This window comes from Fusarium odoratissimum (genome assembly GCF_000260195.1).
Source record: "Fusarium odoratissimum NRRL 54006 unplaced genomic scaffold supercont1.25, whole genome shotgun sequence".
NCBI classification, from domain to species: domain Eukaryota; kingdom Fungi; phylum Ascomycota; class Sordariomycetes; order Hypocreales; family Nectriaceae; genus Fusarium; species Fusarium odoratissimum.
In genome coordinates this window covers 89210-211150 of record NW_022158778.1, presented here as the reverse complement: position 1 = coordinate 211150, position 121941 = coordinate 89210, and the positions used below count along the sequence as shown (strand labels likewise).

At 49.9% G+C, this 121941-nt stretch overlaps 38 protein-coding genes across 84 annotated transcripts in view; 18 read left to right on the top strand and 20 right to left on the bottom strand.

Annotated features, from left to right (window-relative positions):
* Positions 1-4752, top strand: part of FOIG_12167 (insulysin) — a 5233-nt gene extending 481 nt beyond the window's left edge. Inside the window, exons 1-5 of one of the 3 annotated variants that reach the window (XM_031212961.1) lie at positions 1-365; positions 420-445; positions 549-1383; positions 1456-3949; positions 4006-4661. The exon at positions 1-365 is cut by the window's left edge and continues 481 nt beyond it. In XM_031212961.1, the coding sequence (XP_031057257.1) occupies positions 1126-1383; positions 1456-3949; positions 4006-4325 (3072 nt within the window). In that variant the 5' untranslated portion in view covers positions 1-365; positions 420-445; positions 549-1125 and the 3' untranslated portion in view covers positions 4326-4661. Of the gene's footprint in view, positions 1384-1455; positions 3950-4005 lie in introns of all 3 variants that reach the window. The other 2 variants (XM_031212960.1, XM_031212959.1) reach the window with 2 other exon arrangements.
* Positions 4753-6008: 1256 nt separating this feature from the next.
* FOIG_12166 (uncharacterized protein) lies at positions 6009-11670 on the top strand. 4 transcript variants are annotated; one of them, XM_031212958.1, is made up of 4 exons: positions 6009-6941; positions 7005-9652; positions 9704-10424; positions 10487-11670. In XM_031212958.1, exons 1-4 carry the CDS (start codon positions 6704-6706, stop codon positions 11263-11265), a joined length of 4386 nt encoding a protein of 1461 aa, XP_031057254.1. In that variant the 5' UTR covers positions 6009-6703; the 3' UTR covers positions 11266-11670. The 4 variants fall into 4 exon arrangements, with proteins under 4 accessions (XP_031057254.1, XP_031057252.1, XP_031057253.1 ...); XM_031212956.1 differs by having other exon boundaries at positions 6016-9652; XM_031212957.1 differs by having other exon boundaries at positions 6034-6941; positions 7005-10424.
* Positions 11671-14970: 3300 nt separating this feature from the next.
* On the top strand, positions 14971-21022 carry FOIG_12165 (uncharacterized protein). Of its 5 annotated transcripts, none has more exons than XM_031212951.1 (5): positions 14971-15049; positions 15098-17774; positions 17837-18673; positions 18730-19322; positions 19381-21022. In XM_031212951.1, the coding sequence occupies exons 2-5, from the start codon at positions 17615-17617 to the stop codon at positions 20428-20430; spliced, it is 2640 nt and encodes an 879-aa protein (XP_031057247.1). In that variant the 5' UTR covers positions 14971-15049; positions 15098-17614; the 3' UTR covers positions 20431-21022. The 5 variants fall into 5 exon arrangements, with proteins under 5 accessions (XP_031057247.1, XP_031057248.1, XP_031057250.1 ...); XM_031212952.1 differs by having other exon boundaries at positions 14971-16678; positions 16739-17774; positions 19381-21014; XM_031212954.1 differs by having other exon boundaries at positions 14971-16678; positions 17124-17774; positions 19381-21013.
* Positions 21023-21738: 716 nt separating this feature from the next.
* Positions 21739-24376, bottom strand: FOIG_12164 (uncharacterized protein). Its single transcript, XM_031212949.1, has 3 exons — positions 24148-24376; positions 22944-24072; positions 21739-22897 (listed from the first exon to the last, which is right to left on the bottom strand). The coding sequence occupies exons 1-3, from the start codon at positions 24224-24226 to the stop codon at positions 21907-21909; spliced, it is 2199 nt and encodes a 732-aa protein (XP_031057245.1). The 5' UTR covers positions 24227-24376; the 3' UTR covers positions 21739-21906.
* Positions 24377-25082: 706 nt separating this feature from the next.
* Positions 25083-26765, top strand: FOIG_12163 (uncharacterized protein; the record flags this gene model as incomplete). Its single annotated transcript, XM_031212948.1, has 4 exons — positions 25083-26049; positions 26101-26148; positions 26198-26336; positions 26387-26765. The coding sequence occupies exons 1-4, from the start codon at positions 25104-25106 to the stop codon at positions 26763-26765; spliced, it is 1512 nt and encodes a 503-aa protein (XP_031057244.1). The 5' UTR covers positions 25083-25103.
* FOIG_12162 (uncharacterized protein) lies at positions 25965-30546 on the bottom strand. The gene has a single exon (XM_031212947.1). It carries the CDS (start codon positions 29776-29778, stop codon positions 28729-28731), a length of 1050 nt encoding a protein of 349 aa, XP_031057243.1. The 5' UTR covers positions 29779-30546; the 3' UTR covers positions 25965-28728.
* A 5059-nt stretch (positions 30547-35605) lies between these two features.
* Positions 35606-40591, top strand: FOIG_12160 (2-dehydropantoate 2-reductase). The gene is made up of 3 exons (XM_031212944.1): positions 35606-39268; positions 39317-39963; positions 40105-40591. The coding sequence occupies exons 1-3, from the start codon at positions 39079-39081 to the stop codon at positions 40258-40260; spliced, it is 993 nt and encodes a 330-aa protein (XP_031057240.1). The 5' UTR covers positions 35606-39078; the 3' UTR covers positions 40261-40591.
* On the bottom strand, positions 35608-38510 carry FOIG_12161 (uncharacterized protein). 2 transcript variants are annotated; one of them, XM_031212945.1, is made up of 4 exons: positions 37931-38510; positions 36797-37868; positions 36576-36746; positions 35608-36526 (listed from the first exon to the last, which is right to left on the bottom strand). In XM_031212945.1, exons 1-4 carry the CDS (start codon positions 38311-38313, stop codon positions 35897-35899), a joined length of 2256 nt encoding a protein of 751 aa, XP_031057241.1. In that variant the 5' UTR covers positions 38314-38510; the 3' UTR covers positions 35608-35896. The 2 variants fall into 2 exon arrangements, with proteins under 2 accessions (XP_031057241.1, XP_031057242.1); XM_031212946.1 differs by having other exon boundaries at positions 36797-38475.
* Positions 40011-42578, bottom strand: FOIG_12159 (ADP-ribosylation factor-like protein 1). The gene is made up of 5 exons (XM_031212943.1): positions 41497-42578; positions 41394-41432; positions 41258-41341; positions 40872-41195; positions 40011-40815 (listed from the first exon to the last, which is right to left on the bottom strand). Exons 1-5 carry the CDS (start codon positions 41569-41571, stop codon positions 40795-40797), a joined length of 543 nt encoding a protein of 180 aa, XP_031057239.1. The 5' UTR covers positions 41572-42578; the 3' UTR covers positions 40011-40794.
* A 128-nt stretch (positions 42579-42706) lies between these two features.
* On the top strand, positions 42707-43135 carry FOIG_12158 (60S ribosomal protein L39; the record flags this gene model as incomplete). The annotated part of the gene is made up of 3 exons (XM_031212942.1): positions 42707-42712; positions 42895-42995; positions 43087-43135. The coding sequence occupies 3 exons, from the start codon at positions 42707-42709 to the stop codon at positions 43133-43135; spliced, it is 156 nt and encodes a 51-aa protein (XP_031057238.1).
* FOIG_12157 (S-phase kinase-associated protein 1) lies at positions 42973-45204 on the bottom strand. Of its 3 annotated transcripts, XM_031212940.1 has the most exons (5): positions 44960-45204; positions 44629-44727; positions 44473-44570; positions 44248-44418; positions 42973-44191 (listed from the first exon to the last, which is right to left on the bottom strand). In XM_031212940.1, exons 2-5 carry the CDS (start codon positions 44693-44695, stop codon positions 44015-44017), a joined length of 513 nt encoding a protein of 170 aa, XP_031057236.1. In that variant the 5' UTR covers positions 44696-44727; positions 44960-45204; the 3' UTR covers positions 42973-44014. The 3 variants fall into 3 exon arrangements, with proteins under 3 accessions (XP_031057236.1, XP_031057235.1, XP_031057237.1); XM_031212939.1 differs by having other exon boundaries at positions 44629-45195; XM_031212941.1 differs by having other exon boundaries at positions 42973-44418; positions 44629-45195.
* Positions 45205-47065: 1861 nt separating this feature from the next.
* FOIG_12156 (GPI mannosyltransferase 4) lies at positions 47066-50232 on the top strand. Of its 3 annotated transcripts, none has more exons than XM_031212936.1 (4): positions 47066-48347; positions 48476-48861; positions 48926-49053; positions 49113-50232. In XM_031212936.1, the coding sequence occupies exons 1-4, from the start codon at positions 48239-48241 to the stop codon at positions 50041-50043; spliced, it is 1554 nt and encodes a 517-aa protein (XP_031057232.1). In that variant the 5' UTR covers positions 47066-48238; the 3' UTR covers positions 50044-50232. The 3 variants fall into 3 exon arrangements, with proteins under 3 accessions (XP_031057232.1, XP_031057234.1, XP_031057233.1); XM_031212938.1 differs by having other exon boundaries at positions 48406-48861; XM_031212937.1 differs by having other exon boundaries at positions 47066-48861.
* Positions 47841-51647, bottom strand: FOIG_12155 (60S ribosomal protein L10a). Of its 2 annotated transcripts, XM_031212934.1 has the most exons (3): positions 51418-51620; positions 51153-51330; positions 47841-51098 (listed from the first exon to the last, which is right to left on the bottom strand). In XM_031212934.1, exons 1-3 carry the CDS (start codon positions 51434-51436, stop codon positions 50642-50644), a joined length of 654 nt encoding a protein of 217 aa, XP_031057230.1. In that variant the 5' UTR covers positions 51437-51620; the 3' UTR covers positions 47841-50641. The 2 variants fall into 2 exon arrangements, with proteins under 2 accessions (XP_031057230.1, XP_031057231.1); XM_031212935.1 differs by having other exon boundaries at positions 51153-51647.
* FOIG_12154 (uncharacterized protein) lies at positions 50365-58239 on the top strand. 3 transcript variants are annotated; one of them, XM_031212931.1, is made up of 8 exons: positions 50365-50504; positions 50646-51916; positions 51976-52823; positions 52871-54092; positions 54141-54387; positions 54481-55315; positions 55369-56042; positions 56098-58239. In XM_031212931.1, the coding sequence occupies exons 2-8, from the start codon at positions 51822-51824 to the stop codon at positions 56824-56826; spliced, it is 4650 nt and encodes a 1549-aa protein (XP_031057227.1). In that variant the 5' UTR covers positions 50365-50504; positions 50646-51821; the 3' UTR covers positions 56827-58239. The 3 variants fall into 3 exon arrangements, with proteins under 3 accessions (XP_031057227.1, XP_031057228.1, XP_031057229.1); XM_031212932.1 differs by having other exon boundaries at positions 50365-51916; positions 56098-56932; XM_031212933.1 differs by lacking the exon at positions 50365-50504 and having other exon boundaries at positions 51673-51916; positions 55369-56462.
* Positions 56854-59432, bottom strand: FOIG_12153 (uncharacterized protein). Of its 2 annotated transcripts, XM_031212930.1 has the most exons (3): positions 58891-59432; positions 58535-58841; positions 56854-58481 (listed from the first exon to the last, which is right to left on the bottom strand). In XM_031212930.1, the coding sequence occupies exons 2-3, from the start codon at positions 58632-58634 to the stop codon at positions 57049-57051; spliced, it is 1533 nt and encodes a 510-aa protein (XP_031057226.1). In that variant the 5' UTR covers positions 58635-58841; positions 58891-59432; the 3' UTR covers positions 56854-57048. The 2 variants fall into 2 exon arrangements, with proteins under 2 accessions (XP_031057226.1, XP_031057225.1); XM_031212929.1 differs by having other exon boundaries at positions 58535-59432.
* Positions 59433-59690: 258 nt separating this feature from the next.
* FOIG_12152 (uncharacterized protein) lies at positions 59691-64266 on the bottom strand. Its single transcript, XM_031212928.1, has one exon. The coding sequence runs from the start codon at positions 64061-64063 to the stop codon at positions 59975-59977; it is 4089 nt and encodes a 1362-aa protein (XP_031057224.1). The 5' UTR covers positions 64064-64266; the 3' UTR covers positions 59691-59974.
* Positions 64267-64306: 40 nt separating this feature from the next.
* On the bottom strand, positions 64307-66930 carry FOIG_12151 (eukaryotic peptide chain release factor subunit 1). 7 transcript variants are annotated; one of them, XM_031212923.1, is made up of 6 exons: positions 66678-66930; positions 66458-66542; positions 66347-66396; positions 65158-66289; positions 64860-65102; positions 64307-64793 (listed from the first exon to the last, which is right to left on the bottom strand). In XM_031212923.1, the coding sequence occupies exons 1-5, from the start codon at positions 66711-66713 to the stop codon at positions 65098-65100; spliced, it is 1308 nt and encodes a 435-aa protein (XP_031057219.1). In that variant the 5' UTR covers positions 66714-66930; the 3' UTR covers positions 64307-64793; positions 64860-65097. The 7 variants fall into 7 exon arrangements, with proteins under 7 accessions (XP_031057219.1, XP_031057223.1, XP_031057218.1 ...); XM_031212927.1 differs by having other exon boundaries at positions 66347-66542; XM_031212922.1 differs by having other exon boundaries at positions 64307-65102.
* Positions 66931-67108: 178 nt separating this feature from the next.
* On the bottom strand, positions 67109-69155 carry FOIG_12150 (uncharacterized protein; the record flags this gene model as incomplete). Its single annotated transcript, XM_031212920.1, has 4 exons — positions 67109-67566; positions 67637-67980; positions 68036-69023; positions 69078-69155. The coding sequence occupies 4 exons, from the start codon at positions 69153-69155 to the stop codon at positions 67306-67308; spliced, it is 1671 nt and encodes a 556-aa protein (XP_031057216.1). The 3' UTR covers positions 67109-67305.
* Positions 69156-70039: 884 nt separating this feature from the next.
* FOIG_12149 (uncharacterized protein) lies at positions 70040-72152 on the top strand. Its single transcript, XM_031212919.1, has 3 exons — positions 70040-70634; positions 70684-70819; positions 70873-72152. Exons 1-3 carry the CDS (start codon positions 70308-70310, stop codon positions 70902-70904), a joined length of 495 nt encoding a protein of 164 aa, XP_031057215.1. The 5' UTR covers positions 70040-70307; the 3' UTR covers positions 70905-72152.
* FOIG_12148 (uncharacterized protein) lies at positions 71107-73588 on the bottom strand. Of its 3 annotated transcripts, none has more exons than XM_031212916.1 (4): positions 73151-73468; positions 72971-73100; positions 72544-72915; positions 71107-72460 (listed from the first exon to the last, which is right to left on the bottom strand). In XM_031212916.1, the coding sequence occupies exons 1-4, from the start codon at positions 73309-73311 to the stop codon at positions 71549-71551; spliced, it is 1575 nt and encodes a 524-aa protein (XP_031057212.1). In that variant the 5' UTR covers positions 73312-73468; the 3' UTR covers positions 71107-71548. The 3 variants fall into 3 exon arrangements, with proteins under 3 accessions (XP_031057212.1, XP_031057213.1, XP_031057214.1); XM_031212918.1 differs by having other exon boundaries at positions 71145-72460; positions 72971-73320; positions 73450-73588; XM_031212917.1 differs by having other exon boundaries at positions 72971-73446.
* A 185-nt stretch (positions 73589-73773) lies between these two features.
* On the bottom strand, positions 73774-75996 carry FOIG_12147 (uncharacterized protein). Its single transcript, XM_031212915.1, has one exon. The coding sequence runs from the start codon at positions 74423-74425 to the stop codon at positions 74183-74185; it is 243 nt and encodes an 80-aa protein (XP_031057211.1). The 5' UTR covers positions 74426-75996; the 3' UTR covers positions 73774-74182.
* Positions 75153-76821, top strand: FOIG_12146 (60S ribosomal protein L2; the record flags this gene model as incomplete). Of its 4 annotated transcripts, XM_031212912.1 has the most annotated exons (6): positions 75153-75217; positions 75285-75371; positions 75433-75540; positions 75651-76034; positions 76092-76189; positions 76246-76821. In XM_031212912.1, the coding sequence occupies exons 2-6, from the start codon at positions 75323-75325 to the stop codon at positions 76369-76371; spliced, it is 765 nt and encodes a 254-aa protein (XP_031057208.1). In that variant the 5' UTR covers positions 75153-75217; positions 75285-75322. The 4 variants fall into 4 exon arrangements, with proteins under 4 accessions (XP_031057208.1, XP_031057207.1, XP_031057209.1 ...); XM_031212911.1 differs by having other exon boundaries at positions 75153-75371; XM_031212914.1 differs by having other exon boundaries at positions 75190-75217; positions 75433-76034; positions 76246-76371.
* Positions 76822-76915: 94 nt separating this feature from the next.
* On the top strand, positions 76916-79427 carry FOIG_12145 (adenosine kinase). Of its 2 annotated transcripts, XM_031212909.1 has the most exons (4): positions 76916-77306; positions 77442-77900; positions 77956-78451; positions 78606-79427. In XM_031212909.1, the coding sequence occupies exons 1-4, from the start codon at positions 76991-76993 to the stop codon at positions 78640-78642; spliced, it is 1308 nt and encodes a 435-aa protein (XP_031057205.1). In that variant the 5' UTR covers positions 76916-76990; the 3' UTR covers positions 78643-79427. The 2 variants fall into 2 exon arrangements, with proteins under 2 accessions (XP_031057205.1, XP_031057206.1); XM_031212910.1 differs by having other exon boundaries at positions 77956-79427.
* FOIG_12144 (uncharacterized protein) lies at positions 77844-83003 on the bottom strand. 5 transcript variants are annotated; one of them, XM_031212904.1, is made up of 4 exons: positions 82337-83003; positions 82021-82134; positions 80974-81956; positions 77844-80923 (listed from the first exon to the last, which is right to left on the bottom strand). In XM_031212904.1, exons 1-4 carry the CDS (start codon positions 82420-82422, stop codon positions 79275-79277), a joined length of 2832 nt encoding a protein of 943 aa, XP_031057200.1. In that variant the 5' UTR covers positions 82423-83003; the 3' UTR covers positions 77844-79274. The 5 variants fall into 5 exon arrangements, with proteins under 5 accessions (XP_031057200.1, XP_031057202.1, XP_031057201.1 ...); XM_031212906.1 differs by having other exon boundaries at positions 82021-82298; positions 82359-83003; XM_031212905.1 differs by having other exon boundaries at positions 82021-83003.
* A 559-nt stretch (positions 83004-83562) lies between these two features.
* Positions 83563-85000, top strand: FOIG_12143 (uncharacterized protein). 2 transcript variants are annotated; one of them, XM_031212903.1, is made up of 3 exons: positions 83563-83893; positions 83955-84265; positions 84330-85000. In XM_031212903.1, exons 2-3 carry the CDS (start codon positions 84065-84067, stop codon positions 84759-84761), a joined length of 633 nt encoding a protein of 210 aa, XP_031057199.1. In that variant the 5' UTR covers positions 83563-83893; positions 83955-84064; the 3' UTR covers positions 84762-85000. The 2 variants fall into 2 exon arrangements, with proteins under 2 accessions (XP_031057199.1, XP_031057198.1); XM_031212902.1 differs by having other exon boundaries at positions 83563-84265.
* On the bottom strand, positions 83620-85814 carry FOIG_12142 (uncharacterized protein). 4 transcript variants are annotated; one of them, XM_031212901.1, is made up of 4 exons: positions 85191-85562; positions 84846-85135; positions 84058-84781; positions 83708-83998 (listed from the first exon to the last, which is right to left on the bottom strand). In XM_031212901.1, exons 1-2 carry the CDS (start codon positions 85491-85493, stop codon positions 84992-84994), a joined length of 447 nt encoding a protein of 148 aa, XP_031057197.1. In that variant the 5' UTR covers positions 85494-85562; the 3' UTR covers positions 83708-83998; positions 84058-84781; positions 84846-84991. The 4 variants fall into 4 exon arrangements, with proteins under 4 accessions (XP_031057195.1, XP_031057194.1, XP_031057197.1 ...); XM_031212899.1 differs by having other exon boundaries at positions 83620-84781; positions 85191-85814; XM_031212900.1 differs by having other exon boundaries at positions 84058-85135; positions 85191-85579.
* A 62-nt stretch (positions 85815-85876) lies between these two features.
* On the top strand, positions 85877-87391 carry FOIG_12141 (NADH-ubiquinone oxidoreductase 14.8 kDa subunit). Its single transcript, XM_031212897.1, has 5 exons — positions 85877-86279; positions 86334-86395; positions 86519-86665; positions 86736-86846; positions 86902-87391. The coding sequence occupies exons 1-5, from the start codon at positions 86237-86239 to the stop codon at positions 86911-86913; spliced, it is 375 nt and encodes a 124-aa protein (XP_031057193.1). The 5' UTR covers positions 85877-86236; the 3' UTR covers positions 86914-87391.
* Positions 86799-87802, bottom strand: FOIG_12140 (DNA-directed RNA polymerase I and III subunit RPAC2). Its single transcript, XM_031212896.1, has 4 exons — positions 87472-87802; positions 87327-87418; positions 87203-87279; positions 86799-87152 (listed from the first exon to the last, which is right to left on the bottom strand). Exons 1-4 carry the CDS (start codon positions 87619-87621, stop codon positions 87028-87030), a joined length of 444 nt encoding a protein of 147 aa, XP_031057192.1. The 5' UTR covers positions 87622-87802; the 3' UTR covers positions 86799-87027.
* A 2327-nt stretch (positions 87803-90129) lies between these two features.
* Positions 90130-92656, top strand: FOIG_12139 (uncharacterized protein; the record flags this gene model as incomplete). The annotated part of the gene is made up of 5 exons (XM_031212895.1): positions 90130-90249; positions 90385-90461; positions 90691-90715; positions 91259-91371; positions 92440-92656. The coding sequence occupies 5 exons, from the start codon at positions 90130-90132 to the stop codon at positions 92654-92656; spliced, it is 552 nt and encodes a 183-aa protein (XP_031057191.1).
* A 378-nt stretch (positions 92657-93034) lies between these two features.
* On the top strand, positions 93035-96951 carry FOIG_12138 (uncharacterized protein). Of its 2 annotated transcripts, XM_031212894.1 has the most exons (3): positions 93035-93914; positions 94543-94925; positions 95000-96951. In XM_031212894.1, exons 2-3 carry the CDS (start codon positions 94705-94707, stop codon positions 96075-96077), a joined length of 1299 nt encoding a protein of 432 aa, XP_031057190.1. In that variant the 5' UTR covers positions 93035-93914; positions 94543-94704; the 3' UTR covers positions 96078-96951. The 2 variants fall into 2 exon arrangements, with proteins under 2 accessions (XP_031057190.1, XP_031057189.1); XM_031212893.1 differs by having other exon boundaries at positions 93035-94925.
* A 1-nt stretch (position 96952) lies between these two features.
* FOIG_12137 (sarcosine oxidase) lies at positions 96953-98122 on the bottom strand (the record flags this gene model as incomplete). Its single annotated transcript, XM_031212892.1, has 1 exon — positions 96953-98122. One exon carries the CDS (start codon positions 98120-98122, stop codon positions 96980-96982), a length of 1143 nt encoding a protein of 380 aa, XP_031057188.1. The 3' UTR covers positions 96953-96979.
* A 3-nt stretch (positions 98123-98125) lies between these two features.
* On the bottom strand, positions 98126-102281 carry FOIG_12136 (HAL protein kinase). The gene is made up of 2 exons (XM_031212891.1): positions 99612-102281; positions 98126-99548 (listed from the first exon to the last, which is right to left on the bottom strand). The coding sequence occupies exons 1-2, from the start codon at positions 100986-100988 to the stop codon at positions 99417-99419; spliced, it is 1509 nt and encodes a 502-aa protein (XP_031057187.1). The 5' UTR covers positions 100989-102281; the 3' UTR covers positions 98126-99416.
* A 501-nt stretch (positions 102282-102782) lies between these two features.
* Positions 102783-104716, top strand: FOIG_12135 (uncharacterized protein). 2 transcript variants are annotated; one of them, XM_031212890.1, is made up of 3 exons: positions 102822-103550; positions 103614-103694; positions 103804-104716. In XM_031212890.1, exon 1 carries the CDS (start codon positions 102863-102865, stop codon positions 103199-103201), a length of 339 nt encoding a protein of 112 aa, XP_031057186.1. In that variant the 5' UTR covers positions 102822-102862; the 3' UTR covers positions 103202-103550; positions 103614-103694; positions 103804-104716. The 2 variants fall into 2 exon arrangements, with proteins under 2 accessions (XP_031057185.1, XP_031057186.1); XM_031212889.1 differs by having other exon boundaries at positions 102783-103694.
* Positions 104717-108281: 3565 nt separating this feature from the next.
* On the bottom strand, positions 108282-111215 carry FOIG_12134 (CAMKK/CAMKK-META protein kinase). Of its 5 annotated transcripts, XM_031212884.1 has the most exons (6): positions 110758-111215; positions 110604-110685; positions 110402-110551; positions 109977-110352; positions 109509-109918; positions 108282-109453 (listed from the first exon to the last, which is right to left on the bottom strand). In XM_031212884.1, the coding sequence occupies exons 1-6, from the start codon at positions 110877-110879 to the stop codon at positions 108755-108757; spliced, it is 1839 nt and encodes a 612-aa protein (XP_031057180.1). In that variant the 5' UTR covers positions 110880-111215; the 3' UTR covers positions 108282-108754. The 5 variants fall into 5 exon arrangements, with proteins under 5 accessions (XP_031057180.1, XP_031057182.1, XP_031057183.1 ...); XM_031212886.1 differs by having other exon boundaries at positions 110604-111215; XM_031212887.1 differs by having other exon boundaries at positions 110402-110685.
* Positions 111216-111437: 222 nt separating this feature from the next.
* FOIG_12133 (uncharacterized protein) lies at positions 111438-113896 on the top strand. Of its 2 annotated transcripts, XM_031212882.1 has the most exons (3): positions 111438-111719; positions 111787-112083; positions 112138-113896. In XM_031212882.1, the coding sequence occupies exons 1-3, from the start codon at positions 111683-111685 to the stop codon at positions 112239-112241; spliced, it is 438 nt and encodes a 145-aa protein (XP_031057178.1). In that variant the 5' UTR covers positions 111438-111682; the 3' UTR covers positions 112242-113896. The 2 variants fall into 2 exon arrangements, with proteins under 2 accessions (XP_031057178.1, XP_031057179.1); XM_031212883.1 differs by having other exon boundaries at positions 111460-111719; positions 111787-112750.
* Positions 111911-114871, bottom strand: FOIG_12132 (uncharacterized protein). The gene is made up of 3 exons (XM_031212881.1): positions 114396-114871; positions 113970-114334; positions 111911-113917 (listed from the first exon to the last, which is right to left on the bottom strand). The coding sequence occupies exons 1-3, from the start codon at positions 114551-114553 to the stop codon at positions 112842-112844; spliced, it is 1599 nt and encodes a 532-aa protein (XP_031057177.1). The 5' UTR covers positions 114554-114871; the 3' UTR covers positions 111911-112841.
* Positions 114872-115030: 159 nt separating this feature from the next.
* FOIG_12131 (uncharacterized protein) lies at positions 115031-116320 on the top strand. Its single transcript, XM_031212880.1, has 3 exons — positions 115031-115246; positions 115385-115723; positions 115782-116320. The coding sequence occupies exons 1-3, from the start codon at positions 115129-115131 to the stop codon at positions 115970-115972; spliced, it is 648 nt and encodes a 215-aa protein (XP_031057176.1). The 5' UTR covers positions 115031-115128; the 3' UTR covers positions 115973-116320.
* A 76-nt stretch (positions 116321-116396) lies between these two features.
* On the bottom strand, positions 116397-120690 carry FOIG_12130 (uncharacterized protein). 2 transcript variants are annotated; one of them, XM_031212878.1, is made up of 2 exons: positions 119561-120690; positions 116397-119390 (listed from the first exon to the last, which is right to left on the bottom strand). In XM_031212878.1, exon 2 carries the CDS (start codon positions 119311-119313, stop codon positions 116989-116991), a length of 2325 nt encoding a protein of 774 aa, XP_031057174.1. In that variant the 5' UTR covers positions 119314-119390; positions 119561-120690; the 3' UTR covers positions 116397-116988. The 2 variants fall into 2 exon arrangements, with proteins under 2 accessions (XP_031057174.1, XP_031057175.1); XM_031212879.1 differs by having other exon boundaries at positions 116397-119385.
* Positions 120691-121941: the final 1251 nt, after the last annotated feature.

Below are 121941 nucleotides of genomic sequence, written 5' to 3'. Positions count from 1 at the left end.
TGATTCCAAAAAGGATTCGGGATTGGTCATTCGAAAACTGATCCTATTTCGAGATAGGGTCCGTACACGCCGAGAAACTCTTTCATCATTACCGAATCGGTAAAACTCGGTATCCTTCTCTTCTCTTTTCTTCTCTTCTTACCCTGACAGCCATCTCAACGGAGGCTCACCCATCTTTACTGGTAACACTGCTCCACAGGCATCAGTAGATCGCTGGTTTTGCACAGACCCTTGGCTTCTTTATTCTGCTGTGCGCGTGCTCAATATCGAGTGGCGCACCCCACAAGCTCAATCATCGCCTTCAAAGTGGTTCGGTCATAGAAGGACACAATTCAAAAGTTCAACTCAATTCAACAGTCTGACTGGTCTGGCTCAAGAATATCCCCCGTTTGCGCCAGCAATATTCTAACCCTAGTCAGTTAGAAAGTGAGGAAACTAAGCTAAGGTAACCTCCCCATGTCCTTGCAGAGCCCTCCCGAGGCGATGTTTACATACATATAACCAGCACAGGTACCTTTTTCATGACATAGGTAACTAATTGTCTGCAGCCCAGCTTGCCTTTCCAAGGTCTAGGATCCTAGCTTCCCCATCTGCTTCAGCATCTTTCAGATCTAGCCCCTGTATCCATCCATTCCATTGCTGGCATCATACCCCTCACCCCTCAGTAAGTACCTTACCTACTCCCCCGCGACACGGCCCTGCCCTGCCCTGCCCTGTAGCCTCCAGGGACTGTCTTACAGTGGGAGCCTTACCTACGGGACGGTATCCGTTCTGTACCTTACTTCCAGGTCACTTCTGCTTTGCCATTGTCATACTTACCGTACTGCATTATTTTCTTAATTCTCGACATCAATTGGATCACATTCGTTCCATTGTCCTGCGTCTATTGTCCTGTACGCGCCGACTTTGTCCAATCGACTCTCGTACCTGAGCACGCAACTCGTACGAACCCTTGCGATCGGCGACCTGCCCTACCACAGTTCACGGCCGTTTTCTTCCTCCGGTTTCCGGATACAACTTGTGCCGTGTGTGTCGGTGTCACTGTCGGTGTCGGTGTCGGTGACAGTATCGGTGTAGGACTTTGGTTTTGCGCCTGCATTTGCATCTGCATTTGCAACATACACAATGCCTCACTCTCAGCATGAAGAAGATGCCTCCGCAGCGACGGGTGGTGCTCCCATACCGGTGACGCTTGTTACCGACTCTCTCGAGAAGCCTTCCCTCGATGACCGCGACTATCGAGTCATTCGTCTTGGCAATGAGCTCGAGGCTCTCCTGGTGCATGATCCCGAGACCGATAAGGCCAGCGCTGCCCTGGATGTCAATGTGGGAAATTTCAGCGACGAGTCTGATATCCCCGGGATGGCCCATGCGGTTGAACATGTAAGTGCCCCAATTCAACATTTGTGATGTCATACAAACAGACAGTGGACTAACATTTCTGCTTGTCAACAGCTTCTTTTCATGGGCACCAAGAAATTCCCAATTGAGAACGAATACGGCCAATACCTCTCCGCCAATTCAGGAAGCTCAAATGCTTACACTGGGCCAACATCGACGAACTATTTTTTCGATATTTCTGCCAAGCCGGACAATGACCAGGATCCTTCAGATACCAACCCTTCTCCTCTGCGCGAGGCCCTGGATCGATTCGCTCAGTTCTTTATTGAACCGCTCTTTCTACCCGAGACCCTGGACCGAGAGCTGAAAGCTGTTGATTCAGAAAATAAAAAGAATCTTCAAAATGACACATGGAGGCTTCATCAGCTAGAGAAGTCTCTATCCAACCCTAACCACCCGTTCTGTCACTTCTCAACCGGCAATTTTGAGGTTCTCAAGACACTTCCTGAGGCACGTGGAATTAATGTGAGGGACAAGTTTATCGAGTTCCACGCCAGACACTACTCGGCAAACCGCATGAAGCTGGTTGTTCTGGGTAGAGAACCGCTTGACGTGCTTCAGAAATGGGTTGCCGAGTTGTTCTCTCCTGTCGTCAACAAAAAGCTTCCACCAAACAGATGGCCAGGCGAACTTCCTTTCAGGGAAACCGATCTCGGTATGCAGTGTTTCGCGAAGCCCGTCATGGACTCCAGAGAGCTTAACCTGTATTTCCCCTTCATCGATGAGGAGTTTATGTTTGCTACTCAACCTAGCCGATATATTAGTCATCTCATCGGGCATGAGGGCCCTGGAAGTATCATGTCATATATCAAGTCCAAGGGTTGGGCAAATGGTCTTAGTGCCGGCGCCTACCCTGTTTGCCCTGGGACTCCTGGTATCTTCGATGTACAGGTTCGCTTGACGGAAGAAGGTCTTAAGAACTACCCTGAAATCGTCAAGATCTTTTTCCAGTACATCACTCTCCTGCGTGAGAGCCCACCCCAGGAGTGGATATTTCAAGAGCAGAAGGGAATGGCTGATGTCGATTTCAAGTTCAAGCAGAAGACGCCTGCCAGTCGCTTTACCAGCCGAATCAGCTCGGTCATGCAAAAGCCTCTTCCTCGGGAATGGTTGCTCAGTGGGCACAGCCGTCTCCGAGAATTTGCTCCTGATGAGATCGAAAAAGCCCTTGCCACGATTCGCCCGGATAACTTCCGCATGGTCATTGTATCACGCAATTATCCTGGCAACTGGGACCAGAAGGAAAAGTGGTACGGAACTGAATATCGACATGAAAAGATCCCCGAAGATCTTATGGAGGAGTGCAAGAAAGCTTTTGCAGTCTCTCCCAAAGATCGACTGCCTGCCCTTCACCTGCCTCACAAGAACCAGTTTATTCCCAACAAGCTCGAGGTCGAGAAGAAGGAGGTGGCCGAGCCGGCACTGAACCCCCGGGTTCTTCGCAATGATAGCATTGCCAGGACATGGTGGAAGAAGGATGATACCTTCTGGGTTCCTCGCGCCAATGTTATTGTCAGCTTGAAGACACCACTTATATATGCTTCGGCAGAAAACAACGTCAAGGCTCGACTGTTCTCAGACCTCGTCCGTGATGCACTCGAGGAGTACTCGTACGACGCGGAGCTGGCTGGCTTGCAGTACAACGTCAGTCTCGATTCGCGCGGCCTGTTCTTGGACGTTAGCGGCTATAATGATAAGCTGCCTGTGCTCTTGGAACAAGTCGTCACAACAATGCGAGACCTGGATATCAAGGAAGATCGTTTTGAGATTGTCAGGGAGCGCTTGATCCGAGGATACAGCAACTGGCAGCTGCAATCATCCTACCACCAAGTTGGCGATTACACCAATTGGCTCAATGCCCCCGAACGGGACTTTATTGTAGAGGAGCTCGCAGCGGAGCTTCCAAGTGTCACATTGGAAGGTGTCAGGCTGTTCCAGAAGCAGATGCTTGGTCAGGTTTTCATCGAAGTGTACGTACATGGTAACATGTACAAGGAGGATGCTCTCAAAGCAACCGATATGGTCGAGTCCATCCTGATGCCACGGGTTTTGCCCAAGGCCCAGTGGCCTATCCTGCGGTCACTCATTCTGACCAAAGGTTCCAACTACGTTTTCAGAAAGACCCTCAAGGATCCTGCCAATGTTAACCACTGCGTCGAGACTTGGTTTTATGTCGGTAGCAGAGAAGATCGCGACATTCGAACCAAGACTCTCCTTTTGGACCAGATGCTCCATGAGCCAGCCTTTGATCAGCTCCGGACTAAGGAGCAACTCGGCTACATCGTTTTCAGTGGACCTCGAGCTTTCTCGACGACTTATGGTTTCCGCTTCCTCATCCAGAGTGAAATGACACCAGAGTTTCTTGACTCGCGTATCGAGGCCTTCCTCATGAGATATGCAGACACTCTGGAGAAGATGAGCGAGACAGAATTCGAGGGCCACAAGCGGAGTCTGATCGTCCGGCGTTTAGAGAAGCTCAGAAACCTGGACCAGGAGTCCACTCGTCATTGGAACCAGATCACGAACGAATACTACGACTTCGAGCTTGGTAAGTTAACAAAGGGCATGCTTTATGTGGTGAACATCTACTGACATTTTTGATAGCCCAGCGCGATGCCGCACAGATTAAGCTCCTGACCAAACCCGAGGTCATCGAGTTCTTCAACCAGCGCCTCAACCCTGCCTCCAGCCACAGGGCACGGTTATCAATTCATCTTCAGGCTCAAGGTAAGGCTGAAGGGGTCGATAAGCGACAGGAAGAGGCTCAGAAGAAGGCCGACGAGGAGCCCTCCCCTGGGGATGCTGTAAAGACGGCCGAGGAAATCACTGATGTCAGGCTTTACAAGGCCGGTCTTACCGCAAGTTCAGGGGCCAGACCCGTCAAGGACATTAACGAGTATGAGGATACGGATGCAAAGTTGTAGAGGTTATGTTGGGTCTTGGAATTCTCTGGGTTAACGACTTTATGTTCTTGAAAAGCCAAGTTGGGGGGTGGGGGGTACATCTAGACAGAGGCGCGATACATTGACATTGAATGGTAGAGGGGAGAAGACACTGGACAGCAGGAATCAGATGCTTGTAAATGCATACTGGTATTTGGAAACTCGTTTTAGCCAGTCAGTTTTGTACATGACTATAACAGCGGTCGATCGTTCTGGGGTAGCCTTTGTTGAGACACAAAATGAGATGTGACTTGGTGATGATACTATTGGCCATTGCGATGGAGTATCCACATTAGTAGCTATGATGTTTTACGCTCCCAGTCAGCCATGAAAGCTGATACAGGTCGCGTACAAAGCTCAGGTTCGTGACTAAATACAGAAGAACCAGCAGTTTTTCGCACTTCAGCACTGTTTTCTACAGTAACAGTTGTAAATCAAAGCATTGCACTTGGGCAAAAGGACAGGAGACAGGCAGGGCCGTGTTGACCGTCAAGTGTCATCATCGTCCAGATGCAAGCGCTCATACGAACAATTTTGGAAGCGTGGACTGCAAGGGGTAGTTTGAGCTACGCATAAGTTGTGAAACAGCAGATCAGAAAAGGTCGGGAAGCAAGTGAATGACTTATAAGGGGAACATGCAGTTGTATGTATTTAGATTTCGACCTACAGGAAAACTGGTCGGTAATGGTCTTATGTATTATAGTGCCCTACTTTATGCCCCCCCTAAGTACCTTTTTCCCCTTTTTATATATATTAATATAAAAGTAACTTCTTTATACAATGATTTTTCCTTGATTTTAAAGGCCTTATTTTTATAAACAATACTAATAATATATATTATAATAATACGCCCCTTATGTTTTTTATATTATTATAGACCAGTTTTACTATATTAGTCTTGCAAACAAAGGAGCAAGTGACCTTTTGAAGACATGCAAGGGCTCCTAGCATGGATGGATGTGGTTTAACTCTTGCAGCTTCGAGGCCACTCATTCATGGGTCACGATAAACGGAAACAAGTTGTAAGAGTTGTTAGATTATTAGGTAGTTTCAGCTTCAACCATCCTGGGCTCATTGGAAAAGCCCTTCAATTGGGAAAGCTCTTATTATAAGTAAGGTGGGTGAAACAACCAAAGATCCAATCCAACGTTAATTTACTCCAAGGACACTTTAAGCACAGGCCCCAAACCTAGCGGTCAACCCTGGGTGATTAGCGGGCTTGTGATGTGAGTGTGGGGGAATGGAATCACCTCAGCCAGAGAACCTAAAATAAATGCAAGCAAAGATCCTATCCACTCAGAGGAGTTATTTTGCGATTTAGTGATCCACTATCAAGTCAATATTCGATGGCGAAGTTCAGACTTTGTCGTTATGTACTAATGTATATCATCTAGGGACCTAAGTATGTGTATATGTGAATGGTTTACCCAGGCCATAATTATCTTAATGACATATATAAGCTCGGATCTCATCTTGATTCATCATTATCGCTGCCTAAATGTACTTGAACTTTCCAGTGTCAGGGCACCCAGCTACCTCTACCTACGAATCCATCCATCGTAAAACTCGAGTCAATGGTCGCCCCACACTGTAGGTCGTTCTCAGCGGTCAGAGCCCCAATGCCATCATAAAAAAAAATTATAGAACCTGTTCAACCCCCCCCCCCCCCCCCGCCTTCCTCTGTGAAAGAAAAAAAAGAACCTATCCAAACTCTTACACGGCCAGGCTCTATTGGTTTGGACCTGTCCTGATTCAGAGTAAATGCAGCAAGACTGTTGTCCTTACTCGTGCCTTGGCCACCACCAGATTTATACTCATATTTCCGGTCTACGTCGACTACTTATTTGCCCTCAAAACTCGTTTGACTTTAAGGATAGGAACATAGACTTCGTCTTCCGCCTCCGCCTCCGCCTTCGCCCCTCCTACTCATACCCAGACCCCCCGAGCTGCCCGGGCAGCTCGCCTTCAAGACGTCGTCCTCAAAGAAGAGAAAGCTCTTGCGAAGCGATCTACCTCTAGACTCGATTGATTCGTCGTCGCCCTCTCCTGACTCAGTCCTACCCTCTTGCGAAGTCGACGACGATCCCGCTCTCTCCTTCTCCGCCTCTGTGGCCTCCAACTCGAACTCGTTCCTCCGGGCCGACTCACAACCCGCCTCGAGCCTCCCCCCGCGTCTCCAGCATCAGACAAGTTCTCTCGTCTCGGCCGATTACGCTTCATCCGCTGCCTCGAGCCCCTGTGCATCTGCCTACGCCGATCTTTCCATTGAGAGTGATCGTGGCGGCGACGAGACTGGCCCGGCCCCGACTTTGGCTTTGGCCAGAAGCCAGTCTCCCTTGCGTCTCTCTCACCGAGCTATCATGAATGGCGATGCCGACCTGCCCCAACGCTCCTCATCGCCTTTGAAACGACGTGCTTCCAGTATGGATCCCGAAAACGATGCGGATAGGACCCGCGATGTCGACATGGGTACATCACAAGCCAATGAATCTATCGAGGGAGCCTCACAGCTGGCCCCCGAATCGCTGCCTCGTGATATGAGCGTTGAAGCGCCTGAGCCTACGGCAAACTCAGCCACTGATGCTTTTCCTGCGCAGCGTAAGGCTCACCATGTTTCCAATTTGCAAGTACCGCAATCCGTCGCTAATTCTGGTCTCATAGCAATTCCTTCGCTGCAAGAACAGATCAAGATCATAGAGACTCTCTTGAAAGCCTATCAGGAGGCGCAAGTGAAGGAAGGAGACAAGGCCTATCTCGTCTCCAATACCTGGGTTCAAAAAGCACTCTCATTGCGCGGCGGCTCCAAGGACAGCAAGGAGGGAGATTCCACATCGGACCTTCTCGGCCCTGTTGACAACTCGGATATCATTGAAGAAGTCGTTACAGAACCTACCGGCAAAGAATACATTCGTCTAAAGCAAGGAACTAACGAGAATGAATTCACACTCTTCCCAGAGGATGCTTGGAAGATGGTTGTCGACTGGTATGGTATCAAGAACGGTCAAGAAGCCATTATTCGTGCTGCTATCAACACTGCTGAACCCGGCGAAGAGCCTGTCATTCAGTTCGAGTTCCACCCTCCAGTTTTTACTGTTCACCGTTTATGGTCTGAAATTAGCCCGCTTCCCATCGAGCAGTCCCTCAAGGCCAAAAACCCTCCTCCTTACAAGTTCGTCAGAAGTCGCAAATACCATGCACAGACATTTGTCAAGGAGATTAAGACAGCCACCGGTGTACCGCTAGACCGCAAAATTCGATTGTTCATGGTACCTCAAGTCCAGCAGGTTTCTGGCCCCTCAGAGCCCTCACGAGCCCTCACGCCTCCGGATTCCCCAGGTCGAACACACAACGGAGCTAGCTCTACAGACACATGGTCGAAACTTCTCCTCGACAATGTTTCGTTTTCTCAAGTCCGTGATCAAAGGGTCAAATGTAAGCTGGAAGACAGGACCATTGACCCCAAATTCAACGGCAGTTCAAACTTGACCATGTTCGATCTCGTGGCAGATCAAACTCTGGTCATCGATGAGGCCATCGACTCCTTCTGGGTTAGCAACTACACAGGGAAAACTCCTCCAAATGGATTGGCCATCCCCACCAGAAGTGGCCTGGCCTCTTCTAATGCGAGCGGTCGAAGCAGTCCCGCCCCCGGTGGCCCATTAACACGCGGCCGAACGGGAAAGAAGCCAGGTCGGAGCATTGGCGTCGTTGGTTTGCAGAACCTAGGAAATACATGTTATATGAACTCTGCACTTCAGTGCGTACGAAGCGTTGAGGAGTTGACCAAGTACTTCTTGACCAATGAGTATCTTGATGAGGTCAATAAGACTAACCTCCTGGGATACAACGGGAAAGTTGCTATAACGTATGGAAATCTTCTGAAGGAGATATATACGGAGGGCAGGGGCTCTGTGACTCCTCGAGACTTCAAGAATACGATCGGCCGTTGCCGGTCGACTTTCTCTGGATATGGGCAGCAGGACTCGCAAGAATTCCTTGGATTTCTCTTGGATGCTCTTCAGGAAGACCTGAGCCGAGTGAAGAAGAAACCTTATATCGAGAAGCCTGACTCCACCGACGACATGATCAACAATCCGGAAGCTATCAAGGAAATGGCAGACAAGGTCTGGGACATAACACGCCTCCGGGACGACTCAGTTATTGCCGACCTCTTCACAGGTTTGTATAAGTCAACACTCAAATGTCCTGAGTGTGGCAAGATCAGCATCACGTTCGATCCTTTCAATAATCTGACCCTTCCTATTCCTGTCGAGGACGTATGGATGGCCAAGGTCAAATTCTTGCCCCTCAACGATGTGCCGGTCATGTTTGAGGTCGAACTGCCCAAGCACAGCGCGATTGAACAGCTCAAGCAGTTCCTCTCCGCCCGGACAGGTGTACCTGTGGAGCGATTGATAGGAGGAGAAGAGTACAAGGATCGTTTCTTCAAGATTTACGACAATAACCTAGATGTTAGCGAAGAAATCGCGAAAAATGATCTCGCAACCTTCCACGAGTTGGATGCTGTCCCTACCAACTGGCCACATAAAGCGAGCAAGCCACGCTCCATGCTGGATATCGACACTCCTCTCGAAGCTCCCTGGAATGACCCGCGGTATGAGAGGATAGTGGTACCCGTATTTCACCGCATCCCATCGAACTATGGTCGTGCTCGGGATGGTGTGGCTCCCCCAAGCTTCATCTGCTTCACCAAGGAAGAAGCTTCCGACATTGACCTCATTCGACGCAAGATCCTGGAGAAGATCTCGAACTTCTCAACTTGGTCCAAGCTCAGAAACGGCCCGGAGGAGAACTCTGATAACGCTGACGGAGAGGTGGTTGCTTCGGATGCCGACTCGTCTGGCGATAGTAAGGTTGTTGCCAACTCGGTTGAAGGTGAGGATGACATTGTAGATGTGCATATGAAGGACACCAGCGAGGCTCTCCCCCATCAGCCACAGATTCTGAAGCGATTCAACAAGAGCCGACCCAAGTTTATCGACCCAGATAGCTTCCTTGAACCTGAACTGCAAAACCTTTTCGACCTTTGCTACTTCACAGACAAAGCCTACTCTGGCGATGTGCCAACGGGCTGGTCTAACGTCGATCACCATCAACTACTCCCTAAGTTGTCGGATCGCATCCCTCAGCCGTCACCCGAGGATGACGATACCGCCAGTCGCGACGACGAAAGCAGCACGCCTTCTAATGAAGATGCAAGCAGCAACGACGAGAGTATCAAGGCAGAGACGACGCAAACTAGAATGGTGGAAGAGTCCAGTGAGGAAGAAGTTCAAGAAGCTCCACGAGTAGGTCTTTCTATCAGTCTATCTAACAGTCCCAGCGCTTATACAAAACAGAAATTCAATGGACGTCCCTCAAAGGTAAAAGGACGCAAGCTCAAGGGCCAGAAATCCAACAAGAAAGCCAACAAGCGCCGAGAACGTATGCAGAACAAGAAACACAAGGCCGCTTCTGTCAAGCCCCAGCCTCAACCTCCTGCTGTTGCTGATGGTGGACCTCTGATTCGTCTGGGCGAAGGCATTGTCGTAGACTGGAACGAGGATGCTTGGGAGAAAGTGTTTGGTGGCGCTGCAAAGATCCTTGCTGATGAACAAGGAGCTCCAACATTTATTGATCTGGAAACGCTCACGGACCCTGCCCTCAAGATTGCTCAGAGAAGAAGACACCATCGTCGTACACGAGGCATCAGTCTCGAAGAATGTCTGGATGAGTTTGAGAGAGCCGAAGTCCTCTCCGAACAAGATATGTGGTATTGCCCCCGCTGCAAAGAGCATCGGCGAGCCAGCAAGAAGTTCGACCTGTGGAAATCGCCAGATATTCTTGTCGCGCATCTGAAGCGCTTTAGCAACTCTGGATGGCGCCGCGACAAGTTGGACGTCATGGTTGACTTTCCTATTGAGGGTCTCGACCTTACTTCCAGAGTCATTCAAAAAGAGGATGGCAAGGATGAGATTTATGATTTGATTGCTGTTGATGATCATTACGGAGGTCTCGGTGGAGGTCATTACACCGCCTACGCCAAGAACTTTGTCGATGGGCGATGGTATAACTACAATGGTGAGTTGCTATATCTCTCTGAGCCCCTACCCGTGGCTCCAAGACGCTGACAAGCCCTACAGATTCGTCTGCAAGCCCTGTGTCTGACCCTTCGACATGCATTACATCAGCTGCATACCTATTGTTTTACCGTCGCCGCTCGAGTACCCCTTTAGGCGGATCGCGGTTCGGAGTCATCTCTGAGAAATACAAGAACAGCGAAGAAAACTCTGAAGAGGAAGAAGAAGAAGAAGGCGAGGTGGGGGAAGGTCAGCGTCTCGGCGAGGGTTCCTCCCTGAATGGGTTGTCGAGCGCTGGGATCGGAGCCGCAGCAACTCGCCATCTCGGCGGTCGTGGTTCGGATAGAATCACCGTCACCTCTTTAGCTGGACCAGACGACGAAGACGAAGATCTCCCACCCTACGATGGAGCTAACCGAATAGAGAGCATCCACAGTACCGTCGAGGACGAGGGTGTAGATATCAATGGAAGCTACCAGCGCCTGGACAACAAGTCACTCAACCTCGTCCAGGGTTGGAACTTCGAGGGCCTGGGAGATAGCGGTGCCGAAGACTCTACAGGTGCCGACATTGGTTCTGATGATGTCCAGCTAGACTCTTCAGCTGATGAGCGTGGCCTCAGCCAGTTTGATGATCACGACACAATCATGACAGGACAGGACCCCGCTGAGGGCGAATCCGAGCCTGCCGCTCCTCAAACGACGATTCTTACAGACACCCAGAAGTCTACATGGGACCGCAAGGATGTGATCGATGTGCGAACCGCGGCAGGGAGCGACAGGGATTCGAACGAGGTGGCCGAGATCCATCTTGAAAATGAGAAGGGAATCAAGGCCGAGTAGGACGGCTGTCCAAAGTCGGGCAACAAGCGGCCCAGAGTCATGATGACATATGGTAGACGATATACGAGAAAACGGCTAAAAGTGCATGAGATGATGACCCGGGACGGCCCAACTTGTGAGGGGCATGTTGAAGTTGATGGGGGAGAGGTAGATAGAAAGAGGCGGCGAGAGAAATAGATGGTACATATCGCCGCCCATCTCGCATAGGGTTGAAGGGTAGAAAACGGCGTTGGGTTTTATTTAGCATCAAGCATGTTCAGTTGAATGGACTTGACGAAGTCAAAACAGAGGATGTCTTGTCTATACGTGTGAAGTTCAAGCAGTAGCCATAAATGATAGACATTCTTACTCTCATCTCATATGACTGGTGATACACAATGTGATTTGCTTCACTGCCCTCGCCAGCTTCAGGGCTTGCTCGGACGAACGGCGCAAGCTACTAAGGATGTGCTTATCTCTGTTCAAATTCCATGTTATAAGATACCCTTAAATATTTCAGTGTCGCGAAGCGTTTATAAGTTTTCCGAAACCCCTGTTCCCTGTAGCCAGGACACACAAGAGAGACGCAAAGTATAACATTCTACAAGCACGGTAAACTCACTAATTATCTGTCGGTTGCAAGAGCATAACGCGACCTTCAATACGTAATCTGTAGCTTGTCATTCAAGGCTGGATCGTTGTATCTCGACGCTGGGGGCAGAATGGCATCAACAAGGTTTCCCGCTCGTGGACCCTGGTTTTGAGCATCCACCTCAGCACGCTTGTTGTATTTGGGGACTGAGCACGAGAAAGAAATTGCGAGACGTTAAACCCCGCGTTTCAGGAGATGAAGTTCGGTTGGAAAGCATCGCAGTTGAAGACTATCTTCTGAAGCAGGAAACACCATATGGAAGAGTCACTTGCGCAACTGATTAGATACAGTTAGTTCGCAGCAGTGGTGCGGCGTATGGGACAAACCCGAGACCTAATGTACTCTTCAAGTTCGGAGCAAGTCCTCGATAATCAACCTACCCATCAAATGGGAGCCGGGGCGATGCCCTTCCTCACTCCACACTCCACTTGGGCGGGCTGGATTTGACAGCCAGCACAGCGGCCGCTAGATTGAGGGCGTTTGATATGTTCTCACTATACCTCCTGAGGGGTTGGCAACTAAAGAATGGCTTGATGGTTGACACAAGTGACGAAATAGAAGTAGATAATTGCTTCGCGATCGACATCTCGAAATCCATCTCGTGGTTGCATCCAGGCTATTCGGTTCTCCACAGGATTCAGCTTGACAGGCTTGAGGAGTCCCAAGCTTCAGCCAGCCACCACGTTAAAGATTTGAGCCTCTACAGGATGTAATTTGACGCATCGAGGCACCACCAGTGGTCAGATGATATTTGGGAAGAGCTCATCATACACCGAGACTAAGACCTGATAACGTATAGACATATGACTGGCGATGGTGAGCCCACCAACATTGAGAATTTGAAAGTTTGGCTATTGCAGAATGGCAAGATCCAACATATCCACTACGTGACCCATATTCTTTGCGATAAAAGAAATAAGTAACTTCTTCACACGCAACGCAAGATTGTTGGTATTGTCAGCTAAACATGACGGACGCCAAATACCCTATACCACAGGCTACCGGAGACTCCAGGGCGACCGCAATAGGGCCCAAGCCATCCACTCTTTAGTTGGAGAGTAGAAAAGTCGAACCGAAAACGGGTCCAGGGCGTCTTTAAGGACCAGCCAGGAACAAGGGAGACAAGTGTCGAGAGTCGGGACTTGAATCAGGTTATGACCGCAGAAGGAGCAAGATCCCACAAAAGCCAGGGTACCTCTCGCCGTCTCGGTGACTCTGTGGGGTGACTTCAAAGTCTAAGAAACAGGCCGCCCAGCAGGCGTGGGTTCTTGCCTCGGTTCGGGGATTCTGGGGTGGAGATGGATATGGAGATGTGAGTCTTCCTCGTTTTGAGGCTCGAAGTGGAGTCTTTGTAATACCAGCAGATCGAGCCTTTGAAATGCGTCATGTGTGGGAGGGCTTTGACAGATCCAAAGCTAGGTACCTTAGTCAGTAACCAGATCGTATGAGGAGTCTATGTGGCTGCCCTTGTGGTCCATGACCGGTATGGAAAGGCTTGATAGACAGCATGCGTATCGTACAAAGAGATGGAAGCCGAGTACTCCATCATTCCCTAGACGGACTACAGGTTACAGTTATCTGGCAGCCAGCTGGAGCGATGAATGGGCAGTCCATGTGCCGTTGCCCTGAAGGTCTTGGCTTCTTTCGAGCCAATTGAGGAAACCATCTGCTCAAGTATGTGTGCGTCGATGAAAGGAATTCTTGCGGCATCAATCTATTGTTTTATATCATTCATTGGAGCGAACCGGGGAATTTGGATGTCGGTTGCCGTTGTTGGAAGTTCTATTGAGTCTAGGAACAAACTGAAGATGGCTCCATTTTGCGTATGGCACCGCGATGGCCTGGGTAACTGTCGACAGCCATCCTATACCTAAAGCGTAGCTGTTGCGTACCTCGTCTCTCAGTAGCTTCACTTAGAGGCGGGGAGAGTTTTGAGCCGGTGTGGTGCGGGGCTGCGAGCCTATGGCCTATGGCGAAAGCGACAGGTGATGGAATGGGGCAATGGAGATGGGAATGAACGAGCAAGACAAGAAGAGTTGAGAAGAATGAAGGCGGAGGAGGTTGGCGTTGCTGATGAGAGTAGATAGGGTCTCGAAAAGATAAGAGGCTCTGGTGACGAGATCTGGATCTCAGATCTGCTCCCGTCAAATCACGTCATATTGGTTCGTTCGTTTGTGTCAACCAAAAGGGATAGTAAGTCGACTTGAGTGTGGAGTTGACTGGTAGATGCTGTGAATGTAGGTACCTTACCTATAGATGATCCTAGTAGTCTAAGGTAAGGTAGAATTCATCAATCAATTGTACTGTATCCAAGTTGATCCAGAGCCGCCACTGAATTGATGAATGGTAGCCCAGGTAAGGCAGGGCCTATCTAGAGTTGGGTAGGTAGATTGGATTCTGGCTGAACAGCACCTGCACTTTACCTGCACGGAATCATACCCGGTGCATAAGTAGTAGATAGGTACCTACCTGACTGGGTAAGTACCCTCTCCCTTGCCCTCTTGAGTTGCACCTGGAGTCCATTATTCTTGTATGTATGCTGAGATCGTAGTGGAGACCTAGGAACCTGACCGTGCGGGAATCCTGTAGTTCTCACCGTCATACCAAGCTCAATTAATTAATCACCAAGTGTCGGGGTTAACAAGGACAATAGCACATGTGCTATGTCGAATACACTGTACCCAAACTGTACTTCCTTCGAGAATGATTCTTAGGTGGTTCCCCTTTGCGTTGCAGCCCACCACGCACCCCTGTTCAGTAAGTGTGGGGCGGATGACCCCATTCTAGATTCTCGAAGACAGCCAGAAGAATTCAAAGCAAGCCGCTTGGACCCTCCGTTGTCTACCCTGTTGGCTGACGCTGCAGACACGACGTAATTGGTTGTCATAAAGACAAGGGGGCCCTGGTCCTGGCCAAGCGTGTGGAGCACGAGGTGGGTTCCACACTCAATTCTTAGCCTCTCTAGGCTCTGGCCCAGCTGGCTTTGGTGCCTCGCGTCGCGTTGCAAGCACGTTAAGGCACCTCCGGCTCCCATGCCTGCAAGCCTGTAAGGTGTAAGGTAGCGACGATCCTCAACCACATCCAAGAACATCGTCCAACCTCACTCACGATGGACCACTTCGGACCTTGATGCAGGCGGCACAGCAGAGCACAGTAATCTTACGGTGGCCTATAATGAACGTTATGTCTGACCTTCCCTAGGTACACTCGACCATGCTGTCGTGTCGCCTCTGCTGACCAGTCACTCGCCACTGTAAATCACTAAAATCAAGGCCTCAGAATCCACACAACGCGGAACCTAAGTCTGCGCCCTCTCCGCCAGCCCAGACGGCACTTCCGCAAACTCTGATGCCTCTTAGGCCTCCTTTGCAAGTAGGCAAGCTACTCTTTGCTGTTGTATATTTGATCGCTTGCGTTGATTAGGAGCAATTCTTTAGACTTGACCATAATGCGTGCTGTCATCGAATGAAGCATTTGACTACCTTAGGTAGTTTAAGTAGCTTGTGTTCACAAACTGAGGCCAAATGGTGCTACATATTTCCCACTACAACTCTACCAAAATCTATTACATATTGCGAGATCTGCGTCATCAAGCTTAACTGTACTCCTACTCTATCTTTATTAGGAGTTTTACTTTGTGCGCTTTTCATAAGCAAGAACATCTTGACCCCCCCCCTATTCATGTTTCAAACAGAGCACTCATTTCCACCCTCCTTTGTTCGCATGTGGTTTTCCTTTCTTTTTTCATCATCTCTCTAGGTGCCTGAGAAAAAATTTAGGTATTGTTCTTGAGCAGCGCTATATCCATACCCCGTAGCAGCCCTATAGTCCCCTAAAACGATTCATAGCCACGGTTCTAAAGAGTGATTATTGGGTATGGAACATGATCGTTTTTTAACTCCTTGCCCCCCCTGGCTCTGAGACCTCCCCTCACACTCACATTCCCTTCCCTCCAGTTTCTCTCAGAACAGAGTGACTTTTACCCTGATGCCTCTGGACTGAGTCCGTCTCACCTGAACTAATTCGACTCTTGAACTTGGCCTTCGATCTGGTCGCTTCTGACTCGCCGTTTGAGCCCCTTCTTCTCCACGTCTTTCGTACTTCTTCTCGGCAAATCGTTCCACTAAGGCGGTTGTCAATCTATTCGAGTAATTCGACTGCCGGCGCCAGGCTTGGTTCCCGCCTCTGTTTCTGCTTGTTAAGGTTGTCTTTTGTTTCTTGGCTTCGTCTTGCCCTGTCTTCGTTTCTCACGCTCCACCTGTGAGTCCAAAAGGTACCGGCCGATGGGCTCGAGAGGTCAGAACTCTGTTGCGTCACATTTTGGTTCAATTCGACCTAGTCAAATCCAGGCTTCAATCCGGACATTCACCCTTTCTCTGCCTTTCATCTGGTCTTTCCTCAACCCATTCCCAGGACTTACATTGGCAGTGAATATCTCTCTCGCCTCATCCTGTCCAATTTCTCTCTGGTTGTCACATCGCACTATCACCCTGTCTGTGTTGTGCGTTGCTGTGCTGCCCTACCGGACTTGCACTCACACTTGCGCTACTGTACACTGCAATCGCTCCTCCTCCGCTTGCAGCCACGCTCGCAGATCTTCTCCTTCCTCCCCCGGACCCGGTTACCGCGACTGTCGGTGCCCTTGCCCTGTCTTTGGGTCTTCCCTTATCCTTCCCTAGTCCTTCCATTCTCCGACCAGGGTCAGACACCTTCTGCGTGCCGCTAAGCAGGTCTCGTACTGCTGTACATACAGTAGGCAGCTCGTACCTTGAACCAAGACTGGTAAGCTAAAGCCTGGGCTGATACTCTCACTCATTGCCCTGACACCATCCATTGTTCCAGCCCAGCGCACGCGTGCTCTGTTCTGGTTCTGCTTGTAGTGTTGGTTGTACTGTACTGTATTGTCCAGTCCAGTTCGTCCGTCCGTACTTTCCTTCTCACTACCTGTGAATCCAACCCTCAATCCGACGTCCTTCCTTGCCTCTTTTCCTTCTTCTTTTCATCCCCTGGCCCTTCCTATTCCTAGGTGGCTCTTTCCATCTTGGCCCAATCCGAGTCCAGATTCCGAGTCCTCTTGTCCCCTCCATTTACAATCCACCGCGCTTCTCCCTCCTGCGCCATCATTTTTCAAATCCCTCTTGTCTTCTTTTCGCATCGCCGCATTTACCACGTCTTTCACGACATCCTCCTCCTGCTTACCAGCTAATATCCGCCCCTCGTCTCTCAGCCTCGACTGAATTTTCTAATTGTACGAACCCTGTCGCCAACCGACTGCTCCCGCCCGCCGCGACGCCAGTCTGACAGCCTGTCCGACCCTCCCAGCAGAAAACACCAATCGTCTGTACCACCGAACTAGGTTCATTGAATCAACTCAACTCGACAACATCGCATACGAACTCCTCGAGACGAATCAGCATCACGGGCCCCCATCTCTCAATTCGAACACCCCTTGCTCGCCACCAACCCGCATGTCGTGTAGCTATTGAGTCAATTCTCTTGGGCTACTTCGCGACAATTGCGTTTTCAATCACGACCTCGAAATTCAATCCTACCCTGCTCTAATCCAACGTTCGAAGCTCGATCGGCTCGCTCTTTGAGATAATTTGGTCTCCGGCAGTTCGTGAGGCTATTTGGTTCCGGTAAATCGCTTTATCTTGGTACAAATACTCAACTGCCCGAAGGGCTACGGTGCTCCAGTCGCGAGACTGGTAGCTCTCCATGAGCACCATGGACCGCGCCGCTTGTCATGTTATTTACGTCAATCGCAATGCCAGCGAAGATGGATTGATTCACAGCACTTCTGGCGACAGCACATCCGATTGGGCAGCGGATGAGGCTCGTCACGTCGTACAACCTCTGCTAGATGCCTTCGGAGACGGTTCGTTCTTTCGTTATGGCGTCGCCATGAGTCATTTCCCCACTCACTAACATATTGTTCAGTTCACGTTTGCGCATCTGGAGGTGCCTGCCTAACAAAATTATTCGAATTACAAGAGGGTTCAATGCTTGACCTGAAGCCAACCCTGGTTCTCCTTGATACGCCAAACGATGACCCAGTGCCTGAAGCGCGGAGAAGGGCATCGTCGCCTTCTCCTTCATGCAGTTCTTCCAACGAAAATGTCGACATCCACACACCCGACGAAGCACTATACGGTCTGGGACTGCTGCAAAAAATCATCACCGAAGCGCATTTGCGCGGTATGTCTAAACTCGTTGTACCGATTCCGGTAATAAGCAATTCCGAGGCAGGTCACCCCACAACCAACGGACAGATGACCGACGGCACAGCTGAGCAGAAGCCTTTGCCATTGGGATCGCTTGACACAAATCGTCAACTCATAAGGAGGTGCCTAGATCTAGGGGCAGTCGACGTCATCATTTGTCCAATGAGCACCAAATGTATTACAAGTCTGGAAATCTGCGCCTATCGGGCTCACAGAGATGCCGCCAAGGAACAATCAACCCTGCTGGAAATTAGACAAGGTCGAAAACGGTCGTGGGTGGGAGTCAACGAAGAGAAGCCCTTCGCATATCTTCGTGAAGCCATGGTATCGGGTCTGATGAAAGGAATATGCCGTTTAGGCACCAGTGACGACCAAATCAACAATGCTCATGTGGCCGTCTCTTCAGAACGACAATCTGCCATTGCTGAGGCAATAGGAAGTTGGCGCTTCTGCGCTCACTCATTCACTGATGATGAGTTGTTGGTGGCCGCAATGGACATGTTCAGACATGCCTTAGCTATGCCAGAACTTGAGCGATGGCGGATACATGCAGGTACGTTGTACTGTTTTGGGTTGGTGTCGGTTGCCCGCATACTGACTCAGCTTCAGATCAACTAATCAGCTTCCTTGTTGCTTGCCGTGCTGCATACAATAGCTTTGTGCCTTACCACAATTTCCGTCATGTTGTGGATGTACTGCAAGCTACCTTCAATTTCCTAGTACATATCGGTGCTCTGTCGCCGTATCCATCGGGTACCGAATCCCGTTCCACGCCAGAGAAGTCGCCTATGGCTTCTCTCATAACTCCGTTTGAAGCGTTGACGCTCCTCATCACTGCTATTGGGCATGACGTCGGACACCCTGGCGTGAACAACGGTTTTCTTGTGACACTAAATGCTCCCCTAGCACAGTTGTACAACGATCGATCTGTTTTGGAATCGTTCCATTGCGCCGCTTACTCGCAGATTCTTCGACGATACTGGCCCTCGGCCTTCGAAGACACAAAGATGCGTAACCTGATGATCAGCTCTATCTTGGCTACGGATATGGGTTTGCATTTCGACTACATGAAGAAGCTCGGAGATGTTCAAGAACGACTCCAAGCTAACAATAGCGCCGACGGTTGGAATGGCCGGCAAATTGAAGAGAACAAGTCTCTCGCTTGTTCGTTACTCATCAAATGTGCTGATATTAGCAACGTGGTATGCTTCCCCCTTGTTAATGGCATCGTGGAGTCACCAGCTAAAAACGCAAATCTAGGCACGAAACCATGAAATAGCTTTGAAGTGGACTTACATTCTCTCAGAAGAGTTCTCCCGGCAAGCTTCGATGGAGAGTGAGCTGAGCATCCCTTCATCACTTATGACACCGCCCAAGCAAGACATGACTTCACTGGCTAAAGGCCAACTCGGTTTTATGAACCTTTTTGCCACCCCTCTATTCCAAGGCGTCGCCGACATCATGCCCGCTATGCAGTACACTGTCGACGAGCTTGAGATGAATAAGAGTCTCTTCGAGCTTAAGCTTCAACAAGAGAAAGAAAAGCAACCCCTAGATGACCCAATCAGGAGACGTCTTCTGAAGGAAGGTACATTTTCCCCAAGGACCATGAGCTTTGCTGTACCACAGGAGGAGGAGAAAGAGGAGAAGAGAGATATGACGACTCTGTTCGAGGCATTGGATCGCGGATCGGACACAACCCCTGTAGGGAACGGTGAACTACCCATGCCACGCCCGGAAAGGGATGACCTATCGCCGGCCGATAGTCAGAGGACAATGGGGCCATCAGCTGCAAACGGTGTAGTTGGGGACCACAGGGGATCGAACGGATCAGCTTCAACATTTGATGCGGTTAGAGAATTGGCCAACAGTGATCCGTTTCAGACGCAAACGAGAAGGGATTCAGCGAAGCAACGATCCAGCGAGACGACAGATGGAAGTGTTTCTGGGGCTTGCTCGGGAGATTGGGCTTCACAAGCGACAAGCGCTACAACGGGCAAGATGCCGATGTCACCAAGCACACGTGGTACGAGTATCGTGAGCGGAGATTCGACTGAACATGCCGTTGGAATTCCTAAGATCAATGTCGACTCTGCAAGTTTGAAAGACAGCTCAGGAACGCTTCGACAGGATGGCTCACCTATCGATGACGAAACAAGATCCGATGCGAGCACGACAGGTGGAAGTATCGGCAGGGCTGAGGGCAAGTCGCTACGGAAGAAAACAAGCAGGTTCAGGATAAAGGATCTTCCCTTTTTCAGAAGGCACAAAGGCACGAATTCTCCGTCTACTGCAGACATGACTGGATGAGGTATTACAGCACTCATCGGCCAGGAGCGAAAAGAGAGGCGTGGTCAAATGATGCTTCAATGACGTGCTCATGAAGCTGGAGAGGCAACCCAGAGCGTCGGATGAGTTGAGGTGATTCTGGCTGAATATTGTGTGTTCTATAAGTTTTGTTTTGGGGGAAGGTGTTGGCTTAAGTTGCTCTAATGATTGCAGTATATACGTGTACAATATCTATGTGTGGACGGATGGACGGTGCGTCTGTTCAGAAGTCCGAGGAACGGGGGTCCAAATCAGCATCTCGAGTCACTCCAAAGGAACGGAGAAACGGACTGGGCTACTGGCGTTGGCGCAAGGCAAGGTTGGGATGGTGACGAAAGCAATGTATCAAAATCAAAGAGGACGGTGGGGGCGTGGGAAAGGGTTTATTTGGTTGTCTTGGCTTGAGTATATGGTATGGGTTGGGTATATGGTATACGGCATAGGATGATGGACGTAGTGTTGGTGTTGAGTATGGCTGCGAGGCTATGATTGCACACAAGCTGTCACATGAGATGAGATATATTATTCAATGATGAAGTACTTCGAAGCCCAAACAAAATATCGGTTCTTTATGCTCGCTAATGGAGGTGACAAGCCTTGCTTAGCTGGCTTGGAGCCCACGCCTACAAGCGACTGTGCCAAGAGAAGAAGCGTGCAGACCCCTATGTCGGCAGCATATTTCCTGTTCAATGTGATGAGTAATAGATACTAACGAGTCGATTTCCATGTGGAAATTGACTTGAAGGAAGGGTTGCAGTTAGGCATTACACGACTAAATCCCGAAGACAAAATGGTGAAAGATGATTGCTCAGAATTTCCGAGTCTCCCTGACGACCCCTGTTTGCTTGGCCCTTAGGGCGCGTATGGGACCTGTTGGTCCACCGAATCTGCAGTTCTAGAACCGTCACGGATTCTCTGGAAGAGCTTCATTGGAGTCTATGTGGCGTTAGTCTGTGGGTATGAGTGGTGTTCGTAGTGAGAGACTGGACGACCAAGATCAGGCGTGCAGTTGGGACGGTACATGGCATTCTCAACTAGCCGGGCCCCAGGGAACAAGAAAGCTTCTGACATGAAATCAGGATGCCAAAATAAACTGGTCTAAAGGCCTGCTAAGATATACTAAACTTACCTAATTCTTTTCGTTACTTAGGATAGAGGTCCTAAGTTTTCTTGCCTCCCCTAGCCGGGATACAACGTTCAGGATGAACAGCTTGGCAGCACGTGCGGACTGCTAGTGTACAAAGAATGTCTTTAGTCAATAAATGATTGAGCTTCATGACGAAAATTTTGATTTTAAATAGCTTTATAAGATGTCTTATATGGGTTGTAGTAGTTGGCATATTCGAAGTCACGGATGACAGGGCACATCTCAGTTTCCAGCCCCTGCCTGCTGCGTTGAAGACTTACATACATAGTATTGCAGCAAAAGGCACAATTATTTGGTTAATAACAGTCCAATCAGAAGTCATACTGATTATCAACGCCAGCCAGTAGAAACTCCAATACCGAAGGCACAGGGAGCAGATTCATGGCCTCGCTCCCATTCCCGGCTATGTCAAGGCCGTTTGGAAAGCCCTCGCCATATGAAAGACCCTGGTGCACACCGTAGTCGAAATTAAAGCCGTATGCTGGTCCAGGTACTGGGGCAGAAGATGGCTGAAGAGTTGATGGAGCATCGCCCATGATACTGGGGACACCAAGAGGATCAGGGCGCAGCGAAAACTCGGAAGCGCCCGTACGAGTAGTTGGAGACTCTTGACTTTGTTGAAAGGTCCGATCTTCAGATGATCCTAGTACATGCCCTCTCTGTCTCTTTTTCCACATAGCCCGTTCCTCAAACAGCCGCAGAAGACTCTTGGCATATATCCAATACTGTGATATATCTCGGAGCGTGTGGATAAGAGAGTCAAACATGCGGGATGACTTTGCAGCAATGAGAGGATTGGGAGAGTTGAGCTCACTGGCAATGTGCAGCAGGCTGGTGAAAAGAACGTGGACGGAAGGCAACCATAGATTGCATAACGTATTCTTTGCGCGGAGAGATTCGAAGATAGAGTTTATCGCTACGACAGCATCGCCACAGATGCTGTGATCCATGGCAGAGTGATGTGAAACCCGGCTCGGATCTTGATGAGGCGGAGGCCGGTGGAGAAGGATAAGAAAGTTATGATACGAGAGGTGAAGAGTTGCTTGCCAAGTGTCCGGGTTGGAATGCGAGATTTGAAGACTTTGCGGCAGTTGGGTTATAAACTTAGCAAGTTCCTCATCAGCTTCCTTGGTTGCCGCTGCTCTATCGGCTTCTGTGGATCGTAAGGCTACACGTCGTCTCATGGCCGTGGAGAAGATGATGCACAGTTTTGTATGCTCGATGGCGAAAGTTGGGTTGCCATGAGGAATGCCCTGAAAATGACTTTCGTCGAGCATCGGGGTGTCCGACTCTTCTAGGTTTCTTGAACATGTTAGATGGGGATGGGTATAAGACTTTTCGTACTCACATTGCTTGCGGTCGACCAAACGAAGCCGAAACCATGACGTCAAACTGAAATAGACACCACCAGAGCCGGACCCATTGACGTTTGTCTATGGTGTTCAGGGTACTGGAACGGGCGTCCCGGTGCATGCCCATTCCAAAGGCAGTGCGGGCTCCAATTCCGATCCAGTGCCATGAGTTATCAACGATATCTTCGAGGTTGTCACACTGCCATGTCAATAGGAGAGCAACTTGGAGGTACGTCTCGCGGTGCTGCTCGAAGCGGTAGTCAAAGAGCATCTTGGCTCTACGGAAGAAGGTATATGTGCTGGCCCTACAGTCTTCTCGGGTCGAGGAGAGTACATGGGCGCCGACGAGGAATATGGCGTTCAACAATGGTAAGGACACCAGTTTCGGAACGTCAGAGCCATTGTAGCTCGTCATAAATTCATCCTCATCGACAATTGGAAACCCTGGATTGACGTGGGCGAAATACGCTGTGACAAGCTCATCAGCCAAGGCTTTAGGAGGTAACTTTAGAGCTTCTTCAGGGACTGAAGGAACCTTTCTCGCAAGTCTACGCGTCCCAAAGTGCAACACGTCCTTTTGATCCCTTCGTAGAGCTCTGTGACGCACGAGATGGTTGAGATTTGAGAACTCGGTGCCGATAAAGTAGAGGCGTTCAGAACGTGAGATCTCGCCGACTTTTGGTAGGTCTTGACCGATAAAGTCAGCTAGATTGCGAGTCTCGTAGGTTTCCTCGTTCTCGGCAGAGTCTTGCATAGTTGAGGGAGAGTCATGTTGATAATGGCCAGTGCTGGAACTTGGCCGCGCAATCGGATCTACGGCCACTTCCGGCCAGAGGGCTGCCGTTGCTCTGGGTGTTGCAGGAGCTGTGAGGCATTGCGGTTGCTGTCGCTGATGGTGGTGGTGATGACGCTGAGGCTGCGGCTGCGGCTGTTGAGAAGAATGACGAGGCTGGAGGGGGACGGGGCTGGGACGAGAATTAGATGCGCGAGATGATCTTTTCTTTTTCTTCTCGTATATTGTGCAATTGGGCTTGTTTTGGATCTGGCAGTGAGAGCAGGGTGTGCCCTTTTCAAGGATATCACAACGGACTTTGCGTTGGTGGCAAGTTATGCAAGCTCTTCCATCTATTGTTATGTATCAGTTGAAGGTGTAAACACAAGATGATCGGTGATATCCTCAAAGGGGTATCATAAACATACTGGTTCGCCGTCTACTGACAGCTGGCTGACCATTGCCAGTTGGAGCATGGGCAATAGTATCGCGCCTTTCGGTGGGCATTGTGTATCTCGGTAGGTATAGGTATTCTACTGTACGCCCTTTTCGCCGAGAAGAATACTTCCGATTCGGTTGTTACGAAGTGAAAGTCTGTGGACCCTCAAAGTGCCCTGAGTTACAAAAGTTCATGCCAACCTGGAAAAGGTCGAGAAGAAGTTAGTGTTCTATGGAAGGGACGAGAATAGGTAGGCAGTGTGGATCGTGCCTGCTTTATTTCGTTGTCATTGTTGAAAAGAGGAAGCATCGACTCCCAATCATTGCAGGCACTCCAGGTACCTAGTACCTAGGTAGGTGGCACTCTCAAGGTCCTCAAGGTATCAAGGTTTTCTTTCTGTTCAGAGATTTATAATCATATCTCCTTTTACGGCCTTCTTGTCCTAACTTTGCAGCGCACAGAAGAGCTCTCTGTACACTCAAAGCAAATCGGCCGACCATCCGATCAGATTTCTATAGTGCGCCCTTGCCTTGGAGAAATTATAAACTAAGTAAAGTAACATGGAGCCACAGTTCACAAGGGGCTTTTCATTGGCGTCTCGGAAATTACACCCAATCATTGTTTACCATTTTCTTCTCGGAAGTTATACTCTGAAGCTTCTCCATTAGAGAAAATATTGAATCGGCAATGAGAACCAACCACAGAAGGATCTGACTTAGACACCATCACCAAAAACCATTGCGCCCTTCACACAAACTCGAGTCGAGCAATCACGAAAAACTAATCAGATGACGTGAGAAAAATTGGCTGTGAAAGAATTTATCCATTCATATCCACCTGCTGTGGAACTGTCATGGAGAGGCAAACTATATAGATAGATGTGCCTGCAACCTCAATATAATCCATCTTCAACTTCAAGTGCACTATAAAACTCCTATATCAACCATGGGAGGAAACGAAACTCAACTATTTGGCAGCGATGCCACCATGGCTGTCTCTCCCAATGTCGACGTCGAAAAGAGACACGACTCCTCAGACGAATCTGGCTGGTCTGACACAGAATCTTGGAATCCTCTCAACCTCTCACCTATGAGAAAACTACATATTGTCATCGCCGGCTTCACGTGTACTTTCAATGGAAACTTTGGCTCTTCTATGCCCTCGGGAGCTCTCGATATCATCGCCGAGCAGTTCAGCATTACCAACCCCGTTCACCTCATACTCCTCAACTCTCTATACATGGTGGGCTATGTCCTAGGGCCTCTTCTCTTTGGACCTCTCAGTGAATATATTGGTCGGCGGCCTGTTCTCATTGGCACTTACTTGGGATACATCGTCTTTATGCTGGCTTGTTCTGGCGCACCCAACTATGCTGCCCTCCTAGTCTTTAGGTTTCTCGGTGGCATCAACGCTGCTGCTCCAACCACTGTCATCGGAGGTCTATACGCTGATATCCTCAACGATCCTTCGACTAGAGGTAACGCCATGGCTCTTTACATGACCGTCACTACAATCGGTCCTCTCGTCGGGCCCATTGTATCTGGCTTCTCATCTCCCGTATCCTGGCGCTGGCCATTTTGGATTGCTGGCATGATGGCCATTGCAGGACTTCCTCTTATCCTTACCATCCCAGAGACTTATGCCCCTGTGCTCCATAACAAGATGGTCAAGGCGCATATCAAGAGGCGAGAGAAGGAGAACAAGAAGAACAAGACTGAGCCAACTGATGAGGAGCCCTTGGAGCTGAGGCCCTTCAACGTCCGCAAGATCTTCCTTCGACCCATGAAGCTGCTCTTTACTGAGCCTATCCTTGCATCTACTTCGGTGTATCTGACTTTAGCCTACTCTGTCTTTTATCTCATGTTTCAGGCGTATCCTCGTGTTTTCCAAGGTATGTTGATATCTACCCCCGGCTCAGTCAAACGATCTAAATGTCGACTAGGATTCTATGGTCTTTCTCCCGGCATGGCAGGGCTTGCATATATCCCATGTGAGTCTCATCCGCTATACTTGACGTCTCTATACTAACATGGCATTAGTCTGCGTTGGTGTTATACTGTCTCTGGGTGTCTTCGCAATTTATACCCGATACCATGACAGGCAAACTGCTGCTGGTGCTGAATGGACAAAGAACCATATCTATCGAAGACTTCCTCTTGCGTGCATTGCTTCTCCTTGGTGAGTTCCCCCACTGTCCCCTGTTATCAACTGCAACTGACTATCTTCAGCATGGTGATTTCTCTCTTCTGGCTCGGCTGGACGGTCTGGGACTCCATGTCTCCCATCATTCCGAGCCTCGGCGGTATATTCTTCGGCCTCGGTTTCCAGCTCCTCTTCATGGGAATGACCAACTATCTCACCGACGTGTTCCGAAGTCATTCTGCCTCTGCCCTCGGCGCTGCTGCCATGTTGCGATCTATCGGGGCCACCACGCTACCCCTCGCCGCGGACAGCATGTATAATAACTTGGGGTTTCACTGGGCGCCTTCGGTCCTCGCATTCATTGCTCTGGCGATGGGTGTCATTCCCTTTGTTTTCATCAGATATGGTGAGCGTCTGGCACGTAGTAGCAAGACTGCCAGGGAGGCGTTTGCTATCCGGGACTGAGCGATGGAGAGTCAGGGGCATTGTTCTCTGGGTTTTAATGACTCGATATGATGGAGGAAAAGTTGAAAAATACCCTGTATAGTTACATAGACGGAGTTTATCTAGACGGAAGTTATAGATTTAGGCTGGGACGCGGATATGAAATAATATTTAATCCTATCCAAATCTTCTGAAGCTTTCTTTCAATGACTCTTCGTGATATGTCACAAAATACATCACAACAAAAGGGAGACCTCAAATATTTGAACATATTTTTTTTTGTTCAGATTAACTAATACTGCAACGACAAGACAACGAGCAGGGAATCGTTGTAGCAAAGCAGACTTGTCCTTGTGCAAGGGAACCGCCACCAGGGCGTATCCTGTTTCCCTTCCACGCCACTTAGATACCAGCATCTTCAGCCGATGGACTCAAAGGTCCGGAGAAGGTGGAGTGCACTGCTCAGCAGTAACTGTTCCCTCCTCTCTTACAGCTACCTCTCCGCATTGTGATGAGTCGGGCAGGCCAAGCTGCGTGTTGACTCATCTGGCGCGAGAGGTTTGTAGGGAGATGATCCTACATTCTGCCCTCAGCCATCCCTGCCCTATCCCAGTCATTCCATCACCCAAATGTGAGCAACCACAGGTTTATCCTCGAAGCGGCGTCCTCCACCGGCCGAGACCCGTCTAGCAGGCTCAAACGGCGCAGCGGTTCTCACCTCAACTCGGCAGCGTGTGTTCATTCACATTCAGGGCGATGGGGGCACCTGCGGACAGGGCTGTTGGGTGCAGGGGATGGCTGGCTGGAGCAGATCGGGTTAGACAGAGGCTGTGCAGCTGACTCCGCCCAGCAGAGATACAGTGCCCAGCTCATTGGAAGAATCCCATGATTTCACTCCGTCTTTCCGTTCTCCTTACACCGAAGACTGAAGGTCGATCGGCGCAGGGTGGTGATCCCGTTTGACAGCCAGTGCCAAGCCTTTATGGGTATATCCCAGATATTCCCTTGGTGGCGTACGCGATGTAGTCGAGACGGCCTTACGTTCAGATGCAATGTCCTGGATCCAGTCCAGTGACCATCCTGGAGGCTAGACATCGTGCCGAATGAAGCGTGAGGTTCAGTGCTCGATACTCTTTCGAAAAGAAGTCAGGTTTCGACATCAAGCCGATTATTTGTGATTCCGCTCGTAAATCGTATCATGTCTGAAAAGAAGTAGTCATTCGTCATCGAGTCGTAGAAGAGGTCGTCATTAAAATAATATCGTCGTGAATCGGGAAACAAGCCAAAGAACGAAGCGAAGTGAGTGTATCAGTTGTGTGTCGTCCTTGTTTGTAGGGGTATCTTCCAAGAAGCCTCTCTAAACCGAACAGATAAAGAAAACAGGGGGAAAAGAAGGAAAAAGAAAGTCCCGGGGATATCAGCGAAGAATCCGCAGAGAAGTTTCTGTCTCGGACTAGAGCCGAGCGTCGTGCATTGCTGCGTGTACGTCTTTTTCTTGAGAACCAAAGATGACGGAAGGAAAAAGGCCAAAGAAAACAAGCCGCCTGTATCAGATCCCTGCCCAGTTGCAAATGCATCCAAATACCCGGCCCCGGATCCAGCCATGTGGTGTTGTGGTAGATGAAAGAAAAGTCCAGAGACGATAGAGAGTTTATGTGAACGACCGTTGAAGAGCGTTTCCCGGAGAGGAATGATAAGACCAGATTCCCCGAAACTAAAAGAACGCTTGCTATGAAGACAAAGGGAAAGATAAAAAAAAAAGAATAAAAACAATGCGAGAGGGGATATTCTTATAAAAAATGGTTCGAAACACCGTTCCTGATGCAATAAAACGCCGATATGCCGTGCCCATGATGGATGATAGTTCTATGCCGCTGCGAAATTTGAGAGCTTCAACTTTTCTCCGGGAAACGAGGAAGGGATTGGTGCAGTATTAATAGCTCGAGGTCGTCACCACTGGATAGCTGTCCTGGGGCCCTGGTTGTCACATGATGGTCGCATACTCTTGGTACCGATCCCAGCCAAAGCCTCCCAAACCGCCCATGCCTCCCATTCCTGTCATGCCCATGCCGACGCCACATTGAGCAGGGGCGAGCATACTAGGAAGAGGGAGGGCGGGGATGGGTGCTGTCACTTGAGGCGAGCTCCAGAAGAAGCCGGCCGTAGAGTGAGGCTGGGTGAAGGCGGGAGTAGGTGACAGATCATCCATGGTCATGGGTGCCCAGATAGGACTTGTGTTTGAGTCGGCCGATGATGTGACGCTGGGGCTTGAGGGAAGCACCCTCCATGAGTCAACAGCAGCAAGATTGCCGTGGAGACCATGTTGCGACCACATGTTGTTGACAGGAGAGCTAGGGAGCAGTGTAGGTTGTCGGACAACTTCGACGACACGAGGAGGGGGAGGAGGTAGCAGGGGCTTCATAAGAGCACTGATGCAGTTCTTGACCTCCTCGCTCTTGCCGCAGAGGAGTTCACCAGCGCCCTCCTCCTCGAGACCCTCAAGAGCAGAGACGTGGGTGCGGAAGACAAACTTGTTGATGTCTTGAACAAAATCGTCGTGAAGCTTCTTGCATTGCTGCTCCTTGTCTGTCCAGTCGTATGTGTTGGCCTTTGCATCGACACAGTGAATTTCCTTGTGGTACTCAACGAGAGCATCGATGGTGTCCTTGGTGAGCTTGTAGGCGACCTCATTTCGCAGAACCATGTCGACATGGACAATGTAAGCCTCAACATGTACGAGCTCGTAGTTCATGATGGCCTCGACCAGAGGGTTGCTGGCATCACGCTTGAAGTCTGACTCGGGGGTCTTGGGCAGCATGAGAGAGGTCAAGGTCCAGATGGCGTTCGGTGATGAGAGAGTCTCGGTAAGACACCGCTGATGCTGAGGTACAGAGTTGAGAGGACGCTTGACTCGGTTGATGCGCTTGAGAGTCTGTGTAAGCCAAGGCTCGACTTTTGAACCCAAGACAACGTTGACTGATGAAGCCCGGGGAGCGAAAGCGGCGGCCGACGCCGGAAGTAGTTGGACGGGCATGTTAGTGAAGCGAAGCGGAGCGGAGCGCAGGGGTGTCTACGTCTATCGCTAGGGCGGAACGAGGGGGCGGGTATCGTAGAACGGTAACGGGACGTTTTAATAAACGTCAAACGTCGGCGTTGGGCGTTGCGTTTACCGCGGGTTGAAGGCGGAATACGGGGCAAGTGATATCGAACAATAATATATCAAAAAGGGAAACGTCGGAAGACGGAGCAGAGCAGGGATTCGGAGTAGATGGGTAGATAGGATAGTAGAGGTTGATGGCGGTACTATAATATTATCTTGTCTGATCTTTTGAGGTGAAATCGCCTGCTAAGCTGCCGCAACCGAGTAAGAAGAAAGAGAACGTAGGACGAATTGCTCGTAAAGAAGGAAGAAGAAGAGGGAAGGGGAAATGGAGGGTGCAGGTGGTGTGGGGAGATGATATACTTTGGGGTTGGGTAGTAGGTGGTGGTGGTGGTGGGTAACTTAAAAGCCGCTGGTGGTGCTGGTGCCGGTGAAGTCGGAGCGGGGACTGATGAGCTAAAAGGCAGCCCTGTATTTAGTATTCTAGTGAAGTGGCTATAGGCGGCGGCCCACTGTTGGAGGGAGCCAAGCCACCTCACTCACCAAGTCACCTTACAGGTCATGACGGGCACCGACCTCCAAGCCCGCCCCGGGCAGCGTAAGCCTGACTGACTCTTTGGCCTCTTCCACATCTGCGATGCATCTGCAGCTGCACGGCACACTGACCATGTCCGGGGTGTCTCGGAGGGTGTGCAATATTCAGGTCAGGTTCTGCATGTTTGCTCGGAGGAGGCGTGCGGCTGTGTTGACCTGCATATGCTGGCTTACCCAAGAGGCAATACTTGCTGTACCTTGCGTATCGTACGCTGAGAGTCTGTAGCATCCTATCCATGGATACCTTGACAGCTGAAAGAATGCAAGCAGACGGCACAAAACAATCGGTTTTTTTTTTCCTTTCTCAGACTGTTGCTATAGTCTATAGGGCATTGGCATTGACTCACAGCGCGTGAATAAACCCTGGTCTAGGTACTCACGTAGGGCAAAAAAACTGGGAAGAGGTTTTTGCTGTGTGGGTGTGGCGTTCTCTTCAAGTACCAGTACTTGGAGTGCTGTTGTGTCCATGTACCTGCTTCTAAGCCAGCCTGCCCATCACTCACATCACAAAAGTCTGTCTCTTGGATCAAACACCTCCTTATCATTGTTGCAATACAGCTTGGGCAATTGAACAGCAGGCTTCAAGCAGTATCTGATCTCGACTCTATGAATCAATATCACTTCCCCCCTCCCACAAATCTCACCATTTGACGTCTTACCACACTTCAACGCCTAGACCATGCCCTGCCCTAGGCGCTCTCCTGTCAGGAAACAGGAAACGAAACAAACGCCGGCGCTTCATCGTATTCCCTGTCTTTGATCCTGGTCTCTTATCAATGCCGTCCTTTCCACCAGTCTAGTTTATATGTGTCCGTGTACGCACCTTGATCAGAGACCAGGCCTGGCCCCTGTGCAGTATACTTCCTCTAACTGATATGGACCTTTAACGAAACCACACTTGATAGTTTATTAGCAGAAAAAAGTTGAAAAGTGACAAGTTATGTTGCTGCAGCTTCGTGTTTAGTCCTCGCTAGCAGGCCACTTTCACCCTCACATAAACCCAGAACAGACTGATCACCCAGGTCGGTACGCTTCATGGCAAAATTATGCGACCTGCTCCTGGGCCGATCGATGGTTGATGAGTCCTCCCACTCTGTTTCATTCTAGTCCCGTACGTGGTAGGCTCCTTGCCCTTCAGCATATTTTGTTGCGCTGCCTGCCGAGTGTTTCCGTAGTCCACCATCGCAAGCATATAGAAGCCTTTGAGGAGGGGAACTTTGAAGCGCCGCTTATGCGGGCTTCAGAATTCAGTAAAGCCTCGAGGGCGGATCTGGCCGTTTCCACAGAAGACACTGGTGTTTTCGCTCATTCGTGCCCTCACTCTCAGTGAGATGGGGCGAGCAGAGACATTCATGCGCTCCGGTATCCCGCGTCCCACAAGTTACCACTCGAGGAGCTCGCACGACTCGTCCATCACATCCTAATCGACGCTACGCTCGGTGAGATCAAGCGTCAATATTGTGCTCGGGGCTGGCTGATGCCCCAGGATCTTCAGCTGGCGAAATGATGGTAATAACAATGTCATTACGATTCTGTCAATGGGATTCAACGGACGCTTTGTCCAGGAGCATCTTATGAGATGACCTGCATGCGCATACGCATACGCATGAGATGGCACTTGCACTAGATAGGTAGCAGACGCACGAATACTCGGCTTTTCGAAGCAGTTGCATGCATTCTGTAGTTGGTTTAGTTCCCAGTATCACACCCGCCTCCGTGATGTGAGCCACTATTCCCCTGCCGTGAATACTATCATGAATTTTTCGACGGGTCATGCCTTGGGAAGTGAGGGAATTACACTATCACGACTACCAAAGCAGCCCTGTGCTTCTGTGCCCCTAGGACAAGCCCTGATCCCCGTTCTCCGCCCTCTTCCTCAGCATTGATGGATATCTAAGGGGTATCTTCACCTTCAACGGCTCGGGTCCCATAAGGTAGCGGTCGCTCCCGTCGTTCCCGTCTCGTCTTTAAGGAGAAAACAGGCTTCCCACGATGTGGTTGGCCATGAAACTTCATCCTGTCGCTTCAAGAGTCCAAAGTCCAGGGACATGATCCATGCATCTTGGAAACTCTGTGCCTGGATACCAGAAAGGAGAGGACACTTCTCCAAATGTGAGGAAAGGGAAGGAGCACGGGGGCTAGATCAGGAGCCAGGGGGGCTCCCAAAAGACTGGAGAGGAATGAGAGCCCGTCGATGTCCTGGTACGAAGAAGAGTCATCCATGCTAGTGTCAGACATGAGGTGAGGCTCTCGTGAAAGTGCTCCTACAGTCTGTGATTGGCTCAGGTCTCAGCAATATGAACCAATCAGAGCTAGGGGCACTTCTCGGCCCAAGTCTCTATAGCCAATCATCGTTCAGAGATGGCTCAAGACAAAGAGAGCTGGGAAGACCAGGCAAAGGGTCATGGAGTCGACGTAAAAGCCAGTCCCAAAGTGGAATATGAGTGACTTTGACAAGCCCATAATCTCTTCAGGAGGCGCCTGGCCCTTTGTGAGGAGTTTGCATCGGAGTCAAAAAAGGGCTGTCCTGTCTCGTCTTGGCCCGATCCGCTACGGACTTTTGGAGACGTGATGCATTCCAGAGAACGGGCACCAGGACCCAATATCAAGGTGACCCCCTGTTTATTCTTCGAGAAAATGGCATAGGTAAGGGGTCCGGTCACCCTTTTCCGTCCTGTTGTTGGAGCTCGTGGTGCGGTTCTAGAAGGATCACAGCATCAGGTAATCTACCCTTACATGAACGCGTGGCCAATGACCTTGCCTCAGGCCATGAGTACTAGATGATGGTGAAATGAATGATATATACGACGCGCTCAGAGACGCGTAGTCAAAGGAGGTTGATTGCACGTCAATCACCGACTGTGAGTGTGTAGGTACATAGTATGTCTTGGAGCTTGGGTCCGAAGATGGATGGCTGGCTGGATGGATCCACTGATCACTCGGCCGCGCGCCGGAACCAAGACTCCAAGGGAAGAAAGAATCTGCAGATGCACGTGCAACTTTCAAAGTGCCTTCTGAAAAGTACCGATACCAGGTGCTGAAAAAGACAGTGGTATTGGGAAAAAGAGAGAGAGAGAACAAGGAACCCTAGAAAATGGATCCAGGTGTGCCACTAGTCCGGTATTGTGGCGCAGTCTTCGTAGGTACCCTGTACTATTTTTGGACTTAAAAGCGCTTGTCGCTATTGGGTACGTATTTCTGGTGCATGTTACGTTGATTTACTAGTATCGAAGTTTGATAGATCTAAAGACGGAGGATCTACAATTCTTCAATTCTGCCTTTCCTCTACAGGGCCTGATACTGCATGAATATGTATGCACGCAGGCACATGGGAAATGCAAGCGACGGAGAAGCCCGTTTCCGTTCTTCAGAGGTGGTCGCTCACTCGTAGCCCGCAGGACTTTTATCCTATATTCGTCATAAGTCACATGGAAATGTCAGGTCGCATTTTGTTTCATGGGCTCTATACGGTACGCTACCATTGTAATAGTGTGTGACTGCTAGAACCCCAGGTTTCACAACGTCTCTGTAGCCGCCCTGGGTGAGGCAAAAAAAGCTAGGACTTCTATCCTAAGTGGCAAAAATACTTAGGCAGGTTCAGCATAACTTGGTTAGTCTTTCAACTGGTTATTTCCGGCACCTCGATCCAGGGTCAGAAGTTTCTCTGCTCCCTGGGGCCGCCATCGGAAAACTGTCATGCCGAGGTGACGTCGCTGGATAGTCACGGGGTTCACAGAGCACGGCTCGCTTTATGGTTTTGCTTAGATACATGGCAGTTCGGGTTGGCGAGATTGATACATGGTCAGACATGACTACATGAAGCCTCGCAGCGTATGTTCGCCCAGTGACCTGCTCGATAGCTTGATCAGCTGGAACGTAGTCCTGCAACTAGCCATGCGGCCATGCCCTTCGCCCTCTCAATTGTGGCCATAGCTATTTGGTTGTGAAAAGGTATTGACTTCATCATCCGTGTTTCTAGGGTAGGAGAAATGCCAAGTTACACGACTACCTACGCCCGGGATAAACTTTCTTTGTAAATTGGTATTTCCGTACTACTAGCCCCGATTCACTGGTTTTAAACTCTGGGAATGCAGATCAATGTTACCAAAAATAACGTGAATTTCAAAATTCGAACATCAATGATGAATTTTAATGGGTTTGCTAAGTTTGCTAGTATTGAGAGGCCGGAGCGGCGCGGACCCGATGACGGCCAAAAGGACCCACTCAAGCCGACCGGCCACTTGGCGGACAAGTCCGTAAAGTGGCTGAAATGTCAAGGATATCGATCCTAATTAGGAAATGCCCCCGGCATGAGTTTGAAAGATTGGGAGATTGACCCGCATTTTCCCTTACCGACTTTGTTAGTCAACGACAAAGTATTTTCGCATACAGCTTGATAACATGCTTGACGGAAAGCACAGGATGGCATTGAAGAAATCTGACGGCTAATCACTAATACTACAGACACTCCCAGGCTTCTACGAGTGCCAGTGCTTGTGGCTGTCGTAGATCTTAGGTTCAGTGCGTACCTAGACAGGGCTGAAGTGGTATTCGAATAGCACCAAAAGACTAAGGCATGTATATCGGAACTCATATTGATCGATTTGTTGTTGTATCTTGAGATACTCTAAATTCTGTAAACCACAAACAGCTACTATAAAAATTCCAACCTCGTATACCCCTGCTTGTCACTTTTGTGTTGGGAATTACAACGATGGCAGCCATTGATCGAAGCATGACGTCGATATCTGAATCAATCTCACATCTAATCTTCAAAGCGTCATCTTGACTCACAAACATAATAGTGACAGTGACAGCGACATCGCTTGTCAATTGTCCCTTGAACAGCTGAGCACAACTCACTCACTAATGCTACTCATCCTGGCCCGGCATTGGATTAAAGTCGGACGTGGCTTGCAGATCTCCGGGTGGCTGTGCTCGCTTGTGGCGTGCCGTTCCCCGCACTGGAGCCTTAATCCTCTCAAAAGGCAGGAGGCCTACGCTACCGGTGCTACCGAGAACCCCAAGACCGTTGAGAGCCTCACTTGAAGCTCCATCCAAGACGTGGCACCAGCAACCGCTCCCTTGGGTACGGGCTAGGGCTCTTGAAACGCCGATAGTTACTTTTTCAAAGTCTGCTGGTTTGAGGGTTGCCTAGTTCTCAAGCACCAACGAATCCAAGAATTGCCGACGGAAGCAAAGCCTTCACTAGTCCTTGTTTACGAGTTAATGGCACTTCGTTGCTAGGAAATGCGGTGTTCAGGGGCAAGTTGACTAATGCGGACTCGAAGACCAGCCAAGGTATTGTACTGTACCGTCGGCTATGGCTCTATCAAATCCCTTGCATGTCTCTCGGGAGATAACGTCCAGTCATTGATAGGATAACAATGACATTACACACAGATACAGCTACAGCTATATCGCTTCTGCTATCTTGCCATATCACAATCACTATCCGTCACGCCCTCAGGTCTGCGTCCACGCCGCGTGATATCCAATCCGCAATGGCCATAATGGTGATCATGGGATTCACGCCACTGGCACTGGGAAACACGCTTCCATCTGCGACGTACAGGTTATCCGTGCCCCAGACCCTCCCCTTCTCGTCAACCACGCCCTCGTCGCTGCTCGCGCTCATACGGCACGTGCCCATCTGATGGGCTGAGCTCCAAGGGGCTGTCGGTGGTTTGTTGCCCACTTCGCGGACGCGGTCGAGCCAGGTGGCAAAGGCTGGGTCGGTAGTCTCTGGATCGGCCACTGAGCCGTTGGAGTCGAGCGAATGCTCCGAGGACGCCTCTCCCCTGCGCACAAAGGGCTCCAGACCCTTGAGAAGAGGACGTATCTCGACTGCTCCCGTGACATAGCAGATCTTGGCCAGAGCCTCCACTCCCTGGATGGTATGGGCTCGATCAAAGTCCGAGGGAGTATAGTCAATGCGAGGTCGACCAGTCGTAGGGTCTGGAAAGACGCTGCCTGCGTCACGATCTCTGGTCAACGATATCCAGGCGTTCATGTGACGCAACTTTGTCATATGGAGTTTTGCATCTAGGCCGCTGGTCCATGATGGCTGCGACAGGATTGTGAATGGCTATGACGAGTTAGGATGATTCGACGACAGTACTGGATTTGTTACTCACCACCATGCACGTCGTCTCCAGCTTCGTTCCGTATCCAGTACCGTCGACGTTGTCAAACTGGGGACAGTAGCTGGTGATAATGCCTCCCTCCCAAGGTATCGTTTCTTCCTTCCATACTGCTGTGACGAAGTTGCAAGGATGAAGGTGCAAATTAGCTCCCACATTCGGATTCTAGACGAGTTAGCCAATAACCTCTATTCACTGCTGATAGGGGCACGCACAGTAATACCGCTGTTCTTGAGGACGATCGGGCTCCATAATGAGCCGGCTGCAAGGATCACCTTCTTGGCCCTGACTCTGACCCGTCTCTTGATTCTGTTGTTCGAATCACTCATGTCTCCTGCACTATCTCTCGACACCCACTCCCCCTCGATGCCAATGGCAGTCTGCCCGTCATAATCAAACAGGATCTTGTCGACCTGAAATCCTTCCATGAACTGAGCGCCAGCCTTGGCAGCATCCGGCAACCAGCTCACAGCTGGCCCTCGCTTTTCGGCCAGACCACAGCCAAGGTGACACTGGCCGCAGAAGTGCTCCCTACCTCCCGTGTTGACAGGAGCTGGACGTGCCGTCCAGCCGAGCTTGCTTGAGCCATTTAAGAGGACTCTGTTTCGGTGATTGTGGCGTATCTGGTCAGTGCCAGCCCCTTGAAACTCCCACACACGGTCTAGACACTCGTCGAACTCTGCGGATGTGAAGAAAGGAAGGCCCTCATCCGCCCATTCCTCTCGCACAAAGTCTTGAGGCTTGAGACATACGCTCCAATTGACGGTACCTCCTCCACCCCATGCACTGCCAGAAGTGACGGTACAACCAGAGTCTTCCGTCATAAAGAAGCCTGCGTTATCGTAGAGATGAGAGCAGGCGGCATCTTGAGCCATGGGGAGGTGTGTGGAGGGATAGTGATAGGCCTTATCCACGACGATGACTTTGTGGCCAGCCTCTGCTAGATTCTTGGCACAGACACCTCCGCCGCAGCCGGAACCGATGATGACAACGTCGGTCTCGATGGCATGTGCGTCGTCGCCCGGCTCGATCTGGAGAAAGTCATACTCGAAGGTTTCCTTGGGTTGCCAGTCCTTGGGGGCATCTGAGTAGCCCGAGAGCTCGTAGAGAGCCGAACTGGTCTGAGAATATGCCTTGAAAGACATGGCAGACATCGTTTTGGCCAGAGTGGACCAGCGTTCTTTGGGAGATGTGGCCCATGATTTGAGGATGGCTTCGCGGACGTGGGCCGGCTGGTTGTATATGGGTTGCCAGTAGCCGGTGATGAAGTAGCTACCAGGACGGGTGCTTGAGAAATAAATTTAGTGACGTGAAACAAATGGAAACATGACCCGTCTAGTTGTACTCACGACATCAAGCTCAATAACCCGGCAAGGCGTTTGAGTTGGTCGGGTGGGGAGATGGCCAGGGTCCTCATGAGGTTATCTCTAAAGCGAGCATCATTGACAGGCCTATCACGGAGAAAGGCACGGATATTGTCTCTAGTGGCTGGGGCTGCCAGAGCCTCGGCACTACGATCGAGGACAGCATTGACTTCATGGTCTGGAAGCTGAATCTGACCCTGATCGTCGGTCACATCAGACTCTGAGGTGATGGAGGGCAAGACACCGTCGACAAGTGCAAAGAAGACGTCCCATTGAATAGGAGAGAAGAAGTCGTTTGGTGGAGCATCGGGCAAAGCTGTGGCAATAGGAGCCTGAGGAAGAGGAGAAATCGGTTGTGGAACGGTCATGATATGATGATGGTCAAAATGAGGGAAGCAGTTAGACGAGGAGAGAGTTTGAGACGATTCTGTCTCACATTCGCTTCACACAAGACCAAGACATTCATCAACTTATGTACGTATGAGACCAGCAGTTGAAGAGAGAACGTCTGGCCCGTGCCACTAGGGGACTAGTTTAGGTGACCCGGGTCACTGGGCGAGCTGGGGTAGAGCCTAGAGCCTAGAGGTAGCAAGCAACTAACAACCCATAAACTGGCATTCCTCTCTATAGGAAAATGAGGGGAAGCTCCAAAAGGGGAAAGGTCGTAAGAGAGTAAACTTATATCAAACAGAGAGATCCTCGGTAATAGTAGCAAGTCTTGTGATAGATGTCCTCTCAAGGTTTAGTTTGCGAGAGAAAAAAAGCATGTTCAACGTCACAAGGATTATAATCAACCGAGCAAGACAAAATAATCGTATTCCATCTGATGTCAACGTTTCACAGACACAGGCACACAATCTGGACAATCTCCCAATCTGACGTTCTTTAAATGCTCTGCAAGCAGCACTTATCTTAGCTATATTATACTGAACTGTATAACCACATACTGCTACTTATTACTATTCTTCTGCGTTTTGTGTAGTCGCCCAATCATGTCAAATGTCTTAGATACCGGTCCGTAGCCGGCCCCGCATACAGCATGTGCGCCCTCTCGACAACCATGATATACTGGAACTCAATACTTCTGGGTTGAACTTTTCTTTCAGTATTGATGACAACATCAGAGAGTCACAATGGATAAGGCAAGAATCCTACTCGTCGGTTGCGGGGGAATTGGCTGTATAGCAGCCCTCAACCTCGAGTTCGGAGGCCGGGCTGAGGTTACAGCTGTGCTGCGCTCAAGCTATCAAATAGTCAAAGAGCGAGGATTCACCATCAATTCTGTAGATCATGGTCAAATTCGTGGCTTTAGGCCAACTGAGAGTAAGTTACTTCGAATCTCACATCATCCACCGACTGACCTTGATACAGTCCTACCATCTATTCCTGATGTCTCCAAGTCCGGCATCTCACCCTTCGACTACGTTGTCTGTGCCACCAAGAATATACCAGTTATCTCTACTCCGGTGGCTGATATTATACGCCCTGCCGTTACTCCCGGATACACCACCATCTTGCTCCTTCAGAATGGACTTAACATTCAAGTTCCTGTCCAAGAGGCATTTCCGGATAATATCATTCTCTCTGGTATCAGTATGTGTGGCTCCTCAGAGCCCAAATCTGGCACCATCGAACACAATCTGCACGATGAGCTGCGTATTGGCCCCTTTGAAGACTTTGGCAACGCTGCTGAGCGAGCAAAGGATCTTGTAGCACGCTTCAATGCTGGAGGACGCTGCACTTGCCACTACGATGATAACGTCACCTTCTCTCGATGGAAGAAGCTCCTCTATAATGCTGTTTACAATCCAGTTGGTGCTCTGACAAGACTAGACACTGGTGATATGCAGCTTTGTCCTGGCCTCGTCGACGAGGTTATACGGCCTGGCATGAAAGAAATACAAGCCGCAGCTGCAGCTTATGGACAGGAGCTTACAGATGAGATGATAGAAGCAACGATTGTGACCGAACCTATTGATGCTCATGTATCACCGAGTATGTTGATAGATGTTAGAAAGGTCAGTGTTCTCAGTCTATGTCTACTCAGCAGCTCATGATTCCCCCCTTTCAACTCATCCCTACAAACACACCATAGCCATGGTCCATATGTTATCAACTTTCCTTATTCAGACGAAAACATCGTGCTGACACTCCCTCAGGAACAATACATTGAGGTTGAAAACCTCCTCGGTGAACCACTTAGAGCTGCCCAGGCACGTCAAGTACCAACTCCGATTCTTCAGAACCACTACTCTCTAGCAAGTAGCTATCAGTGGAAACTCCACAGCAAGAAGGATATTTCGGAGATGAAATGACGTAGAATATTCATCAGTAGTTCGAAATGAGAAGTTTTCTTTGAGCTGGTCAGAAGGATAGCTCTGGTGTGAGTCCGACTCGTATCAGCTTTTTAAGAACCTGGCACTTCCTAAGACACCGAATCAAACTATTCTAGTAACTAGTATCCTCTACAAAGACTGTCGTACCTCAGTCACTAGCCGTCACATCGTTCGCACCTCGTATCAGGATCAAATATCCCGCGAATAAAATCTTGCAAGAAATCCATGAGAATCATAGCCAGGACTCAATCGGACCCGGATTGTAGCATTATAAAGTTATACTATCATATATCCTCCCTCGAGAAACGCGCCCATGCTGTTCATTCCTTTCATCTCTTAGTGAAAAAACCTTCTCTCTTCCAAGACGCCGATATCTGCTCCATCCGTTTCTTTCCCTTGTCCCTTATGGTCGCTGTCTACCAAGGTGTGATGGAACCGGGAAGTGGTACTATAATTTCATTTCGTCTGTTGTACAATGCCAAACCGGGGCTGAAGAAGAAATCGTCATCGAGCTCAGTCCTGGTTGACAGTTTGCTGGAAGCGCAGGTATTAGCACCTCAACAGTTGTCCGGGATTATAGCAGAACTCACCACAAGCCAATCCATGCCCTCATTCACACCGCTGCCATCGACCGCTGAGCAGGCCATGATACTCCAGTTGCGGTCGCGGAGCTCACCCAGACGCAATGCCTCTGAAATCTCACCTGCGCCCTTGGCTCCTGGTTGATCCTGCTTGTTGGCAAAGACCAGCAGGGCCGCATCCTTTAGTTCCTCCTCGTTCAGCATAGCCGAGAGCTCCTCTGAAGCGGTGTGTAATCGCTCGATATCGGTCGAGTCCACAACAAAGATGACAGCTGCTGTGTTGGCGTAGTAGCACCGCCAGTAAGGTCGGATGCTTGTTTGGCCGCCGAGATCCTGCGGTCGCCCGTATTAGTATTTCCGGCCCGTTTCGAGATCAGAAGAAGTCGAGATCGTACCCAGACGTTAAAGTTTAGGTTCTTATATGTGACAGATTCGACATTGAAGCCAATTGTAGGTATCGTTGTGACAACTTCGCCAACCTTGAGCGCCGGTTAGCATGTACCATGCGCGTATATATCTGGAGATTCAAACCTTGAGTCGGTACAGCAATGTTGTCTTTCCAGCGTTATCCTATGGTGCCGCCTTGTTAGCGTCTCGGGCCAGACGATCGATAGTCGGATAGACGTCATCCTACCAGACCGAGAATCAATATTCTGATCTCCTTTTTCGCAAACAGTAGGTTGGAGAACCATGACATTGAGTTTCCCATGATGAACAACTTGCGACGGCTTCGAAGCTCCTATTTATCTTGTGCTGCTATTGGTTCTGTTCTGCGACTTGGATCGTTTAGATAGGGAGGTAGGTATCGTCTTGCACTGGCGCCTGGACAAAGGAGAGGACGATGTAAAAGAGGCGGTTTAGGCTGTCAAGTGCCGGACACGGATTAAACTCGTTTATCGTATGTCGTGGCAACAAGTGCAACTTGTGTTTAGTCAGTGAAGTAGAACAGAAAGTACGGGATACGTAATTAGAGGTCCCCTTTTCTGGACCTTTAAGTTAATGCATCTCGGCCTCTCATGGACAAGTTGCTCTTTTTGGCGGCATTGGGTTGGTCCAAGCGCCTGACAAAATAACCCGAACCACCTCAGCCTTGAGCCCCTGCAAGACAAGAGTCTCTTGACTGTCTGTGGTGTAAGCCATTCGCCAGGTAATATGATGATGTTGATATGTGGCAGTGCATGGCCTTCAAGTCTCTATAGGTAGTCATCGAACTTTGAATTGAAAATGTATCAAGTCTTGTAATCAATATGACTTACCGATCAGCGGTTGGTACATCGAGCCACTTCAACATATAGTGACCCCTGTGGACCTAGCAACCTGGAGATGCTCCCGCTGCTTGGAATCTACAACGTCTTGCGCTCTGGAACCTCCTGAGACAGAGGCGTTTTCATTAATAGGCGCCTATTCAAGAGAATTATCTGTGCAGCCACATATACCTCAAGAGCTTGTACATCAGTCAGATCGATTAATTGGTTGTTATCATGCTTCTCACAAAAGATACAAAATTTCCTCAGGTGGACAACTCACGAGATCCCACTTACTTGAACGAGTCACTGCTTGCCTTGAAACCCTTCAGAGCTACTGTGTAATTTTGTCATGAGCTCCAGCTAAAGAGTCACGAGCCGAGCTCAAAAGTGCTTACCTCAGCACCATCCACCATCCCGCTTCACTCACACTGTAACCTCAGGCACCAACCTCACTATGCCCCACTAAGCAGCCGCCCACAGAATCGAGGGTGAAAACCTAACCCTAGAAGCGAAATTCCTCGAAACAAGTGTACTGCATTTCGATACTCTATCACCATTTGGCAACGACTGACCGACTCGACCATCAACGCCGTCACCATGCCGGTATGACAGCCCCTACCTATCGCCCTCGGAAGCACGCTCTCGCTCTCCTCATCATCGACGATGGAATTCTGCATCGAATGAATATGTCTCCCGCCACGTCACCGTCGATGATGAATGAGTTGCGATCTCTCGAGGGCTCTGCTCCCATGACACCGGATCGCTAATCATTCCTTTTCACACAGAGCCACAAGTCTTTCCGAACCAAGCAGAAGCTTGCCAAGGCCCAGAAGCAGAACCGCCCTGTGCCTCAATGGATTCGCCTCCGAACTGGTAACACCATCCGGTGCGTTTGAGTCCCCCTTCGAGACGACGATTTCACGACTCTACCAGTTCGCCCGCGAGCAGAGTAACCCTTGGCTAACATTCCTGAACAGCTACAACGCTAAGCGAAGGCATTGGCGCAAGACCCGCATCGGTATCTAAACCGATGGTCCTCAACTGTTACCCGCCCCCGAGCCCAGCACCCGACTTTTCTCTCTTGGGCATGGTATCACGATGATTGATGTGAACGGAAAAGGGGAGGAACGATATTGTTGTGGCGTGAATTGAACTACGGGGCCGTGTCTGCACTGCACTGCGCGTGCGCACGGGGGCGATGGGCCGGTTGCCTGGTTTATCGATTATTGCGGTTACTGCATGTCACGGACGGTCATAGGGAAAAAGGAATGCAAAGACTTTGATGCCCCAAAAAAGAAAACGGGCCTGAACTACATGGATGCAGTCTACCTCGCCTGTGAACGACGACAACGCAAATGTTTGCTCTTGTGTGCCGTCTTTATTACCAGCAGACTGTATGCTGTTATGCAAGCCTTCAAGTAGTCAAATGAACGAATCACGCCCCAAACCTCACTTTCGCCAACGAATTCATCACAGACCTCGAACTGACCACTGCGTAACTGAACGTCTTGATAACCCCAGATTTAATGGCAATCATGAATTGAAGTCCTAAACTAAGTCGAAATGACTTTCTACCGGTGCGTCCAAGGGTACGATTTGAAGCCCGTGTTCAAATACTGCCAGACGAGCTACATCCCGTAGAGAGCCTGCCTTGGACAATATCATGTTACCATAAGCAATCCTATTTGTGCTCCTAGCGTGCCAAAACACTGGCCCAAGCAACCCGGAAAACCAAACTTTAACGCCAAATGCGACCCCTGTGACTCATCAAGATTCATATGATCCTGGATTGAGAAGGCTCGACAGGAAAGTTTCCTGCGACCCATGACCCAAGGATCGATCCATGCCACAGTCCGACTTGTACCTCCCCGCAACCTCTATCCCTAATCATACACAAACGGGAGCTTAACGATCCTCAGCCCACTCATTCTCACGGCGGATCTGCTCCTCCTCCTCGGGAGTGAAGTCGTTCGTAATGTTGAAAGTCTTGCGGATCTCTTCGGGAGACTTGCCCTTGATCATGTTCGCAACAGTCTTGCAGCCGACATCAAGAAGAGGCTTAATGTCGAGGTAGTTGGATGCCTGTCGTGAAGTGTTAGTTTTCCAATGATATGATGAATAGGAATGGGTGGACGTACGAGGATGATTTCGAACAGCATCTCCTGATCGACCTGCATGAACTTTTGGTCCCACTCTTCGATATCGGTGGTCTTCTTGCGAGCGTCGGAATCATCATCCTGTGCCTGGAGGGGGTCGTTGCGGTGGTGGTCGCACCACTCAATCACCTTGCGAAGAACGGCCTCGTTCACCTAAAGAATTACATGTCAGTCGTGAAAAAGTCAAGTACTGATGGAAGTACTTACGTTGGGGATAGGAATAGGGTTTTCAGCATTGATGCCCTCATCACCGATGTCTTCCAACATGTTCTTGATCAACATGGATCGTTCGGCAACAACGCGGTCTGTTGATGTTAATTAGGAATATGAGCAAGACCGTCGCAGAGTGTCTCTTTAACTTACCGACTTCGATGGTGGCGCTGTCATTGGAGGCCAGCCAGACCTTCTGTGTAGAAGTAGATTCGGACATATTGGGTATGTTTGTGGTTCGTGCTAGAGTGACTGGTGATGTGAGTAAGAGATTTGCCGGTTGCAGAGAGAAAGTGAAGAGAGGATTCGTGATTGTTTTTGGGTGATGATGGAAGTTGGAGGAGTCAGCTAGGTACCTAGGCAAGTAGGTAGCGGAGGCTAGGTACTAAACCAGCCGACCAACAAACCAATCACTGTGGCGGGGTAAAAGGTAGGCTGAGGTGGGTGCCTTGTGCTTCAACCAGCGACGTGAGCGCGTACGTACCTAGAGGCAGGGCTGTGAATCAGACTCGAGGACCCTTTCTTTTAGATGGGGCTTAGTCAGATAAGATAAGCGGGTTGATGATGTTGATGGAGAGTAATGGATTCCGAAGAAGAGTGTTGAGTATGAAGAAATGATCTTGACACTGGTGGTCTTCGAGAGTGTTTGTGATGATTGTGATGATTGTGAGAGTAGAGGAATCAAATTCGGTGGGAGGAATCGAGCCTTTTATATCAGTGAATCTCAAAGTACTAAGGTCTACAGGAAGTGAAGTGGACCTGCGCTGCTGCTGCCTTGAGAACCTGGAATAACCTCAAAGACTACCTAACAAAGAGTCAGACGGCAACCTGAAGTTAGAGGTCATGGTTGGCACGAACCTACGAGGCGCGAGCGAGTTTCAATGGCGGCTCGAGAACTATCATATCGTTAGTGGACAAAGGAAGATAGTCATTTGAATGTTTAATATGGTCAAAGTGCGAGATACTACTTGTCCTACCAATAAATGCTTTGTTCACACCCAAGTACGCATTGCTATTATTTAAGCTTCTAGGGAACTTCTATTATTTGCTTCTTGATCGAAACTTAATCAAAACACACACGCAGAAACGAGGGAAATGAAAACATACTTCATTCACGGTATTACTATGTATTCTTGGGCGCATTAATACCAGGTCTAAGCATCCAAACACAAACTGCACTTATTTTCCAACTCCAAATAGGCTTCCTGAATGGACACTCATAACTACAAGTCACAGAGCTTGTTCGCATCTGAATCCTACCAGAACATTCAAACCGGTTCTTCATCTTTCTTTCTTTCACCAAGCTCCAAGACACCACCTACCTACCCAGGTAGATATGTGTGATCGAGCTCATTGCATTCTTTTGTCCACGGCCAGCAATGGCACGGACGGCGTATCAAGCTACTCCCCAAGGCACCTCAGAATATATTTGAGGCCACAATGCTTGTCCGTGCTATGAACAAACTCGAGACGATAAGGACACTGCAGCGATAAGTAAGTATGGAATCGTCACGAGGGGACGCACCATTAATGATTCCCAAACTTTAGCAAGGGAGAGAAGAGTTGGCAAATGGTTTCAAGACACCGTCAGTGCAAAAGCAACTACCCATTGGAACCAACCTTGTCATCCCTTAACTTCGTGGCGTCTGGCCATCCCCAAAGCTTCTTTTGTTGAGTCGAACACCGCAAAGGAGAACAATCATGATCATGTTGCTCAGGTGGATCAACAAATCATGAGAAGGTCGTGCAAGATTCTCAACCATCTTCAGTGCTGAAAGGGCGATATTGGTCTACACTGTTCGTTGCTTGCCTGTTAACGCAAGCATGGTCAGGCAGTGTTTGTATACGGTCCGTGTCCATTCCGTGATAAACAGCAAAGACCATCAGGTTCGACATGCGGAGCATCACAAAGAATAGAGGCGGTATTGCAAGTGGGATGTTGATGTTGCTCTCAACATCGTACAACAAAGGCGGTGATGTCTCATCGATATACAGATAAAACCACATTCAAGACATTAGTGGCATGCATAACACAGCCATTGAACCCACCTTTCCCCTCATCCCACCAGATAAACAACAGTTGATGGAACCCCCAAATTGTACATGAGGGGTCCAACTCATCGGTAGGATGATCTTGTACACGAATCCTGGATTGACAGCCTCTGAAAGCATTCTGCAGACCCGCGGCAGTATCCGTACTCGAGCTCGCTTCCGGCAGCCAGCAATGCATGGACATTGTCTTGCAACGGTATATCATTGCAATCATGCGACTTTCTTTGCCCTCTGTGGGCGCTGAGTCACTCGTGGAACGGGAGTACTACGTCGAAGACAGGACACCACCCAACACGTGTTGACATGGAGGCCTGTGAGAAAAAAAAGGTCATGCCATTGATTAATTGTCCACTAACTAATTGCCATCCGATTCAATTCCAAGATTACCATCTTCGTGGTAATTGTCCCCGTTGGTGGCTGGAAGCTGGCGTATCAGCGGCCACGATGATTAGATCAATGATTGCAATGGGCCTAGCGCTGGCCAGGATACCTAGAATTGAAGCTCCAGGTCCATCCGTCCATCCATCCATCCATCAACAGAGCCGCTCGCTCGTCGTGGTATCATTCTGGCGTTTAGGTTACCGTGGTAGCTTGATTTTGTTCCGGGATATAGAATTACAAGAATGTCTTGATAAATCACTTGTCCCAGCCATAGGTCACCGAGCATGGATGGATCCAAGAGCTCAACCAGAATGATATTATTATATTGGATCGGAGCTCCAGGAGGCCTGCTCGTCCGTCTGTCTGTCAAACCTCCCCCAGAAATCGCCTCCCCCTGTCCCGTCTTGTCAATCTAGGGAGCCCAAGCCCCTAAAAGAAAAAAGCTTCTAGCGGACGCAGTGGACCTTTTCCAAATGCCCACCCACCCGACCTCATCATCGTCAGTCCCTTCCCCTAGCCTTGGGATCCAGCTAGTGCCGCCAATCCCGGATCACGGCGTCGTCTCCCACTGGCCACGTTGTAAGCTGGCGCTCCCCCTGGGCTTGAAATGTTTCCCCTTGGGCCCTGTCCATTAATAGCTTGGGCTCTCGAGACGAGTCGAGTCGAGCTTCTGTGCTGATCATTCCTGATGAGATTTGGTTGCTGATCCTTGATCCATGAAGTGGCCCCTCGCTTTGAGCCAGTCCAATTCATCAATGTCCTGTTGTTGAACTCGGTGGGCGAATAAATCCATATCTCATGGATCTGTCTGTCTCTGGTGGGGGGTGGGTGTCACTCACTTAAACGGAACATGACCTCCATACCTTGCTTCACCTTCACCTACACCACCTACCCATACATACATCATTCTCGCATTTCCTCTTCCATTCTTGTTTTGGTTCCTTGTCTCTTCTCTTCCTATAAATTCTTTCCTGACCTAGGGGAGTGTCTCGCATATTCGTCGATCTAATAATAGACCATCATAAACCTTCCATCTTCCCTTTCCACCCCCACGACTCGAAACTCTTCCAACAGCATACGACGTACATATCAGCGGCGCACAACGATCCGGATTTACTCTGCTTAGCTCGAATCTCCTGCGACCGGCGAAATATTGACACTTTTCTCTACTTCCCCCACTTTGCGATTGCGACACTGGAGCGCCAGCTATAGGAGCGCATCGAGTCGAAGCGCTCACATTCGGTCTTTGTTTATGCGGACATTCGATGCCTTTTTCCCTCGAAACTAAGCTCATGATTGCTCTCCCGATTCACAGCTGCTAAGATCAACTATGTGGCGACGCACATATCTCACGCTCGTCCTCATAAGGCTGTGGTTTGCGCTATCACCCAGTTATTTACACCCGGACGAGAACTTCCAAGGGCCCGAGGTCATAGCTGGTATGTTCTTCTGCGCCAGCTCCCAGTTGCTCTCTTGTTGAAATGCCTGCATGTCCAGATGATGCACTTTGATGCCCTCTCTGTTCATGCAGACTGCCACTACGAGTCCAGCTGCTAATTCGCGCCAGGCCAAATTTTTAGTTATCCCGTTCGACACACTTGGGAATTTACAAGCGAGAACCCTATCCGTAGTGTTTTCCCACTATGGCCCGTCTATGGTCTTCCTATGCTCCTCTTGCGGTGGCTATGGATCGGTAACGGCAAAGACGGAGAGATCCCACCTATTGCGGTTTTCTGGACTCTGCGCGTTCTCATGTTTGTCATCAGCTTTGTTCTTGAAGATTGGGCGTTGCATGAGTTGATCCCGTCACCGAAGCATCGCCGTGTTGCCGTTCTCCTTGTCGCCTCGTCCTACGTGACCTGGACCTATCAGACGCACACGTTCTCCAACTCGGTAGAGACGCTCGTTGTTGCGTGGAGTCTCGTTCTGATCCAGCGAGTCGCTGATCCACGGGTACGTTACTTGCACACCATTACCACTGATAAGACTATCAGCTGACTTCAAATTCGACACACAGCAGCGGTCATGTGTTTTATCTGCCACAGTGCTTGGAATAGTTGGAGTATTCGGTGTATTCAATCGAATCACGTTTCCAGCATTTCTTGTTGTTCCTGGGCTTCGACTGCTCCCTGTGTTCTGGAAGAGGTGAGTCACCCTATTTGCGCTTGGCGCGGAAATGCATGAACAAGCTAACACATCCACAGGCCTACGTCTCTCGTATACTTGACGTTAGCTGCGGCACTGACAACTGTCATTGCCATCGGTCTGGACACCGCGTTTTACCTGCCAGGTCCCATCACATGGACCGACCTGATCCATAAACCTGTAATCACTCCTCTGAACAACTTCAAGTATAACTCAGCAACCGAGAACCTGGCGCAGCATGGCCTTCATCCTTGGTACCAGCATTTGGTGGGGAATTTGCCGTTGCTGCTGGGCCCAGCTGCAGCTTTGTTGATAATCAGACCCAAACTGTCAATCCGACTCTGGTCGGCAGTGTCTGGTTTGGTGGTACTATCGGCGTTTCAACATCAGGAGGCGAGATTCTTGCTCCCTACGGTACCACTATTTCTTTCGTCAATTCGCATGCCCCGAAACCAAACAATACTCTACGGCTTTACGGCAGTTTGGATCGGGTTTAACCTCGTCCTCGGCTCGTTGATGGGTATCTACCATCAGGGAGGTGTGGTGCCGGGACAGGTCTTCCTGAGTCAGCAACCAGATGCCACCCAAGCTATCTGGTGGAAGACATATACACCGCCAATCTGGCTTCTTAATGGCAAGAATGAGTTCCTGACCACGCGAGACGTTATGGGTCTCAAGGGTGAGGTGCTACTTGAGCAACTCTACGGACTCGCCACATGCGACACTCCCGCCGACAGACGAAACCAGGAGTATCTGAAGGAGAAGAACGGTACATATCTGATCGCCCCGGCATCAGCGACATGGTTAGATCCCTACCTGTCCAACAAGGGCTTAGAGGGGCTACGATTTAGAGAGGTATGGCGTTACAGGAAACACCTGAACCTGGATGATCTGGATTTTGGCGACGACGGCGTTTGGGACACCCTGGCCAGGGTTATTGGGCGACGGGGCCTCGTCGCCTGGAGAGTAACAAAAAGCTGCCCAAATTAGAGAAAAAAAAAGGGGGGGCATGACTGCTTTGTCGAATTTTCTTTGTCGCTTATGAAATAGAAATCATTAATGACGTTCCAATTTTCTCGGCTTTATGGGATAAGGTCATTAAACGTTCGGTTTCCATGATTCCACCTGTGGTAATTGTAATCATCTTTCATTCGAAAAGCTGATTCCTTCCCCCCCACCAATTCGCTTCGCTTGGAAGAAACCCTGCTCACATCTCCTCGCAGCTAATGAACTGGAAATTGAGTTGACTTAAAGAAAGCCAGTCACGTCATTGATAGCCCCATAGGGCCTGTAGTGCCGTAAATTTGCAACCGGCGATAGTTGTAATCCCGGCATTCATGGTGTTGCCCTGCAAAACATTGAGCTTGGCGATGCAGACAATGATAGGTTAACTTGGAGTCTAATTACTCTCCACCATCTCCATTGTACATATTCATCCAGGTTTTTGATGGGTCAGTTGACAATCACGTTTGAAAAGCACATTTGTCTCATTGTGTTTATTTTTCCTGCCATCCTAGTCTAAGCTGCAGTCCACATTTCAGTGAACACGATTGCCAAGCCATCTCAGGCAGAGGCTAAAGAAACACGCTTAGTACAGGCGCTTGGGGGGAGACATGGAAGCCTTGATGGTAAGGCTTCCAACGTTCTGCCAGCCCTTCTTGAGAAGAGAGACGAGGTAGTTGATGGCCAGCATGATGTTGGCGACGAGCTGCTCCTGTGTCATCTCGACGTTGCCGACGGCGACACCCATGCAGAGAACCTTCTTGAGCTGGAACTTGATGGTGGACTTGACCTCGTTGATGCGGCCAGTCAGGTCGTCGGCGTGAGAGACGGGAGTGGGGAACTTGCCGGCCTTGGACAGACCAGGACCCAAGAGACGGGGGATCTGCTTGATGAGAGCCTCGGAGGCAACGAAGGCGTCGTACTTGCGGGCAAGCTTCTTGATGAGCTTCTTGTTCTTGTTGAGCTTCTTCAAGTCATCAGCGGACATGGCGTCAACACCACCGTGCTTGGCACGATCGATATCGTGCTGGTCACCGAGAATGCTGTCAATTTGTTAGCCTCCAATTCTCTTGGCTCTGTCGATTCTTCGGCCGTACCAGATGGACATGTTGGGTCGGGGGATGGAGGGCAGGCGGATGGTGCCAGAGAAACGCTTGTCACGCTGAGGGTCATAGTTCTTCAGGCCGATCTGAAGCTCAACAGTCTCAAGGAAGTTACGCTTCTTGGTCTCGTTGGAGTACTCCAAGAGCTCTCCGACTTGCGTCCGGACATTAGCTGCATCGCCGTTAGCATTCTTGCGGTGTCTTGTTATTGTACTGTAACTCCTCGTGTGAGTTCAGTCTCCTCCGGGATATATCGTACCGACTGTGATCTTCGACATCTTGACAGTCTCCCAATAGATAGCTGTATAATCTAATGGTGGTCAGGGCGAGTTGGGTTAGGAAATCAGAAATTCTGAGCGCAGTTGATTTTTGGTGCAAAATTAGAAAGTGCGCCCCGACGGAAGGTGGGGCGCCTTCCAGGGCAAAATTTTCTCACGGGATCCTTCACGTGATATCTCATCGAAGGTGTACCTAAGGTAAGTACCTACCTAACCTATGGCACTTTAGGTTGTCGAAGAGATCAAGCTTTGACGACGGCTTCAAGGCGTGGTAGATTTATGAACCAAGTTAAGTACCGGCCAGTTTCCTTGGTAATTGTCTTTGTCTGAAATACGACGTCGAAATTACAAGTCGTCGTATCCACGCTCTTCAAAACCCATCAAGATGAAAGACACGGCTCAACAGGTTGACGACTTAATCGCCAACTCGAATCACATCTCTAAATGGGTCGAGGAACAGTCAAGTGAAGAACAGTCAAGGTGCGCAATTCCTCCGATTTCGTTCTCATGTAAATATCCTAAAGAAACTTTATCTGTAGTTGGGCCCAATCGATATTCACAAGACTCCTCGAAAGTGCTTCTCAGCCAAGAGGTGCTTCAGGCAACTCATGCGTGAAACTCTGCGGTTTTGTTGAGCAGTCGTCAAAATCGCAGTCACAGAGTCTCAAACTCTGGGCCTATTCTAGGGATGTTACTATACAACTCTTCAATTTTTATGTTGAATGGAACGAGTCAGACAACCATCGGTCAATGAAACTGGTTCTCGACCTGCTCCCTCAGCTCATCAGGAGGAATCCGGATGAGAAAACTGGCCAAGAAACCAAGTCTACCATCTTGGACAATCTTGTCTCGATTGTGACTGGGAAATCATCAAAACCGCTGGCCAAATCTGCTATAAAGGCATTGGACCATCTCCTTGCCAAGGACATTGTCACCCTGGATGAGATACGGTCCAGCTATGTCACTCTTCAACAAAAGGACACATCAAAAAACCCCTTGGAAGTCTGGAAGTCTTTCATTTTTGAATTGTTCCATTGGATGACGCTTCACTTTGTCTGCCCTACTGCTGGAAGGTTTATTGTCTGCGTATACCGCGGTCTTAGAAGCCAAGACCAACGAGAAACTTCAGGACAGTTGAGCATTGAGACTTGGCACAGATGGCTGCTTGAGGCCATAAACGAGGAGCCATCCATTCTAGAACCAGCCAAAAACTATATCTTCCTCCCTCTGTTCAAGGCGGATAAGTCTGAAGCCCTGGGTTTCTTGAAGAGAATGAATGAACATGAGGCTGTCTCTGCAGGTCATGAGATAGATATCAATCTCCCGGCTCTGCTACAGCTGGCAGCGTTAGAGATCGGCAAGAAGGTTGGCTTAGTAGAAGAGCCCGGTAAGGCACCAAATGAACATATCCTAACGCCTGCTAATTTGCAACAGCACTCGGCGATGATAAATCTGCCAATAGCGACTCATCGATTGTGCTCGACGAGAAGGTTCTAGAGAGTGTCCTGGCCCATCCATCTCACGAAGTTCGCTCTCTCGCACTTTCACTACTCATGAGCTCTCCATCAACGACAAGGCCATATTCATCCACAGCCCTTGACCTACTCCGCAAGCATCTCGCCACATACTTTGCCGATTCAGATGCCAAGTTCAGAAATGAAGTAGCCGGAAAGGTTCGAGACATGTTCAGAAGGGTCAGGGGTGCCATCTTCGTGCTCAAGAAGAGCATCCCAAGAGCCGCCGCCCGTAAGCAAAAGGAACAGCCAGGCCAGGTCCAGGAGCAACATATCCTTTATCGGACCAACCTTATATCTCTCCCCGAAGCTCAACTGGTGCACTGCCTGGAGTATCACGAGAAGTTCCTATTCTGGTACATTGGCTTCTTGTGTAGTGAGCTAACACCTACTGCTTCTTATCAGCGACATAGTGCTTCTCTCAAGGCCGTCACTTTCATTCTTCGAATGGAAGGAGAAAAGTCCAAAACGTGGGAGACTGCAGATGACCAGACACTATTCTTTGATCAGTTTGGCAGCTCATGGCTCCGAGCTTTGTCTGACCTGATCATGGATCCCTTTGATGACATTCGAAGTCATGCTGCCACGGTACTCAGATGGATTTTTTCGGATAGCCGGTACAGGAACTTCTACCTGATGGCCCAGCAAGGCAAACCAAATCCCACCGAAGAGCTTACAGAACTTCTGAGACGGACTGAAGAGCTTGCTCGCAAGACTGCTCGAGCTGATCATTCAGACGGTGTCGCTAGAGTATCTCAGCTACTGTATAGGCTCGCTGAAAATGAGCAACATCGAGTCGCACTTCTTTCAAAGCTGATAGGAGGCCTGGAAGCGAGGCTAGTAGTCGCCGAGAAGGATCTCGGCAGAGCGGTTCTAGATGCGCCGCTGCACGGTGATTTTGCTTCCCTGTGCTACATGTGGCAGGTGGTTTCAGAGCTTCAGTTTTCTGAAGGCGAGTTACAGTCCGTACAGGCTCTGCAAGACGCTCTAGTCACTTGCTGCGAAAGAGTCTGGGCAGCAGTCCGCGACATTCTCTGTGATGACTCGCCCGAAGGCCATTTGCCCCAGGAGCTAGAAGAGGTTGATGGACTTGACACCAAAGATGTGTTGAGCTACAGCTTCCGATCTGTACATGAAGCCAGGTAAGTCAATCAATGACTTTGAGTATTGCTTCAACTAAAAAAAAGTAGCAATCTTATGCGCATCATTATCCTCTCTATCAAGCAACACTCCCGCCAAGGCAGAATCTGCCCGTCAAAGAAAGCTTATGAAAGAATAGGGAACTTATCCTTTACCCAACTAGCCAGTCTAAGACACCGCGGCGCTTTTACGACCGTCGCCCTTACTTTCTCTACATGCTGCCAACTTGTTAAGCACCTAGACCAAGCTAAAGCTGGCGCTGAGGGTGGTACTACTCTTCTTGAGCAGTGGTATGCGGTAAGTTAACTATCTACCTGCTGAGTCACTACATTTTCAAAACGTATACTCTACAAGATATGGAATAGAAGGTTGGGAACTGACCAAAAGTAGGGCACGTTAGAAGCCATCAACGCTCAGGTATCGACCACTCGGCGATCTGCCGGTATCCCTGCCATGATGACAGGCGTCTTATCCGCCAATGCGCCTAATCCTTCCTTTGAACAAGTCATGAACAAGCTCATGGAGATCGCCAGCCAAGAAGCCCGCGTCACTGAGACAGACGGTTCGAATCTGCCCCAGGTCCATGCTTATAATTGCCTGAAGGAGATCTTCAAGAGCTCCTACTTGACAGCCATGGGCAACAAGTCTGAGAAATTCTTACCGCAGTGCCTCGAGCTGGCAGCCAATGGCCTCAAGTCTGAACTATGGGCCATCCGTAACTGCGGCTTGATTCTACTCCGAAGTCTCATTGACTGTCTCTTTGGATCCCATCAGAGCAAAGCACTCATGGAAGCAGGCTGGGATGGTAAAGCCAACCGGATCGCCTACCACCGATACCCTTCCCTTCCAAGGACTCTCCTCCACCTTCTGAAGTCAGGCCACCAGATGATGGCGTCCATTGCTGCCAGTTCAGCTGCGGCCGAGTCAGTCTTCCCAGCCCTTGACATCATTCGAAGAGCCGGTCCCCCTGAGGTACTTCGTGAAGAGCTTCAGATACATATCGCAAAGTATCTAGCCAGCCCGGTGTGGCACGTCCGCGAGATTGCAGCCCGAACTCTATGCTCGTGTCTCCTGCACGCTAAATGGCTCGATACTATCACCAGTATTGCCGCTGAGTCTGTTCGCTCTCAAATCGGGAATGTTCAGAACCATGTCCATGGCGTTCTGCTGGCACTAAAGTATATCGTTGATCGGTTGAGCGAGGTTATGCCTGAGCAGTTGCAACGTGAGAAAGACTGTATCGACAAATTAGAAAATCCGCTAACACGTACTATACAGACGACATCCCCAAGCTCTCCGGTTTTCTCATTGAGTACTGGCGCGAAATCCAGGCCTTGGACTCACCTGAAATTCCTGCCGCGTATCTTGAGGTCGCAAATCTTGTACGAGCTCTCCCCAGGCCCGGGTCAATTGATCCTATCCAACTCGAATTCCCTACCTCCAACAACCGAGAGGGGGCTCTACTCAGGGCACAGAGGGTAATCCACGAAGTCCACTCCATCGCCGAGGGTAGTGGCCCCATCGAAAACCTCAACACCTTATTCCTGAGCAAGACCATGGGCGTCAACACGATAGTGGCTGGCCTTGAGACAGTTCCTAAGCTTTGGGACATTTCTCGCCTCTCAGAGCAAGACGTGGGCAAGTTCTGCAACCTGTACCGCGATGTTTGTGTCAAGATTGGACCCGTTGAGCCTCGTGTTATTGCTCTGCAGAACCTCACAGAGATCCTGGACCAGGTTCTAAAGAGTGGAAATATCAGCCTCGTTTCACCGGATCTGCTTCTGGAGGTTTGGAGCAGCCTGCCACTGAGTTCTATCAACCCAGCCCTTGCCAACGCGGTAATCAGAATCAGTGGCTGTATCATCGCCATCCTCAGTAGAGCACAGGTTGTCACCCCAGAGGGAATCAAGAACTGGGGACATATGATGGCCGATGCCGGTCTGGATGACAAGGTGAGTGAAGGGGAAGCCAGTGATATACGATCTTTGACCACTAAAACCTTTTCAGGATTTTGATACTCGTCTCGCTACAGTCGAATCACTCTGCTCATTCTTTTCCATCATTGAGGTAGGCCAACCATGGACTCAAGAAGAACACATTGCAGCTATCCTCGCTCTCTATGACTCCCTCAACGATGACGACGACGATATTCGAGACGTGGGATCCGCAGCAGTCCAGAGCATTCTAGGTAAAGCTCTTGTACCTATCGAAGCGGCAAATCGTCTTCTCTTATGGCTAGCCCAGCACTACGCTGGTAGCCCAACGTTCCGCCAGGTCGTTGTGCGCCGGATCATGGGTGACTCTCGGTACCCAACCCCCAAGAACAACGCGGTCTCTATTCAGGACCAGCTGCAGGAGGCAATGAAGTTTGATGATTCACTCTTTGTCATTGAGGAGCAGAACTTGTTCGTGGATGAGGTCAGAGAGACACAGCGCTGGATTGCTCTCTACGAGAACCTGACATGGGAGTCTAATGACCCTTCTCTCGACTCACTTACGACATGGACCAGTGCCGGGTTAGAAGCAATGCAGAATCTCGCGAGCCAAGAAGACGGACCTCTTGGATATGCGTCAAAACCTGAGGTCTTCGCCATCTTATCACGGGTTGTTCGTGCTTCCGCAGCGATAGCAAGAAAACAGCCTGATTCTGGTCTCTGTGAGAGGATCAACAAGTCAGGCAGTGTTGTGCAAGACGGCCTGGGACATATGTCAGGTCTTTTGTTACAGTCTTTCTAGGAAACTTCACAAACAAAGAGATAAGCCTGCAAGTAAAACAAGAAAAGAGAAAAGTAATGATTTAATGCTATTCATGATTTATTGAAAAACGAGCTCCCCTGACGCCTCGCAGTAGAATAACGGCCGTAACACGTGTGCGGTATGTGAATAATAGTAGTTTTTATGAGCAACTCCCCCCCCCTTTCCTCTCCTGACTAAGTCAATACTTTCCAACATGGTATCTCAAACTTCTGTGTGGGCTCTTTGAATGCTCTTAATGGACGGTGATGGAGAACCTGGACTGTCCAGCAGCCCGTTCTTACCAAGCTTGCGGACAAGCATCGTATTCTGTGCCTGCAACTCGCCAACCTGTCCTTCAAGGAGCTCGATCTGACGACGAGCAACATCTCGCTCTGCACGAATGCGCTCAAGTTCAAGTGAGAGGTTGTTCTTCTCTTCCTGCTCGGCTGCTTTGCGACGTCGCTCTTCAGCCTTACGCTGGTCCCGCTCACGTTTCTCCTCGAGCTTGCGCATCTCGCGGCGATACTTCTCTTCCTGCTTAGCCACCTCCTTTTCATGCTTCTCACGCAACTTGGCCAGTGTAGCAGCGTCCTTCTCCTTGTCCCCAAGAAGCTTGCTCTGTCGCCGCTCCTCAAGACGAGCCATCTTCTCATCAAGCTTTTTCTTCTTTTGTTCGAGCTTCTTGAGTTCCTTATCGGCTAGTGACTGCTGTGATTGCTGCGGGTTGGAGCGGGAAGTCTCCGATTGGGACTCAACAAGACTATCAGGGGATTTGTTCTCGGCAGTCACACTCTTCTCAAGGGCTGACGCAAAGCTTCTGATGGAGGAGGTGTCGCTATCGTCATCATGTTGCTCCTCAGCAATCGCGTGAGTGTCGGACACACTCCCATCAGTGGACACGAAATCAGAACCAGTTCCCCAGGTCTTGAGCAGGCTTGTAGGAATATAGGAACTGGCAGCCCCTATAGCACCAGCTATGACACCATACAGCCCATTACTGCCCGGGAAAGGGTCGTCTTGGTTTGGAGACATGGCAGTTTCAGCCTTGGTGTTTTCAAGATTAGCAGTAGGGTTCGGCGGAGCCGTGGACTTTGCATCGTTCGTTATAGATTCTTCAGTGACGTCAGTAGTCTTATTTGCTTCGCCAGTCTCTTCCGGCTCAGCAAATCCATGCATAGCCTTCGACGTCACCCACTTAAGGAACTTGCCAGCATCACCCACGATGCCTGGTGGTGTCCCCTTCTCGATAAGAAAGCGCGGGACGCTGCCGCCAGGGTCACTACGAGTCACCATGAGCCATTCGACAGCCGTGGCAGGTTCGTCGAGTGGCATTGAACCGTGGCCCTCGCTGCCAGGTTTTGGGCTTGCTATCCTCCCCTCGTCTCGATTCAGGAGATCGGCCGACGACAGGGATCTCTTAGAGGCAAAGTTGTCGACTGGGACTTCACGAATTACTTCGACTGATTCGTAGTAGCCACGGATAATGCCCTGGCGGGGAGGACACTCGGGGTGCTCGCAAGGTTTTGAGACTATCATGTACTGTCGGAGGGGCCGGGATCCTTGGGTGGGTTTCACGGAGGTCTCGGAAGTCAGAAGAAGAGTCACAAAGTCTCGCGGGGCGGTCGGACCAGGGAACTGGGCAGAAAGTTGAAAGACTATTGGTGGTCAGCTAAAGATGTTTTGGTAGTGATGGCATGATTCGGCGTACCTTGCAGTTGGCCATGATCACCAATCTGCTTGTCCTCCACGCGCTTGTCGGCACCGATACCACGGATATTGCCACTTCCAGGAGCACCTTGGACCTTCATCGTCTCCGAAAACTCAACAGAAAGACCCTTCTTCCAGTCGTCAAAGGACAGCCCCTCGTGTACACTCCGGCGAGCAAACCATGCGCCGCGTCCATCTTTGGCGCTCAGCTTATAGACGTTGATCCCGAGAGGATTCTCTTTCGCGCTGACTTTAATCTCCTTCCACTCCTTCTGCAGATCTTGTGCCTGGCCGATGGCTTCAGCTTTCTGTCGCAGGGTCAGAGCACGTTTGATATCGGGAGCTGAAGCCGCCGACTCCGTCTTGGATCGAGCTCGTCCTGCAGAGCTTGAAGCGTCCTTCTTGGCTGGCGCTGGAATAGATTCGACTACGGTCTGCGTCTCGGAAAGAACATCGGCTAGGAACTCTTCAAGGTCGTCTTGGGGCACCTGTTCCCACTCAACAGGGCCCATAGCCCCTAGAGGTTCGTGGTGATTTACCCCCATAGCTGCTGGCCGAGTGGATAGATAGGTATGGAGATTAACGGCGGATGGATTGGATTTAGTTAGTGATCAGAGTAAGTGTGAGAGTAGGAGTATCTAGTATCTAGCAAAATATGAGCCTCGTGCCTGCTTACGAGATAAAACAAGGAAAGTCCAAAAAGTCGCTAAGTTTCAAAGATGAAGACGTCAGAAGTAGAACAAGATGAGATAAAGCCAAGAAGACCAACGACCAACCAACGCTAGAAATAGCAGTCGGAATCATACCAAGAACCTTTTTTAATTCTCTCGGCCGCTATGGGCCATGATCAACTGCCGTCATTCCCGCGATTGACGTCACTAACCTAACCTCCACTATAGGTAACCTTCAGTGGCCAAGCCTAGGCCCTCACCTACACCACCTCAATACCCTCACAGCTTAGTCATCCACGACAATGTCCCCTCGCAGCATCGGGAGCACGGCATCAAGTTACCAAGGTAGCTCATGAATATACAAAGTACTAAGGTAATCTCAATCTCTTACATTTCCGAAAGGTGGCTATTTCATAGATAATTAAAGTAGGACAAGGCACTGTCAGCTGTGATAAGGCAAACAGACCCGCTGCATCCTTGGTTCTCCCGTATGAACGAAAACGACTAGAATTATGCATAATCAATTCCAGAATATCCTACTCCCGATTAGTCAAGCTGCTGCCCATGTTAAGCACCGCTTCTCGGAATTTGTGACAGAGTCCGCTCCGCCTACGTACGTATGATGACAGATGAAATTCGCCAGGCGAGGGCGAGCCCGAGAGTTCTATTCACCTCTCAAGTGCTTGCTTACACATATATGTATAGCTAGCTACCAAGGAAACTTACTTAGGGCACCCTACCCAATAACAAAGTATGCTCTTTCTATTGTATTACACAATCGACAACTTCCGATCCTTCATCGCAACCTGGTAGTCCTGCTTACAGCTCCCGCAGTAAGTATCCCGCCACTGCTCGAGGGCCTGCCGTCTCTTAGCTGGTATAGGCTCCATGACCTTCTGTGACCCCTTGCCGGCTTCTGCCCCTTTCTTCTGCCCCTTTGCGTCGCCTTGCTGCTGAAGCATAGTATCCAGTTCATCACAGAGGAACTTTTCATCTACCAACCAATTCTCCCATTCTGACTGTAGCATCTCTCGCTCAATGCTGTTGACAACCCTCATGGCTACTAACAAGTCATGTCGGTACGATCCTAGCCGTTGTCGAGTCCGTCGAAGTCGACGGGCTGTAGCACGACTAGTAGGTGTAGCCAAACTAGCACCGGCATCCTCCCAGGGCGTATCCATATCTGTCGTATCCAGTAGATCCTTGAAGGTCGAGAAGCATGTGCTGTTTTCGGGAAAAGACAACCCTTGATTAGTCCCCGATGCTGCATCCAGATCCGCAAAGTATATGGCCTTGCTCATCATGGAGTTGGGTCGAATTCCGATGTTTTGCATGAATCCTGCTGCTCTTCGCTCTCTCCACCACGTCGAAGTCTCGTTCGACGTTAGTAGGAGATTTGTCAGTGTGCTGAATGCGAGAAGCGCAAGGATGATCCACTGAGCTGTAATCAAGTTGAACAAGTTGCGCAGCACAGCAATAGCCCACATGATGAGTGACGATACTGCACTCTCTCCCAGGGACCGAATCGTCTCAAACACCATCGTCGTCAGGGTTCGAGGCTTGATGGCCTGCTTCTTTGTTGAATCTGTTGCAGCAGGCGAGAAGACCACCACCTCTGTCTGTTGCCCAATCTGACCGTACACCTGAATTGCTCTGTTTGTTCGGCTGCGAGTTCCAAGCTTTCGAACTTGATCCGTAGCAACCTCAGCCAACTCTTCAGCGTCACTTGCAGCATCGTGAATGGCTTGGCGGTCAATCAGGTTTTTGGAGAGCGCTGGGTTTTTGGACCAATCCGTTTTTGTGTAGATGGCTAGTTTGCACTTGGACTTGGCTACATGCGTTATGACAATCTTGGTCACAACCTTGAACCAGCTTGAGTGAGGCAGATGCCACGCCGTCTTGACATGAGTCACCACGTACGTAACGTGATCGCTGAAGACATCGATGATCTGGTAGTCATTAACATCGGCCGTTTTGGACCGACCCAAGACATCTTTGTAGTCAACCTTGAACTGGAAGTCACGTCTCATCCTGCCTTGATCAACTAGAACCCAGGGTCCTTGAGCGATCTGCTGAGCACGTCGTTCAAAGTACAGCTTTGGGAATACGAAACTCTTGTCACCGAACAAAACGTGGAAGCAGGACTTGGCACTGATTTCAAAGTGTCGCTCAGCCGCCATCTCCTTCATGCCCTCTGGTTCATAAATGACAGGGCGAGCTGGCAAGTGAAGTTTATGGTTATGTCGAGTCCTCGATTTCGAAAGACGAAGCGGAGGGCTGAACTCCATACGCCGAGCAACGGGCCGCCCCATCGAAGTACCGTCATCCATGGGCGTGTTTGCCGAGACCTCCTCCCAGCTTTCGACACTGGGACTTGGGCGGTCATACTCTTCCATTTCGAGATTGATCAAGGTGGTGATGATCGCCTCAACATCCATGGGCTCCTCAGCCTGGATGTCATCGATTAGTAGGTTGAGACGGGTGTGGAGTAGACCAAGGTCCTCCAAGAAAACTTTGATAGTGATCCTGGTATATCCTGTTTCGTTGGCGTTTTCATTCAGATGCAGGAAAATGAAGTCGCAGTCCCTGCCTGGCGCTGCCGTTACTTCACTGATGATATCAAGGCTGATACTGTAGGCCGTTACGAGTCCTATTTGTTGTCCGTAGAAGTACATATTGTCGGGTGTAACGTATATACGGCCATCGCCCGCCATGTCTGGCTTGCCGGGCCCTCGCTCAGGAGACCCAGTCCAGGCGGCCCGGAAGACAAGCACCAGCTTCTCCTCCAATGGCGCATCTGGGAAAAGGAGTCGAAACTGTGCGTGTTGCGCTCTCAACTCTGGGGGATAGTTTCGGGGGAAGTATTCGCCACCGTCCTTCCGCTGAACACCTTGTCCTACGGTGCTTCCAGGAACGACAACACCAATAGGGTCATCCTCATCGAGTCTGGGAAGGACGGGTTGTGGCGGTGCGTTCATTGCACCCCAGAGACTTGTTCCCCAGTAGTTCGCAACCACAGACGCAGGGAGTTTCCTATTGTTACCTACAGGTTGGCGTTCTCCTGCTGTCAGGACTGCAATACGACTCAATCCAGTCATCGAGGGTGGCTTGGCCAGGGTTGCTGGAGCCAAAGTGCCAACCTGTGTGTCAACCGATGGCAGCATGCTAGGCGTCTGCCTGAAATTTGTTGTGCTTCCAACAGACCCTGGAAATCCTGGCGGTAGCGTGTGGCTAGTAGCCATCATGCTAGCCAGTCCAGTCGTGGAAGCTGAACCTCCCTGTCCAGCTTCGGGGCCTTGGGTGCCAAAGGTCGCTTTGCGATGTAGGTCGAGTTTTTGGATGATTCTGGCAGCATGCTCACGGCCACTCTCGCCCTCTTCTCGAGCCAGGTCTCGACCCAGAGCAGTGATGGTACGACGAGAGATGCTGCCGTTAACGTCAAAGCTCTGTCGTGTACTGAGGTTACCGTCTGGTCCTGGAATAGGCAGTGTGTTTGTTCGGTCAATACTAGGGCTTGATTCATCGTAGATACCGATCTGTGCGTCGAGGGCCTTGGCAGAGAACTCGGGAATACTGGGGGGAGAGATGGAAAACGCAGGATCAACGGACCCGGGAAGAGAAGCACTAGTTCTGTTCATGCTGGTTTCAAAAGCCCGCTTCTTGGTAACCTCAAAAACCTCCAACCACTCGGTCAGCTCGCCCTGAGTCTCTGCCTGGAGCAGGATTGTCTGGCTCTTGGTCTTGACCTCGAAGCAGAAGCGTCTGTCTTCAGCCACAGCCGGCTTTGCATTACAAAGCAGAACTCCAATCTCGTCACCCTGAAGAACTCCCAGAGGCCCTGGTATCAGCCAACCAAAGATGCCATCACGGCAATAGTACCATCTCCTGATCCACGTATGTCTTGCTGGCTTCCCTGAGAGCACCCGCAGGAACAGCCATCCTTGCTTTTCAGAGACAACTGTGGCACCTTCCTCAAGACGAACAGTGATGGGGCCACGAGTGCCGAGGAAAGGAACGGTTGAAGTGCTGTAGTCCTCGAGCTCACGGGATGGCTTGAATCCTGCGAGCGCATTTTCTCCAATCTCTCTCCTGGCAGACTGCAACTCTCGCCTGAAAACCATCTCAGACGCTCCCATTTCATTCGACCAACCCTGAATGCGCTCCATTTCCTGATTCCAGCGTGTAGTGTCGATTGCTGCTTCTTTGGCACGCCGCAGCTGGCTCCAACGCTCACTGCATATTTTGACAAGCAACTTATCCATACTAAAGCGCAGCTGCGGTGCAAGCTGGCAGTAATCCATCGAGGCCTTGAGGTATGCCTTTCGGGTCTCAAAAACAGCAAAGGCATCTTCGCGCAGAGCTGAGGGCTCCTTTGTCTTTGACTGACTGACGTATCGAGCGAGCGTAGAGTCAAACGTTCGCTGCGCCTGCTCCATGGCCCTCCTGCACTCCTTGAAGTTCCTGAGATCGCCAACGATGAACTGCCGAATAGGGTCGACAACTAGACCTTCCATCTTCTTCATTGTGCTTATCATCTGAATCCAATACTCTCGCCATCCATCGCCCACCCTCTTCAAAGCCAAAAATGTATAATCATTGTCGACAACGCCGTCAGCCGCCGAGGGCATCGTCTTCACGAGAAAGGTATTAATCGTCTCTTCGAGGGCGAGGATATCGTGCAGTAGTTTCGACGTCGACTGAGCATATCCGTTGAGCCATTTTTCTATAGCATCGACTTGGTCGCCAAAGTTTGCAGCGGTTACACGAAAAGTCGGGGAATCGAGTGCTGCTTCGTTGAGGCCGACGGGGATGGCGCGGCCAGCCTGGTTGGCCGCTGGTGGAGGGGAGTCTTCAGGCATTATAAGAAGATAATTATGTTTAAGCGCCTGACGACAGCTTCAGTTGACACTGAGCTGAGGTCCCTCTGTAGCGCAGAGACGGGAGAAAGGGAAAACTATATGACGGTGAGAAGATGAGATGGAATGATGTTGACAAGATGTGTTCGTTGATAGGTCATTTCCAGGTATCCTAGGTGCAGCCCATGTAAGCTTGTATTGACGTAGCACATCCATGCTGGGTACCTACCTACCTAGGTACCTAAGGTCCGCGGACCCCCACAGTGACCAGAAACACCGGAATGGGGCATGGAGCTAATATTGTTCAAATACGCGGTGATCAATAATACGATATCATACAATGCTAGTAAGCCTTATTTCATGAAATCGTAAAGTATAATGTGATTTCCCCCTGATTTATGGATATTCCCCCCCCCCCCGGATGGAGAGGCTCTTTTCATCCGCCCCCTCTGTTTTCAGTTGGGTGATATGGAGTACATCAAATTATTTCACTTCAACTCAGAACAATGGCCATGCATACGACTAGTATTTCGTTGACCCGGCGTGTAATGCCTGCTCATGACTATATATGCCCAATCAGGGACAAGCCTTGCAGCCAGCTAACGCCGACTCTACTCAAATAACAACAATCTTCAGGCCGGACGTCGCGATATGATGCGTTACCCATGATGACCCTCAAGATCGATCCCCTAGCCGCCGTGCCACCGCTATCTTTCAATTTTAATGGTTGGGCCTACCAGCCGTTAGACCTGACATTCTGATTTCCTGAGGTGCAAGAATTGGAGGGTCTGAGATGTACCTCTATTCCCGTCTATCATAACTCAAGCCGTCATCATTGTGCGAAGCGGACTGGGTCGCGATGCCTGGCGGGAAGAATGGAGAGGCGCGAGACTGTCCCTCTCCACCAAGCGGTGCTGGGCGATTAACATCGGCGCGGCATCGGTCGACCTCTGCGCCTCGGGGCGCATGGCACTGTTGTTGTACATGGACGGATGAACTTGAGTCGATCCCTCGCTGGTAACGAGGGGATCCGCTGGTCAATCTGTTTGCTCATTAGAATCGAGAGCTCTCATTTCCCAGAATTTATGCCAACTCACCGTCGTAGTACTCATCGTCGTCACTCAAGTCAGCCAGCTGCTCAAAGTTGACCTTGTAGCGGAGAAGACCGCCGATACCACCGAAACCCTTGACGAACTGGTTGCCCTCGGTGGATCGGTCAGAAACAAACTCAAGAGTGGTACCAAAGTCCTTGTAGTGTTCCGCAATCCATTCCAGGAAGGATTCCTGAGAAACAATTTCCATCTCTTGGCCAGTCTCCTTGTCGAGGAACTTGTCACGGTTGGTCTGCTCCTGTTGCTTGGTGGTGTGAAGGATGACCTCACTGCCGTTGCTGTCTTTGAGAACCCAGCGGGTGATCTCAAGGTTCTCGAAGACGATCAGAGTCTCGACGGCACCGAGCTCGAGAGCCTTGAGGGTGTCCTCAATGCCGTAGCAAACCTTGCCAGTGTCCTGGCTAATCTCCTCAAAGTACTTTCCGATGAGCTTCTTCTCCTGGATGAACTTGACGTTGCCGAGAGTCTCGGAAGACAGCTCGATAGCCTGGTTGAAACCGTTCTCACCACCATAAGAAACGTCAACAACCTTGATAACCTTGGTCGCAAGACGGCCGTCGAACATGTCGGAGGCGTTGAGATCGTTCTTGAAATCGGCGGAACCAGCAAGAATGAGACCAGCGACGTTGACCTTGTCGGCAGTGATGAAGTTCTGGACAGCCAACTCGGCAACCTTTCGGACGTAGTTGTGACGCTTCTCCTCTCGCAGACGGGCGAAACGGAGAGCGGACTGACCACCACGACCGTGCTTCTTGGGAAGATCGACAGAGAACTTGTGGACGACCTCACGGGTGTTGCCGCTAAGAGTTCCAAACAGGGCACCGTTACCATCCATGATGATGAAGCCAAACTTCTGGTCGGACTCGAGCAGCTCGGCCAGAGCCTCGGTGTGGAACTTGTTGTCGCACAGGTAGAGGGAGGTGTTGATGGGCTTGAAGGGCTCGAAATCGATGTTGACCTTTCGCTCCTTGCCTTCCTGGGTCAAGATTTCACCACAATAGACGACCAGACCGTTCGGGGGCACCTTGTTGTACAGCTTGAGGCGCTGCTGGGTCGAGGTAATGGCGGACAAGACAGACTGTCTGTTGACTCGAGATTTAATGTTGGAGGCGGTACCCTGAGGGGGTTGTTAGTGTCGTCATAGGGGAATTTCGAGAGGACTCTGAAGCCGTACGTATTCTTCAGCCAACATCTTGGCTGCTCGAGAGACTTGATCCTTGGGAGCTAAAAGGACACACGAGTTAGTGCGCGTTTTGGGAGGGCTTGTCTCACGAGAACGGCTTACGGATAATGAGGGAAATCATTGAGGTTCCATTTCCTCTGGCGGCTTCAAGACGCTTGATCAGCTTCTTGACCTTCCAGATCTCAATCTATTGAACGATGCTGTCAGCCATTGTCTTTGGGGTTTGTCGATGGCCTAGACGTTAATTTCTCGATCGCGGGGCAACGGACGACACGAGAAAAGAAGAGGGGCATTCGAGGGCTGGGATGAGGATAAGACTCACGTTCTTCTCGGCCTCGTTCGCCTGAGCGTCACTCATTTTGGCGGTTGAACTGTGCTTAGCTCAGACCTTTGTATGTGAGTGGTATTCTTCCGGTAGAGATTTCTCCTCGAGAGTCTGGGAGTCGTGGAACTATTAATTCTGGACTGGACTCTGGAGCCTGAAGATCCCAAAAGTTGGATGTTAGTGCCAGATTTTTTCGTGCAGCGAGCGATGACCTAGTGAGGCACCCACACCCACACACCACAGAGCACACAACCCACTTTCATTTGCTGCTTAATTGGGGCAATGAAGTCAATGCACTTCACACTTCCACTACGTAACTTGGATTTTGCCTTCGGGGACACTACATTTTGAAGTACTTTGCTTGAAATCATTGGTACCCGAGTGGGCCTCTAATACATATATTCACTGCTGACAGCCCAGTCCAGGCTCTTTGAATCATGGGCTTTTGCTGCCTGTAGGTATGCCTCGGTTTTGGCGAACGATGGATGTTGGGTGAGTAATTCGGTGTGCTTCATGACTGACTACCTACCTATTTAACGAGAATATGATGTCAGAGCAGGCTTGGATTCTACGCCTAGGTAGTATGAATAAACAAATGCCATCCTATTATGGTATATTGCCTGCATCATATCTGTATTTCCTTCTGAAGCCTTTCACTTCTTATTCTGTGGACGCCTCGTACGCCTCGAAGAAGGTCAAATATGCCTCCTATGATGAATACTCCTGCAGTAGCTGGCACCACATACTGATAGAAGAGAAAGCATGCAACAAAATACCCAGCCAAGAGGAAGAGAACAAGGCAGATCGCAGCATAGGTTATTCCTTTGGCGCTTCTAAGAGCAATGTCAAGAAGATCCAAAGTTGAATCGGCAGCATGAAGTAGAGACTGGTGCATGTTAGTTCGTCTACAACACTTGAAAGGAGGCACTGGATATGGAAAAACAAGAGCAACTTACCCGTCCCCCCTCTTCTAATTCTATTGTCGTCGTTCTCCTTGGTGTCATCCATCTGGTCATTGAGTCGACTCTTGTGCCAAAGCCAGCAGTGCCTGAGAGGTCTGGTTGACTATGAGATGCAGCAGCCATAGGCAATAATGAGGTCCCATAGGTTTTAGGAGGATTTTGCAACGACACATCCTCTGTGACGCCTGTCATGCTGTTCTGTAAGTTGAACGACTGTACTCGGCTCGAGAGCACATCGTTACTCTCTGGTCCTGGGCCGCCCCTCGTAGTATTGTGTAATAAGGCGGGACGTTTTTTTATTTCGATCTCGATCTCAATCCTTCGGAAGTTCTTGATTGCTATAGGATATTTCAGTCAATGTCTCAAATTTCATGTTTTGTGTGACAGACTCACTGCCAACCTCGACTGCTGTCAGAGCAATAACGATCAGAAGAAGCATAGGCATAATCTGCCCAAAGCTCGCGGTCAATAGTGGCTTGACGTCGGCACCTTGATAGAAAACACCAATGACCAGTGTGTACAGGGCAATTGAAAATGAGAAGATGGCGACCAGCAACTCAAACAGAACTGAGGCAGCCATCTCGGCCACAATAAGCGGTGTCACCATGGTGAAGGTTTCCAAAAACTCAGGACTTTGTTCCAGTATTGCCGCCTTCTTTCGATTCCGCTGGCGCTTATCTTTTTCCTCATGTCCCAAGTACTTCTGAAAGTCTACCTTTCTCTGACCCCCCGAATATATCCATCGTAGGATCGTGTTCTTGGAAGTGTTGTTCTCGAGTTCGTATCTTAGAGAGTTGTCCAGTTTGATCGATCGGAAAGCGTTCCAGTAGACAAAGACCAGCATCACAGCAATTGAGAAGCATCTGACACCCATTGATCCTAGACGAGGTAATACCGGATAGTGAAGGCCGCAGAGAAATAGCCTGTCGCGCGGCTCGGATAGTGTAATGAACTCTAGGATCAGGGTTGCCACGAGGAGACCCAGGAACAACATCATCAAGCCACCACGCAAGAGGGCTTGCTTTGGATGGTTTCTGAAGTACGACTTCAACACTAACAGCGTGCATAAGTGAACGGTGGATGATAAATAGCCTAGCTGGGCGCCGATATAAAAGGAATAGAGCGATACCTTGCAGACTTGTGCATACATGGCGATGAGATAGCACAGCCCAACGGCCAACATCTGGTCACTCAATGCGAGTAGAAGGGACTGATAGCCAAGATTGCTAGGGGACTCGTTGGCAGGTTTCCTGACCCCGATCCAATAGAGGACCTTCTCATCGACTCGCATATACTGCTGCTTGGGTATGCCGCGTTTGAGAACGGCCATGACGGCCACAATGACCGAGATTGCAGATGTGATGACAAAGGACAATACAACCTACATAGAATATGTGAGTAATAGAACAGATGTGAATCAAAGTAATGGACTTACACCAATTCCATTCATATCAGCATCCACCACATGCTCAGCTGGAATGTCACACTGAACCCCTCCATTACAGAAGCTCATCTTCAGAGCAAAATACTATCGTCAAGGTTATGGACAGGATTGACTTCATGTCGTCACAGGTTGAGTGACAATAAAGAAGGGGTTATTTGATTACAGGCTATGATGGGCCTGATGCCGATCATCACTTTTAACCAACCTTCAGCCCTATCCTTGTTTTACACCATGTCCGCATACGTCTATGCTGACAACCTTAAAAGCCACTGGTCTACATGTCACACTGCATCATCTCTTGAGAAGCACGTTTACCTTGTATGATTCCAATTGGTTCAGGTCTCATCTACTGTAATAAAGATTTAACTCATATGATTGCATAAACTCCAGTAACCACCGTTGCACTGATCATGATACTCGTCACTCATACCTAGACCTTCTTGCAACTCTGCCTACCAATCAATTGATGGGCAGGTGTCAAGAGTTTTACATTGGTCGCAGACCTTATAGGGCTAGTTCAAGCCTCACGCTGTTCAGGAAGTCCCTGTCCTGTTACAAGATGTGTTTATATGTGCCTTGGGCGTTCCAAGCTTCAGATCATATTACTAGCTTGTATGAAATAAACTTGGGCCCTGAGAGAGTTGTATAAGTCGCATACCACATACGTCTATGAAGCGGACAGGGACGAGGCGATTCACCTTGCACCTATAGACCAATAGTACTGAAAAGTCATTGATACATGTCAGATTTATTAGTTCAAGTCCCCGCAGATTGTTCCAGAAATTCAATTGGCTTTCTTCTATGTAACCCGGCCCAAGGTAAGCTGTATGTTCAAGGGCTACTAGTTCATTCTTAGCTGTTGCTGTAGCTGTTGCTGTAGCTCAATGACAGGAGCTGTAAGTAATCGATGTCTGATATCCATATTCAGGTCTTGAGCTTCCCATTCAGTCAATGTCATTGGATCTCGGTCATTCCCCACCACCTCCACACGCTAGTAGTCTACCGCCCCAGCAGTAACGTTCCGCAGCTCGGCCATCCATGCGACGTCCATCACTACCTACCTTACCTCCACTATTTGTGTACTGACCTTACGGTACCTTTAGCAATCAACACCACTCTCATCAACAAGGTATCTACTATCTGTTCGGCGACAACAATCCGGGACATCTTGAAAACACCAGAATCGCACCATAATTCCAGCCGGGACTACGCACACCAAATATGGACTCGGCTCCCACAGAGCTTGCCGCCACTATACAGGCTGCAAGCATCGAACACCATCCAGATCCTGCTCTTGATACCAACCCGCCCACAGCAGCCGAGAGAAGACAACCTGTGACCCTAGAGCACGTCAAGCACGAGCACGACGATGGAATCGACGACGAGGAGGATGAAGAAGAGGACATCCCCTACAGCGTTCTCCGACCGGCGCCCAGACATTCCCACCTACCTCCTCTGCCAGATCTGCGCTTCGAGCAGAGCTATCTTCGAAGTATCTCCAAGGCGGATACATGGTGGAAGGTGGCGTTGATTACAACGAGGGATCAGGCATGTATATGTAGAGTATCAAAGCTTCTGGTTGCTAACACGGTGCCAGATCATCATGCCCTTGACCCAGGGCTTAGTGTACAACCTCTTCCTCTGTGGCTGGCAACATTGGAACAGAAATGCTCGATTGCACGGCAACACATTAGGTGCGCGAGTAAGACGCTGGTGGTGGGGAGTCAACAATTGTAGGTCATTGAACACATGGTCAAGCTTCATTCAAGCTAACTTGTTATCCTAGGGAAGATACCTACCCATCCTAAGAGAGGTTGACAAGATCGGGAGTTGAAAAGACTACACGCAATACTCAGGAGGCCGATCGCATTGCCATGTATGATTTACTAAGCTAAAAATGACGACAAATCATTGTGTAACGTCTGAGAAGCCAGTCCGGAGCGCCTATCAAAGCGTTTCACCCAGTATGGGCTTCTGCCACTTCGAAGCCCTGAACATGAACTTCTTAGTCGGTAGGTGGGTTGACAAAGTCTCTACATAACTACTGTCTTCTGGTTCTGAGAGTCTGTCCCTTGACCATTGACTATATCACACATCGCCTGTTTCTTCGCTCCTGAATGCACCACTCTCAGTGACATCTGCCTTCATGAAAGAATTAGATAGCAATACGGTCGTATATAGCTTGACATTGGTATAATAACTAATATGCCTCGCTATGCTGACATACTTGCCCATCTCAACCCCTCGCTGGGTCAAGATACTGTTGTCCGTTGGGCTTCCCTTTAAACCTCTAAAGAACCCTGTTCATGGGCACGCAAGTTCGATGCCATCAACACCTTGCTTCTTCTAATACTGCATTTCCATTCCGCCATATCGCTAACCTTCTGCGTCGCTGGCTTTTTGCCATATAAACCTTAGCTCCCCAACTCCAACAAAAACGTATAGTGTCAAATGACCAGCCCCTACTCGTGATTTGCCCCAACATCGAGAGGGCGGGGAACAGGTTGCGCATGCGTCTTTTCTGGGCTCCCTCTAAAAGCCAGAGACGTCGCATATAGGGCTGCTGGGCTTGCATTGTTGCGTTCAGCAAAGTTAGTGTTTGGAGTGGGAGATTCCTGGGCTGCAGCCTGTGCTTCCTTGTTGGATGTCGCTTCTGGAGCATCTTGCATCTCAACAAGAGGCGATTCTCCCAATCGATGCTCCTCGCCTGTCTTATCAGAGCTTGGCGTTGGCAGTTTGTTTCCGGCTTGCGAGTTGGGTCCTAGGACGTTCCGCAACTTTGGTGGTGTTACTGAAAGCTTTACAACCAGACTTCGGTTTTTCTCTTCCAGGTCGTCGTCCATCATAGCTTCATCTTCGTCGAAGTCGTCTTCGTCTTCTGATTCCTCAGGCACGTGCTCATCAACATCTTCCTCGTCATCCCCGAAATCGGCCTCGCTCTCGTCGTCAGAATCATCAGAGGCGTTATGCCGGGGCCCCTTGTTGTTCTCGGCCCAGCCGGTTGTGCCGTGGTTCACTGCTGCCGATCGGCGAGGCCGTCCCGTTGGACCAACAGATTGCTCTCTATCAACTTCAGACGTGTCTCCCTGTACACTGCCTGGAGCACTGCTTCCAGTTGTGGGGTTCAGCCGTGTTGGTGCCTTGATCTGTCGACCACTAGCAGTGGTGACAGGACCAGTCTCTGCAGGTGTGTGAGTTCCAGTGTTGCGAGTAGATCGTCGAGTTGTCGAGTCGGTGGTGAAGATGTCTTCATCGTCGGAGTATGTATACTTCATCTTCTTGCCCCGAGTTCGACCCTCATAAAGAGAAAACCCAGGCTCCGGTCTCTTGAACTGTTCCTTGCGCGCCTGGCGGTAATCACGGCGCTTACGTTTCTATAAAGTGTCAGTACTGCAGTCGAGTTGAGAGCTGTGGCAGAACCCATTCTTGGTGCCAGAGCCAGGTCTCTATAACTAACATCTTCGCCGGCTTCGAATCGAGGAACCGCAGAGAACATTTTCTGAGCTAGCTTTGTAGCCTTTGGTCCGCCATCCTTAACCTGGAGCTTCTCAGCAAGAGCCTTGAGCTCTTCGATGGTACCCGCAACGCTCCACCATGTTCTGTTGGTCCCAGCAGGATTGCTCTCTCTGTAAACGCGGAAAGCAGTGTCGTCTTGTCCTTCAATCAGAAAATAGCGGCGCTTGTCTCCATCTGATCCCCAAGGCTGTACCGATCTAGGCTGGTTCGTATCATCTTCGTGGCGGTTTTGCTTGTATGATTGATTGATAAGTCCTTTGACGGTGTCGGAGGACGAAAGAGTCCAAAGAATTAGATATCGCAGGAGTGTAAGCTTTATCAATGTTAGTACCAGGGACAGTCTCGAGGGTTGGTTTGCTAATACGCACTCGTTGCGTAGGGTTCATCGAGGCGAACGTTGCGCCTCCAGACAAAGGGCTCTTGTCCTCCCAAGCAGGTGCCCATTGGTTCTTGTGAGTACTGACAGCATCCTCTAAAGCGCGACCGTAATGGCCAGGCCTAGTTGTTGATTAGCGCATCATTTCTTGCGACATAGGGTCCTGCCATACTTGACATCTTGCTTGCGATTTAATAGTAACCCCAGCAACGCGCAAAGGAAATGTTCTGCTCGATCGCCAGGAATGGGTTCGACAATATCACGTTCGAGTTCTTGTGGGCCAAAATGGGCAAGCGATTTAGGAAATGCGTCGTTGAATCGGCTTCTGAACATCACAATGAACTGTAGCTGTTAGCTTGTACTCTTGAAGTCCAATGCGCGACTGTAGCGCGTCGCAACAGCTCCGACACGCGCTGAATGGCAAAATAGAAAATTGTGAAAAGGAGACAGGCACAGTAGTAGGACACATACTGCGATGTCTGGATTATCTGCCAATACATATTCATGAGGGGGCGACGGTGAGCGTTTTCGTGGTGGCGGCGAAGCCTCCTTGGCTGGTTTGTCTGTAGCCTTGGAGAAGTATTTCTGGATACCCTTTTTGGGTTTGGCGACTGGCTCTTGGACTGGCTCTTGGACTGGCTCGTCCAACTCAATATCAGAAGGTGCAGGTGACAACGAAGAGAGCGAAGAGAGGTCGGAGGAGTCGTCTTCGGCCGACATTTTTTGTGTGGTTTGTTGATGTGAGGTTGACATGGAGATGGAGATGAGTGTGGGGAGAAGGAGGAACGACGTAACTTGGGCTCTGACACAGAACAAGCACACACTAGCCTGGTTGAAGAGCCGCAGATTAGGCTGGTGAATCCTGATAGGCTAGACAAATATCAATTGACTATCTAAACAATCAAGCTCGCAATAGAAACAATGTAAAAAACATCCTTTGGTGTTCCCCCCAGCCGAGAGCTCTCTGCAACCAGGCTGTTGCATCCTTGTGACAGCGACCGCCTCTTGCGCCCTCCCCATACGGAGCTTCTGGGGCACGATCTGGACCAAGATCTCCGTTTCAATGTCATGATGAGATTATTCCAACAAATGTGGTGTTTGGTAGTATACCACCAGTACACAACTCTCATCCCTTCCCTCTGCGGTTTAGTTTCCGCATAAGTAGATTGACTCTCGCGTTGGGCCAAGACGAACTGGAGCGTCTTCACTTCTTCGTCATCTTGGCCAAGTTTGGCCGTATGATCTTCAAATAAACACCCTGGCCGAACTTCGGCACCCAATCAACCCCCGATGTTCTTTCTCCTCGAGCAGTGCCAGTTGCCGCATTGCCAAAAACTTTTCTGGTATGGGTCGCCGGAGCCATATCTGAAGAATGAGTCGCATAGTCGTGAGTGTGAAAACCAAATATTGAGAATCGGCATCGTGTGCTCTCACCGCCATGTAGCATTAGATAGCGCAATTTCCCGCCACACTCAAGGTCTGTCTCAAAGACGAAGGGCTATCCGTCAGAACGGGCCAAGAATGAACATGTCCCACTAGAAACATATCGCAGAAGTTGTCGCGAAGTCCAAAGACGTAAGACAGAGGGCATCCACCTAGGAATATTCCACTTTGAACGCCCCGTCCTCCCCTTGTCGCTCATCATGGATCAACCACTTGGTCGACTTCAATCACCTCAACATCAAAGTGTATCGCCCCGCTTAGCATCCCGCAACGCAACATAAAAGCCCACGCGTGGTATATACGCAAACAGCAGGAAACGCAAGATTGATAACAGGCCATTCAGAACGGCATCAGCGATACCGACGAACAGCATATGTGGTGAAAGCGACGTGGTGTAATCTAGCACTCTTGAGCAGACGAGATATTGCTGAGAATCAAGCATGCACCAGATCATGATTGCGCTGTCGTGGTGATGATCGCTGGTGATGACCTCAGCTCAGTTTGAGCGATGTCGAGAGGCGAAAGGTCGATTGGTTAAGCACGCGTCGCGCCAACATCCAATGACAGAGACTGGATAATTTATGGGATCTAAGTACCTAGGTACACTGAGGTATCCCTGCCCGTTCTACCTTAGGTACTATTGACCAGGGAGACCCCACATTCGAATTGGAACTGAAAATTGGAAAGAGCGATCGAGCCCTACCACGTGACTGGATCCACCGTAAACTGAGAAAGAACGACGCACAAAATTAGCAGCGCGAGCGTTTCTAACAACACACCAAGCGGCCATCGCCAGGTAAATATCCCCTCCCCTTCCTTTCTTCCTCGCCCACGATCTTTCATACTAACCCGCAGCTTCACAGACTACCCTTTCCTTTTCACACCGTGAAGAAGAGCCGCCATGGGTAGAGTTATTCGCAACCAGCGTAAGGGTCGTGGATCCATCTTCAGTCAGTACCGAACGAGCCTCTCCACGATATCGAAAAACATCAAAATACTGACGCCTATTAGCGGCCAACACGCGCCTGAACAAGGCTCCTGCTAAGTTCCGCAACCTCGACTATGCCGAGCGCCATGGCTACCTTCGAGGTGTAGTCCGAGAGATCGTCCACGATGCTGGCAAGTTTCCCGAACGATGAGCTTCCCGAGAATTTTTTTGACGGAAATTGCACAATTGTGTGCAAATGCAATGATGGAGGAACGACAACTAACGATGATTGTCTGCGCAGGTCGTGGTGCCCCTCTCGCCAAGGTCGTCTTCCGCCACCCCTACCGATTCAAGCAGGTCACCGAGACCTTCATCGCCAACGAGGGCATGTACACTGGCCAGTTCATCTACGCTGGAAAGAAGGCTGCTCTCACCGTTGGCAACGTCCTTCCGCTCGGTGAGATGCCTGAGGGTACTGTCGTCTCCAACGTCGAGGAGAAGATCGGTGACCGTGGCACTCTCGGCCGCACTTCCGGCAACTACATCACCATTGTCGGCCACAACCCTGATGAGGGCAAGACCCGCATCAAGCTTCCCTCCGGTGCCAAGAAGGTCGTCCACTCCGGCTCCCGAGGAATGATCGGTATCGTCGCTGGCGGTGGCCGAACTGACAAGCCTCTCCTCAGTATGTTTTCTCGGAGGATAATGAAATGAGGCATCGGATTACTGACACGTCTCGCAGAGGCTTCTCGTGCCAAGCACAAGTTCGCTGTCAAGCGCAACAGCTGGCCCAAGACTCGTGGTGTTGCCATGAACCCCGTCGACCATCCTCACGGTGGTGTACGTATTCTCAGAATTTATGTGATGGGAGACAGAAGAGCTGACAATGGACACAGGGTAACCATCAACATATTGGTAAGGCTTCTACCATCTCCCGATACGCCGCCCAGGGTCAAAAGGCCGGTCTTATTGCCGCCAGAAGGACGGGTCTCCTCCGTGGTACCCAGAAGACAAAGGAGTAAAGTGGTGGCTGGGTTCATGGTCTCATTGGGATGGTGTTTACTGGCTTGCTTGCATCTATTGAAGGTACTGCCGAGAGCAGATGGCTGGTAGCTCCGAGGGCAAGTACTATGGCATTTGGCGCAAAAAAATCTGAAGGCCGTTTCTCTGTGAAAGATGTGAGCGAAGAAGTGAGATACCACGAATACCAAAAAAAGGCTTCCATGAGAGAAGAAGCATGCTTGGTTAAAATAATGTCCATTCAGCGATTGTGTCCAATCACGCACACCACGCTTTTTTATTATGGTAGTGATATATGCTCAGCTTCTTGTCATGAATTAAATTGCTCATCGGAATGCTTTGTAGACTTTACAAGAACAATTCTTCTGAATTATCGAGTAAGGGGGTTAATTGATGATTATCGCATGGGGTTCTTTTGGTAATCAAGGTATCGGCGAGGTCACCGGATCATGATGAGGTAACCAGATCTGGATCGTATGATGGCTGATTGAATGCATTTATATTAAGCAGAGAGCTCTGGTCGTCCGTCGATCATAAATTTGTAATTTTGACCATAGAAACTCTCATCATTTAAACCTGTCGGCCTCGAAGCTACTATTCGGGCACGTAATCAACATAAAAATGTTGGCGAGACCATCTGCTTCGACTCTCCGACTTGAACTTCCTTCCCTCCTTCCCAGCTGCCGTCGCACATGTACTCGCAACTTCTCCAGCTTCGCTCCTTTTCGGTTGCCGAAAGACCACGCCCCACGTTTTTACCCCACCAAGACCAAGACGTTTGACCCCTCCATTCACCTCAAACTCTTCCCCTCCGAAGCTTCATCTACTTTTTTATCCTCATCTATATCACATAGTTTCTCTTTCCAAACAAGACAGTTAAGCACCATGTCTGCCGTTAAGGAATACTCTCTTCTCTGTCTCGAGAACCCTCTCCTCGGTGAGTTGCTTTTCAATTGCACTTGCAGGAGAAATAACTCTCAATGCCCCTCCATTGCAATCAGATACTTTACCCGCTTACCTCGATTTGCTCCATTTTGAACATTTTCTGACAGGCGCTTTTTGTTCTATACAGACATCCAGGCCAAGGGTGACCAGGCTCTTCTTGACAAGTATGGTCTCAAGCCTAACGACGCCATCCTCGCAGAGGAGAAGCATCTCCCTCTCTACGAAGACCTCCTAAACAACTACGATGCCAAGCTGATTGCTGGAGGCGCTGCACAAAACAGTGCTCGAGGTGCTCAGTACATCCTCCCTCCTAACAGTGTCGTCTACCTTGGTGGCGCTGGTGATGACAAGTATGCTGCTATCCTTCACGATGCTGTCAAGGCCGCTGGTCTCCGTGTTGAATACCGTGTCGACCCCAAGGAGAAGACTGGCCGATGTGGTGCTATCATCACCGGCCACAACCGAAGCTTGTGCACAGATCTTGGCGCTGCTAACCACTACGACCTCGATCACTTAAAGAAGCCTGAGATCTGGAAGCTCGTTGAGAACGCTGAGGTCTACTACGTCGGTGGTTTCCACTTCACTGGTACGAGCCCGGTCACAAACATCACAAACACTATGATAATGCTAACCCATGTTAGTCTGCCCTCCTGCCATTATGGAGCTCGCCAAGCAGGCTGCTGAGCACAACAAGCCTTTTGTTCTCTCCCTGTCTGCTCCTTTCATCCCTCAATTCTTCAAGGAGGTTGTCGATGCCAGCGCCCCTTACTGGGACTACATCATCGGCAACGAGACCGAGGCCGCCGCCTATGCCGAGTCCCACGACCTCCCTAGCAAGGAGCCCAGGGATGTTGTCAAGCACCTCGCCAACCTTCCCAAGGAGAATACCAAGAGAAAGCGAATTGCCATTGTCACTCAGGGTACCGACCCTACTCTGGTTGCTATCCAGGGTGAGGACGATATTAAGGAGTTCCCCGTTCACGCTATTGAGAAGGAGAAGATCAACGACACCAATGGTGCTGGTGACGCCTTTGCTGGTGGTCTCCTGGCTGGTATCCTCCAGAACAAGCCCCTCGAAACCAGCATTGACATGGGCCAGTGGCTCGCTCGTTTGAGCATCCAGGAGCTTGGACCTTCGTAAGTTTACCCGCATGCACCATTCTTGCCAAGTTGTGTTCCCAAAATTTACTGCTTCATTCCTCTACCTATCTTTCTTATCAACAGCATAGCTCCTTGACTAGGGCACCAATCCCAGTAACATGATAACAAACCTCAACTAACTCTCATGCAGATACCCCTTCCCCAAGCAAACCTACCAGGCTGCTTAAATCTATTAACAACTCATCTTGCACATCCTTCTTGGATAATTGAATGTGGTTCGGCGTTGCTGGGGAAAAGGGAAACGGTTTCAACAACGGCGTTTGCATCCAAAGGGAGAATATACCCCAAACTGAGGGCTCCCAAGCGCATTGAGCGGCATGGTATCCTCCACGATATCGAGTATTTGGCAAGCATATTATCTGAGTGAATATAAAATGAATGACTTCTTGCTTTAAAACCCAAGATCTTGCACCGACGAATGGTGTCTATACCATCAGACTGGATGAATACCGACTAAGCTTGACCCGGTTGGCGAGCAAACTCATCAGCTGTCGCACGAGGTCCGAAGACATGGAGCAGCCGAGGTAGGCCAGCGTACTGCACCTGTAAAACTGATCCATTATGCCGTCAACATCTTCGAAAGCTGACCGATTCCAAAAGATCAGTACTCCATGCTGGGACACGTGCAGGTGCTTTATAGCGAATCGTCGGCTATGCAATCAATCATGTTCCGTCCCGAGTGGTCTAGACCAGGAACGAGACGTTTTTGAAAGCGCAAGAGTCGACGAAAAACTGGGCAGATTGGAATATCCCAATTTCCACGGCGGTGTACTAAAGCACAAAAGAACAACCTACGCTTCTACTTATTGCCATAAAAGGCAGCCTGCAGGATGGCAGCATCATAACTGGATGTCGTTTCATCCATCTGGAAACGTCGGCCCGACGAGGATGATGCAGGATCCTGGATGTGATTGCGATCGTAGCGGCTCGTGTCCATATAGCCAACTCCAGTCGGCATGCCGAAAGTAGCCTCATTAGCAGGTGTGCCTTGATACAAACTGCTTGGGTGTGAGAACGCAGACAAAGAGGAAGACGTAGCGTAGCCGTTCGGGGCTTGGTGATGACCATAGGATTGAGGTGCTGTCTCGATGGACGTGCGGTTGTGGTTTTGGCCCCATTGGCTGGACACCGAAGTACGAGGGGTGCTAGAGCTACCGAAAGTTTGAAGCAAGTTGTTGCGATGGGCCTCTTCGGCAGCTGAGCTAACACGAGGGCTGGCCATCATGCCACTGCCAGCTCGGGGAGTCGGCATGGTTGGTAGCTGAGGAGTAGAATTGGTGAAAGGGTCCTCAAATGCGCTGATGGTTCGTGACGTTTTCCTTGTAGAAAAGTTGGGACTAATGGGAGCTTCGAAAGCATCCTTGTATGAGACCGAGGCATCGCTACCCTTATGGGGTGTCGGGGTGTATACCCAGTCCCAGGGAAGAGGTTCAAACTTGCCAGAGGGCATGGAGCCTGTGGTAGGGCTGGGGTCAGCCTGAAGCATCCCAAAGACCTCGTTCGCAGTTGTGCTATGCATTCCGTATGAGGTCTCATCAGTGGAGCAGGGACCAGATTGTGCCTGTTCAGGGGTAGGGGGCCTTAGGAAAGGAGCAAGCATGTTGATAACAGTGTTATCAGCATCGTCAGGTACGGACTGCTCATGGGGAGGCTGTGTCTCGATAGATGCAACGAAAGGCCTCCTCGCGTCCACCTTGGACGCAAGTCGGTTCCCTGTTTGTGGGTTGTCCGAAACGGTGCGATGTCGACTTGCGGTCCTGGTGTTGCTCTGAGCTTCCCGCACAGGAGAACTCACAATAGACATCGGCTGGGAAGTATCTTCGCTCGCGGCAGGCTTTTCCTTGTACTCAAAAGCAAGGCCTTTCTCGGAGACATGGGCGGCAAGAGGGCACAAGTCGTCCTCAGCCAGGAAGTAGGCGCATCGCAGTATGTCCAAGATTCTTGCCAGTGTCTCCTGGAAAGTGCCGAGTCGTCTCTCTTGGGATGGCAGTCTTGGCTTCAAGCCACCGCTCTCAGAAAAGTAGGATCGGCAAGCTTGCGGAACCTGGTCCGGGGCAAGGGGAAGCAGACCTTGGGTCTGGACATCCTCCGCGAGAAGATATGGGCATGAGGCCAGGTTTTCCTGGGTATATGTCTCGTTGCACAGTAATGAGAGGACCTTTGAAATGGCCTTCATCATATCTGGCAGTACGGTGCCAAGAGCTTTACCAGCCGCGAATATTTCCTGGCGGCGTGCAGCCAGCCACATGCCGTATATACGAAGCAGAGGTAGAAGCGCCTCGATCACGGGGGATGATTTGGCTGTTGCTGGGTCCTCGGAAGCAGGGTTCTCGCGGCCGACAATATTGGTGAGCTCAGAGATGAGTGCCGAGCAAAACGCAAGAATGAATTGAGCGTTGATGCGCAAAGTATGGTGACAAAAACGTGAAGCTGCCTGTGTCTGTGCCTCTATTTTGTATTAGAAATAACAATAAGCATTATATGACTAGCAGACCTACCGGTATATTTCTGAGTGGCGATGAAGTAGCTCGACATGTTGATCAGGGACATCCTGAACAGAACCTCGGAATAGTCAGGGTTCTTGGAAGCCATATCAAGCCGATGGAGGACTTCCCGTTCAAGTTCCCTGCTGCCTGCCATGGTCTCATCCCTATAGTAGGAAGCATGAAGCTTAGTAAACCAGGTGACGAATGCATCGCTTGGTCCACGTGCTTGCTTCTTAGGCGGATTCTTATCCGGCTGGAAATAGCTCTTGAACTTGGACTCAAGATTCTGCTTCACGTTGGGATGAGGATCGGCAGTTGCGATGCTCCGGTAAAAGTAGTAAAGGATATCTAAATCTTTGCCTTCCTCGAGGCTTATCATGCCCATCTGGTGGAACGGGAAACCGGAATCGGGTTTCAGATCGTGAGCAAGACTGTAATAGGCCAGTGCAATCTTATAGCTCGATTTCTTCAGGCCTGACTGAACCTGATAACGCGCCAGGTCGCCGAGACAAATGAGAGTGAAGTGGCATGAATTGATGACCAGTGGATAGATCGAATCGGGAACGGGACTGACGACATCGCTACTGGGGGATCCGTCCACCTCGACGCCTTGAGCAATGCGCTTCAATTCAGGGATGTCGTATCGGGCAGAGAGGCGCTGGACATATCCCTTGTAGAACTCCTGAGCAACATGTAGAAAGCCCAGATACTTGTCCCCAAACTTCCGTCGCTCCACATTGCGCTTGTCACCCTTCTGCTTTGGGGTGGTTTGTTTCTCTCCCTTGTTCTTGTCCTTGTCGCCATTGCGCTTTTCGTTGGCCGTCTTGTCAGTCTTTTGCTTGTCCGAATTTTGCGCCAGGTGTCGGAGGCGAACCAGGGCTTTTCGATATTCGTTGTTGATACTAGTATGCACCAACCACATAGTTTGGTCGGTACGCTCGGCGACAGCATACTCAAAGTCGAGATAGATGGTCTGCACACAGGCAAGGCGGAATCTATTTTGTGGGGTTATATGAATTAGCTTCATGAGCGCAGCAAGCCGCATGCGATCTTCCTCACTTATCCAGAACCGTATCCATCGCCTCGAACTGGGAGATGTCAACACCAGAGTTATTATCTTTTGGAAGCTTTTCCATGTGTTTTGTCAGTTGCTTTCGCAGTTTGACTGCCGAGCTAGTAGATGTCAGCTCCTGAGTGTTTACTGGGTATGAGCAAGGAATCAGTATGTGGTGTTTGCGCAAGCCGATCAAATCATGGTGTTTTCATTTTTATTTTGGTTTTTTGGTTTTTTTTGGCGGGGTATGATCACACGAGGCAAATCAATGAATCAATGGCTCCTTCACATGTATCTTGTGAGTGAGGATATTCAACTTACCGCCACGTTTGTCTGGCCTTACCAGAAAGATCCGCATGCTCTGGTTTTGCGGCCTGGACGGTCGACGTCGCGGTCTCGGGTTCCATGATCGCGGAGTCGGTAGGATCGGGACGTAAACTGTGTGGACTCGAGGTTGACGCAGGCGGACACGGATGCGCAGGGGTAAAGGGCAGGACGAAAGGTGTCGCGGCACAGTTCTAGAGCGTCGGTATCGAACTGAAAATCGTTTCGTTCATGCTTTCTCTGGTATGGGATCATGGAAAGGCTTTCGGTCCATAACTCATTCGCAGATCGGGTCGTTGGGTTGAGATTGAGGTTTGGCACTGGCACCAGACTCGGTTCGCGAAAATGGAATCGTTGGCCGAGAAGACACACATTGGTGAAGAGATGGAGGGAGGGGCGGGTTAAGTAGAAGAGAAGGGTAAAGTGAAGTATACGGCAAAGTAAAATAAGGCAAAGCAAGGCAAAGTAAACACGCGCAATAATAATCGACCCGAGTTATACTGCAGGTCTATTGTTAATTGCGCTGTAGAGCCAAGCGTGACTTTGGTGAACGTAAGTTGAAAGAGAAGGGAGAAAAGTATCACTGTGACACCTCAGAGTGATGAAAGGTTGAATGAACCGAACCCCTCAAGGTTCAGGCCAGGTCAGGTCAGGTCAGGTCAGGCTCAGCGGTCTTTCCAAGGCACAAGATTTTAAGCCCAGTCAGTGGTGGTGCTGAGTCTTACTGCCCTGTGGGTTCACTTCGGATTGGATCCATGATTGCCTTGCGACGAGTGCCTACTAACCTCACCTTTTACTCGCTGGGGGACATTTGGACCCTGGAAATACATCCATACCTACCTCAGATACCTTAGTTAGTAGCTTAGTAGTATGACATCGTTCCCAACTCAAGCTTGAAGGTGAACGCATAATTATCAGACACGAGAGTACGGTCCGCAGGTTGTTCCAATCAATATCTTAGTACATGGCTCGAAGTATCTTCATAAGTCTAGGCACTTAAATCTCAATATCAGACCTCCAAGTCTTATAGTCAAAGGCATTTATCATTAGGAATCAATAAATATCAATGTTACTTTCTGGGTATACAAGGCAAGATGTTGGCCAGTGTAGCCTGTCTAGCTTGTCTGCTTGTGTTCATGATGATTCAATAGAATTTACTACAAACTCAAGAAAGGCCCGTGCTCCCAGTACCGGCTCCCAACTGGATTGTCAGGGCCTAGTAGTCCATCCATCCATGACTGGGGCTGCAAAAGCTGCCCCTCATCCAGCCAGTTCACCAACTGGTCTAGCGCCTGACAGGGTAGACCCCACCATATATCACTGGATGAGCTACTACTCACCTCCAATATAGGACCTTTAGGATATACCACGACGTCTGGCAGTCCCATCATATGAAATCCATCCATGTTTACCTATATACCTGACACGTTGACTTGCCCTACGCCCAGCGAGAGTATAGGCACTTTGCCAGTTCGTCTCAACAATCTATAACAGCTCCTTAAAGACTCACTACCCTGTACTCACCGCTTTGCATCCTCTGGACATTGCTCTCAAGTAATTCTACCTTTCCAATCAAGCTCACAACAAAGGATGAAGCGCTCACGAGAGCTCGAAGAAGAGTTAGATTCCGATTCTGAACAGACGAACCCGGGACCGTCCCTACGTCCAGTGTCAAAAGTGACTCAGCTTGAATTCGCCATCGACGACGAAGAGGATACCATAGCCATGAGATGCAACTTGCCTCCGCACAGAGAGCCTCTGGCCTTCAGGTCCTACGACGAATACGAGGTCCATTACAACAAGTCTCATACTAACAGGTGTCTTGAATGCCACAAGAACTTCCCAAGCGAACATCTGCTCAACGTCCACATTGAAGAATACCACGACCCTTTAGTAACTGTAAAGCGGGAACAAGGCGAGCATACTGTAAGTCCCATAACCTGGCTTTCCATCGACCGCTACGAGTCTGCAACTGACCCTTGCGCTCCAGTACTCGTGCTTTGTCGAGGGATGTGAGCGTAAGTGCATGACACATCAGAAGAGGCGTATGCATCTCATCGACAAGCACATGTATCCAAAGAACTTCTTCTTCGCCGTCACCAGAGACGGTATTGACGGTAGGCGGTCCCTGCTAAATGATGGCAGTCATCATCGCCGCCGGTCATCGACCAACTCGCAAGCTATCAAGAACTCTCGACGTCGCGCTAGTCTCATGGAGGGCGAGAATGTCTCTTCACAGCCGGAGGTCAAATCAAAAGAGTCACCAAAGTCACCAGCGGTGAAGAACGTGGAAAACAAGCAGGAAAAGGACAAGCCAGCGGACACAGAGATGGCAGATCTTACAGGTGCCATGTCGTCACTATCCTTTGTCCCACCGAGTGTCCGGTTTGGACGTGGAAGAGCTGGCTTTTCCAAAAGATGAAGTAAATATGAAGTTTCAGACTGGGTAGGAGTATCAGCACACTTTTGGTAAACACATGATGCGGCCAATGAAAGGATTTTCTACCTCATCGCGTCGATATGTATCGCTTTTGCCTCGAATCGTTATCGATGCGTATTGATGAATTATTTATACGCCCAACGCCGTCTCTTCCTTTGAACTTGCAGGTGTTTCCTCCATCTAGGTCGCCTTCATATTCGCGCTTGTCGTGTCTAGTCGCTTGATGCGCAGCCTCTGCAACCGCAGCTGACGCACTCAATGTCTTCGTCACCCTTAATCTCCGCCCGTGGAACACGGCAGATGCATGTGCTGTTGAAATTTGTCTCCTTTGTCTGGATGCAGCGCAGACAGCATAGCTAGGCAGGGTCAGCATGTATGCCTCATAAGACAAACGGCGGGTGGGACACTAACCTTTTCATATCCTTGTTTCTTCCACTTCGCAATCAACATCGCGTCCGCGTAGCCGTTTTTCAGCAACCAATCGTACAGCTTCTTGCTAATCGCCTCCTTCTCGTAGTATAACTCATATACGTATCGGCTGCGTTGATGCGAGATCTGGAAGATTTCCCACTGCGCTTGGTGCCTAGGACCTGATGGCGGCGGCTTGTTCTGGGCATCCTTCATCTTGTTGGAGAAGATGAGCAAGTCATTCTCAATGTCCTCAAAGCCATCAGGCGGGGGTTTTCGTTTGGACGAGTGTCGAATAGCGGGCATCTTGGGTTATGCGTTGGCTTGCTGAATTTGTTGTTATTCTTTCTGAGGTTGTGTTCCTGTCGCAACGAGAAATGACGTTAGAAAGTTGCTAGCTACTGAAACTGACTTAGCCTCCAGCGCCTAATCGATAGTGGAGGCGACTGCTGTCCGACCCAGTAAGAGAAACACCAGCAAACTCCCGAAAGAAGAGATGAAGGGCAAATTACACGTATTTAGGTACTTAAAATAATACAAGAGCTCTTATTCCTCCTTCTTTCAAAATCTTCCCATAACAGTTATAAATTATGAACGAGATTCCAGATGTCTTACTGGGCTAATCTTTTTCCGGGCCGTCGGCCATACTTAGTTGTTAGAGAGCCTATGGGACACAATAGGTACCTAGGCAACGACGAACTGGAACACGGCTTTAATGGCTCTTTTGGTTCTCTCCCCAATAATCGCTTATCAATAAAAAACATCAATGCAAAACAGGTCCTTATGAGGTTATTGGACAACCTCAGACTTCCTGATGCTTTGTTTCCCGTGTACTTCGGCTTCAGGCATCTTCCTCCGTTGTGCTTGCCGCTGACGAAAAGCAGACCTATGAGTGGAAGATAGGCTTCGTGGCGGTGCATTGGCGTGTGGCGTGTCCTCACGTGACCGTATCACCACGGTGCTTTCGTGCATCTCCCGTCGGCTTCGGGAATCTGGGAAACGTCAGAGCAGATTGGTTTCCAACGTCAAGAGAGCATTGATTGCCCACCATGGCCATTACGCCGACCCAGTTTGCTAAGAAGACGGCGCAGTGTGAGTCTCGGTGTATTGAACTGCTTTTTTAAACCTTACTGATGCCCTGAACAGCGGCCAATTGGTCTGATGCCAAGCGACGAGTGCTCTCCTCCTACCGAGAATGGATTCGAGCTGTATGTTTTGCAAAACCCAAGACACATTCTCTTGGATCACGATATTCCTAATCTTCATGTGGCTTTCGACGAAGCTTGGCTAGTGGATTTGCGACCGATCACCTGCTGATCAACCAGATATAGGCCCCCGAAGTCCAAACCATGTACAACATGCCCATGCCCGTCTCCGCCATCCGAACCCGTATGCGGCAAGAATTCGAACGACAACGATTTGTGAACAAGCTCTCTGTTGTAGACGTTCTTCTCTTCAAGTCCCACGCCGAGTACCAGGTGCGCTCGAACTCCACAGCTGGAATGAATTGATGTACAGGGGGGTTTTATGCTGACCTCATGAACACAGGAGACAATGAACTTCTGGAAGCAGACCAATCACATCATGGCCTACTTCAAGGAGGAGAACTTCCGAGGTGACAAGCGACTACCATCCAGCTTTATGACTGGCTTCCTCGAGGTGAGCATCGAACTACATGGCGCTCTGTTGAGGATGAGGCTAACAGGGTGCATAGGGTCGCAACTAGCAACAAGGGGTTGTGTATATATCTCATTGAAAGGGATTCCTCAAAACGCCTCTATTTCCATCATGATCCATGTGAATGCAAACACTTTTAAGTCCTGAGCACATGATTTTGGGCTCATCGGTCAATCCCCTGCTCTGCGTTGTAGGCCTCCCTCTTGGTCCAGAACTCATCGGCGACTACATCACATACTTCTTGAATGTCGACCAACCCCTTCTTGAGAGCGTCAACTGCAGTTCCACCTGAATACTTGTTAATAAGTACAACCCCGTGAGGCATTGCGTGTACGTACTGTAGGTCTGAATGCGAATGTTCATCTTGGGCTCTGAGGGATGGGGGATAGAGTAAGCGCAGAACTCAACATCGGGGCTGTCATGTGTTAGTTGGGCTTCGTAGGACATGCTAGGAATACAAACTTTTTCATGATGATATATCTCAACGCGTTTCCGAGTGTATGGCCTTCATCAGTGAACTCAAAGGAGGCAGCAGTGTCTGTTGAGCCAGGAAGCTAGTGATGTGTCAGTCAATATCACGTTGTGTCACCACTCTTTTTGTGCTTACGATTCGGACTCTCTGGGGCTCAGTTTCCTCCTCTTCTTCCTCATCCTCGACAGCCTCGTCATTCACCGCAGGCTGCGCGGAGACTGGGGCGTCTTCCATGTTGGTATCCTCAACCTGTGGCTGCTCTTCCTTCTTAGTTCGCGCAGGCATTTTGTCGCTTGTAAGAAGTAAAATTGTAAACGGTGGAAAGCCCTTTTCTGACTCTGATTCCTTTTGCGCCCGGGTCTGAAAGTATGGATCTGCCGTGACTAAAGGAGATATCAAGCCGTCTCTTTCACTGAGAATTGTTTCTTGGAAATTTTTGGTGAGGCTGAGATGTGGCGCAACGTGGGGCATCTCGATTTAGAAAATAGTCTTGTCTCCTGATTGGCTCGGTTTAAGTTTGTTCTGCTCACTTATTCATCGTGTTCTATCTCGCATAACTCGATAGGAACATGAGTCTCTTGCAAAGTGTACTGCATATAGTATGGAGTCTAGGCTTGTTTATGTCTTATCCATAATTTATAAGGTGTCAAGTCAGAACAATTAAGCCGCTGCTGATCTGTATTCGACTTGGCATGACCTTTCTTGACCTTTTCCAGGCTGGTCTCTATAAACCACTAAGGTAAGATAGGATCGTATAGGATTCGCCAATACTTCCTTGGAACTAGTTAGTATATAAAATGCGATTTACGCATTGAATACTCTACTCAGTTTGCGCTCTGATCGATTTGTAGTCTAGATGTCATGGCCACGGGTTTCATCGTCCGCCGAATCTTAACATAGCGAGCAAGTTGGGTGATTGTTGGATGATCCCCATTCCTGTCCATTGTTGCTAATCTGATAGCATAACACCAAGCACTAATCTTATCATGACTGCATTGCATATCTAGCTAAGGTGCTTCTGTTAGATTAATGTCGTTCTAACCTGCCTACCCTACATCATGGGTAACTCCGATCGCATTGTCATCACAGCAGCATATTGTCCATAAAGTTATTACATGTCATGCGAAATCGCTGGGAAAGGGAATGGGGGTCCTTGTGGTATATTCGGGGTGTTTCTTGTCTGTAAACCAGTATCTATGCGGTCAAGTGTACGTCGAACAATATTTTCCTGATGTCCCGTCCTAGCGACCAGTCGACGGTGGCAAGTTCATAGTTCGGAAGTATGCATACAGTCTACTAAGTGATATAAATGTAACCTGCCGATGTCATTCATAGTATACGTAGACTATGATATCGTGCATCAATCCTACGCTACACACAAGCCTCATCTACTAGACATCATCAAAGTAGTGCGACCAACATGAGATTACCAAAAGGTAGACGTGCTAAATATAGGCCGCCCTGATTAGGTCGGGAGGACTGAATAAAGGGCTGATGTCGCCTACTACGTATGCTCGTTCACCAACACTATTAGAGCGGTATGGTGGAAGTCAGCACCTTCGATCGAGCACCGCTTCAGAGCGAGAGCGCATGAAGTTACGCGACTTACAATACACTTATATATGCAAGGGCGCAGGCACAGCCTTTTCACCGTAACTCACATCGTAACAGCATCATCTGCGTTACATCGGTAGTCAAACCCAAGTTGACATCGTCCGTGCTCGCATAGAAGTAATACCCACCGCATACGGAGCATAGTTCCAACTCATAGAACGTTGTGGTAGTGGCAGTTTGTTTCGGCGAGCTTCAAGGACCCCCCAGTATATCGCTTGCAACTCGTAATATAGTGCAAACATCAATGTTTTAAATAGCAACTCCTGGTCATTCTCTGAGGTCCATATTAGGTACGACCTCGCCTGGTTGTCGAAAGAACCTCACGAGAGAACCATACAGCCCTTCAGCCGCCTGACATAAGCAAGACTGCCCAGTGGATGGATGGCAGAAGATGACAAGTACGTACTCCGTATAGTGGAGGGATAAGTTGAGATGATGGCTAAACCACATAAGGTATTGACACGGATTAGCTCTGGTCATGTTTGAGGGTAATAGTGATGAACCAATCAAAGGCCATTCCATGGACAATTCGAAACATGTGCAAACGACGGCGCCCAGAAGAGGGTGGCTGCAGAACGAATTGGGCATTTGTGCGGCGTTGCGTTGCAGTAGCGTGAGGTGTGTGGTGTCAGCGCAGGTGGAGGAAACCCTCCACAAAGCTGCTAACCTGAGACAACGTCTCAGGTGAGATGAGGTTCGACGAACGAACGACGACACCACAGTCCCAACACAGCCGCTGCTGAATGAGAGTTGCAATTGCAATTGCCCAGAGTTCCAGCGGGCATAGCCCTGAGAAACAGAAACGGATGCTGAAGGCGAGGCAGAAGCGAGAGTAGGAAGGGAGAAAAACCTGATTAATAAGTCCTTTACAAGGCATTCTAGAGGATGGGTTAAAAGCCTTCGTGGCTAGCTACTTTCTGGCTAAAACAACCAAAAGCCACCTGAGGCGTTGGCGGCGGGAGATGTGCGGCGCCTTTTCTTTTTTTCCATCTGGCAAGGGTCATGGCGTTGACCTTTTTTTTTTTTTTTTTCCTGTATCGGACTCTTGCTACCTATCCAAGTACCATGAGTCGTTAGCCTTAGGTCCCATTGTGAACCAACTCTATTGTGAAGAGTTTCTTTCTTCATTCACATGCGTGAGGGAGATCAAATGAATGTGGACTATTGATGCCGATAAAAATGATGAGTCTGTCACAAGTGGTTGGCCAGGATCAAGACGAGAGGACCGATCAGAGACAGGGGCATAATACGTACAAGGATCGTCGTCATAAAGGCGGAAATGGAGCGCTGTCGATGCAAGTGAGACTCTTGAATGTTTACACCAACGTGATATGGCGGGGGTCAGATATTGGATGTTGTGTTACGAAATTGAACTTTTCCCAAAAATACTTAAGTCCAGTTGTGGTATCGATCATGCCAGATTGATTTCTGCAGTCACAATTCTTTGACAACGAAGGGTTCCAGTCGAGTTTCTCAGCCTTGGAGGAAAAGATTGTCAGTTTTGTTAGTGTGTAAGTGGTGACTTTTTTCTCAGACATGATTGATGGACATCAGAACGTATGCAGATCATTTCAGAAAATCGCAACAGGGAGTGTAAATAATGAAGATCATGATATTTCGAAAGAACGTGCTGAAGCAGCAAGACTATTTGTTACACACTGAGACAGTTGGAGATAATCACTGTACCTTTCATCAGCCCATCATTCACAAACTTCCTCTTGTTATTCTGACTTATAAAAGCGAAACTATTGCCTTCTGGTGCACGGTAAGCGGGGGCTCAAAGGAGGGGAGGGGGGGCTCAACTGTAAACGACGGTCCGAAACAATTGCAAGAACATATAAAGACGAATGGACACTCCTTTGTTTCCAAACCTCTCTCCATGACCCCATTGATATCAACAGCCAAACATCCTCGCAGTGATGGCATTCTCCTATCAACTTGTCCAGAAGCCCTTGTGGTTCCTAGCATAGCAGCTGGTATGGAGGTTTGCTGTATTATCCAGGTGTACAATATCCATCAAAGGATCGTCAGGGCCCTAAGGTTGTTTGGGGGTTCCGGGGCGAGTGAGGGGCAAGTTTCAGCGTGTGAGAGAGAGTGCGCAAGTTGAGATGGTGGGGAGACGACAGGACGTATCATTGAAAGTGGGTTCTTTGGGGGATGCACCGAAGATTAATAAGGTGCCAGGTGTTTTTGGTGAAGTACCCAGTAAAGAGCCAGGGTCGATGTCAATGGCCACGAGGCAGTCATGGCACTCCAAGATTTCTTTGATATGAGGATGTTGGTTTTGCCTCGGAATGCCTTCTCCTAGCCATGGGATAAATCGAACTTTGGCAAGGGCGACCCATGTACCCGAGCCCCATTGAGGAAGGCCCCCGATCTCACCTGCCTACGGTACATGCATGGCATTTTTGACTTCCGTGGGTAGGTGAGGTTGAGTTGAGCTTGCCGAAAGGTAAAGGTACATACAAACCTAGATGGGATGAGAGTTCGTAGCTGCGATAGGTACCAGGTATTCTCACCTATCACTTGCCAGTAAACGAGAATCGTCAAAACCTCTCATCAGCAACAATGTCGAATCGTCCAATGAACCCCCCTTTTTCATACTCCTTTAGTGGCCTTGGTTTGCTGATGACAGGTAAAGGGCAAGCTATCATTGGCCACTATTTGATGGTCTGTCAATCTTTCTTTCCATGGACATTAAAACTAAACTTCCTCGTGGACCGCTGACGAAACAAGTTGCATCGTTCTTCAGATGACCGGCTCTGGCCCATCCCGAACCACCAACCAGCGGCCTTGAGACCGCTAGCGTACCAGCGCCATGGGGTTAACTAGCGGCGAGCATCAATAAAGCCTTCTGAACAAGGCGCTGATACTGGCTGTTACAGGAATGAGATGGAATGGTTTTCAGATTCTAGATATCCCTGGAGGTCCTTCCACACCACTTCCCCCGTCCCAGTAAGACCATGAAGCTGCCACCGGAAACACGGTACGACAGGTGATGGCACGGCTCACAGCGAATTTGTCCTCATTAGTGATCTGAGACCTGCGTTATAAACCCAACACACTGCTTCTCAACAGCCAAGTGCTTATCTGAGTGTCCGAGATCGACACAAGATGTATATCAAGGCTGAGGAGCGGTCAAGTCGATTTTAATCTTCAACCCAGGGGTCAGGCGAAGCTGTATAGACCAAAAAAAAAAAAAAAAAAAAAAAAAAAAAAAAAAAAAAAAAAAAAAAAAGAGAGAGAGGGAGAGAGAGAGAGCGTCTGAATGGAGTATTAGTCAGTCGTCAGTCAAACGAATTTGGGATCAACGAGTGGAAATAAGGAACGACACATGATGGAGCCAGATACTCCATCATGCTCGGTACATTGGAGCCAAAGGACATCACATGCTGGTTGAATGGAAAATCACAGCAGCACATCACGGCCAATATAACAATTACACACAACTCGTGCGCATATGAGGTTCATGGCCGACAATTCGAACAGGGATCTGCGACCAAGCAGCAGCAACTGGGGCCACGTCGAAGGGTTTGCTAGTATTATCAATATCAAACCGCCAGCAACGGTGGGAGCAAAATTTATGTCAACGAGGTCAACAACGAGTGGCCGACGGTTGGCTTGGGTCGCGTGCATCCAGCAGCAGGATTCAGGTGAGGACCACCCCGGACCCTGGTTCGCCATGCCTCGTGTGCTGTTTCCTTGAGGACGTTTGTCGGCCTGTCAATTTGCCAGTTCTATCTAGGTATGTAGGCCTCGGATAGCTACCATTGTCTTATTCTTGTCTTGTTGGTCGGTATGATTCGATCTCTACGAACCGACAAGATAGGTAGCTCTGGAATAGGGGCCTTTGCACCGCTCTCTGTTACGTTTAATAAATGCGTAGGCAAGCTGGTAGTTCATCCTTTCTCAGGCTTTGGATTGGTGCTGGATAGTCTCACCCCCCTCGACAGACTCAAGACATGTAGCCAACCAGGCGCACCCCAGTCATTTTCTATTCTTTCGATCGCATCCTTGTCCCTTGGCTCGTCTCGCCGGGTTGGATCCATTGCTTCAAGATACGAACCAGGCGTCGTGCTTTGTGTCACTTTTCTCCGTATCCCCCTTCATAAAATACATGGCACCAAATAAAACATCGCCAGGTCCCCAACTGACCCCTCATTGACGATCTGGTGAACCTTTGCTGTTATTCCTTCTTCGCTGTTGTCGAGAGATTTCGGCTCCTTCCTTCGACATTGCGTCCTTCTCCCACCTCCATCTCCGAGAGCTTGACTTTGATTGATACGTGCAACCGGGACTGCGACTATCTGTGATTGCTCGCTGCCACTCCTGTACTATTGCTACCGCCGGCACCAACGCCTCTCCCTCGTCACATTTACAGTCGGCTGTGAGAATCTCTTCATTCGCTGATCCATTGCGTCTGGCCCACGGTCTTGCATATTTACGTTGTTGGCTAGCCGCTTGAACTGCCTGCACCGTCAGTACTTACAGGCCTAATCACACAGTCAGCCTATATCGACAAGAGAGGATCTTTGTCGATTTGTATTTGGATCTGGATCTGGGTTTCTCTCGCTGTAACAGATTGGCACAGTTATCAGGGACGTCCCTCCAGAAGGACAGTCGCCAAGAGGTCGCGCTACTGCATCTCCAATTGACGGAAAAAGCAATTCTGTGCAGGTGGTCGTTTCCCGCTACGACGACCTACTACAACGACCAACTGAATTCGGGAACCAACTAAAACCAACTGAGTTGAGCGAAACCACGCGAAACACGGGCCTGCCGGGCTGGAGCCAACATCCCAACCCAACCCACCCCGTACCGAATTTGATAAAACAAGTCGCCAGTCGATCGACCGAGGCCACTCTGACGCCCCTGGCTTTTCCCTCCTTCGATTAATCATTTACTCGCAACTGCAACGAGGAGAGGAAATAACAACCGGGTTATCTCTTCTTCTATCCTTCTCGGTTCGTCATCTTCATTTTTTCCCCTTGTTCCCTTCTGAATCCCCCCCCCTCTCTCTACCTCCCATCTTGCATGCAGAACAAGGGAAAGCAGATTGGATCTTGCTTCATTTGCTGCTTGCTCTGCTCTGTCACATCTCGCACAGAGCTGAACCGCCCGCTTTGAGCTTGGACCCAAGTCAGAGCGCGCAGGGCAAAAAAGAAGAGCGAGCCGTCGTCGAACCATCCACCACCAACGGACCAACCAGCTTCTATATCTGGTCTCTGTCGCCTGAGCTGAGCTATCGATATTATTATTCCTTCCAGCCCATCTCAGCCCCAGCCCAGCCCATCTCAGCCCCAGCCCAGCCCAGCCCAGCCTCCCTTTGTGTGGTTCTGGTTCTGGTTCTAGTTCTGAACGTTCTTCTGGCTCTTCTTGTCCTTCTTGTCCGTCACTCCTGCGACAAGACTCACCCAAAGTCGAATCGAATCGTGTGCTGACTCGAGTCGGCCACGTTCACGATCGTTTCCATTCCTGTCTCACTTCACATTTACGGTCGTCTCCGACCGATTCGTTTCGATCCGTTTTGCTGTCTCTGCTGTACTCGCTAGTCAATACAAGAAAGGAAACCTCTAACTCGCGAGAACCTAGACCCAGAAAAACCCAGGTACTCGGCTCACTCTGGCTCGCTGACTGGCCTTGCCTATTCCCTCCTGCTTCTCCTTGCAGCTCTCCCGTTCCCGCTCTTGTCTCCTTACAACACGAACCACCTGTCGCCATTTCCCACAACCCTGCACTCGCACTCTTTTCATTATGAGTGCTGCAATTGCAATGGCTCCCTCTCCCGCTCCTCACGAAAGGTTCTCCAACCCCGAACTACCCGCTCCCTCTACTTCGGCTGCCACCGTTGGAACTTCCCCGTCTGCACAACGGTCTTCTCTCAACCTTTCGACATCGCATGCGACAACCCAATCTTCCACCAGCAGCAGCCCTAAAGCTGCGGGCCAGGGTGCCAAATCATCACCCTCCAGCGCGTAAGTACATTTTCAATCAATTGACCAAGTCGTCGCCATCAATTGATCACTCCCTTACTGACCTGCCCTTGCAGTTCACGATCAGCCGGCGCGCCCCCTAGAATTATCGTCAAGAAGGAGCCTGCCTCTCCCAGCATGACCCATACGCGACCTCGACCACGCAAACTTGACCTGTCCAAGAATACACCCAAATCTAACCAACCAACTTCGGCACGGCCCATGACAGCCCGTGACGGCCTTGCTATCCAAGAAGTTGGTATCGCCTGCCTGTCTCCTGGCTTTGTCACCCAAGACCCTGTTATGAAGGAGCAGCTGCAGCGAAGCATGTCAGTCCGAGAACAACAACGACACATCATCGAAGCTAGACTTCACCAGCAGTCTGCCAAGGGAGACGGTCCCGATAAAGATCCCGTGTCACAGTTCGCCGCCAAGACACCCGGCATGTCGAGAAGAAATAAGGCCCCTGGCCTCTCCATCGTTGCGCCCTCTCATGAGCAATTTGCCAACGAGAGAGTTATCCAGTCTGCGCCTCTTGGCCACAGCTTTACAGGACGTCAACATCCTGCTCCCATGACCCGTCACATCACCAACCAGCCTTCCAACCTTTCGAGTACTTCTCATATCCACCACATTCCTGCTACCCAAACGGCCAACCGATTACCGCCTATCAGCGATGTATTTGGCCAAGGCCTGTCAGCGCATCCCGACAATGCTCCTCAGCCTCAGTCTCTCTACCCTAGTGGTCCCAGCTCTCGTGGACCGATGACATCCCCTGGCCACCCTCCACCTCCACAGGCCCCTACGCCTGGACGAGGTCGTGAGTACAGATCTGCTGAGGAAGCGCAACAGGAGCTTGCTGGTGGGCGACCCGAACTCCTCCCTAAGCTTGTTCACTATGGTGGACACCAGCCCCCGACACCCCCTTCCCCAGCTCCCGGCAGTCGACCTGTGGATGCTTCACGAAGCGCTAGCACCAGCAGGCGAAGGACACGCGCTGAATATGAGGATGGCAGCCCACCCCTGGGCCATGGACCTGCTCCCACTCGTCGTGGGCCCTTTGGTGCCGGACGGGATAGCCCAGAAACTCAGCGAGCCAAGAAGGAAGAGTTCATCCGATTATGCGAACGCGCGTGGGATCTATTTCACTCGTGAAACCTCAAAGACAAGAATCAACAATAATCTTTACTACAACGACCAGCTCGCTTTGGTCATATTCTTAGCCTAACAATCAAGGCGTTATTTCTGTTTATTACTTCAACCATCTTACTGTGTGGCATACGTCCAGATCGGCTTTAAAAGGTTGGATGATTCGGTGGTTCACGGAATTGGAGGTTCACTGGGTGGACATAATGTTTTTCATCTTGACGACGCTATGAATACTGTCCGTCAATATTCCGAATGTTTGGAGGCAACAATCTTACACACCAACAATCTACTCCTCGATTCAAAGCACCATCCACTTGTCGATTGACTGGGGTGTAGTGGTTGTTGATCAGGGACTCTACTATTCTTGATGTAATTGCAACGGATGCTTCGCAACATCGGGACTGGGACAAGACAGACATCCGGCTGTGGCTCTCTATTTTATTTTTTTATTCTCGTCTTTTATTTGGTTATTGGAAATCGCTTGGTCTGGTGGGCTGCCAGAACCCGGGTATGAGCAAGACGAAGGGGGGTGATTATCTTTTTCTTCTTGCATACTTATGTCGTTTTTGGCCAGGAATTGGCCCGGATTTGCTTGGATCTATTATTGGCGACGGTTTTTGTAGACCTCGCGTGGTGTACGGATTTGGAAATAGGGTGAAGTTTCAAATAGGATTGACATAACTGTTAAGGCGATACTTGGCTCACAAGTCTCTGTAGTTTCCTTTGTGACATAAATAATCCATTCCTTGAAACACAGGCAATCTGGTTACAAAACTATGTTCCTATATATCAGGAGTGGTCCGAATATACAACACGCAAATAATATGTATATTGAATAGACGTAGAACCTCTACAAAGAAGCCCTCTTCTTCTATTCATTTCCTTGGTTATATCCGCCCCATCAAGGACTACAGTTTGCTGGGTGTTGCCTTGGGAAACCCAAACTTTGAGATATCATCAGTCGTCTTCCCATCCAATGCAAGCTCAGCAGTAACTCGACCGATAGCGGGAGCAAACTTGAAGGCATGTGCGTTACCGAGAGCGAGAATAACATCCTTGTGCTTCTCTAACTCGCTGATGATAAACTGTCGATCAGGCGTGATTGTGTATTGGCAGGTGACGGTTCTCAACTCATCGCCTCGCTTGGGAATAAGCCTATCCAGAAATCCGTTGAGCTCGTTGCTCAATCTCTCCGAGGGCCGCCATGTACGCTCTTCAGGATTCATGTCGTTTCTTCCAGCGTCTTGACCAGCCTTGAGCGCGGGTTCGCCGTAGAGAGGAAAGCCATAGAACCACTTCTCACCTCCCCAGATCCAAACGGGGAACTTGTCGTTTGCAAACTGTGCTTCGTGCTCGCGAGAGGGCTTGAAGTAGGTTACCTGCTCCTGCATGACGGTGATGGGGAGCTCAACGCCGAGTGGCTTGAGGAGCTTGTTCGTCCATGCATCAGCAGCAATGATGACCTTGCGAGCGTGATAGACACCTTGAGAAGTCTCAATCGTTACGCCGCCGCTGGGTTGGGGCGTCACAGCCTCGACGCGTGTGTTCTCCTTGAGGACGGCGCCGTTGAAGCGAGCCTGGAACTGGAGCGTCATGACGGCCTTTGCGGCGTGAACAATGCCCGAATCAGGGGTGAAGACGGTATCAACGCCCTGAGGAACATTGAACCCAGGCCATCTTTTGTTGGTCTCCTCGGGCGTGAGAACCTCATAGAGGACGCCGTTGGCATCGAGACTAGTAGTAAAGTCACTCGATGGCGTTGGCCCCTTCTGTGGGAGAAAGACGACACCTCCCGTGATAGTCAGCATCTTCATTCCCGACCGCCTCTCCAGCTCCGCCCAGTCTTTATAAGCTGACCGAGCGAGGGCGACGAACTCAGGAGCCCCATATGAGGTTCTGACAATACGTGAAGTATCGTGCGAAGCGCCGCGAACGTGGCCCAGTTCGAATTGCTCGAAGCCAACAACTTTGGCGCCTTTGATGGAAGCTTGATAAGCTGCGGCGCTGCCAAGGGCACCGAGACCAACTACGGCGACGTCGTATTGTTCCATCGTCTATGTTTATGAGAGAGTGTATGTATAAGCAAAGTGTGAGGATGATGAGCTTGAACTCAGTACGGGTTGATGATGGGGTGATATATAGGTATTTATCATGTCCCGAGCCTGGGCCTTTGACTGCCCATCTGAGGTACAGCCAGCATTATCAGTTACATTGTGAGCTAGGTATTACATTTGGTTACCATGCTGTGTCACTGCTGAGCGACAATATGACGGTAATTGGGTTTGGGGGGTTTGTACCAAGACTCGGAACATGCTCCCGCAACGTCCCCCGCGAATTACACCGGATAGGCTATCCGATTCACGATATCAACACTTGTGGGTATAGTCAGAACAGACAGATCTGAATAGTTCATGACGAATCATGTCACCGGCTACTTGTGCCGATAGTCAGGACTGTGCTGAAATCTGAGGATGCTTTGAGAGGCGGAAACCTGCCACTCTCATCACAATCTAGTCACAGGGACTGAAGCTCTCCCAACGATGTGTGACGCCAGTAATTGAACCAACAGACAAAAAATCTTGGATATGTGCTCTTGGCATCTTTGTGCTGACATGAGAACAACCTCTTGTCTATTCTGCTTTGCTTGATATTTCTTGGGCGTCAACGACAGGAGTATATCATCTACGCCTCTTTTCTTCTTGGCCTCTGGGGACAGACAAATCCAAAACCAGATGTCTTTGGAACTGAACTTCCTGTCTGCTCGGCTTTAGACCTCTTGGCCTACCAAAGGCCTCTCTCTTCCCATGATTCATACCCATTCGTGTTTGCCCGGCACCGTCCTGCCCTGCCTTATCTTTACCATGGCGCGCTGTGTCTTGAAGATGCAGCCTCCTGTAACACAAAAATGGTCTTGAAGGGTAAATAGACTGAGCCTCCCCATTCCATCGACCCGACCCCTGGGCAATAAGCAAGCCCTGCTGTCCTTTCTCATAAATGCAAGGAACCGCCACCCTGCCAGGACATGATACGCTTGAAAATGATATAAAAAAAGACGATGTTTCTGTTTACAATGCGCCCAACACCATTGCTCGATTAAAATAACAAAAGAAATAGTCCAAACGATGGGTTGTCGAATCATCAGTGGCTTGACATGGCTTGCTTCGCCAAACGCAGCCATCAACGCCAACCCGCTATTTCCGCCTCCCGATATTGGTCATCCTTCTAGAAGTCCCTTTCGTGGTTGGACCGTTACCGGAGGCCCAACTCGAGTCGATTACTCATCGAGTTTGAATCGCTCGAGTTCAGAGGTCCCCAAATTGACCATCACCCTCACCATCACCATCATCATAGACCCTCTTCACCAGCCTTGCATAGCTTGATCTCACGTACCCATTCTGACTTAAGGACCTGAGCGGCCGTCAAGCGTCGAGTCGGGTGGGGGTCGAGAACCGAGTAGATGACATTGCGGCATCGCGCCTTGTACAGAGTTAGCACGGGATGCACAGTACCTTGGGCCCTTATCACATTGAACGGACTTACCCGATGAAGAGATTCGATGGGGCCGTAGCCCTCCTCATCACGGCGACCCTCTAAATAACGGGCGTAGAACTCATCATCATCCTTCTTGGCCAGTCGCCAAAGGTGTCGCCCTGTCCGCATTGCCATAAAGATGACACCGCAAGCCCACACATCTACAGCTCTGGCGTCGAACTCCTTATCCGTGTATTCCTCGGGGGCAATGTAGGGAGCAGAACCACACAGGCCAGATACCATATGCGCGTCCGTCTCCCAAGCCATTCGGAAACACTCTCCGTTGCCAAAATCCGTAATTTTGAGGGCGCCACGGGTCGTCAGGAGCAAGTTTTCTGGCTTCAGATCACGGTGCGCTACACCCATCTCATGAAGATATTCGACACCTCGCATCATCTGCTTGAAGAAACAGTCGGCTTCTTGTACCTCGAGCTTCCCACTTGAGAGAACGAGAGTGTACAAATCTCCTCCAGCGCAGAATTCCATGACTTCGCAGTAGTCGCCCTTGGCATCCTTAAGCAAATCGAGTGTGTGAATAACGTTGGGATGTCGAAGCGAGGACGATATGCAGAATTCGGCTGTGAGTCGCTTGCTATACTTCTTCTCTGTCTCCTCTGGTCGGCGTCGGAACTCCTTGACAGCAAAGAGCTTTTCATTGCTGCCACCAATCTTCTTGTGGGAGATTCGAACAATGCCAAAAGCACCACGACCGACCACTTCCTGGCATTTGCCGTATTTCTCGACCAGGGTTGTCGTTGCGCTGGGTCCACCTTTTCTATCGCCAGCTTCTTCTTTTTCTTGCTGTAGTGTATCCACCCAATTTGAAACGAGCGATAGATCGTGCTCGGCGGCTGCATCCTGTTTCTTGCCGATGATCGCTCTCCACATATCCGAGAGCTTTTCCTGACGTCGACTAGATTTTAGATGATGCTCATGGCCACCTTGTGCTTCCGGATTTAGAACAAATCGTTGAGAGGGTTCCTTGCCACTGGTCGATTTCGTAGCGGGTTTGGCTGGTGTCGTGGCCTTGTCAGTCGGTTTGTGCGAAGCCTTGTCGCTACCCTTCTCGGTGGACGAAGTCTTTGCCGCGGGTGTAGAGGTGCCGTTTGTGGAAGAAGCCCGCGGGCGATTAGGTAAATCGACAGTCGAAGGGGCGGGAGTCGGAACTCTTGACGTATCCTTGGATGAGAACATGCGGGTGAGACGGTTCTTTACTGAGGCTGTTGGCTTGAGATGCGTGTCTGAGGGAGGGTTTCCATTATCAGTGGTTGCACCATTCTGTGGTGCTAGACCAGGGGACTTCTTGACGCCATCCTGAGACTTAACCGAGGATGGTTTCGAGCTCGATGCGGAGGGCGGTTTTGGGGAACCAGATGCAGTGGGCATTTTTGGAAGTGAATACGAGACAAGAGTCACTGTCTCGGGTATTGGTGAGGGTAGTTAAGGCGAAGAGTCGAGAAAACAAAGTGACTGTAGAATATGCGACGACTTGGTGCGACACCAGAAACGGGCGTCAGTGAGCACGACTCGAATAAGGGTTTGTTGCGCAACGGATAAGTCTAGAAGCAACGGTTCAGTTGGCAGGCAACCGAAGCCAGCGCACAGCAGTAAGCCAGGTAACAACAGAAATGCCGAACGCAGAAGCGCGAGATTTTAGTTTCTGGTCAAATGGCGCAGCGCAGCGCAGAACAAGATTGACGAGTGATCAAAAACAGGACAGTGGGGGATTATCTGAGTTGTCTTTGGGTCACCGATCTTGGCGGGGGGTGGAGATGAGGCGAAGCAAAAGGTGAGCGGCAAAACGTATTGGACTGAAATGTATGTACTGCAGTGTAGGTATCGGATTGGAGGTGGTGATAGTGGCTAAAAAGCCCGTACCTCAAGAGTGGCGGGTTCTGTTCTGTTCCGCTCTGTTGTTTGGTGGGACCGATGTAATTGATTGAAAGTCCCGAACAATACCGACAAAGAGCTTATTCCGAGGTAGAGCTATCGAGCTAAGAAGTAGCAAGAAGACAGCAACAGCAAAAAGGAAAAACCTCGAATAAAAAGAGGACACTCCGAGGTGGTGCTCAAAGCCGTAAGTGAACTCTTTCTTGGCTGATGATGATGCCGAACGCCAAGACAAGGCGGATGCAGGTCACGGAAGGATGTCGGCTTCTAGGGACCACTATTTGTCGCGAAGAAAGGTACTGAACTGGAGCTCGTACGGAGCAACCTGTAGCAAACCTGGGTCACGATGACGAGAGGATAGAGGTAATTTCGAATTCAACAGCCCAGCTCCTCGTGCACTGCAAGTTGGACGCAATATTCTCTCTCGCCCTTCCCAGTGGCAGCGCTCGCTATAGAACAAACGCCTATAGGCGTTGATGGGCTCTGAAGCCCGTGCAGCTATACCAACGACAAAAGATGAGGGGAGCGAGCAATCTTTGTCGTAGCTGCTAAACAAAGCAGAACAAGAACAAAGAGGAGGACAGGAGCCAGGGTGAGACAGAGAGGAAGGGTAGAGAAGAGCAGTGGAAGGTGAAAAGAAGTAATGGTGGGAAAAAAGAGAAGCGGGAATTTTTAAGACGACGGAAGGCAAGAAGAAATAGTGAGTGAGGGTTTTGAGTAGCCTACCTCTTCAACGGCCTAGGCCTAGGCAAGGTCAGGTCAGGTAAGGGAAGGTAAGGGAAGGAAGGGAATTATTAAACAAGGCTAACTTGTTGAGCAGTGAAGAGTTCGAACGATCTGTCCCAAATTAAAATTCCCAGATGCAGTGACTGAATGACAGACAGTACTGGCGAGTACTTTACGAAGTGTGATGTATATTATGAAGGCGCATGTACCTGAAAGGTTAATCCGAAGGCAGGTAGGCAGGTACTTGTTAGCATGGATGGAACCGCTGTAAGAACGAAAAAATTATAGCTCCGTCTTTCTGTAATTTGCCTAGCATTTACAAGGACTCGCTCCTGGAGAAATGGAGCAAGATTGGATGCCACAAGGACCAGCGGCTGTTAACCATTTATCAAGCATTGCATTGCCCATCACCAAGTCTCTCTCAAGAAGCATATTCGTAAGTGCCAGTAATTCGGAAGCTACCTAACTACTAAGGTAGACATCAACATCAGACTCCTACATAGAAGCCATATAGCCGGAGCGGCGCCGGCATCATATGGTTTTGGTTATGGGTCTCCTTGATCATGCATTCCCATATATTACCAGTTCCAGACTACATCAGGTTCTTCATCGGCCAATTCATACCTCAGTCAGTTTCTTGCTGAATGTCAGTTTCATCATGCCCTATAATCCACGTTCGGAGGTACAGTGCATTGGCCCCCCGGTGCAGAGGAACAAAAGCGCTTCTCCTGCTTAAGCAAGGAGGGCCGGAGGCTGCACTGGCGGTGGTCAGAAGGACATGTTTCCGTACTAAAACACGACAGCTCTGCTGGTCGATCACCCAATCCGCTGTTTCAAACATCTCTCGTCTATGTCACTCAATTATTTCCGACATCTGCCACAGCAGTCAAGGGTTTTCTGGGCGTCTGTGTGAGCCCTGGCCCTCACCAGAAAGATCCATCATGAAAGGAGGTGCCACCAGCGCTATTCCGCGGAGGGAGTAGGCTACCTCAAGGTAGTCATGATGTAGCGTCATGAGTTCCAGGTACCAGAAAGGGAATTCTCACTCAAGCTCGATGCCACTCTGGACGACAGCAAGACCCGCTCCATCAGGTCTCTTGTGAACTGGGCCAAGACGGCACAGTACATCGAGCCGGGAACCATCAAGCCCCGCCTGTCATGCAACAGGGGCACACATGAAGTACGTTTTGGTACGGGGTACCCTTCTCTACCTCTCATTGAACCTCTATCTGTCTTTCATCTAGTTATCACCGAAAAAAGGACCACGGACCTCCAAAATACAGCCAAGCTTTGCGGCGGAGACACCCCTGCAACATGGGGACGTGCTTCCATGTATTACTCCCCGACAGAACGCTTCTACCTATTACTGCATGCTCATATTCGATATCATATCAGCTGCAATTGCATGTTGTCCAACGCACATGAACCCAGACAGACGCTGTGACGTAGAGCAGCGAGCCAATCAGGGATACCGAGGTGAGCATCTAAATGTATGACGGCAGATCTGTGAGCCTTGTGCCGCACCGCACCGGCAAGCAGAGATCCGGTCCTCTACAATATACGACAGAATCAATAACGACTCAAGACGAGGTGCGAAGTATGGGTCAAACCACACGATAGGACGTGGTGACTGTTTCGGCATGGCGGTGCAAGGCATTACATTGCATTGCATCGCATCGCATGGCATTATGTACAGAGGCGAGACACTAGACAAAGTTCTTGTCCCCCAGCCGCGCGGTACTGATCTGTTTGTGGTATAACGAGGCGGCGGCGGAGGGGCACTAGGGCTTGGTTCACCCAGACCTCACTGATGCTTGGTTTCCTACGTTCCATTAATTCTTCGAGCATGTTTGAAGCAGCACTGGGGAACAGTTGCCGCATTTCTATCCGTGCCCGTACCGCCAGATTCAACGTTAGCGCTAATGAATAACACCAGCTCAAAGCAGAGCCGATGCACTTCAGCGGTCGATGCGGTGTGGTGCGGTGCATCCCTGCGGGTACCCTCAGGGGGTTGACTGGCCGCCGTTGCGTCTCTCTAAAAGCTTCCCACGATTCGAAAATGGGTATTGTCTACCTAGCAATGGCTGGGCTAGAATGCACCCTGGTAGCAAAAGGAAAACCTGCCGCGGTTAGAAGTTTTAACGGCCATGTCGTTGATATGCGCGAGTCAAAGGGTGCTTTGTACGACAAAACTAGGTAGGAGATCTCGGAAAGTAGGCGTGGATGCGGTAGGTAAGGTAGTGTTTGTATCACGTCCTCGACCTACCTGGCTTGGAAAGCTACCGCCTCCACTGCCACCTACCTACGTACCTATTGACATGTGCCATGGATGGTTTGGCTGACCAAGCTCTGGGAGTGGTTTTGATTTCCAGCTTGTTCGAGGCTTATCCGAACCTCACACAAGCCGAAATCAACGTGACATTCATCAGTCATGGAATATTCCAGTTGTAACATGAATCTGCCTTTAAAAATGGAGAGTCGTGATATTTTCCTCCCGATAACGTGACAAGAAGGCCAGCCTGGTCTGCTCAAGCCTTTTTGTATTTGATATTTTGTTGGATACGTGCCCTCGACCTCGTGCTGACCCCAGCCAACTAAGGTAACCCCACTAAGGTAACCTAACGTTTAGCAGAAATGCCAAGAAATGGCGCATGGGCAGGGACAGAGATCCGGCTAGACAGGGATGTCGGAATTGTGGAGGTGATGGCAGCGCTAGTTGAAATGTGCCTTTGAGAAACTTCTTGGTCCAAGACTTGCAAGCAGTTCTGTTTGAGACTCTTAATTATTACCTCGCTAATGATGAAACATTTGTTAGTAATGATGGAAAGAGAGAGAGAAATATCTGGTGATATATGTAGGTGGGTAGGATCGTCGATTCTCGAGCAACATCCCATACCTTAGTCAAGAATCAATCTTTCAAGGAAAGGTATCCTGTTAACCCGCCAAGACACGTGTTCGTGGTATCGAATTTTCATAAACATGGCCAGCGATCAGTACATCGAAACCAATAGTTCGTGTGTGAAATCTCAGATATAGTCTCTTGTCAGTGGTAACGTTTCGGCTCCATTTTGCCTCTAATTTCTCATTAAGACTATAAAGCCATGTGCTTTCGCACTCTCCCGAGGCTTCATTTTGAGCATGGGATTTTAGGTCCCTAGGGTATGTACTTGGTGCTCCATGCCCACCTTGAAGATAGCTGGCAGGTCATTGGCTGGCCCTACAGCATTGGCATCAGCTTGTTGTAGAACCCTGCAAATGTACCTGGGTGAAGAAGAATACGAGTATATCATGATTATCATGAATTGGCCTGTCGTTTTAGACACTGATAGGATCGTATGCAACGCTGTGCGTACTGATCGGCATTCAGGAAATGCATTGTAGGTAAGTAGGTAAGATACTAAAGAACTTCATCGTCAAAGAGGCCAAACACCGGGCCGGGAAATCTTTCTCTGCACAGCTCCCGTCGAGTATGAATAAATACCTACCTTCCTAGGTACATGTAAGGTAGGAAAGTTGGCTGCATCCAATTCGAATACGGGAAGGGAAGAAAAGATCCAGCTCAGAGCTACATACCTTACAGTCACAAGTCGCTTCTTCCACATCGGTGGTGGCTGCCTCGAGAAAAGGTAGGTACTTCGTCCACATCCTTAGAAAGAACACAACCTTGGAAACCTTCGGAAGGCACCCATTTACATGAAGTAGGTAGGTAAGTCAGATCCAGTGATAGGTACCTTAGGGTAGATGAGGTAGCGTCGCTTCAAAACGAGTCCTGTAACGTTGTTCCTCTCTTTGTACGGGCCCTTACAACCGGGCTAGCTTGGCATTGAGACGCATCTGTATCAAATATGTACGTCCAATATGTCCAATATCCCTTACAGTTTCATTAGAGACCAACGAGAAACAGCGACTGATAAGCTGTTGGTGTACGTTTTGTCCTTGTGGCATGCGTCGCAGCTACTAACATGAGCAATCGTGCTAGCAATAGCAACAACAACAACACCACCAAGTTGAAGGAAACAGGAGGCCAAAGTCACCCCTCAACGAATCGATTCCCTTTGTACTGGATTCTCGATATCAATTGAAGTACACTATGAGGTATTTCCACACATCCGCACAAAATGTGACAAAGCGGCGTGGCCTGCTGAGCTGCTGCCGCTGCCGCTGCCGCTCTTCTCTTGTTTGGATCTCTCCAAATACGATGCCTGCTGCACAAGGTAGGTAGGCATCCTTTCCTATGTCCTGTTCACGCATATGCACCCTTCTGTCAACCCCCAGAATTACTCGAGGAATCCTCTCTCCCTGACACTACGGTCTGGGGCTCTTTCGTCCCCACCAGCCCTCAATTGAGCTAGCTCTGACAGCCAACACATCTGGGCTTTCTTTCTGTGAGATTTGTTCAGAAAGAAGAGGCCTCCAGATTGCTCGAAACCGTGCCCCGCTCGCTTAATCCACCAAGCTTCAAGGGTTGAGTTACGCAAAAGGGTTGACTCTTCCGAATGCTTCTTCCGACCTTGACATCCTATCCGCCTCAGCTACCCGGAAATACTAGGTAATATATTCCGACCAGGTCAATCAAGTCAACATGCCGATTCGTTGAACTCCAGCTTGGTGTCCACCCAGCTCGCTGGGCAGCTGGGTAATGCTCACTCGGCAATCCTCGGGTTCACGTCTGGCCTAGGTATTGTTGAAGCTTTTGCACTGAGCAGGGCTGCCGACTTTCTTGCATGCAACCATCACGAATTACACAGCTTGATCGGCATGGTGGCATTCAACTTAAGGGTTCTTTTATAAACGTAGCCCCAGCCTGCAGGGGTGAAAGCTTGCACATCCCTGTAGGCTGGTCTTCTAACAAAACCTTATCACATATAAGGATTGTTCCATGTGTTCTAGCGACCTGTGTTTGGAATATAATCGATTAAAAATGCCAACGTCTTTGGACGATTCATGTCAAAGGAGAGAAATTGACATAATACCTGAAGGACTTTTCCTTGACCTAGGAATGTTCATATTGGATACCTTACACATGCGCAGGGTCGGGTCCCTTCACCGCTCGACCCGCGTCCATCACATATCAACATTTATTTACCAGAGGTACGATACCTGACGCTCCATCCCCAACACCCATGGGGAGTGGGCATCGCAATGTCACCACGTACCAACATGTTAGCAAAATGGGATATTTCGGCGACTCCCTGGTCTGGCATTAGCAAGCGATAGACAGCAAAGGACTAGACCGCAATCTTTTCGATATTTGTATTAATCTACTATCTCGTGTTGACGTCACACCGTCTTGATTTACATACAGGCAAACATCTTACACAGCATCTTTTACACCGACAACAAAGTGCCTTCACCGTTTACTCGTGCTCTATCGCCGAGCGCTCACTGGTTCACTACACCCAGTCGACACCCGTCAAGCCAACCCCGGTTCTGCTGCCGAAAGCTATCCCTGTAGCCCGCACAAGCTTATCGAAGTTTTCATCTTGACCCTGCCAGATAGCGACGCGGGCCCATGCAACATACATACCATACATACCCAATTGTGTCTCACAGCAGCATGTTGGTGGCCGTCAATCGCAACCCTAAGGGGTTGGCGGCTGAGCCTTCATAGTACACTTGATGTATAGTGACACCTTGAGCAACGGTTTCCACGTGGCGTCGGGTGTTCCTGGTGCCTTTCTGTACAGTGGCACCCACTTATGCATGACGAAGGAGTCATCCCGAATTTTATATCCCGTCTTCGGGAGAGCATCCCGCTGCCGCGACTAATCTTGACACTCACCGTTGCTGTTCTGACGAGATACCTAGCTGACTGATCTCGAACACGTATCGAGATTGGCAGAGCTTTTCTGTCAGCCGTGCTAGGACAATTATCTCCTCATCGGCCAGCATGGAACCGGCGTATCAGGCTTAATATCTAGTGAAGATGTTTTATCTACTGGCTACGCCTGCTCGAAGCCCTTGCCTGTGCTCCTAATTCGTGCGAGATACATTGCAGATCTTATTAGAGGTAAGATTCGAGAACGGCTTTGCATTAACTGGCTTTTGGCTGCCTTGGCAGTTGTGCACCTATATCACAAAGTTGTACCTTTCTTCCATGGCTGTCAACCTCCTCACCAAAAGCCTGACTGCCCGACCATGCCGAAATAGAGGAGTCACCGCATACCTGATTCTTATCTTTAAATCTCCTTCGTTTTATGTGGTCGAGTTGCTGAGGCTCCAAATCTGTCAACTGCGCCGCTACTCGTACCGGCCCGCAGTTCATACTACCACTACACATGAGGGTATTTGCTTTGCTTCAAAAAAATTACCACAGTTGCATCCAACGGTCATGTTACATGGTGAGCACGCTTTTTCATACATATGTCTTGTGGTATCGTTCTCACTGAGCTTCTAAAAGAGTCCACCGCCTTTGATCCGTCACTACCAACCATGCTGGGATCACCCGCAACGCCATAATGGTACAACGTAATTTCCAAACGCGTAGCCTTACCCCAAGGTGTAGCTTATGCCCTAGACCAAGGCCCAACTTGTTCTTATTGCTTCCCTGAGAGGCCAAGCTTGGATGTGAGGTGCGAAAGCTTGGCTGCTGGCCCCGATTTCTGTAGGTCATCAGAATTCTCAGAGATGTCTTCATGCCCAGTGAGTCCAGGGATCCCCTTCAGTTTCCGTGTCTCCTTGACGAACTTGGTCAAGTATACTGTTGGCCTTCTCGAAGAATCATTCTGACCAGACGTGATGTTCTCTATAGCAGTTTCATACGCTCGGTCATACACGTTGAAGTCAACGGCCGTTGGCGAATCGGACACCATATCTGGAGTAGCCTCATTGGAAGCGAACTCGTCCATTGTTCCTGTGCCGATTCCCAAGAATGGGGTGTCATTTCCCTTGGTTTCGTGAATTGGCGGAGTTTCGCTGCTTTCATCAGTCTTTTGATTCAGAAACTTGCGCCGCTGGTAGAGCAACGCCTCGATCACCTCTGCCTTTGCCCTTTCTTGGGACGCATCAAAGGTATCCTGGGCGTGTTTAGGCGGGCTACTGTTCGATCTGGCGCGATGCTTGGCCAGAATGGACTTGAAGCGATGGATGGCTTTCATGACGCAAAGGAGGTGATTCATCTTGCGAGTAAAGGCACGGTTAACCTCAAGCTCATTTGGAGGTTCCACCATGTTGGCACAGTTCTCTTCAGCAGAGAGGAGAGTGTCCGTACCCTGCTTGGTGACCCAGGGATGCTCCTGTTCGGGTGTTAGCTCTGTTATGTCAGACGCTCGCAAGGCCTGGACATCTTACTCGAAGTTTATCCATGGTTATGCGCTGCTCCGGGTCTTTGTTGAGTAGCTTCTGCATGAGGTCGGCAAAGTCCGGGTTCTCGTCCTCGGGGATGGAAGGTTCATCGGTCCTGATAGCGTCGTACATGTCCAAGACGCCATCACGGTTGAATGGAATGCGCCCATACTTGAGGCAGTAGAGCGAAACTCCCATGGACCAAATATCAGCCGCGGTGCCCGACACGTCGCCATGCTTCCCACAAAGTTCAGGGGGAAGAAAAGCGGGTGATCCTGCAGATTTTGCTGTTCTCATGTTTTCAGGTTTTTCAAACATCTCGGAAACTCCAAAATCAACGACTTTGAGCACGTCATCATCAGATAAGAGCAGGTTATCTGGCTTGATGTCTCTGTGGATGACACCCTGAGCATGAACTGCGCGGCATATCGTTAGCATCTCAGAATAATTGGGGTATGAGGTGATTGCACTCACGATACTCAATGGCTAATATAAGGTCTCGGAACCAATAGCGGCAGTTTTCCTCAGGGTAGGGATTGGCGTGTTCGTCAAGGCCGACCTTCATGACGACACCCTTTCGGCACATCTCTAGGACCATATAGATGGAATCTTCCTCGGGGTCATCAAGAACCTCATAGAGCTGTACTAGGTTGGGGTGGTTTAGTTTCTTCATAATGGCAATTTCCTCTCGAATGAGGTGCAGTGCATCATTGGAGTCCTTGACCCGGGGCACTGAATTGAAGGGATCTCGGCCGCCAGGGCCCATACGCCTTGGGCCTCGAGGGCCTTGCCTGAGGATCGTGGATTGGAGGCGTTTTCTGAGTCGAGCCTTGGAAAATTCTTTTACGGCCTGAGGCTGTGTAAGTCGGAGACGAATTGGGCGCTGGCACAATACTCACATATTCATTGCCGAATTGGTCCTTTGCAAGATGGACAGCGCCATAAGAACCTCTGCCGATTTCTTCCAAAATTGTGTACTGGTTTACTCGATGGTGAGAGCAGCCATCAGCATCCTCATCCCCAAATTGTGTCTGCGCATCGAGAGTTTCCTATGGAACTGGTCAGTCCAATAAGGTCTCGATGCTGGTGTTAGTTCCGCACCTTGACCTCTCGATGGGCGCTTGGGGTTCTCTTGTGATGCCTGAGAGGACTCGAGAAATGAAGAACTTCTGTTGGTTCCGTCCTTGGTTGATGCGATTGTCAATTGACCCATTGGGCGCATTTAAAAACTGAGTAGGCTCTGAGTCTGACTTACAGGTGATGGATGAGTGGTGGGGGAGGTTTATCGCCAGAGGCATCGTCATGTTGATCGACTCTGACTTGAGGCGAAGGGAAAGTGAACGAGGGTCTCATCTCTGGATGAGTTGCTGCGTCCATTGTCAAGGATGATATGCGATGCGCTACGCCCAGACAAAGATAATGAGGTCGGGTTGGAGTTGATCGAACCGAACTCAATAGACTAATCAGTCAACGATGTTGCCCCGCACCCTGCGGTAAACCAATATACTATGTAATATAACAGGAATTGTTTTTTGACAAGGCAAGATACCTTAGGTATGTATGTATGTTCTGCAATTGAAGATGGTTCAAAGAGGAAGAAGAGAAGCGCGACAGACAAAAATGGGTTTAAGAGTGATTGTTAGTGCCATGTGATATGATTTGGTGGTAGAGGTACCAGTCAGAGGGATGGAACGAACCAAAGGTCTTTTTCGAGTCCCGTCAGTAAGTGAGTGAGCCTTGGCTGAGCGAGCTGCTTACAGGCGGGGCACAATCTGTCTAAGGTACCTACTAACTAGGGGACTGGACATCTGCAGTCAGCCTGGGGACAACTGGTCGAGAGCTTTAGGCCCTACCCCACCTAAGCTCTTCACTAAACTTCAACTGGCACAGGCGCCACAGTTAGGTAAGGCTGGAAGGCGGGAGGCTCCATCATAGGCTTGACCTCCCTCTACACCAAAACACAATTCATCACATCGTATCGAATCGCATCGCATTCCATCTGCTTCAACATCTGTCTCTAGGCTCCCACCCTTAACCAACGAGATATAGACACCACTGCCGCGAATTTGAGTCTGCATCAACACGAGCTAAACCTGTCCGCCAACTTGTTCAAGCAATACCTACCCAAACCCATCGCAGTTCAACTTACACGTCGACCTGAACACCCTTGAATCTCCATCATGGTTGTCTATTCATTCCACATCTTCGACCGACACAGTGAGCAAATTCCCTCGCCTTTCCCCCTCTAGACCTCCCGATTGACAACCCTTCTTCTCTCTTTCAGCCGAATGCGTCTACTCAAAGTCCTGGCTTCCGCCATCAGCGGGCTCCGAAACCGCTGCTCCGAGCACGTCCTCTGATGACGCAAAGCTCCTATTCGGCACAGTTTTCTCCCTTCGAAATATGGTCCGTAAGCTCGGCGGCGACGACGATGCATTCATCAGCTACCGAACTGCCCAGTATAAGCTACACTTTTACGAAACACCCGCCAACTTGAGATTTGTTATCCTCACCGACACAGCGACCTTGAGCATGCGCAATGTGCTACACCAAATTTACATCAACCTATGGGTGGAATATGGTGTGGTTTATGAGCCAGGAAGAGTGTAACATTTGAGCTAACTTTTCTTTGTAGTGGTCAAGAACCCCCTGGCGCCAGTGGAACACAAAAACGGCGATGGTGTCAAGAACGAGCTCTTCGAGTTGGGCCTCGATCAGTTCATCAGGGGCTTGATGTGAGCGGGAGGAGCAAGAGTAATGAGCACTTTTCGAAGCATTGCGTTTGAAAATACCACCTACAACCATGGGGCTTTTGAGATGGGGAAACAAACCCACTTCCCCTCCAGTCTAGATACTGCGCTCCCGGGCATGGCCTGAAGGCTGGAGGTATGAAGGAGGTGTTTCCCAGCCATCAGGAGAATAACCCAAACACGAGAACACGGCACTCGTGTTGCCCGGCTCCGAGCAGGATGACGGTTTCGGCATGGCAGCGCGAGTCCGTACCAGAAGCCCGGAAACGTCCCTCACGTTCGGCACGTTCGGCTAAGGAGGCATGCGGAAGGAGAGAAGAGAGGACTATACCCAACGCCATTTCCGGCATCAATGTTACAAGAGGGGGGTTGTTAAACCAAATCCCTCAGACTCGACTAAACTATATCAACACCATATACTCGCCTCTAAATGACTAAGATGTGACATTTGTTTGCGTCTTCAGTGGCCCAGATGCTTCCCGATATTATGCTGCTCCTTTATCTCCATCCCTGATTCCCATGTGATGATCCCGCCATGACTCCCAAAGTTATGTAGCAACACAACAAACACAACCAAAATACATACGCTTCACGACTTGTCCTCCACTGCTCGTCCCCATGCGCTCTCGAAGCCCCCCTGAGGGTCTACCACAACCAGGCTTGATTCCCCCTGTGCACCGTGGACTTGTGTCTGTGTCTGAGTCTGTGTCCGAGTCTGTGGTTGCGATACCTTGGTGACACCAGTTGTCTGCGAAGCGCCAAGATCAACAGCACTGGCCATCAGGTCATCATCTGTGCGAATTTCCTGCTCCCAATTACTTGAATACACGACAGCAGCAAAAGCCTCCAGATCACGGACAGTCTCCATCTTCTGGAGGTATTCGTTGGGCATTCCATCGCCAATAACATGTGCCTGACGTGTCAACACCGACAGGATCTTGGGCAGTAGAATCACCTTTGAGCGCTGCTGGTCCTTAAGTTCGGGAGTGACGATACCATCTGAGGCCGGGAGTTCAAACGCGGCAGTGGCGAGCTTGTTATCAATGAGATAGGAGAAACCTGCGTCGAGGAGAAGAGTGAGGACGTGCGTGAAACTGGGTGATTCGATAAGGTCGGCTGTCTCGTCAAGCAGCCGTCTCAGAATTGCCTGTGACGCGGGTGTTGACTGTTCGCCACCCTGATTAGATGTCTCGTCGAGGATGCCCGACTCTCGAATCACTTCGTCCTCCATGCCTCTGGGTGGGAGGAGGAAGTTGAGCCAGTCTGACTTCTGACGCTCCTCCTTTGTAGAGCCTTCGACAAGCTTCCTCACCTCGGTCGTCAGCTCAGAGAACCTCTCAAAGCTCAAGAGGTCCCTAGGGCTCAGGCTGCCAAAGACGGTGCGCACGGCGCTCTCCACTCGGCGCATCAAGTCCACCCATCCTTTGTTGAGTAGCCACCAACTGAAGGTCAGGTACTTGCGATTTATGTCGAAGTCACTGCCATATGTCTGTTCTGTGTTGTCGTCATCGTTGTTCTCAAGACTGATGGTGCCTTGTTGGCCACCTGTTGCGAGGGCCACCACGCTCGATAGATAGCTTCTTCGGCCAAGGAGGTTGAGTTGAACCCGAGTTAGCATTGTAAGCAGCGCGAGGGTATATATCAAAGTAAAAGACCGCGTCACCGCTGCAGTGTGTGTTAGTTCTGTGCAGAGAAGAAGAGCAAGGCTGTTACTCACCGCTGATGGTCACGTCATCCCATAGTTGTCGCTTCGTCTTGCGAGGCTTGGGTGCTTCCTTGTTCGCTTCGCCACCGGCGTTGAATGGTGAGGATGTAGGGGCCTGGCTGGACTGTACACCGCTCTCGCTTTGGCCAGCCATACTCTTCCCATCGTCCTCTGTCAATGTAGTATCTGCGATGCTGGGTGGCGCTGCAGACTCAGGGCCACCATTCTTTATAGCCTTGGTGGCTTTCATCTGCTGAATCTCAAATGTGATCTGCTCCGTGTTCATGGCTTCGAGAATGGCCGTCGTGGCGGAGGGCAGGAGAGCCAAGACGGTGAATGTGCAGTCCTCCTGATTCTGTTCGAAGCGACGCCGCAGACTGTGTCATGGGTTGTCAGTATATGTTTGCGTATCATTGCTATCGGATGGGTGATGGTTACTTCTCCTTGGCGATGCGCTCGCTGCTCATGCGCTCGCGGGCATCATTAAGCTTTCCAATGACATATTGCGTCGCGACGTAACCGGCACCGATGACGCCCACGCCGACAGCAATGGGCGTACGATTGTTGCGCAGCCAGCGCCGAGCAGATGTGAACATGATTTGAGGATAATGGAAGATACGATGGGGAAACGGTGATCAATTGTTCATAAGTTGTAACTGTACGTAAAGTATATCGATCGATTCACCGAGGCAATGAGTACCACTGTGTGAGCATGTGGACGTTAAGAAGCCGTTGAGAGTTCGGGTTCGGTCTGGGAGCTTCTCGTTGGGGTAAGGTTGGAGTTAGGGGAGTTTAAAAAAAAAAAAGGTTCAGGGTTGGATGTCAATGCCAATGCCAACATGAGCCCGAGCCTCGGCCCCGAATATGGATGGAGGCTTGATATACCTTTACCCCGTGGTCGGAGTCGGTAGACGTGGCCGAGGTGGAGGTGGAGTTTACGAGATGATATGTGGCTGGTGAGATAAAGATGATTGACCATCTACTGCGTGGCTGTGCTGAGGTGAGCTGAAGCACGGGGTAAGTGGGGACCACCTAAATCGATCCCATGCCCCTCCCTTTTATGGTTCAGTGACGTTGTTTCATCTGGAGAGTCACTATCTATCTCCATTCTCAATCTCATCTCATCTTCTCTCGCGTCTATCTCAGCCTCCTTCTTCAACTCTCCTCAACCATGATCATAGCCCACAATCGACTTTACAACAGCACCGATAATATGGACCAACAAGAACCACCAGAGTTTATCCTCGACGTATTCGCCGATCCGCGCTCGGTTCGTGAAGTAGTCAAAGGCAAGTCTGCTTTGCTTGCTTGTTCTCTTGATCGTCACCCTACCCTGGACACCCACCCCGCTATACTTGTGACGACAAAGAAGTGACGATGTTCTCAAAATCATCATGAATGCGCCTCATTAACATGCCTTCTCACAGGAATACTGCATACCATATTTTTTAATCGATTCTTCCCTTCTATCGTCCCACAAACCCGCGAGGTCCTTGACACGACGCTTCCCTATGTCGACGACGACGAGCTTGAGACTATGATAGATCAGCGCGTCGCGGCTCTCGAGCGTCAGATCGATGTCCAGCGCTCATCAGGCGGTGCTAATAGCGCCAGCACCGGAAGTGGTAACGGTGGGCGCGGTCAGCTCGTTGTTCAGTTTTTCGAGAAACGTCGTCGCAAAGCCTGGCTGTCCCGTGGCGACGAAGAGGTTTGTTGGGAGTGTTGGACCATCAAAGTGACTGTCGCCGAGCCAAGAACAGAGAGTGGTATGGACCTCCCCCTCACTCTAAAGTATCCTAAGGGAGTTGCTAATATGTGGTTTAGAACGTGCTAAAGTTCGACGAGCAATGGAGCAGACCCTCTCAGCAACAGCGATGAAGATAGTCGCATTCGTTAATACACACAAAGATCACATACCGCCCATCACAACTCAGGGTACTAACCCGTTCCCCTACAAGATCAACATTGACCAAAAGGAGGCGGCAGGTTGGGCAACACGGATGCGTATATACTAGAATGATGAGTTCGGAAGAGTCTCACGCCCCAAGATCATTGCGGGCTTGCGGCGCTTATATTGCCTCGACCTTGCTGTACCTTTATAGAAACAATTTCCTCTGCGACACGGTCAATGGTGGATTTGTGGAATAGGTTACAGAAGTCAAGGGCTGACCAGGCCTGGTGAATGGTATAGAAGATCCATTCATCTGGGATGTATAGATCAAAGGCGTTTAAGGAGTCATGACTAATAGCTAGTATACATAGGTCATTCATAATTGATACCCCTTTCCAACAACATGACGGCTCGTAAGCTTGCCAGTGACACACAAGAGAAGTGCTTCCGCCACTCGTGCATTATCTGAATGAAACACGGAGTACTGGCTGGTCTAGATGTCCGGAGAGACAGATTTGATTCACCGGTAGTAAGTCACAGCGACGCACGGGATATTGACTTTGCATCAGCGTAGTAAACGTTAATAAGCACTGTGATTGAGGCCAAAATGTAAATAGTAGCTACCATACGTGGTCGAATGTCCAGACCGTTCCTTTCATTTCCCTGCCCTTCCCTGTTCTTTCCATTCCCGAAAACCAAAGTAAGCAAACCCCCCAAAAAGCGAGAACATGTAATATGCGCGCAATACCATTCATCATTCCTCCCAGAGAACCATCCAAACTCCTGGCAGAGAATAGCATAACATAAACAGGTAAAGGGAAACGCAAGCCAAAACATATCCCACAAAATTGCTATTCAGCATCCCAAGCCTTGTGAGCGAGCAGAACGCGCCCCAAAGTCATTATCGTCGTCAACCGCTAGCTGTGAAGCCATCCGAGCACTCGGCTGATGCCGAGTCTCTCTGTTCTAGTCCATACCGGACACGACCCAACATCTACAAGCCACAATTGGGCCTTGTGTATAGGTCAGTTCTCGAAGGAATTGTTATGTTTTTATATTCTTTCGTCAAATCATGAATCTCATACATATTTATGCTTATTTCGTCATCTTGCCACGTTCGTTTTCAGTGTCGTCTTGGGTTTAAAATTGAGTCGTATAGCTTCGCGGTAATCCGGGCTTGTTGCTCCTTGGGAGATTTCTGCTGTTGTTCTGTGATGTGGATCCAATCTTGTCAAAACCCTTGAAAATGTCGAGCTCCGGCATATCTGTAATGCCGCCAGCGTTGGGGCGGGTAAAGTCTAGTTGGTCCATCATAGCCCCCGAAGTCCAGTCATTGGGATCCAAGGAAACGTTCAAGAAGTCGGCAAACTTTGTGGACTGATTTCGCAAAGGAGATTCCTGGAACATCTTGCTTGGGGAGCTCAGGCCCTCAAATGCCTTGCTCGGGGTATCGAACTGCATAGACTGCTCAGGTGGCCGTAGTAGTGGAGCAGAGGCGATGGGCTTTCTGGCAGCGGAGTTGGTGATATCGCCAAGAACTGATGCGGAAACAGTTCGATCTAGACGGATACGTTTCGCGGGACGCTTCATAGGAGACCCAGCCTCGACTGAGCTCATGACAGGGAAAGAACCATCCTCAAGGCAACCCATACCAGTCAAGTCCTGATTCATAGAGAACTCTCCATCACTAAGGATACTCACACCGAAGTTGGACGGACAGAAGTCGTTGCCTAGGTAGAAAGCTGGGCTATAAGGAATGTTCTCAGCGTCGCCTTTCCTATCGGGTGACTGGAGCATGTTCCGGACCGCGTCGCGGTGAAGTCGAAGGTTGGTGTTTGGAGAGGCTGATGGGGGTGGTCGAGCAGGAGGATTAAGTTTGACCATAGGAGTAATCGGTGGCAGCATCTGCTTGTCGTACGCTGGTCGGAGAGGAGACGAAGAGACAGGTGGAATGGCGGAATAGAATCGTGTCTTGGTCGGGCTAAAAGGAGATGATTTCCGAATACGGGCGATCTCCTCCTCAGCACGGCCCCTCGACTTGTTTCGAGGGCGGTCAGCCTCAGATGTCAGCATGAACTTTTGGCTAGGCCTGATAGCGGATGACATCTCGACAGAAGAATAGTAACCGCTGTCGTCCATGGATGCAAATTTGCGCTTATGAGACCGTGAGACAGATGAAGCAATATTTCGGGAGGCGGTAGGCGGCGTGTTACTTCGATGATCCACATGCCGAGAGACAGGCGGTGACGAGTGTATGGCGGCAGGCAGAGGCGAGTAGAGATATGAGTCGAGAGAGAGTTCTTGGTCGGCCTTGTCAGCAGCATCCTCGGGACCCAGGTTGTCCGAGACAGGAATGGTAGCGTCGGACGAGAGATCGACTGGCATTGACATGGTGGCCTGGGAGGTAGGAAGAGGTGGCAGAGCCGGCTGGCAGGTTGGAACAGGGGGCGGTAGTGTAGGTTCCTGAGTCGGTGCCGAAGCCGGTCGGGAAGGCTCGAGTCGAGTCGACATGACGTGAAGGTTCTCGGATGCGGAGGCAGACTTGCGAGTCGGCTTCTTGTTCAGGTACTGTGCTTCGTGACCGGGCTTAATCACCCAGTAGTGGCCTTTACCAGGGTCATCCTTAGGTCTCTCGATCTTTACAAAAGCCTTCTGGAGACTGAGGTTGTGGCGAATGCTGTTTTGCCAGCCAGCATCAGTAGGGCTATAAAAGGAGTAGTTGTCGCTGATCCACTTGTAAATCTGAGCAAGTGTCAGTCGTCGGTTTGGGGATCGGAAGATGGCCATGGCGATCAGGTCGGCGTAGCTGAGGGCGGGTTTGTTGCCATCATCGATAATTGGAGGGAAACTATCGTGGGGAGGAATAACAGTTGTCGCCTCTGTCTCTGCTTCAGGCTCTGTCGCTGTCGCTGTCGCTGCCACTGGCTCAGCCTTTGTCTTCTTGGCAGGCCTGAATTCCTTGATGGGAGCAGCCTCCATGAGAGCGCGCTTGCCGTTTGGCTTCTGATAGTAGTTGCTGACCGACGAATCAATCGCAGGAGGTGCCGGGAAGAGCTGAGGGTGGACGTTCTCCTTTCCGTAATCCCAAGCCATGTCAAAATTTTGCTTTTGAGGCACCGTCTTAAAGTTCGATAGGTAAGGTTTCTTTTGTAACGAATCCGTGGTATGGCTTCGCCTGGATGGAGGCGCCATCGCGACCATGTTTAATTTGTTGCCGTGGGCCGAGGCCAATGGGATTTGCGAGGCGGAGGAAGGCCGTTGCTTGAAGGGCGAGTGCGCATTGTGAGAGGCGGTGGGCGGGTTGAAAACGACGTTTGAGGTTGAGCTGGTCAAGGGCCTTCGGGCTTGCTTTGGGGCAGAGGGCATAGGAGCGTGACTGGTCATTGGGGTGACATTCTCTGGCATGTCGTCCTGGAATATTTGTAGCGGCCCAGTGGAACTGGGAAAACGCGTGTGTTTGCCCATGTCGATCGAGTAACGAAGCTCGATATCGGGTCAATGGGGCTGCGGTACTGAGCAAAATGGTTGAACCAAACGCTGTACTTGAAATCAAGGTTAGTCAGTCGATGCCGGGGACGGAAAGTGGAAGAGATGACGGTAAGATAACGGGCGAAGGTGGGAGTTAAAGAGTGGACACCGGCAGAGCCTAATGGGACGAGTGTGCATGACGGCAAGGAAGAGGGAGAGGGAAAGAAAAGGACGTCCTACTGACTTGGATGGAGCGTGGAGTTCAAGGTAGTAATGAGCTGTGGGGCTGCTTTGACAGGGCTGTCGTGACTTGGTCGGAGCGTTCAATAGGACGAGCAGCCGGTATCTGGGGTTCGTTCGTTCACGGTCTCTGGGAGTTGCTCCGAATATAGAAGCGACTTTGGTCCGCAGGAATGAAGATGACCGGGTCGCGTTGACGAAGAAATATCAGCAGATCAAAGCGGTTTAGAGTATTGTCGCAGATGAGTCAAGACCGGCTAGGTTGGTGGACGGTCGAGAGGGTAAAGCTGGTGATTAAAGAGCAAATCGTGAACCAGGATAGGTAGGGTCGACAATTAGCCAGGTGCAGATATGTCGAAGCGGTAAAGGTTAGTAAAGGTGAGTGAGTAGTCGTCGATTACTCTCTATCAAATGGACGAGACGCAAATGTCGATTAATTCTGACTGAGACGGAATAGCGAAAACAATCTCTAGAAAATGAGGAAGGGCAGAAGAGTAAGAGTAAGAGTAAGAGTGAGAGTGAGAGTGAGAGTATGAGTGCGACCAAGGGAGGAGATGGAGGTTGATTGTAGAATGATGCAGCCAAGACGAGGTGCAAGGTGTGGTGCCCAAGATTAGTGTACTGCACCGCGCCCTGCAGTACAAGTGCAGGTGAATGCGGGCAAGAAGGGAAAGAGAGAAAAAAGAATAGGGCCCCTCAGGCGCAGCAGCTGGCGTGCGGAGGCGTCTTGGGACCTGCTGGAGATGGGGGCTAGGCCGTCTCTCAGTGGGCGCTGTACCGCGTATGGCTGTACCTGTGGCCGCCGTGTGTGAGGCCCAGTGGGGACCAGGCGCAGGGAGGATGATGAGAACAGCGACAGGGATTGGATGGAGAGCGCCCGGGCTGACACGACACGGCAGGAAGAGCGCGAGAGAGAGAGCTAAAGAGGGGATTCTGCGTGAGCACTGTCTCTGGTCTGCCTTGGTATCAAGATTGGATGGGCGGATAATCGAAATCGATCAGTTCGGGCAGAGCGAGACTGATGTCATATGGACTTTAATTGATTAGGACCTGATTGAACTCGGACCTCTCTTGTCTCGCTCGCATCAAGTCGCAGTAACGAGTATCACGGGGTGAGAAAGGAGGAGGAGAACAGGAGGGGAAGAGAAGAGAGAGAAGAAGTCGAGATGCACAGCACAGCAGAGCAGAGCAGAGCAGAGCACAGCGCAGCGCAACGATTCGATTCGATAGGCAAGGTAGGTTGCGATAACCAAGTAAAAGCAAGGGTGTGTATAAATCGAGGGCGTGCGTGTTTCGGGAATGGGCGATTGAGAGCTAAAAAAGATCCAACCGACCAAAGGGAGAGCGTCAAGGTGAGGTGAGCTCGCGAGGTGAGGTGTGGGCCACTGTAAAACTAGGGGCGTGAGGATGCAGGGATCTTAGGTAACCCTCCACTAGCGTCACCTTAACAAGGACCGTGAAAGTCCCATTTCCATTCCCATTTCCATTTCAGCAGCGGATGCATCGCCAGGCGCCCTCATCCTCGGCCTCGACGCGCGCGGGGATTGACGAGGAATGATTGGTCAGTCTGATTCTCTAACAGCCAAGAGATTTTCACGATTGCATTGGCTGAGTTGAATGCGGGGGATTGTATTGGGTGTTGGTTGTCGACAAAAGAGACAAAGTGACAGAAGCCTCCTTTCTTCTCTGCCTCGAGTCATCTAAGTGCACAAGTCAGATTCACTCGTCTCGAGGCGAGATGAGGTCGCGCAATAGGCTATGAATACGGATTGGAGGACACTGAAATGAAGACATCTCCTCAGACTCATGCGGCCACATTGTTCAACCAGGCTGTGGATCATGCTATTCAATGCCTTGGTGTTTGAGCCTGGCACCACATAAAAACGATAACTGGCTGCTCTCCTCCATACGAAACTTAGTACTAGGGATGTGTATGTATGTGCATATATGTTAGGCAGTGGAGATGGCACCCAGCAGATCTCGATCTTGTTATCGGAGTCTTTGTGCGTGCTCCGTATTCACGGCCTAACGTGCAGTGCCTGTGCCTGTTGCGTTCCGTTTCTGCCGTATCAGAAAAGTGGTGCATCCAAGATTTTCAGATTTGGATGCGAAGCGAATATGTCGTGCTCTGACAGATGTGCCGTGCCGTGCTGTGTTGTTGTTGGTGGTGGATGCTTCCGGATCAGATGCTGGGATTGTGTTTGGTGCCGATCCTACCTTGGACTGAAAGTCTGTATGTCTTGTCAGATGAATATGGGGATATGACAGAAACGGGCACAAGAATCGAGGGACTTTTAGTGATACAGCTTAAAGGTAGACACCTGATATTACATTGCCTATAGTGAGACCAGTTCCGCATGGCAATTCAACTATCTTTCTTTTTAT

Bases quoted from the DNA above. Each gene is read 5' to 3' on its own strand.
- FOIG_12130 (XM_031212878.1), bottom strand. From the start codon at position 119,313: ATGGGCAAACACACGCGTTTTCCCAGTTCCACTGGGCCGCTACAAATA.
- FOIG_12131 (XM_031212880.1), top strand. From the start codon at position 115,129: ATGATCATAGCCCACAATCGACTTTACAACAGCACCGATAATATGGAC. The intron at 115,247-115,384 runs GCAAGTCTGCTT...GCCTTCTCACAG, and splicing joins GGTTCGTGAAGTAGTCAAAG to GAATACTGCATACCATATTT. The intron at 115,724-115,781 runs GTATGGACCTCC...TATGTGGTTTAG, and splicing joins CGAGCCAAGAACAGAGAGTG to AACGTGCTAAAGTTCGACGA.
- FOIG_12165 (XM_031212951.1), top strand. From the start codon at position 17,615: ATGAGCACCATGGACCGCGCCGCTTGTCATGTTATTTACGTCAATCGC. The intron at 17,775-17,836 runs GTTCGTTCTTTC...CATATTGTTCAG, and splicing joins GCTAGATGCCTTCGGAGACG to TTCACGTTTGCGCATCTGGA. The intron at 19,323-19,380 runs GTATGCTTCCCC...ACGCAAATCTAG, and splicing joins GTGCTGATATTAGCAACGTG to GCACGAAACCATGAAATAGC.
- FOIG_12143 (XM_031212902.1), top strand. From the start codon at position 83,930: ATGAAGCGCTCACGAGAGCTCGAAGAAGAGTTAGATTCCGATTCTGAA. The intron at 84,266-84,329 runs GTAAGTCCCATA...CTTGCGCTCCAG, and splicing joins GGGAACAAGGCGAGCATACT to TACTCGTGCTTTGTCGAGGG.
- FOIG_12157 (XM_031212940.1), bottom strand. From the start codon at position 44,695: ATGTCCGAATCTACTTCTACACAGAAGGTCTGGCTGGCCTCCAATGAC. The intron at 44,419-44,472 runs GTAAGTACTTCC...GTAATTCTTTAG, and splicing joins ACCCTATTCCTATCCCCAAC to GTGAACGAGGCCGTTCTTCG. The intron at 44,192-44,247 runs GTACGTCCACCC...ACTTCACGACAG, and splicing joins TGCTGTTCGAAATCATCCTC to GCATCCAACTACCTCGACAT.
- FOIG_12133 (XM_031212882.1), top strand. From the start codon at position 111,683: ATGGTTGTCTATTCATTCCACATCTTCGACCGACACA. The intron at 111,720-111,786 runs GTGAGCAAATTC...TCTCTCTTTCAG, and splicing joins CCACATCTTCGACCGACACA to CCGAATGCGTCTACTCAAAG. The intron at 112,084-112,137 runs GTGTGGTTTATG...TTTTCTTTGTAG, and splicing joins CAACCTATGGGTGGAATATG to TGGTCAAGAACCCCCTGGCG.
- FOIG_12147 (XM_031212915.1), bottom strand. From the start codon at position 74,425: ATGCTACATGGCGGTGAGAGCACACGATGCCGATTCTCAATATTTGGT.
- FOIG_12159 (XM_031212943.1), bottom strand. From the start codon at position 41,571: ATGGGAAACTCAATGTCATGGTTCTCCAACCTACTGTTTGCGAAAAAG. The intron at 41,433-41,496 runs GTAGGATGACGT...GCGGCACCATAG, and splicing joins GAATATTGATTCTCGGTCTG to GATAACGCTGGAAAGACAAC. The intron at 41,196-41,257 runs GTACGATCTCGA...GGGCGACCGCAG, and splicing joins ACCTAAACTTTAACGTCTGG to GATCTCGGCGGCCAAACAAG.
- FOIG_12155 (XM_031212934.1), bottom strand. The intron at 51,099-51,152 runs GTACGGCCGAAG...ACAAATTGACAG, and splicing joins CGACCCAACATGTCCATCTG to CATTCTCGGTGACCAGCACG.
- FOIG_12132 (XM_031212881.1), bottom strand. From the start codon at position 114,553: ATGTTCACATCTGCTCGGCGCTGGCTGCGCAACAATCGTACGCCCATT. The intron at 114,335-114,395 runs GTAACCATCACC...CCCATGACACAG, and splicing joins GAGCGCATCGCCAAGGAGAA to TCTGCGGCGTCGCTTCGAAC. The intron at 113,918-113,969 runs GTGAGTAACAGC...CACACACTGCAG, and splicing joins GGATGACGTGACCATCAGCG to CGGTGACGCGGTCTTTTACT.
- FOIG_12154 (XM_031212931.1), top strand. From the start codon at position 51,822: ATGAAAGACACGGCTCAACAGGTTGACGACTTAATCGCCAACTCGAAT. The intron at 51,917-51,975 runs GTGCGCAATTCC...CTTTATCTGTAG, and splicing joins TCAAGTGAAGAACAGTCAAG to TTGGGCCCAATCGATATTCA. The intron at 54,093-54,140 runs GTAAGTCAATCA...AAAAAAAAGTAG, and splicing joins CGATCTGTACATGAAGCCAG to CAATCTTATGCGCATCATTA.
- FOIG_12134 (XM_031212884.1), bottom strand. From the start codon at position 110,879: ATGGACGCAGCAACTCATCCAGAGATGAGACCCTCGTTCACTTTCCCT. The intron at 110,686-110,757 runs GTAAGTCAGACT...GCATCAACCAAG, and splicing joins CCACCACTCATCCATCACCT to GACGGAACCAACAGAAGTTC. The intron at 109,454-109,508 runs GTAAGATGTCCA...ACACCCGAACAG, and splicing joins TAACCATGGATAAACTTCGA to GAGCATCCCTGGGTCACCAA.
- FOIG_12140 (XM_031212896.1), bottom strand. From the start codon at position 87,621: ATGCCTGCGCGAACTAAGAAGGAAGAGCAGCCACAGGTTGAGGATACC. The intron at 87,419-87,471 runs GTAAGCACAAAA...ACACATCACTAG, and splicing joins AGCCCCAGAGAGTCCGAATC to CTTCCTGGCTCAACAGACAC. The intron at 87,153-87,202 runs GTACGTACACGC...ACAAGTATTCAG, and splicing joins CATTCGCATTCAGACCTACA to GTGGAACTGCAGTTGACGCT.
- FOIG_12153 (XM_031212929.1), bottom strand. From the start codon at position 59,078: ATGGGGGTAAATCACCACGAACCTCTAGGGGCTATGGGCCCTGTTGAG. The intron at 58,482-58,534 runs GTACGCCGAATC...GACCACCAATAG, and splicing joins TGATCATGGCCAACTGCAAG to TCTTTCAACTTTCTGCCCAG.
- FOIG_12149 (XM_031212919.1), top strand. From the start codon at position 70,308: ATGGACTCGGCTCCCACAGAGCTTGCCGCCACTATACAGGCTGCAAGC. The intron at 70,635-70,683 runs GCATGTATATGT...ACACGGTGCCAG, and splicing joins TGATTACAACGAGGGATCAG to ATCATCATGCCCTTGACCCA. The intron at 70,820-70,872 runs GTAGGTCATTGA...TTGTTATCCTAG, and splicing joins GTGGTGGGGAGTCAACAATT to GGAAGATACCTACCCATCCT.
- FOIG_12161 (XM_031212945.1), bottom strand. From the start codon at position 38,313: ATGACCGTTCCACAACCGATTTCTCCTCTTCCTCAGGCTCCTATTGCC. The intron at 37,869-37,930 runs GTGAGTACAACT...TTATTTCTCAAG, and splicing joins GGGTTATTGAGCTTGATGTC to CACCCGTCCTGGTAGCTACT. The intron at 36,747-36,796 runs GTGCGTGCCCCT...TAACTCGTCTAG, and splicing joins TCAAGAACAGCGGTATTACT to AATCCGAATGTGGGAGCTAA.
- FOIG_12141 (XM_031212897.1), top strand. From the start codon at position 86,237: ATGGCCATTACGCCGACCCAGTTTGCTAAGAAGACGGCGCAGT. The intron at 86,280-86,333 runs GTGAGTCTCGGT...TGCCCTGAACAG, and splicing joins TGCTAAGAAGACGGCGCAGT to CGGCCAATTGGTCTGATGCC. The intron at 86,396-86,518 runs GTATGTTTTGCA...AACCAGATATAG, and splicing joins ACCGAGAATGGATTCGAGCT to GCCCCCGAAGTCCAAACCAT.
- FOIG_12136 (XM_031212891.1), bottom strand. From the start codon at position 100,988: ATGCCCACTGCATCTGGTTCCCCAAAACCGCCCTCCGCATCGAGCTCG. The intron at 99,549-99,611 runs GTAAGTCCGTTC...ACTCTGTACAAG, and splicing joins CCATCGAATCTCTTCATCGG to GCGCGATGCCGCAATGTCAT.
- FOIG_12164 (XM_031212949.1), bottom strand. From the start codon at position 24,226: ATGCCCACCGAAAGGCGCGATACTATTGCCCATGCTCCAACTGGCAAT. The intron at 24,073-24,147 runs GTATGTTTATGA...ACATAACAATAG, and splicing joins TGTCAGTAGACGGCGAACCA to ATGGAAGAGCTTGCATAACT. The intron at 22,898-22,943 runs GTGAGTACGAAA...AACATGTTCAAG, and splicing joins TTTGGTCGACCGCAAGCAAT to AAACCTAGAAGAGTCGGACA.
- FOIG_12148 (XM_031212916.1), bottom strand. From the start codon at position 73,311: ATGTTCAGAAGCCGATTCAACGACGCATTTCCTAAATCGCTTGCCCAT. The intron at 73,101-73,150 runs GTATGGCAGGAC...ATCAACAACTAG, and splicing joins AATCGCAAGCAAGATGTCAA to GCCTGGCCATTACGGTCGCG. The intron at 72,916-72,970 runs GTGCGTATTAGC...ACATTGATAAAG, and splicing joins CGATGAACCCTACGCAACGA to CTTACACTCCTGCGATATCT.
- FOIG_12151 (XM_031212921.1), bottom strand. From the start codon at position 66,713: ATGAGTGACGCTCAGGCGAACGAGGCCGAGAAGAAC. The intron at 66,543-66,677 runs GTGAGTCTTATC...ATCGTTCAATAG, and splicing joins CGAACGAGGCCGAGAAGAAC to ATTGAGATCTGGAAGGTCAA. The intron at 66,290-66,346 runs GTACGGCTTCAG...CAACCCCCTCAG, and splicing joins AGATGTTGGCTGAAGAATAC to GGTACCGCCTCCAACATTAA.
- FOIG_12160 (XM_031212944.1), top strand. From the start codon at position 39,079: ATGGATAAGGCAAGAATCCTACTCGTCGGTTGCGGGGGAATTGGCTGT. The intron at 39,269-39,316 runs GTAAGTTACTTC...ACCTTGATACAG, and splicing joins TGGCTTTAGGCCAACTGAGA to TCCTACCATCTATTCCTGAT. The intron at 39,964-40,104 runs GTCAGTGTTCTC...ACACTCCCTCAG, and splicing joins TGTTGATAGATGTTAGAAAG to GAACAATACATTGAGGTTGA.
- FOIG_12135 (XM_031212889.1), top strand. From the start codon at position 102,863: ATGTCAGTTTCATCATGCCCTATAATCCACGTTCGGAGGTACAGTGCA.
- FOIG_12138 (XM_031212894.1), top strand. From the start codon at position 94,705: ATGAGTGCTGCAATTGCAATGGCTCCCTCTCCCGCTCCTCACGAAAGG. The intron at 94,926-94,999 runs GTAAGTACATTT...CTGCCCTTGCAG, and splicing joins AAATCATCACCCTCCAGCGC to TTCACGATCAGCCGGCGCGC.
- FOIG_12156 (XM_031212936.1), top strand. From the start codon at position 48,239: ATGTGGCGACGCACATATCTCACGCTCGTCCTCATAAGGCTGTGGTTT. The intron at 48,862-48,925 runs GTACGTTACTTG...TTCGACACACAG, and splicing joins AGCGAGTCGCTGATCCACGG to CAGCGGTCATGTGTTTTATC. The intron at 49,054-49,112 runs GTGAGTCACCCT...ACACATCCACAG, and splicing joins CTCCCTGTGTTCTGGAAGAG to GCCTACGTCTCTCGTATACT.
- FOIG_12152 (XM_031212928.1), bottom strand. From the start codon at position 64,063: ATGCCTGAAGACTCCCCTCCACCAGCGGCCAACCAGGCTGGCCGCGCC.
- FOIG_12144 (XM_031212904.1), bottom strand. From the start codon at position 82,422: ATGGAACCCGAGACCGCGACGTCGACCGTCCAGGCCGCAAAACCAGAG. The intron at 81,957-82,020 runs GTGAGGAAGATC...CCCACAAAATAG, and splicing joins ATGGATACGGTTCTGGATAA to ATTCCGCCTTGCCTGTGTGC. The intron at 80,924-80,973 runs GTAGGTCTGCTA...AATACAAAATAG, and splicing joins CGCCACTCAGAAATATACCG to AGGCACAGACACAGGCAGCT.
- FOIG_12162 (XM_031212947.1), bottom strand. From the start codon at position 29,778: ATGCCCGTCCAACTACTTCCGGCGTCGGCCGCCGCTTTCGCTCCCCGG.
- FOIG_12142 (XM_031212898.1), bottom strand. From the start codon at position 85,493: ATGCCCGCTATTCGACACTCGTCCAAACGAAAACCCCCGCCTGATGGC. The intron at 85,136-85,190 runs GTTAGTGTCCCA...GACCCTGCCTAG, and splicing joins AGAAACAAGGATATGAAAAG to CTATGCTGTCTGCGCTGCAT.
- FOIG_12145 (XM_031212909.1), top strand. From the start codon at position 76,991: ATGTTGGCGAGACCATCTGCTTCGACTCTCCGACTTGAACTTCCTTCC. The intron at 77,307-77,441 runs GTGAGTTGCTTT...TGTTCTATACAG, and splicing joins TCTCGAGAACCCTCTCCTCG to ACATCCAGGCCAAGGGTGAC. The intron at 77,901-77,955 runs GTACGAGCCCGG...AACCCATGTTAG, and splicing joins CGGTGGTTTCCACTTCACTG to TCTGCCCTCCTGCCATTATG.
- FOIG_12166 (XM_031212955.1), top strand. From the start codon at position 6,704: ATGAATGGCGATGCCGACCTGCCCCAACGCTCCTCATCGCCTTTGAAA. The intron at 10,425-10,486 runs GTGAGTTGCTAT...CAAGCCCTACAG, and splicing joins GCGATGGTATAACTACAATG to ATTCGTCTGCAAGCCCTGTG.